The 121,896-nt window shown below is 38.6% G+C and overlaps 3 protein-coding genes across 7 annotated transcripts; 1 reads left to right on the top strand and 2 right to left on the bottom strand.

Annotated features, from left to right (window-relative positions):
• Positions 1 to 274: 274 nt before the first annotated feature.
• On the bottom strand, positions 275 to 31,091 carry SCRN3 (secernin 3). 4 transcript variants are annotated; one of them, XM_054562367.1, is made up of 8 exons: positions 31,020 to 31,091; positions 28,543 to 28,714; positions 26,957 to 27,138; positions 26,306 to 26,505; positions 23,966 to 24,178; positions 7,265 to 7,427; positions 6,140 to 6,314; positions 275 to 3,380 (listed from the first exon to the last, which is right to left on the bottom strand). In XM_054562367.1, exons 2-8 carry the CDS (start codon positions 28,699 to 28,701, stop codon positions 3,210 to 3,212), a joined length of 1,263 nt encoding a protein of 420 aa, XP_054418342.1. In that variant the 5' UTR covers positions 28,702 to 28,714; positions 31,020 to 31,091; the 3' UTR covers positions 275 to 3,209. The 4 variants fall into 4 exon arrangements, with proteins under 4 accessions (XP_054418342.1, XP_054418343.1, XP_054418344.1 ...); XM_054562368.1 differs by having other exon boundaries at positions 31,015 to 31,090; XM_054562369.1 differs by lacking the exon at positions 28,543 to 28,714 and having other exon boundaries at positions 31,020 to 31,083.
• A 29-nt stretch (positions 31,092 to 31,120) lies between these two features.
• On the top strand, positions 31,121 to 75,061 carry CIR1 (corepressor interacting with RBPJ, CIR1). Of its 2 annotated transcripts, XM_054562365.1 has the most exons (10): positions 31,121 to 31,284; positions 36,963 to 37,057; positions 40,224 to 40,297; positions 41,561 to 41,571; positions 41,652 to 41,716; positions 44,402 to 44,450; positions 47,210 to 47,327; positions 71,298 to 71,404; positions 72,508 to 72,593; positions 74,029 to 75,059. In XM_054562365.1, the coding sequence occupies exons 1-10, from the start codon at positions 31,213 to 31,215 to the stop codon at positions 74,741 to 74,743; spliced, it is 1,392 nt and encodes a 463-aa protein (XP_054418340.1). In that variant the 5' UTR covers positions 31,121 to 31,212; the 3' UTR covers positions 74,744 to 75,059. The 2 variants fall into 2 exon arrangements, with proteins under 2 accessions (XP_054418340.1, XP_054418341.1); XM_054562366.1 differs by lacking the exons at positions 31,121 to 31,284; positions 41,561 to 41,571 and having other exon boundaries at positions 36,969 to 37,057; positions 74,029 to 75,061.
• Positions 75,062 to 85,189: 10,128 nt separating this feature from the next.
• SP9 (Sp9 transcription factor) lies at positions 85,190 to 87,697 on the bottom strand. Its single transcript, XM_054562364.1, has 2 exons — positions 87,677 to 87,697; positions 85,190 to 86,623 (listed from the first exon to the last, which is right to left on the bottom strand). Exons 1-2 carry the CDS (start codon positions 87,695 to 87,697, stop codon positions 85,190 to 85,192), a joined length of 1,455 nt encoding a protein of 484 aa, XP_054418339.1.
• Between the last annotated feature and the right edge of the window lie 34,199 nt (positions 87,698 to 121,896).

The raw sequence follows: 121,896 nt of genomic DNA, 5'->3' as shown, positions 1-121,896 counted from the left end.
TATACTGCTTACCCTTAGTTCCTCATATATTAAAAAAGAGAAAGAGGAGGTATATGGGGTTGAACAAGGGTCCTCATGATTTAGGGAAAAACTGTCACTGAATCAAATGTGAGGCAAACAATTAACTGAGGACTTGAGATGGATATCTTTTCTTTAATGGCAGCCCTGTATTAAAGAACAGCGAAATCAGTCAGAATATGGTTTTTATGAGAGAACTTTTATTAATTTTTAAAAAATATTTTATTGACTATGCTATTACAGTTGTCCCATTTTTTTCTCCCTTTATTCCCCTCTGCCCTGCACCCTCCCCCCACCAGCATTCCCACCCCCCTTAGGGTCATACATATAAGTTCTTTGGCTTCTCCATTTCTTATACTATTCTTAACCTCCGTCTGTCTGTTTTGTACCTACTATTTATGCTTCTTCCCTGTACCTTTTCCCCCATTCTCCCCCACCCCTCCCCTCTGATCTCTATTTCTGTGATTCTGTTCCTGTTCTAGTTCTTTGCTTAGTTGTTTTTTTTTTAGCTTCAGTTGTTGATAGTTGTATGTTGTCATTTTACTGTTCATAGATTTTGATCTTCATCTTTTTCTTAATGTCCCTTTAACATTTCATATAATATGGGGTTGGTGATGATGAACTCCTTTAACTTGACCTTATCTGGGAAGCACTTTACCTGCCCTTCCATTCTAAATGACAATTTTTCTGGATAGAGTAATCTTGGGTGTAGGTCCTTGCCTTTCATGACTTTGAATACTTCTTTCCAGCCCCTTCTTGCCTTCAAGGTTTCTTTTGAGAAATCAGCTGATAGGCTTATGGGACTCCTTTGTAGGTAACTGTCTCATTTTTTCTTGCTGCTTTCGATTTCCTCCTCCCCTTTAATCTTGGGTAATGTAATTACGATGTGCCTTGGTGTGTGCTTCCTTGGGTCCAACTTCTTTGGGACTCTCTGAGCTTCCTGGATCTCCTGGAAGTCTATTTCCTTGGCCAGATTGGGGAAGTTCTCCTTCATTATTTTTTTCAAATAGATTTTCAAATTCTTGCTGTTCCTCTTCTCCTTCTGGCACCCCTGTGATTCGGGTGTTGGAATGTTTAAAGTTGTCCCAAAGGTTCCTAAGCCTCTCTTCACTTTTTTTAATCCTCCTTTCTTCATTCTGTCTGGATGAATGTTTCTCTCTTCCTTTTGCTCCCAATTGTTGATCTGAGTCCTGGTTTCCTTCCCTCTACTCTTGGTTCCCTGTATTCTTTTCTTTATTTCGCTTTGCATAGCCTTCACTTTTTCTTCCATTTTGTAACCATACTCAACCAATTCTGTGAGCATCCTGATTATCAGTGTTTTGAACTGTCCATCTGAGTTTGGCTATCTGTTCATTGCTTAGTTCTGTTTTTGATCTGTTTCATTTGGGAGCTTTGATCTGTTCTTTCATTTGGGCCATATTTTTTTTGTCTCAGCACGCCTCTTACATTGGAAGGGGCAGAGGCTTAGGTATTTGCCAGGGTGGGGCAACGCAGGCCACTGTGTTGTGATGCTGTATGTAGTCCAAGAGGGAACAGTGCTGCTCCCTCAGCTCTCAGCCAGCTTTCAGTCACTTCTACCATTACCCACAAGCAGATTAGGCCCTTCTGGTGTTGACTCGTGGGTGGGTGGGTTTGTGTACATTCTAGGACCCTGTGGCCTCTCCAATGAACTCCCCTGTGAGGCTAGGAGTTTCTCCCACCACTGCAACCCCTACATGTTTTTATAGCCAGAGGTTTTGAGGCTTTCTTTTCCCACACTAGAACCCTGGCTTGTGCCATCTGTCTTGCTCCCCCCCCCCCATTCCTCCCAGTTTGTCCGCATGCAAATGTGGGACTGCCTGGTCCTCCAGCCACCCTTGCTGCATGTCCTCTCCACCCTGGCTGCCCATCTCCACCCCTCCTACTGGTCTGGATGAATGTTTCTTCTTTAATTCTTTGGTTGTCAGACTTCCATAGTTTGATTTTCTGGCAGTTTTGGTTATTTTCTGTCTCTAAATTTGTTGTTCTTTTGGTTGTGCAAGGAGGCAACGTGCATCTCCCTATGCCTCCATCTTGGCCAAAAGTTCTGTCTATGAGAGAACTTTTAAAAACAGTTTCCTAGGCACTCTTTAAATATAATGATCCACTACCTTAGTAATAATCTGAGTTGCAATGGTGGTAATTAACAAATGTGATGATGTGATCAAATATGTAAAATGGACATTTCTGGAAACCAATAAATATTGTATATAGTGTTAAGTTGGATTTTTCTTTTGTTTATATCTGCAACTTTGAGTATTACTTGGTAATCTCTATGTAATTTAACAAAGTTTTGTAAGCTTTGGGTAGATATTATTCATTTATAATGTTCACAATACATTATATATTAAAATGTTCTTAATGTTCATAATACACTAATAGTTCTATTTAATTGTTACTATTTCCTTCCTGTTTCTGTTTTCATTGCATGAACAGAAGTAAAAGATGAGAGAAATTCAAGACAGAAACAGTATCTCCTAAGGTCTTGGTTCCCTATCCTATTTCCTAATCTCTCAGACAAGCTCTTCTAAAAATATTAACATAAAAGCCTACTAAAGAGTATGGCCAAAAAAGAACAGAAGCTACATAATTAGACCTAAAAGTTCACTGGTCATCCAAGTCTTGAGAAAGAGCATGTCTGAGTTTAATAAAAGCACATTTACAGAATTAACACACTGCAATAAGATTTAATGTGTAAACTGGAACACTCTGTTAGAACTGGTTAATATTTGCCCAAAGCATAAAAAAAGAAAAAACAACTCACTACATGAGACAATATTTTTCATTACTACAGAAAAATCCTTCTCATAATTGAGAGGACAATGCACAATTTTAATAAACATAAATCCATGCATTGTTTTAATGTTTCATGCTTTATGCAGAATTGAATGTGTGATTTATAAAAAGTTACTGTAGCTACAAATAAAAATAACACAGGCCAGTACCTGATGTAATAATTGGCTATCCCATGATGTATGTGTCTAATTCCAATGTTATTTTCTTTCTCAGTGTTTCAGCAATTATATGCAGTTTTAATAATCAAGCTATCACTTGAATGCTATTACATAATAATCATATTTGTTCACACTAGGTATATATCATTTACCAACGTGATTGTTTCTGGCTTTGAGGAAGATTGCTGACCTTCCTCAGAGCCAGAATCAATGTGATCATTAAAAACTAATATTTGACTTATAAATCTGAATTTCATCTTTTGCACACTGAGGAAAAAGATTAACAATTTTATCCACATCAAGATGCCTGTTTTGAAGGATTGATTCCATCTCTTTGAATAGTTGTTTTTCCAGTTTCTTCATGTTGTCCAACATTGTTTTGGCTTTTTCCTGAACAATTAAAAATAAAAATAAATAAACACACACACAAGTGCAGCCAAATTCCAACCAAATTCTATAGACAAATATTCTTCATTCTATTTTCGACTTCTGATTTGGTTCCCTTCCTCCTATTCTTTAGATACAGAAGGACTAAAATTCTTCTGGAAAAAAATCATTGCTCTGGATTGAGTTAATGTATTAATCCCGAATTACTAGTTGTTTTTAGTAGAATAGTTATATAGGATTAGCCTATGAGTAAGAAATCTAAAAGACAAATAACAGGGCAGTTGAAAATCTGATATTAATTATACATGAAAATGCTGTTGAAAAATTGAGGCTGAGATATTTTTATGACATTGGATCTTCTATATTTAAAAAACATATTATCAAATTAAACAAAGGAAATAGAACAGTAATGTTCAAGGAAAGGAGTAACTAAAAGATAAGAAAGTTACTAGAAAGTGAGCATAATTTTTAAAATTTGAACCATTATGGGGCAGAACTCCACAAAACAAAGGTCCTTAACCTTAACATGGACTTCAATATGAAATTGTATGCATTCTTTTCCTAAAGAAATTGCATTTCATGTCAGTGAAGAAAAAAATACATTTTGCCTATAACGGCATTAGAATCATTATTCACCTCTCTGGATAACAAAGTTAGAATCCCTACTTCACAGCATACACAAAAATAAGTTCCAGATGAATTAAAGAACTAAGTATTTTTTTCAAACACATATATAAGAAAATGCAAAAGTTATAGTGATTTTAAAGTGAGGCAGGCCTTCTGAAGCATGATATCAAGATGCTTTAAGGGAAAAGACTAACAAGTGTAATTGACTAAATTAAAATTTTTTGTCTGACAAGTCAAACAACAAACTGATACTAAAAATTTGAAAATATAACAAAGACTATTCACACAGTTGGTCTCTTAGAGGCAAAAGACAAAAACAGCTAATAATCGATTAAAAAATAGGCTAACGAAAAGAATAGGCAAGTCTTAAAGAGGAAATACTAATGGCCAATATACGTATGAGAAATTTTTCAATCTCATTAGTAATCGAGATGTAAATTAAAACTGCAAGTAGGATCGACTGTCCCTACAACACAAAAGTAGTTATTTGCAGAACCAGGACTAGAACCCAGCTTTTTGTCACTACTACCCTCAAATTCTATTGTCCTACTATATGTTGTCAATCAATATTTCATGCCCATTAAATAAAGCCTAAAATAGTAACAGCTCTTAAATTTTTATTTCAGTATTACTTAGAAAAAAGCTAATCAGCAATTTAGTTTAACAAACATTTAATAAGTCTACAAAACTCACCTCCAGAAGCAGTACTGAGGGGGAAAGGAAGCTGACAACTCTAAAGAACTATCATAAGCAATATGGGCAGTGGAGTGGCTGTTCAGGGAGGAGGAGTGAGGGAAAATTCCCTCCAGAGCAGACGCTCTAGAAACACATCACTGAGGAACTGGAGCAAAGGCAAGAAAAACCAGAGAGCTCATCCTATGTCATCGCCCTGTGCTGAGGATGGAGGATAAGCCAAGCCCAAGGAGTGGATGACACCTCTCTGGCCCAAAAGCCTGGGCCCTTGTCAGCACACAGTGGACTCTTGAAACAAAACACCTGCCGCTCACTCCATGCCACCAGGCTACCGAGTGTTTACACTGTAGGTCAGGAGTGAAAACATACTGGGCTCAGATAAAGCAAGAATTTATAGCAAATAGGGGGTCTGGACAGAGCTGTCTGCTTTACGCACAAGCAAGAATGAGGTCGGGGAAGGCATGCCAATTACGCAAACACAGTGCAGACAGAATAAACAATCACCCAGAGGAAAAATCATGTAATTCATTTAATATAGATAGAATGTAAACGCATATGCCATGACGAAGTAAAAGAAATTACTGGCAATAAAAATGAGGAGTTGGTAAAAACAGGTGAGAAAAATATGAAATGGCCAATCTTTTCCTTCATTGCAGGGAAGCAGAAGACGGTTTTGTTAAAAGCCTGTAGGTAGCCCTTCCAATTTCCTTCTAATCTATTTTTTATCTCTGGGGAAGAGAGGGAAGAGGGCAGAAGAGGTGTGGATAGTATAAAATTATTGGTCTATCCATCTACCTGCCTCCCACAAATATATCTCCTTATTTCTGGAGATAAGATTCTGAATGATATGTTAATCTTCTATAATGCTTATATTTTAAAATGATAAGCATTTATCTTTTTTTAAACTCCAACTCATTATTACATTAAGTAGATGAAGTCTTAAAGCACTTTCAATTAAAATTAAGCTGAGGCTGTATGCTTACAAACATTATGTAAGAGACCAGGTTAACTGCCCTCCAGTGGCATTGTAATTTTTGGTGTGAGACATATACTAAGCAAGCTACTTAAACTCTCCAAGTCTCAGATTCCTTATCAGTAAAATGGAGATAATAGTAGTACCTACCTCATAACGAGGCTGTGAAGGTTAAATGAAATATTCCATATAATAGTACTATGGTGCTTGGTGTATACTAAGTGCTCAATAACAAGTAACTATTGATATTATGTTTAATATACAATATCCCTCTAGAAGATTCACAACATATTCTTAACCATTTTTTACCCAAGATAACAAATAATAGAGCTCTACCACAGTCTAAACATCTAAACTATTTTTAAACCTATTTGTATATGGAGGGAAAGAAAGCTAAAATTCAAAATATGGATTGACTCACATTTTAAACTATTCTAATGATAAAACATACGATATGATATAATCATACCTCTTTATTATCTATTACTTTCAATGCCTGTTGATGCTCTTGGTAAAGTGGGTGTCTTCTGTCAGGCTTGATCTTAAATTGTGGCTTCTTTTTAACTGGATCTTCAATTGTTGGTGAACTGGTGTCCAACAGTTGTGAAATGTTTGGCACAAATATGAAAGGCTTAAAAACCGATCTAGGAAAAATAGTCTTTTATTAAATTGTCATGTGAGGATATAAAAATATTCAACATTATTCTAAATCTTGTAAGGGTCCCTCTAGTTAGAAATTTCTACTAATTTGTTACATACTAACGTGTTTCTGTCTACTAGTTGTAGCCATGCCTATCTTCCTGGTACACTGGAATCTCCTCTGGGGCAGGAAACCACGCTTTATTTAGTCTTGTATTTCCATAAACCTAACAAAGGGCTTGGCATATAAACAGTGTCCAGTGAAATTATAGTTCACCATTTTCTGCTGCAAACGCCATAATTGGAGGGTAATAACAATTCTCAATGTTACGGATTGAGGATTAAGATTTTGGATGAACATCAGCAGCACTATTTATAAGGGGTTCATGGGGTTCATTCCATTTTCTTGAAAATACCTTTAATAATATGAAAGCCTATAACACTGAAAGATAGTGAATATAAGATCATTTCTAAATGTAATGGGCATTAAGTTTTGTGAGAGATACTAATAACTTAAGATAGTCTCACCAAACTTGAACTATTGATATTTTTAAGCTTTAAAATATTTTCTAGATATGAGTGCATAAGCAACCATCTAAATCAGGCACATTAGATCATTTACTCTTTTTATTAACTCTGGTTAATCATCTAATATAATACTGAAATCTGCATAAGAAAATCTACTTTCTTTTCTTGACAGTGTTGAATATACTTAGGAAAGGACGCTGTAGGGATGACTGCATACAAGAAACTATTAACATTTCTTCCAGCAAAAATAAGAACAGTTATGGCAATTATGCATATATGGAAATGGGAGACTAAAACCTGAACAGAAAATGCATCCAAAAATTATTTTTGATTTGTGTAACAAAAAGTTAACCTGACACAATCAACAGACTAAAGTCTCAACCCTACCCCCGACTCCTTGCTGGTTTATAGTATTTTGTGACTTTACCTCTCAGGATCAGGAGTCCCAGTAAAGAAGTGAATGCAAGGAAGGTTGGAGTCTTGAGGTAAAATAGAAACCATGCTTGCAGTGGTCAGGAAATCTCCTTCCATGTTAATGCCACTTGGTTTATCTCGGAGAATTTCCATCATTGTTTCAAAAGTTATGTTTCCTAAAGAAATAATTTTTAAAACCATCAAATATGCATAAATTTGCAAGTTAGTATCCTGCAGATATGAACTGCTTTCTCTACTGATAATATATAACGTGAAATATTGGTCTAGGTATAAATTAAGAGACTGATTATAAACAAACCTTACATCGTAACTGTTAGATTAGAATATTCCACTATTGCAAGAAAAGTACTTTTTTAAATATGAAATATACAGTCTCAAAACCATTAGAGCAAGTAAAAATCTATGTAACTTCCTAAGAAGAAGGAATCAATAATGCAAAATTACATTCAATCTCACTGCCCTTACAAAAAATTTTAAGGTGTATTTAGTTAGCAATGAACTGATGATATCAATATTATGAGTTTATTCATTCTAGGAAACAACTATTGAGAGAATATTGTCCTTAGTTTCCAATACTATTATTCAAGATGTTCTTTATAAAATAACAAATTATTTTTTTCCTGTAATAATTCTGTGCCTGAAATTAATACTTTTATTCAAAAGTGTGAATTGTAGTCTGAGTAGGAATGGCGACATGTGAAAGACATTATTGGTTAATGGAATCTGTATGTGCATAATTATGCTAGACTATAAAAGTTTGCATGTCCATCGTGTATGATAAAAAACAAATGGTCTTATATTCTGCTTTCTGATTTCATAAGTAAAGTTTGACCCTTAAGGAGATTTTTCTAAGAAAAATATTTTAAATTTTATTTCTTTAGCCAACATAATATGTCCACGGTTACAGAGAGCCTCACAATTCCACATTTGGATGGCATTTCTACCAAAAACTTCTGAAAGTCTATCAAGCCTTCAGACAGGTCTGTGATATAGTTTGGGATCTAACTACATCATGATAAGATCAATAATCTTAATCCTACACAATGCAGTCCTCCAAACATGGCCAAAACTTCTCACATGTCATAATTAAATTCTCTAAAATTTATGACTTTCAATTCCTCCTGAATCAAATTAAAACCCCTTCAGATGTAAACTTACTACTAAACTTACCTTAAATAACCTTTTCCTCTCCATCTATAGGCATTCCTGATCTCTTGTCTATATTGGTCCTAGCTCTGCCATTAGATTATAAAGTCTCTAAATACAGGAATGGGATTTTTCTGTTTACTTTTCATTATTTTGACAAATATTTATTGAATCCTTTTTAATGCCAGAAATTGTTCTAGGCAATGAAGAGAAAAATAAGCAAGACAGATACTGATAAAACATAGGCACAGATTTGTAGATTTGTGAATATAAAGAGTGAAAGTCCCCTGATTCAAATTTCAACTGAGGTAACCACAGTTAACAGTTCAAAAAAAATCTTTCCTCAAGAGTTTCAGAATAGGTTTAAAAGCTTTCCTTTGAGTAAATACAACAAATTCCCATTAACAGAAAAAAACTGGTACCAGAAAATAGCCACTTAAAGCAACATATTTAAAATGAGAGTCAAAATTTCATGGTAAATGCTGGAGGAAAAGGATGAAGTCTTTAAAATGAAACAAATAAACAAACAAACAAAAAAACAACTAAGCGATGAAGAGATAGCCAACCTATCAGATGCAGAGTTCAAAACATTGGCAATCAGGATGCTCACAGAGTTGGTTGAGTATGGTCACAAAATAGAGGAAAAAATTAAGACTACAGAAGGTGAAATAAAGAAAAATATATAGGGAGCCAAAAGTAAAGAGAAAAAAACCAGGACTCGAATCAATGATTGGGAGCAGAGGAAAGAGATAAACATTCAATATGAACAGAATGAAGAAACAAGAATTCAAAAAAATGAGGAGAGGCTTAGGGACCTCTGGGACAACTTTAAACGTTTCAACATCTGAATCATAGGCGTGTCAGAAGGAGAAGAGGAAGAGCAAGAAATTGAAAACTTATTTGAAAAAATAATGGAGAACTTCCTCAATCTGGCCAAGGAAATAGACTTCCAGGAGATCCAGGAAGCTCAGAGAGTCCCAAAGAAGCTGGACCCAAGGAAGCACACACCAAGGAACATCATAATTACATTACCCAAGACTAAAGATAAGGAGAGAATGTTAAAAGCAGCAAGAGAAAAGGAGTTACCTTCAAAGGATTTCCCATAAGACTATCAGCTGATTTCTCAAAAGAAACCTTGCAGGCAAGAAGGGGCTGACAAGAAGTATTCAAAGTGGTGAAAAGCAAGGACCTACAACCAAGATTATTCTTTCCAGCAAAGCTATCATTTAGAATGGAAGGATGGATAAAGTGCTTCCCAGACAAGGTAAAGCTAAAGGAGTACATCATCACCAAACCATTATTACATGAAATGTTAAAGGGACTTATTTAAGAAAAAGAAGAAGATCAAAACTATGAACAGTAAAATGGCAACAAATTCACAACTATCAACAACTGAATCTAAAAAAACACACCCCAAAACATAAAAAAAAACCCAAACTAAGCAAACAACCTGAGCAGGAACAGAATCTTGGATATGGAGTTCAGCTGGAGGGTTATCAGCTGGGAGGGGGAAAGGGGAAAATGGTACAGGGATTAAGAAGCATAATTGGTAAGTACAAAATAGACAGGGGGATGTTATGAATAGCATAGGAAATGGAGAAGCCAAGGAACTTATATGCACAGCCAATTAACGGGCAGATTACTGGAAGGAAGGGGAGTACTGGGCAGAGGGGGGAAGGGTAAGAATTGAGAGTTAAAATAGCATAATCAATAAAATATATTTTAAAAATGAAAATAAAAAAGAAATAAAACTCCCAGGAAAGAAATCTGCAGGCCCAGATGGTTTCACTGCAGAAATCTATCAAACACCTAAGGAATAATAACTCCAGTTCACAAATCTCTTCCAGAAAGTAAAACAGAAGGGGACAGTTTCTGACTCATTTCACAAAGTAAATATTATTCTGATACCAAAGCCAAAGACAATACAAACAAAATAAAGAATACAATAGACCTACATCTCTCGTGAATATAGAGGCAAAAAACCCAACAAAATATTATTAATATGACCCAGCAATATATAAAAAAATTATATACCATAATTAAACTGGGTTTATTCCAAGATTGCAAGGTTGGTTCAATATTAAAGATCAATGTAATTTCACACATTAGTAGGCTAAAGGAGAAAAAATCATTTTAATTGACGACAACAAATCAACACTAGACAAACTTCAACATCTATTTATGATAAAAACTCTCAGCAAACAAGGAATAGAGGGAAACTTCTTCAACTAAATAAAGTTGGTAACATGCATCTACAGAAAGCTGCAGCTAACACTATACTTAATAGAAAAAGACTAAATGCTTTCCCCTAAGACTCAGAGCACGGCAAGGATACCTCATCTCACTGTTCTTATTTATTATTAGAAGTCCTAGCTAGCACAATAAGGCAAGAAAAAAAACACAGACTAGAAAGGAATAACTAAAACTGTCTATTTGCAGATGACATGATTGCCTACTTAGAAGATCTCAAGGAATCTGCAAAAAACAAAAACTTCCAGAAGTAAGTTAATTTAGCAAGGTCACAGAATACAAGATCTACACACAAAATAATAATTAAAACAATTTGAAATTTTGAAAAAAAGTCCTCATTAGCAACAATTTATTTAAGGTCTGTAGATGAGAAAGAGAGAGAGTGTTAGTAGAGATATTGAAATGCAGACAAAACTTAATGAACAAAAATGTTCACTGCAACATGATTTACAGTAGCAAAAATTAGAAGCAACTAAATGACAAACAATTCCATTTGTTACATGCCTGTGTTCTCCCCTCTACTAGTCACTATGTTCCAAAAGGCCACAGACCATATCAAACATGTCTGCTGCTATGTGACCCCATGCCTAGCACAGAGTAAGTTCTCACAAAAGATTTCTTTAATGAAAAATAAAAGTCAATACAGTAAACCTAAATAAATAAAACTATATAAAGCCTACTTAGGAGCACAAAGGAAATTGTAAATAAATGAACCACTATATCTTGTTCTCGAATAAGAAGGCAGTATCATTAGATGTCAACTCTCCCCTAAAATAATTTACAGTTTTAATTCAATTCCAATCAAATTTCAAAAAGATTTGGGGGGTAGGAAGAGTTTAAGAAGTTATTGTAAAATTCATCTGAAAAAACGAACATTCAAGGATTGCCAGGAAAATTGTGAAGAACCCCCTCCCCCAAAAAGACCTGTAACAGGAGATACCTGTTTCGCCATATTAAAGAAAACAGTATTGTAAATTCACTCATATTCTTTGGCACATAAAACAAGCATTGAGCACTTACTTTGAACACTTATACTGTTCTAAACAAAATGGACAAAACACAGTAATCTAATTTGCATGTGGGTGTACTTAGGTATTTATATTTGATAAAGCTGGATGGCATTTCATATCAGTAGAGAAAAGATCATTCATTTAATAAGTGATGCTGAGATCACTGGCAAATCATTTGAGGGGTGGAGAAAAAAGCTGGAGCCCTAATTCATACATTATTTTAAAATAATTTTATGTGAATCAATATTTTAATTTACAACATAAAGGTATAAATATGAGATGTAGACACATTTCTGGTACAGTAAAAATGATCTTTCTAGAAGTACAATATCAGTTTCTAATAATATATTATTAGTTTCTATTTATTCCAACTATACTTGTACTTTTTCCCTTTTTCTCCTTTCTTGCCCTTGAATTTTTCAAGTATTTATTAGTGTATTTCTATGCTTTGGCTTATTATTTATTCATTTATTATTTTATTAATTTCTCTTGACTTATTCCAGCCTGCCTTAAGTCAGTTCTTCACCATTTATCAGTTAACACCAAGATCTTACAACACTTTAATTACTGTCTCCTATCTTTTGTGCTATTCTCACACATTTAATTCTATTATAGTTATCTGGGTCTTCTGAGAAGCAGATACCACAACTTGATATTAAGTATACAAGGATTTTATTAGGGGGGAATGCCTGTGTGAGAAACTAATACAAGTCTGAACCTGGGTTTAGTAGAGAGGGAATGAAAGTCAGGTGCAAATATCCTAGACTGCTATACCGTCTAAGGAAAGCTTGGCAAAGTTATCAGGGATCTTGACCCAAAGTCAGCCATCAAAGGAGCCCCATGTGTTCCAGTAATGCGCCTGCCTTAGTCTCCCTGATACTTTGTCACTGGCCAGGAGCAGCCTGTAGGAAGCATAATCTCCGTACTATGTAAAATCCATGCACAACAGATTTCAAACACTGTAGCTGTGATCATTGGTCATATAATATTCTTATTTTAGACAGTCAATATTCATTTAGTTTTACCCCTGTGTTTACTGTTTCTGTTGCTCTTCATGCACTCTTGCTTACCTTGCTTCTACCTGAGATCATTTTTCCTGCCTGAAGAATGACCTTAATATTTTAGTGCCAACTGGCTAGTGATGAACTCTCTCAATTGTATTCCAAATTCATTTTTTGGAGGATATTTTCCCTGGGTATAAAATTTTAAATTGGTAGTTATTTTCTCTATCACTTTAAAAGTGTCATTTTACAGTCTTCTGGATTCTCTTAACTTCCGTTGAAAAATTAGCTGTGGTCATATTTGCCTCATTGAAGATATGTTTTTTCCTCTGGCTGCTTTTAAGATTTTCTCTGTTTTCCCCCACTTTAGCAATCTTACTATGATGTACCAGGTATGGTTTCTTTTTATTTATTGTTCTTGGAACTTGTAGAACTTCCTGAAGCTGCGGCTTAATGACGTTTATTAGTTTGGGAAAATTCTTGGCCACTTATCTCTTCAAATATTGCTTTTGCCCCACCATATTCTGTCTTACTTTCCTGCTGGGACTTCAATTACACATATATTAAACCTTTTCACTGAGTCCCATATGCCTCTTACACCCTTGTTGATATTCTCCAACAAGGATCTGCTTTAATCAGGATCTGTTTTTAATCAGGATCTTTTCTACTGATCTGCCAGTTCACTCTTTTTGTCTTCTGCTATGTCTGATCTGTTGTTAAATCAATCTGTTCAGTTCTTAATTTCACTTACTATAATTTTACAGTTATCTTATTTCCATTTGGTTCTCTTTTATAGATTCTGGTTCTGTGATGAAATTCTCCATCTTTTTATCTAATTTTCTTGAACATACAAAACATACCCATTTGAAAGTCTATGTTCAATAAAGCTAATGTGTGGATAACCCATGGGTCAGTTTTCACTGTATGCTTTTCTTGGTTTTCAGTCATTTGGAACTATTTTTTGGCATGTCTCATAATTTTTTATTGGTTGTTGGATACTGTAGATGAAAACTGCAGAGACTGTATATGATATTTCCCCCCACAACAGACTTAATTGTCTTCTGGCAAGCAGACAGAATATAGGCATATTACTATTGATCGAGTTAAGAGTGATTTATTCCTTGTTTGTTCTTATTTCTAAGGTGTATCCTTTCTGGGGCTTAAAAGCCTGGGGTATTTCTCACTCCTCTTCTTGGTAGGCCTTCAAATTCAATTTTTGTCCCTAAAGCAGTGTGTTACTGCCAAAATCTCTACTTAGCTTTGTAGGCTCTTACCAACTGTTTTCTGCTTGGTTTCTCAGTATCTCGTTCTATAAATGTTGACTATTTGGAAGTCAACAGTTCCTTTAAGGAGAAACTGTGACAAGAAAGTCAGGCTCTACTCAATGTATAGACAGTCTTTTCTCAATCTCCTGGACCTAGACCTCTCATGTCCTATTTTGGGTGTTCCCTCTTGCCTTCAAACAGTGGATTTCATTCCTCCACTTTTTATAGTTATTCTTGTGGGGGAGATTAGACTACTACTAGCAACTCCTTCAAAACCAGAAGCAAAAGTCCAGCTCTATGCTTTTAACCACTCCACTATTATGCCCCCCATTTATTAAATACTTAAGTCTCTTGTTATCCTCAGGTAGTATCAGTGTCTTAATACAGACATACCCTGTTTTATTGCACTTTGCAGATATTTTGTTTTTTAAAACTGAAGAGTTATGGCAACTACCAGCAAAAAAGATTATGACTCTCTGCGGGCTCAAATGATACTTAGCACTTTTTAGCAAGAAAGTATTTTTAATTAAGGGATATACACTGATTTTTAGACATGCTGTTGCACACTTAATAGACTACAGTATAATGTAAACATAACTTCTATATGCACTGGGAAAGCAAAAATTGGTGTGACTAACTTTATTGTGACAGGCACTTTCTTGAGTTGGTATGGAATCAAACCTGCAATATATGCAAGGTACACCTGTAACAGTAATAAACGTTGTGGACCCATACTGTAACAAGTAGTTTTTTTAAAAAAAAATATATATAGTCTCATGATCAGATATTTTCAGATACTTTATATGGGAATGTTTTATTATTGCATTAAAATTAAATCTCAAGAAACAAATAATTTCCATTTAACATAGTTGGTTGAACAACAGGTATTTGTTTACTCTCCCAAAACCCTATTACAATGACAATAAAGAAATAAAAAATAATTCACAAAGACAAAGAGAGTGTGCAAAGCAACAAATTTCCCCTATTCCTACGATACGTGGGAAAAATGAAAAGAAAAAGGCTTATAGCAAGTCTATGCCAAAACTGTGATTTTTTGACATTTCAAGTTAAAATAAAATTGACTTTCATATGAAATAACCTACTGTTCCACACTCAGTTAATCATTCAAGCTATCAACTGTTTTATGTTAACAGCAAATTTTCATTTTCTCCATAATATAGCTATGACTTCAAATTCAAGAAAAGTAATTTATAAATAGCTTGTTACAGTAGTAATACCTTTCTGTTAAATTTGAAAAAAAAATGCAGAAGGGGAAAACAGTGCAACTGAAAACAAGCCTTAATATTAAAATGAAACATTAAAGCAAAAGCCTACCATCCACACCTATCACCATCCATGCCTATCAGACTCACAGCTTCTGCACCTAGTAAGATTTTCAAATGATTCAACTCTAAATTCCTATAAGTGGCAAGTTTAAATGAAAACAGTGTCAGAACCATAACATTAGGAAAATGTTTTCTGTACTCAAAACCTACAATTCTCAAAATGAAAGGAGGATTTATATGATCATTTGAGTAGGATAGCTATAAGTAACCCACTAGCAAACATTGAGTAAGTACTGCAGTAAGTAAGAGACTGCAGTGGTAGGATTTTTTTTTCAATGAATGCAAAACACAGGGTACAATTTCATTGCAATTTAAACGGGTTACTTAAAATACATGAGTGAATATAGATACAATTTGGATATACATGCAGCACAGTTAATAGCTATCAGACAGGGACAGTTGGAAAGGAGAGCTAAGCTCTTCCATCTAGAAAAATCATAGGAAAAAATTAACCATAATGTACTAGTAGACAATTTTCTATAAAAGTACGGGAAAGACATTTATTCTTTTGACAAAGGAAAAAAAGCTAGATGACTGTACTTGAAACTTGGAGGAAAAAATAAATTTCATATCAGGTGCATCTATTAGTACAATATATGTGCATATCAAATATATTATTCAGTTACTTTATAGTTAAATAAAATAGAATTATTATGATGCAGTGACTAATTAACTTGTAACTTTCTATTTTTCTTCCTTTTGTTTAATTACCATAAACCTTAGGATTTTTGACACTTTTCTCTCCACCTTAATTATCTGTTGTTTTCATTTTTTAGAAGGCCTGCTAATTTTATGACCTGAAGACTTAGGTTTATTGCCAAAAAAGTACACAACAGTAATCTTTGTTAAACTATGAGCAAATTACAATTTAATTCAATCCTTTTAAAATTTAATCAAAAACACTTATTAAGTACACACAATGTACTACTGGAAGACTAGGTGCTGAGAGAAATACAAAGACGAGAGTTCACCTTTTTTTTCATTTTCATAGAGGAGATAAATGAAGAGCACAGTTTTCTAAATTGCAAAATGAAGATAATACCTACTTCACACGGTTGTTTAAAGATGATAATGTAATCACTTAACAGTGTCTAGCCCTTGATATGCTTTTAATAAATGGACGTAGGTGTTGCTGCAACTGCTACTCCTGTCTCTACTTTTACAATAATAAGCCTAAAACTAAAATCCTTAGAATAACATATTTTAGCATTTTCTATATACCTATCCACATGAGAAAAATATAGTTTAAATAACCTATTTATAAAATGATAAACTATGGTAACATTAACAAACCTTATAGAAAATTTTTCAAATGATAAGTCATTCTTCTGGAAATTAAAATATAAGATAATAAATACATTAAAAACAATGATGTTACAGCATTCTAAAAACATTGTCACGAACATTTTTTTCTGCCATACCAAATAGCTAACATATCATAATTTGTTTAATGAGTTCCTGGGAAGCAGGTATCAATCATTGGCTGATCTATCTCTGAGTAGTTGCTATCTGATTGATTTAAAGAATTATTTTATCCCTCAAGTGAAGGAGGATATATCACATTTCCTTATTAGTGGACTGACCCTTTTAGCAGTTATCTGCCACTTAGTAATCTTCTTAAATAAAAGTTATTTTTTGGGAATTATTTGGAAACAAAGGGACAAGGGTACATTAGAAATTATTTTTTCAGAATTACTACTAACTGAATATAAAAATGGGAAAAGAGCACAAAACACAGTTCAAAGTTGTATTGTTCAAGGGTCAACTGCAGATTTATTTCCAAGTGTTTGTGTGATATGTTAAGTCACCAATGAAAACATGGTGAATCCACTGCTCATTATTAGATATAAAAATAATGCAGATAATGGAGTGATTGCCATGATGATAACTGGCATTATATGTCATTGTCATTGCTAATATGTTGATTTTTGTTGAACAAAAATGTATTTTTATAAAAATGGGAAAAGATATATTAATAAACAGGCAATTTATTTTCAATAAGCATAAGAATATGTCTAATCATGCAAATAAGAGAAATATATTTTTAAATAATAGCATGCATTTCTTCCTACAAAATTATCAAGGTTGAAGAAAAATAATACACTACATTAATAAGTACATTAGAAAATGAACACTAAAATATTACTGGTGGAAATTTAAATGGATGGAAACTTTTCTGGTGATTATTTTGGCACTATATTTTGAAAGCCTTAAAACATGCATATGCTCTAACCCCACATTCTACTTCTAGAAAATTATTATACAAAAATAATCATGGATGTAAATATAAATAAGCTATAAGCATTACATATAAGCCACAAATTTCAGTAAGGAAAAACTAAAAATAACCTCAACAACAGGGACTTTGTTAACTAAAGTATGATTAATATAACCGATCTCTAATATATCATGATATAGTAGACATATATAGACAACCATATGGAGATAAACAAGATATCGAAATAACAGAATACTATGCATCTGTCTAAAAATTAAGTTCTGTATGTATTAAAATAGAATAACCTACATTATATATTGTTAAAGAAAAGTGATGTTCATAAAAGTGTATGGCATGCCACTGTGTCTATAAAAAAATGAGAGGAAACATACAAATATTTGTTTCATTAAGCATACATCATCTCTGGAAGACTAATATGGAAATGCCTCTGGAATAAAGAACTGATATCTAGGAACAGGGTAGGAGGGAGAGATTTCACTGTATATTCTTATGTACCTCTGAATTTCAAGTCATGTGAATATATTTATTTCATAAGTAAAATAATGTTACAGAATATTAAATGGCATGAGAAAGAAATCTGCTGTAATTCAGCTGAGAAAGCTCCTATCAGACCAACCCTCAGAACAAAATGCAGAAAGCAACTACCTGAAGGCTCTTTAGAGGGAACAAAGGCAGAAAAATTCTGGAGGGGAGGTGACACTTGGAAGATGAGATAATACACAGGTCAAGTTTCTGTTTTCTGTTAAGAGCTTTAGCCTGTGGGAAGCCCACAGTCAATGCTGTGCAATACTGAGCAGATAGCTATAAAAAACTTAAGTCTTTCTGGCCTCAAGGACCAGAGACCAACTACAGGCACTAGGAAGTGAAGGGTGAATACCATAAAGATGAGCGTTAGAGAGAGGAACCCCCAAATTCTGTGTAAAAAGCTCTGCCCAGATCTTCCTCTGATTTGTCTGCGGCAGATCAGCTAAAGAGAAAAGAACTGAACTGAAATTTGAGCTGCTGACCGGGGACAGAGTTTGAAGGTTGAATACAAACAATTAAATTGTCTGCTAAATCAAGTTATTTTTTTCTTACATTAATTTTGGTGGTTTGTGTCTTTCAAGGAATTGGTTCATTTCCTCTAAATTACTGAATACACCTAGAGCTGACACCTGACTGGCCTGGGTAAATCCCTCTCATTGATCTGCCAACAGCAACCAAGGTTCAGCTACAAGAGGAGGGTGTACCAAGCCCACATAAATGGCGCATCTCAAGTACCCAGCAGGGTGACAGGGAGGCTATGCCACTGTACCCTACAGGACACCTACTATATTAGACCACACACTACCAAGACACGGAATCAAAGCAGCTCTACCTAATACATAGAAACAAACTCAGGGAGGCTGACAAAATGAGGAGACAGAGAAACATGGCCCAGGTGAAAAAACAGATCAAAACTCCAGAAAAAGAACTAAACAAAATGGAGAGAAGTAATCTATCAGATGCAGAGTTCCAAACACTGGTTATGAGGATTTTCAAGGAACTTAATGAGGACCTCAGCAGCATAAAAAAGATCCAGTCAGAAATTAAGGATACACTATTGAAATAAAGAACAATGATTAGGGACACAACAGTAGAGTGGATGAAGCCGAGAATCAAATCAATGATTTGGAACATAGGGAAGCAAAAAACCAATCAGGACAACAAGAAGAAAAACAAATCCAAAATAATGAGGACAGTATAAGCAGCCTCTGGGACAACTTCAAGAGGTCCAACATTTGCATCACAGAGGTGCCAGAAGGAGAAGAAAAAGAGCAAGAATTTGAAAACCTATTTGAAAGAATAATGAAAGAAAACTTCCTAATTTGGGGAAGAAAATAGGCATGCAAGTCCAGGAAGCACTGAGAGTCACAGACAAGATGGATGCAAAGAGCCCCACTTTAAAGCACATCAGACACATCATAATTAAAATGCTAAAGGTTAAAGATAAAGAGGGAATCTTAAAAGCAGCAAGAGAAAAGCATTTAGTTACCTACAGGGGAGCTCCCATAATATTGTTAGCTTTTTTCTCAAAACTTTGCAGGCTGGGAGGGATTGGCAAGTAATATTCAAAGTCATGAAAAGCAGGGACTGACAACCAAGATTGCTCTACCCAGCAAAGATAACATTTAGAATTGAAGGGCAAATAAAGAGCTTCCCAGACAAGAAAAAACTAAAAGAGTTCATCATCACCAAACCATTATTCTATGAAATGTTCAAGGGATTTATGTAAGAAAAAGAAGATCAAAACCATAAACAATAAAATGGCAATAAATACATATTTATCAACAACTGAATCTAAAAAACAAACTAAGCAAACAAGAAGAACAGAGAAAGAATCATGGGTATGGAGAATGCTTTGATGGTTGCCAGATGGGAGGGGGGCCTGGGGGAATGGGTGAAGAGGTGAGGGGATTAAGAAATACAAATAGGTTGTTATAGAATAGCTATGGGGATGTAAAGTGCAGCACAGGAAATGGAGTAGCCAAAGAACTTATACATATGACCTGTGAACAATGGTGGGGGGATTCTCTGAGGGAATGGGGGTGCTGAGTGGAGAAGGACAGAGGGGGAAAAATCATGACAACTTTAATAGCATGATTAAAAAAGGACTCAAAAAATAAAATAAAATAGAGTATATACAGCATTAGCCTATTTTTATTTTTAAAAATAAGCTGTATATGCATGTATAAAAACGTGGCTATAAAGAATTGCTAACACACATTTTACTTCTGCAATTAAAAATATTTTAATATTAAGTGAGTCTGAGTGCTCATTATGAGTGAATATTTTTCCTTTTTTGCTTACCTGCACTTTCTAAATGCTTAACTTTCAACATTTGTTACTTTTGTTTCATTTTTATTTTTAGAATCTCTATGTATTTTAGAGTTTTCAAGTTCACATGGTTTTTTTCATAATCTTCTCTTGCTTTATAGATTTTATTCCTTTATTTCTTTGACCATTTTTATTTATTTTTAACTTTTTATTACAGAACATTTCAAATAGGTAAAAATCTAGAAAAATTATACAATGAACCCTCATATATTCATCACTGCTTCAACAGTTATCAAATAGACCTCCCACCAAATTATTTTGAAGGAAGTCCCAAGTCATATAATTTCATCCATAATAGTTCAGTATGTATCTTTAAAAAAGAAACTATAAACATAACCAAATGCAATTATCACACCTGAGTTTTTTTAAAAATAATTTCTTAATTATCAAATAGCTTTGAAAATTTGCCATATTGTTTTAAACTTTTTTGTTAGCTCTAAGTTAGCTCTAATTGTCCCTTGTGTGTAAATTTCCTACATTTGTTAGATATATGAATTGTTTTTCTCTTAGCACTGAATTTGCTCATGTGTTTATAGAATTTTTCTTTGTAATCGTCTTCAAAGAGAATTTTCTTCCAGGAGAGTCCTGGTAGGCCATAGGCAGTAGAGGCCCCCAGAAAGGTGGTTACTACAAAACATACATCCTCCTTACCCGAATCTAAAATATTTGAGAAGACACTGAATAGCAGGAGTCTAGAGTCTGTTATTTTTCATGGGAAAAAGAATGTATTCCTAGCCCATATTTAAAAACTCAATTTTCCCAAATATTACTACAACAATTTTAAAATCTATATAACAATATACAAAGAATTTCTATATATTAGAAAGAATATAAAACACTTATTACCTATTTATTTAACTCCAATGAACTTTATGGTAATTGTGTTCATGTGCAGTTCATAATAATAATGTTATCAGATAAGAGCTGTTATTTCTCTTCTATACTGCAAATAAACAATACAATGTAAATAGGACTTCTGCCTCCAACTGTGAAGGAACAAGAGGGTCCAGAATTACCCTCCTACTCTAGGGAAAAAAACCCCAGAAAACTAGACAACATATAGAAAACTGGCTTTGGACCCTAGACAACAGGTAAAGTAAAATTATGATCCCTGAGAGAGAGAGGAAACAAACAAGGTAAGCACTATCATCATGTTGAATCCAGCTCAGTGTTGTTGGAGGCAATTTCCAGAGTACAATGTAGGGAGGAGAGAGGCAGACTAACCAAAGATCACTCTAAGTTAAGGAAACAAGGATTGAACTTCTGGGACACACTGTTGGCTAGAATTTGCAGAGCAGAGCACCAGAGAGGGAGGAGCTACCCCCTAGAAAGGTCCTAAAAAGTTCTAAAAGTTCAAAAAAGCCTTTGTCCGAATATGAAGTTGCATACACACACACACGCATACACACAGTAAAGATTCACAAAGTCAAAAAAAAATTTCAAGGAAAGAGCAATTACCAAGAACTATCACTAAAAAAGTTCATAACTCTAACACAGGGCTGGGAATCTATTGAGTTCCCATCAGCTGGAGTGGAGTACAGAAATCTTGTTTAATACACAGGGCATTCACTGGAGATTCCAGAAGGATGGCATTCCTAAGTAGTGGGACAAAACTAGTCCTAAAGTAAAGGTTACTCTAGAACTACCCTATAAAGCTTAAAAATAAGCCTGAGAGAGGGAACTCTTTTATAAGTAACTTAACTAACTGATAAAACATAGTCCAACACTGTTTAAAGGGTTAACACAAAATCTAGCACTCAAAAAATAAAATCTACAATGTCAACCAACCATCTGATCAAAAATTAGACACATGAGGGGGCAGACAGGGTTGGGGTAAGCAACAGGAAAAAGGTGGGATAACTGCAACTGAACAACAATAAAAAAAAATTTTTTAGAGAAAAAAAATTAGATACATGAGTACGCAGAAAAATGCGGCCCAAAGACAGAAGAAAACTAAAAAAACAGAAACAGACCCAGAAATTACAGAGATAATAGAGTCTGCAGATCAAAATGCTAAAATAGCTATTTTAAATATGCTGAATATGTTCAAGGACTTAAAGAAAAACATGAAGATAATGAATAAAATAATAGGAGGTATATAAAAAGAACCAAATGAAACATGTAGAGATGAAAACTACAATAACTAAAATGAAAATCTCATTAGATGTGATTAACAGCAGGTTAGATAATGTAGAAAAAAATATCAGTTAACTTCGGGACACAAGAGTAGAATTTATCCTTAGTAAATGTAGAAACTACAACCTTTCATCTGAATGTCCGTGAAATTTTCAATGGCAGTTACATACAGATTTGTTAGCGCATGTTTACTATTTGGATGGAAAGTCTGAGTAAAAATTCTAAATATTTATCATATCAAATATTCTCACAGTGGTTGTAGAGATACAGGTATGTTGGGATCCTATGTGGTTTACTGGTTCCAAATCATTGTTTGTTTCTCAGAATAGCACAGGTAGCCCCAGCTGTGCCTACAAAATATATGTAACTCAGAGGTCAATCTCTCACAAGTGACTAATGGACCCAAAGCCTGAGACAGCAGACAATCCAATTCCAGGCTGGAACTCTGGGCAGGGAGCACAGTACCATTTTTCATAGTGTAATTTTGGTAAGTAGTCCAGTTCCTGCTCCCCAAATGGGTATTTCTCCTAGACACCTACATTCTCATAAATGCTAAAATTAGCCTCTGAAGCTTATATCTGGTCCAGAATCACTCCCCTCAACCCACTCAGACACAGAAAGAAAAAGGGCTGCATGGGAAGAAGACATCTCAAACCTGCTAACACTATGGGTTCTCTCCTCATATTTGCAATCCAGTGATTTCTTCTTATGTTCGAACTTAGCTATATATGTCTTTAATGTTTAAATATTTTATTCAGCATTTCTAGAGTTTTGGAGTGGAAAGTGGAAATTCTTAATCTGCTCAGTTTGTCTTTTTGAACTGTTCCAGATATAACTCTTGTAATAAAAATATAACCAATAACTGTACTATCAAAGACAAATAAGAGAAGCAACAGCTATAGTCCAAGATCTCTCTTTTCATGTTCCAATGAACTTTGAGAAGAAAAGTAATCCCAATTTGGATTTAAGAACATTAGTAAGAACTTGAAAAAGGTTCTAAGAATTATGAATTTGAACTTGTTCTTGAAAAGAGAATCATTACCTTCTCATAATTATACAGCACTTTAGTCACCTTAAAAAACAGCTTACAGCCCTGGCTGGTGTGGCTCAGTGGACTGAGTGCCAGCCTGCGAACCAAAGCGTCATCACTTCAATTCCCAGTCGGGACACCTGCGTGGGTTGTGGGTCCAGTCCCCAGTAGGTGGTGCACAAGGGGCAACCATATACTGATGTTTCTCTTCCCTCTCTCCCTTCCTTCCCCTTTCTCTAAAAATAAATGAATAAAATCTTTTAAAAAATAGTTTACAATATCACAATGTTTTTAATTTAAATAAAACTATATCTTTACTAAGAATCATCCCTCGAAAACATTTTTATCATCTCCATATTATATCTACACAAAATATAATTTTTCATTTTGATATTATTTAAATGATGAAATTACCTTTGTGTTTATTTAGAAGTTTGTAGCCTTCACAGTATCTGCCTGGTGAAATCATCATCTTGGCTGTGTCAATATAGGAGTATGTTGCCGCAAAATCAAACTCCTTTTTACCATTCCACCAACCTTTCTGTTTAGCATAGTTTCTCATGTCTGGGTGTTCCCGATCAATCTTGGTTGTTATTGAAAGCTGATTAGAAATATTACGAACTCCCTCTGTTTTCAAAGATGAGGTAAAGGGAGAAGAAAAGTGATATTTAACATAATGTAGCTACCTGTACATTATGATTCTTAATCACAATTTAAATGTAAATATAGACTTCTAAATTGTGTATCATATACATCTATTACATATTCAAAAATATAAATGAATTGCTTTTTAAATTAAACTTTTTTATTTTGAGATATAGATTCACATGTAGTTGTAAGAAGTAATGGAGAGATCTTGTGTATGCTTTACCCAGTTCCCTCCAATGGTAACACTTTGTATATTATCACGAACAAAATACTGGTATTGATATAGTCAAGATGCAGGATATTTTTATCACCACAAGGATCACTCACGTTGCTCTCTTATACCTACACTCACTTATCTTCCACCCCAGTTCCTTATTAAACTCAGGCAACCACTAATCTGTTATCCATTTCTACAACTGTCACTTAAAAACGTTACGTAAATAGAATCATATCGTATATAACCTTTTGGCTTCTTCATTCAGTATAATTCTCTAAAGATTCATTCAGGTTATTACATGTATCAACAGTTCATTCCTTTTCATTGCTAAGTAATATTCTATAACATGTATGTATGATAGTTTGTTTAGCCATTCACAAGTTAAAGGACATCTCAATTGCTTCCAGTTTGGGGTTGTCATGGAAAAAGCTGCTATAAATATTTATGTATAGATTCTGGTGTGAATGTAAGTTTTTTTTTCCTCTGGGACAAATGCACAATATTGCAATTGCTAGATTTTATGATAGCTGCATGTTTAGTTTTTGAAAAAACTGCCGAACTGTTATCCAGAGTAGCTGTCCATTGTTACTAGCAATGTATCAGTGATCCAGTCTCCACATTCTTACAAGCACTTGGTATGTCATTTTTTATCTTAACTATTCTGATAGAAGTATAGTGATATCTCACTGTGATTTTCATTAGGGAAAGTTTGCTTTCCCTAATGGTTAATGATGTTGATCCCTCACTTTGCAGAATGACACCCAAACAACTGAGCCACACCAGTCAGAGCTGGGCCTTTTTCAAAAGAACACATTTATTCATTTCTCTCTTGCATGTAGCACATTTAATAAAATAAAAAGTGCTTAATGATAAATCATGGCAATTATCACAGTAAGAAAAAGAGTCTAAGTTCAATTAAATGTATTTTTTACTATTTTATTAGTAAACATACATGCAAAAATATAAAACGCCCATCAAAAAAACTGGCAACGTATGGGAAAAATAACATCCAAATCCTCCAAACCTCCAGGCTACCTTCATGAAGGCTTTCTAAACTTCTCTGGCTCACAGTGACTTTGAATTCTCCAAATGTTTACAACATCTATGCATCTGTATTATTTATGCATCATTTAATATTTTCACATGTATATGTTATCTCCCTTGTAATACCATGAGATCCAGGAGGCATGTACACAAGAAGTATGTGATCATGCTTGAGCATAAGACTGTACTCTAGTGAAAGAACATTGAACTGAGACTCAAGATGAAAAGATTTAAATTCTAAGTCTTTCACTCACTCCTTCAGAAATTCACTTCACATATATGGATTTTCTCACTTGAAAAATAAGAGGAATATATGATCATAGAGAAACTGTGGAAAACAAAGCAAAGTATTCTAAAACAATCAAACTGTGTTATTTTACTATGATACAATTATCCATTTTTTATGCTTTACTATTGTATCAATATACTGTTTCCAACCACTAACCCCACAGACATTCATATCCACCAAACACCACTCCCCTTTCTTACTGCCATCCCCACACATGATGAAATTTTGCAGTTCAGTCTAAAGTTCAAGAGAAAGAAATGGTAAGGAATTATTAAAAAATGGGAAAGCACTATAAAACAGCCAAGAGGTACTGTACAGAAAATATAAACAGGTTTTTAAAATTTATATTAGAGATATGAAAAAGAGATAATGCGTCCTCTTCAAGAAAGCTCTTTATAGTGCTCTCATTGTATATTCTTTAAAATTTTTTTGTTTCCCCTACAGTTCAACCCTTCATTGCACTAAACTACAAATCTTGAAAGATAATTAAATGCAATGTCTGCAATTAAGGAGATATTGATTAATTGTAAAACAAATGATGAAAAGTTGTCCATACCTTGTACTCTTTCTGCCGCCCAGTACTTCCCTGCAGTCTCCAGAATCCAGGCTTCCTTCCTATCAGCTATCAGGAAACTGTTGTGATAGCTAAATGCCAAACCACCCTCTGAACAATTTCCACCCTGGCCATATTTTTCTAATAAATCAACAATGACATCAAGGGCTTTTTCAGCTGTATCAGCTCTTTCAAGGCCAAGTCTAAAATAAAAATATTAAAGTTCTTAGATTAAAAGTAAATTTCCATTATTTTGCTTAAATAATTTCATGCTCATGAGATTTTGTATTCACATTCAAAGTAAAAATTCCTTCAAGTTAGCAGATAAACAAACATCCAACTTCAAAACTCTTCCTCCTGAAGTCAGTTTGCAATTAAAAACAAAGATTTTGGAATCAAATACATCAGTGTTCAAATTCCACCTTGGTAACTTACTGGCAAGTTACATTATCTCTGACCCTCAGGTAGCCTCTTCCAATTAATGATATTTGAAAGTCTTTACATTGTATGTCAGTACTTTAATGTATTTTTCACATAAACTATAAAGTATCAAAGCCCCCAAAAATAGAAAAATAAAATAATATATATGAGTTACACCAAAATTTAAAATTTAGATGAGTTCTATAGTGCAAAAAATAATAATAGAAAAATGACCTGACAAGGTCCATGCCCAGTAGCGCCTCTTCATCAGAAACTTCTTCTCTTCCCCAAACAGCTTCATTCCCAATGCAAACTCCATGCTCATTGGCTCCCATTTCTGCTCCCCATAACCAAGCTGGGCGACTGAGAACAACAGCATATGTTTCAGGAACTTGATCAATTTCTATGTAAGTACACTGTAAAGAAAGTCATGGCAACAACCATAAAACCAAAAAATAAAAGTTGTCAAAGTCTGGAATCTTAAAAATCAATCAGAAAGCACAGTCATTATGAAAGAGATAAATGAATATGACTAAATTGATATTTTCAATAATAAAGTCATTACCCATAAAACATACTCAGAAATTGACCCTGAAGCATTTGTTCAAATATTTGCTGAGCATCTCCCATTAAAGCACTCTGGTAAGATATGAATCAGGTACAGATCTTTGTTTTAAGAAACTAAGACTTGTACATTAACTAAGATACAACAAACTATAAAGTGTAAGGGCCATGAAGAAAAATGAAGATGAGCTAATGGGAGCTCAGGAGAGAGATGGTTTCTAATTGTGAAACTTTGAAACATTTTGTAAAGGAAGATGTATGTGAGTTGAAGCTTAAGGAAGCAGTTCTCAATCTCAATGTCCAGCATTTCTTGGTTAGTGATGTAAGTTCCATATGATAGCCCTTAAGCACAGGGTAATGTCAGAGAAGCCCACCACCTGGTATGTCCACAGCAGTGAAAAGAATGAGAACCACCGGTTGCAGGATAGGCTGGACTTAAATATAAAGAGGCAAAACTGGAAAGGGACCTAAGATGAATAGTCACACCAAAGAAAAACTGGCCTCGTATACAGAAAACATCTAGTATTTAATGTATTTTAGCATTAGAATATCAATGAAATCTAAAAAATACGTTTGCAATTAAAGTACAATATAAAACTTTAAGTTCCATGTTAAATAGAATTTTAATTTAAAAATTTAAAGAATCCTTTTATTAATGTATATTCTACCAAATGACTACACAAAATTCACATTGGTGCTATCACTGTGCTCAATAAACATTTTATTCCCAGCTAATAAAACTGTAATTCCAGAAACTGGAATGACTTTTCCCATTCTATACCAATCAGAATCCTTATGGTCCATCAAACTCCAGCTGAAACCCCAAACTCCAGGTGAAGCCTTCCTTCATCTCTCCTCTGAATTAATTGTTCCTTCTCCCCTGTTGTTACAGCTTGCTGCCCTTAAATTTCACATTTAGACCATCACACTTTATAATGGGAATTGCTACATACACATAAATTCCTCTACTAAATTCTAAGCTAGACGCAGGTTTTAAATCTCTGCTCTATTTAACATGCTCACATATAGCAAGCATTCAAATATTGGATCAAAGAATTAACTATTATTATTATTGTTATTTTAGCTTCCTCCAAATCATAAAAGACTAGAGTCTATTTCTGATTTAAATTATTTTTCAAATTTAGATTCTTGAATTTCTAACTTCTATATCTGCCAAAGGGCTAGCTAGTGATAGAAAAAAAAAAGTTGATATTTTTAAAGAAGCATATTACTAACAAAATATGTATTCCACCCACCTTCAAAAGTCCTCTCGGGTCATTGTGAACTGCTGCAGGAAAATAAACTACCTCTTGTACTTCATCACAGAGTCTATCTGAATTTTTTCCAAAAATAATCCTATTTTCAACTGTTGCTGGAGGTAAGGCCACGAAAGTGTCACAGGAACAAGGTTCCATTTTTTTTTTTACACTGAAAATCATATAAAAGGTTCAAAATAAAGAGAAAAGCATTTTTAAGTATATAAAAACAAAAAGTTTACTTAATAATGAGGGATGTTATTACCATAGCTAATAAAAGCTGTTAGTTGAAGTTTTAAACTTCATGTACTATAGTATAAAAATAAGTAAGAAAATGACTTAGAAATGAATGTTGCAGTACAAGAATCAATAAGAAAATGACACTGAACCTAGCCAGGCAGCTCAGCTGATTAGAGCATCATCCTAAAACGCCAAAGTTGTCCGTCGGATCCTGTCAGGGCACATACAAGAATCAACCAATGAATGCATAAATAAGTGGAACAAATCGATCTCTCTCTCTCTACTTTTCCCTCCCTCCCTTCGTCTGTCTCTAAAATCAATTTAAAAATTAAAAAAAAGGAAATGGCAATGACAAGTACCTTTTCTAATCTATTTATAGATCAAATGTACCCGATAAGATCTTTTTCTCCTGAAGTCTTCCCTGAGTCACCTTTGACTATTTCCATATTTGGGAACCCCTGTACCTAGTTCTACTGTTGTCAAGATCATGTTTTACTATATTTATGTATATATATGTATCTCCTTACTGGACTGTGAGATCCTTGAGGGCTGAGACTATGTCTTATTAATCTTTGTATTTTCATCACTAGAACTTATAGAAAAGTCCCAGTATTGCGTACCCACTATTTCCTTAAAGGAGGAAAGGGTCTCCTTTGAGAAGGAGTCTCCTTTGAGCTGAAGAATATGCAGATTATAATACTGGTAAGACTGACACTTTGAAACAGACTCACTGAATCAAATACAAAAAGATGTCAATAAAATTTCAAATTTGCAGGCAAGATTTCATGTCCATAACTTGTAAACCCTGTTCGTAGAATTTAATATCAAGATTATGTGTTCAAGACTGACAGTGACCAGAGTGGAGAGGGGAGGGGGCTAATGGTGGAAAGAAGGGGAAGGGACTAGTCAAGGAACATGTATGAATGATCCACGGACATGGACAACAGGGTAGGCATTTCCTGTGTGCAGCGGGGGTGGGCCGAGGAGGACAAAGGGGGGGAAATGGGGACAACTGTAACAGAATAACAATAAAATATTTTTTAAATAAAAAGATTATGTGTTCATTTGTAATTCAGAAAAATCTTAAATCCTAAATTTTAGAACACTTAAGTGTCTCATACTTTTTATTGTGCTCCCAGAATGGACACATTATTTTATAGTTTCTTCCCTTTATTGTATAATGCCCAAAACTTAACATGGTTTTATGCAGCTATCTTAAAACAAAATTTAAATCTAATAAATCTTTCATTAAAAGGAAGACAAAATGATTCAAATAAGAAAGAACTTCAGCATGAAACTCCTGAGTTTTTCTCTTCTGTGATGGAAACAGAAAGGTCACAATTGCTTGTATTCTTTTTCTGTGTGTATTTCAACCTTTATTTCTTGGATTGCCTTCTATTTGTGTTCCAAAGCAAGTTATTTATTCTCTCTAGCTCCTGCCTCATTGGTAATTATCTCATAGGGCTGTTATGAGAATTTAGTAAGAGAATGTGTAAATCGTTTTGCACTACATAGAACATAGAAGACACTCAAATGAAAGCTATTCTTATCATTTGGCAGACGAATGAATTTCTTACAAAAGGCATCACAGACACGCCCACAACAGGAGTTGGCAGACGGATCTCCTACAGCAGCCCCGTCCACTCAAAACCCTGGAGTCTCAGGGCCATAAGCTGCACTAAGTTATCTCTCTAAAGGGTTGTAGGGGAAGCTAAGGAAACATGCAGCGTGGTTAGAAGGGCACCTAGCCCATTTCGGAGGGAAAGCCTTGAGAGCCTTTTCTAACACCTACTGTGCATTTATCATTCAACCAATGTTTATTGAACATCTTTCTGCACTAGGCACCGTACGGCCGGTAACAATACGGACAGCCCGCTCTTGTAGCGTTGACATTCTATTTTATTTGCTTTACCACCACTGCTTTCAGAAACATGTTCACAACGTGTTGAGAGAATTACGACTTTAATAACACGAATGAGAAAATCGGGGCAGAAAAGTTGATGTAACTCGAGTCTGAGTTCACAAGGTAAAGGGCTCGAACTTCAAACACTTCCTCTTGCAGAAGCGCCACTGCCCAGGCCGCACTCCGCACCCCATTCGGGGCGTTCAAACTCCAGCCCGCGTTCCTGTGATCCGGAACCCCGCCTAGCGGCCCCTCGGTGGGACCGCGCAGCACTTCCTGTTTTCCTACTTTCTACCTTAACTATGCACACCCCTCCCCTGTGCGCGCACCTCACCTGGCCTCAGAGCAACCCAAAGTGAAAAGGGGAAGAGGCGAACGTGGGCAGGTGTAGCTGTTAGTTTTCGGAAGCCGTTACCTTTGACCCGGAAGTCCTGACAGCCGCGGAAGGTGCAGTTCCGGTTAGGCGGCAGAGTTTGTTTACGTTGCTCTCAGATCTAGCGGCTGATTTCTGTATAAGTTTCTCCAAGATGGGGAAATCATTCGCCAATTTCATGTGCAAGAAGGACTTTCATCCCGCCTCCAAATCCAATATCAAAAAAGTGAGTAAGGGTAATGCGGGAGGGTGCTGGCCCGTTGGGTTCCTAAAGGGTGCTGGAAATGAGAGTTGGTGTTCTCTAGGATCCCTTCTCCAGGCCTGAAGCCCTCGTGTTCTCGCACTTTCTCCCCTGCTGAGAAACCTGTAGACAAACCTGGTCCTCGACGTTAATTCTGCATCAGCCCGGAAACAGGTAGCCCTGGTCTGCTCTGTCGGCTCCCTCAGCAAGATTCTAAGTCCGTAAGATCGGAAAACTGATAATAGGGATTCCCAACAACTTCCCTCGGTAGATTCTGCTTTAGCCTTTTCGAATCCCGGGGATCACTGCTTCGAAGAGCTGCTATTCTGTACAAAGAAAACTTTCTATTTACTTAGGATAAGGTAGATCTTAAAACGGAAATAAAATTACTCGCTTGCCTCCTCCTTTTATTCTACCCGATAATACAGCGCCTGTCTGATGACCTCTGAAGTTTGGCTTTTTAAGTAATCAGTTACATGTGTACTAGGTTGGGTAACGAAAAACTGCTCAATGCTGTAGAAGTGGAAAGCGGAAGTGGAATAGGAAGAATCTGAGCATTGGAGTCAGACCCGGATTCTAGTTATTTCAGCACAGTCACTTTTAGCCTTGATACCTTGCACAAAATAGTTAATATCCCTCACACCCATCTCCAAATCTACAAATTAAGGATAATCAGTATCAGTTGCCTTGACTGGTGAAATTGTTACGAGGATTAAATAAGATGGTTTAATAAATGGTTTTAAGCGATGGTTTAAGCAATCAGCTTCTGATTATTTTGGTCGCCTCAGGCTTACCATATTTCATAAGCTTACACAGGGCATTATGTTTGAAGCCCCCTAACTGTAATAATTTTTAACCTAAAATGAGTAACTTATTTTTTTTCAGTAGTAGTAAGTAGCATTTTAAAATAGCTTTAAAGAGGTAGTGATTAACATTGATTCTCTGGCATGCTGGTGAGGCATTCTGTGAGTTTTTCTACTTTTCCTGACTTTTAAAAAAGAAGTTGTGTCTTTGTACCTCAGTTATTTCAGGGTATCCCTTAAACAACAAAACAGGTCATACTTGCAGGGGTGTCCAGCCCGCAGCCTACAGGTTACATGCAGTCCATGATGGCTATGAATGCGGCCCAACACAAAATCGTAAATTTACTTAAAACATGAGATTTTTTGTTTGTTTTCGTTAGCATTTGTATATTTAATGTGTGGCCCAAGACAGCTCTTTTTCCAATGTGGCCCAGAGACACCAAAAGGTTGGACACCTCTGGTTAGGGTAAAGGCTTTAAAACAAGGTACCACCTAACACTGTGCCTACCACATAGGCGGGTGCTCAATAAAACGTTAGTTGCCCCTACACACGTACTCATTTTTAACTTGCTCCAGAAGTACAGGTGTTACCCAAGGTTTCATTCTTGGTCTATGTCTTGCTTAGTCTGTATGTTTTCCCAAGTAGTGATATCCAATTTCATAGTTTCATTATCCCCTCTTCACTCATGACTCTCAAAGCTACAGCCCCACGTCTCTCCATCTAGCTCGAGACCCCTCAAAAACAACTGTAAACTAGACAGTTTCATCCTAATATCCCACAGGCACCTGAAACTCAACATATCTGAAATCGAACTTCTCTTTCATCCAAAATCTGCTCTTACACTTACTGTCTCTTATGAATAGTATATATGCAGGGTCTGGCACAAATAACACAACTTTTTTATTACAATATCTTTTATTACAAAATCATAAGCATGTAATTCTGTAACATAGCAATATCACACTCAGGCATACCATATGACATTTTAGGTGAAATGTTCAAATTAAAACTATAAATTATTATACCTATGTTATACCTTACCAACCACCACTCAAGCAGGCATTACTTCTGCCAAACCCTGTAGGTAGTAATGTTGCAGGTTGGGAGAGAGAGACCCGAGTCAGGAGGCTCTCCTTCCTCTCTCTGTTCTTGACTCACTCACAAGACATGAATTCAAGTGAGAGACAAACATGTAGTGGAAGTGAGATTAGCAAGTTTATTTATGAAACACAGAAGAGCACAAAGCTGCAGGCAGGCACCCATAAAGTTGTTAGTAAGTTAATTCTATACACTTGAGCCAAGGCTACAAGTGGGTACTTAGCTAATCTAAGTATGCTGACTGTGGGGGTTCAGGGGTTATATACCTTAGCTGGCTTCTAGGTTCCTCCTCCTTCCCCACTTTGGGAATAATGTACAGCTACAAAGGCTTTCTTTCCCAGTTGGTAAAGGCTTTTTGTCTTAGTGAAATTGTTACAGAGGCCCTCTTTCCCAGCATAGGCCTCCCCTCTTCCTACTGTGTAATTCCTGCTCTTGCTGCTCAGAACACCCGGGAATTTTAGTAAGATTGTTAAGAAGCTTCTTTTCTCAACCCAGTCTCAGGGACTCTCCCCTTCTCCTGTGCTGTTTTGCTTGCCGTGCTCGGGACACCTGGCAGTCTTACCAAATGGACCTCAGGACTGCTGAGTTAACTGTTGAGACATGTTTTCCTTTTGCTTCTAGCGTCCTTTATTAAGTTCTTTGTTAGATTGTAATGGTGAGGGCCCTGCCTTTATCTCCCCTCTGGCTGCTCATTCCTAGCTACTATCTAACAGTAACAATCCTTCACTCAGTCACCCAAGCCAGAAACTCAAAATTCATCCCTTTCCCATTACCTGTTTATCTAGTCAGCTAATAAATTCAAGACCTCCCAAATATGTCTTAAGTACTTACCTCCTCTTTGCCACTATTGCCAATGTCTTAGCTTAGACCTTCACTATCTCACCTGGACTGTTAGGTTTTCTAAATGGGTTTTCTGCCACCCAGTCTTGACCCATCTCAAATCTGTTCTCTACATGGCCATCAGAATAACTATTTTATTTAGCAGCTTTACTGAGATATAATCTACATACCATAAAATCACCCATTTAAAGCACACAATTCAGTGGTTTTTAGTATATTTATGAATGTACGCAATCATTACCACAAACAATTTTAAAATATTTTCATCACCCCTCACCCCCAAACCCATATCTGGTAGCACTTCCTCCCCATTTGTCTTTAATCCTCTGTCCTATTCAGCCCCAGGCAACCACTAACCTGCTTTTGGTTTCTGTGGGTTTGCTGTTCTGGACATTTCATGTAAATCTTGAAATATGTGGTCTTTTGTGAAATATTGGCTTATTTTGCTTAGCATAATGTTTTAAAAGGTTATATATATTGTACAGCGTATCAGTACTGCAGTTCTTTTTATTGCTGAATATTCGATTATGTGGATATAGCACATTTTTTTTTGTCCATTCACCAGTCGATGAATATTTGGGTTGTTGACATAGAAACAACAAATATTGTTTCTATCAACAAAGAACAAATCTGATCTCTTCCCACTCCTAATTAAAATATTATAGGATTAAGTCCCAAGTAATCTGGCTCCAGGTTTTTTTTTCCTTCTTTATCCACTACTGCCATTCTGCCACCTCAGATTTTATATTCCAGTAATATCAAACTACTTAATTCTGGTTTTACACCTTTGGGCCTTTGACTGAGTTGTTGCCTCCGCTGGTAATATCTTACCTTATTTATTTCTTGGCAAAATTTTGATCCTCTTTAACATCCTCTTTAACTTGTCAGTTACTTGTGTACAGGGTTATTTATTGCAGCTGGGTTTTTAATAGCAAAAGATTGGAAATTTCTTAAATGTCCTTTAGTACAGCAAGAGATTGGTTAAATAAATGATGTTATAGCCCCACAACAGAATGATAGTCAGCTCTCTATCCCCTGCCCCAAATACAAAAAGGCTTTTTGTTTACTGATCTGGGAATGATCTCTGTGGTATAGAATTTTGTATATATTCTTTGCGTATATGTGTGTGTGCACACGCAACATATGTTACCATTATATGCAAAGAGAGGAGAATATATGTGTATGTATTACACGGGGTGGGGCAAAAGTAGGTTTACAGTTTGTATGGAAAATACAATAATAATAATACAAGAATAAACTCTGTTTCATGTACTCAAAACTGTAAGCCTACTCTTGCCCCACCCCATATATTCTTTTATGTATATGTGCATTACAACATCTTTGAAAGTATGTACATATACAAGAAATGGATAACATTGGCAACTGTGATTATCCAATAACTTTTTAAAACCCAAAGCTGTATTCTATCATACCTGCCTTCCTTCCTACTCCCTAAAGTTAATCACTGTCTTGCTTTATTTTGTTATGTTGTACATATTTCCACTATCCAAACATCAAACTTTATTGTTATTATTTATATAATTTGCATTTTATTACAAATAGCTTAAAATTACAGAAAAGTTTTTATGATTTTCTATTAGCAGATTTCTTAGCACTTTAAAGGCATTTTTATTCCAGTCAGTGATACTCAATATGTAGTTAAGCTCTTGAGCAGTTGAGACAAGTAAAATAACTTAAAATCTGAAGCGAACAGATGGTAGTTATTCTGTTAGAAGTAATATGTTATTCATTAGACTCTTATTAATATGTTATTCTGCCAAGCATTTCTCTGTTACAACAGTTTGTATTTTAAGCTACAGTGAAAATTCCAAACAGGTGTCTTTTATTGCCTATACCAAGTGTAGGGTTTTCTTCTACTATCACATTACATTGGTAAATATGAAGTCAGTGGAAGAAACTTTCGGGAACTTGCACCAAAATAAATTTCTGGTGTATTCTCTCCGTGGAAGGTTCTCTTTTCATTTCATTATTTGCTTTTATCTCCATATTAATCTTACTTGTTCACGTCTCAAACTGCCCCCATAGAACCTTCTTATCTCAGCACTACTAAAATATTAACAACTCCCCTTTTTTTGCTTCTGAAATTGAGTAATGGCAGTCTTGTCTCACACATTTTTCCCCACACTCATCTGGACACAGTTAATAATTATAATTTTATCAATGTAAGTATTTACCCTCCAATTTACCTTCTTAAAACTTAGCATGTTTGGAGAAAAAGTTTTGACTTGTTTTCGTTAAATGGTTGTCAAATACTTGGTCCTTTGTCTTAAAGGTGGTAGGGAGGCATTGATAACTTTTCAACCTGGAAGTAACATGATTAAATATCCTTGCATAAGTTGTGTGAGCTTTTTACCTTCACCACATTTATGGTTTTGAGAATTTCACATAGGGGCTCATTCAGCCTCTGGTGTCAGTGCCTTTGAAACACCTGACCTACCTCATTCTTCCCTCCCTTTTTTGGGGGGGGGGGGTATCTTCTCTTTTTTCCACAGCTCTTTTTCCTCGAACTCCATTTGTCCTTTCTTAGGGTGTCAGTGACATCCCTTTGTACCCATGGGCCTTATTTAACCCTACTGGTTGTACCCTGTGTGTTTTCTAGCCTAGACATTGCATGTAGAGAGATTGTTCTCCTCTCTGGAGTAACACAGGGACTGAATGCAAAAATCTGTTGTACCATAGGTCTCAGAGTGGTTCTCAAGCTTGACATTTTTGCTTGAAAGTTTAGCTCTTTTGAATGGTTGGACCTAAGGACTTGCACAAAAGCATAAATCAGACTTCAGCTGTTATTTTGTGATGGTGTCATTATCACTAAAATGAATTATTTTATAAACTATATACAGTAGCATTTTATAAAAGGAAAGCAAATTTCCCATTTAATTTCAATTTTTCACTTTATTTAGGTATGGATGGCAGAACAGAAAATATCGTATGATAAGAAGAAGCAAGAAGAATTAATGCAGCAGTATCTGAAAGAACAAGAATCATATGATAATAGGTAAGAAATTCCACTATGCTAGTGATTTTAGAATAATCAGTTGCATGAGAATGATCCCTTACTGAATCATACAAGGTCTGTCCAGAAAGTATCCAGCCATGCACTATGAAAAATAGAGACATTTATTGAGTAAAATATAAGAAACATTGTACATACAACAATAACACCTGAATCCCCTTCAAACTAAGCATTTTGAGGTGACCTTACACAGTTTTCCCAGTGTCTCTTCCACTGTTCAAAACACTCTGCAAAATCCTTTGTTGGAAATACCATCAGGTGCCCCATTGTATTTTTCTGAATCTTATCCACAATCTTCAAAGTCTTCACTTTCAAAGGTGATTTTAGTTTTGGGAGAAGCCAGAAGTCGCGGGGTGCCAAATCTGGGCTTTGGGGGGTGTGGGGTTGAGCCATCTTGGTGATTTAAAGTTTTATCAAAAAACTGTGTAAGACATGATGCATGAGTGGGTGCCTTGTTGTGATGAAGCTGCCGATCGCCAGTTACCCATAGCTGCAGCTGTTTTTGTCATATTGCACCTCTCAACCAACAAAGACCATTGAGGTGGTACTCCTCATTAATTGTTTGGCCTAGAGGGACGTACTCAAGATGGACAACACCTTCCCAATCAAAAAACACAGTTAACATGGTCTCCATCTTGCTGTGACTTTGCCACACCTTCTTCAGGCATGGAGAACCAAGCAACTTCCATTGGGACGACTGGGCCTTTGTTTCTGGATCCTGGCTGTAGAACCATGATTCATCTCTGGTTATGACCTTCTTGAGGAAATCTTATTCATTGGTAGTGGTTTGAATGAAGTTATTAGCAACTGCAGCACGATGTTCCTTCTGCTCTGGTTGCAGAAGCTACATAAGGAATTTTGCCACGACACATTTCATGCCAAGATCCTACGTCAAAATCTCAAACACAGTAGATTTTGGAATCCCCAGGTCAGCTTCTAGTTCCTGCACTGTCAGTCGCCAGTCTTTGCTTATTGCAGCCCATACACATTCAGTATCCTCAGGTGTTTTGCTTGTTACAGGCCTTCCAGAACATGCATCACTTTCAACTGATTCTTGACCATCTTTGAAGCGTCTGTGCAACACTTGTTTGTGCTGCACTCATTGCATCGTCCCTGAAAAGCCTTCTGAATCATCAAAATGGTTTCTGCGGAGGAATGTTCAAGCTTAATGCAAAATTTGATGCAGATTCGTTGCTCTAGTTGCTCAGTCATTTTTAATGCGATAACCACATAGTACACGTGCCGAATGGGGTCTCCCGCCCCCACTGACTAGTACAGTGAGGTCGTCAGTGTTCGTACATGCACATTCCAGTCTACTCTCCTTGGCTGCCAGGTTACATTGATGTTGCACAAACCATTCTCATTATATTAACAGTGGGCTGGACTTTTTCTGGACAGACCTCATATATTAGCCTTTTTTAATGGAATGTCTTAATGATAGGATTCTATTCCCTGTGAACTATCTTTACTCACATTTGTAGATGACCACTTATTCATAATTTACGTAAAATATATTGATGTGACTCTATATACAGTCTGTGATCAAGTCCCAACTTAGGCAAAGCTTAGAACAAGAAAAGTCTACACTCAAACAACTGAGACCTCTCCCAAAGATATTTCTTTAAAATACACTGAAATGAAAAAATGCAAAGACAACTTCAAGAAGCGAAGTGTCTTTACTTGACCTGCATGTCATTGTTCTGTTAATGGCAGGATTCTGGCTGGAATTCTTCATTGGTTTGTTCCAGCAAAGTACCAAGCTGTTGTCATTTTAAATATGTATTTGCAAGTCTAACTCTGAAGCTGGTTTCTCTTGGCTAATCAAGCACGTGAATAGCAGTGCTTCAGTTACATGGATCATACTCTCACGTCTACTCTGTCCTGCTTTTTGTCAAAATACAGAACTTAAGCAAAGTAGTACTAAACTATTACTGCTAAATACTAAATATTGTCTTTAAAATATGTTGTATATTGCTGCTAAATACTCTCTTTAAAATAAATTGTATATTGAGAGCAAAATTTAAAAAATAAAAACTTTTAGTTCAATTTAAGTACCTTTCTCACTTTTTATCTATTCTGGTTACCTTTTATTGAGTACTTACTTTATGCAAGACAACAAATGGTGTTGTAAGGGCCTAAATGTGAGATAACATAATTTCTCTCTACCATCAAAAAAATCTGGAAAGGGGTAGATGTAGTTTTCAATGGTGAATATTATAACTGATACATTCAAAAGGCACGGCTTTAAAACTATAGCATGCTAATAGAGGACAGAGTAATTCCATTTAGAATAACAAGGTAAGGCTTCAAGAAAGAGATGACATTAAAGCTGAACTATAAAGAATGATATGGATTTAGATTATGGGTTCTCAACTGAGGACCATTATTGCCCCCCAGGGGATATGTGGTAATGTTTGGACACATTTTTGATTCTCACAATTTGGGTTGGGTGCTACCAGCATCTAGCGGGTGGAGACTAGGGATACTGAAAAACAGCTTACAATTCACAGGACAGTCCCACTCAAAAAACAGTGACCTAATCCAAAATGTCAATAGTACCACCATTGAGAAACTCTAATTTACATGTAGTAAAAGCTTATTAAAGATTAGCAGAGTGGGAAAGTGGAGAGGGTGTTCAGGAAACTGTCAATAATTGAGTTAGACTGATAAAGAGATAGTGTAGGTGGAAGAATAGGTTTGCAACAGAGCATAGTGTGTTTATTCTCATCTTTTAAAAAAGTTACTTTTTTGCCATGGTAATTAATAAATACTGAAGCTGCTTCTCCTGGAACTTCTGCCCATTAAATTTAGTATTCATTGGTGAATCTCCACCTGCATCAGTTACTACTGTGGTTTTCTAATGGTGATTTTTTATTTCGCTCGTTCTACTCTGTTTTCTCATTTTAATTCCTCTAGAAAGAAAAATTTTCCCTTCCTCTCATTTAGTTATTTATTTAGTCATTTATTTATATAAGCGTGGACTCATAGATATTTCAGATGTCATATAATGAGTGGAGTAAAGTTTTGGAACTTTATTTCTAACAAAAATGCCTTAATTCCCTTAGGTTTTTTAGAGGTTGGGGGACAGTTATTCTGCAAGTTTTTCCTCCTGCATAAAATTGTTAACCTTATGTCTTACTTTATTCAGATTGCTTATGGGAGATGAACGTGTAAAGAATGGCCTTAACTTCATGTATGAGGCCCCACCAGGAGCTAAAAAAGGTACTTATCTTCTTTTTTTTTTTTTTTTGTCTTTGATATGTTTGCAACTAAAGATCAAGAATGTTAGGACAGACATTTTTTAATTGAATTAATTGGGGTGATGCTGGTTACCAAAATTATACAGGTTTTATGTGCACAATTCTACAACACATCTGTGCACTGTACTGTGTGTTCACTAAGCAAGTCAAATCTCTGTCCATCACCATTTATCCTTCCCCATACCCTCCCTCACCTCCCCCCACACCTCCTTACACTGTCAGTCACCACACTGTTCTTAGAGTCTGTGAGTTCTTTCTCATTTTTTCTTTTTTGCTCAGTCCCTCAAATCCCCTATCCAGCACACTCCTGTCCTGAGCTGTTACTCTGCTCCCTATGAGTCTGTCTCTGTTTTGCTTGTTAGTTCATTTTGTTCATTAGATTCCACATATGACTGAAAACATACAGTATTTGTCTTCCTCTAACTGGCTTATTTCACTTAGCATAATGCTCTCCATGTCCATCCATGCTGTCTCAAAGGGTACAATTTCCTTTTTATGGTTGATTAGTATTCCATGGTATAAAATGTACCACAGCTTCTTTATCCACTCATCTACTGATGGCACTGGGGCTGCTTCCAAATCTTGGCGATTGTAAATAATGCTGCAGTGAACATAGGGGTGCACATATTCTTTTGAATTAGTGTTTTGGGTTTCTTCAGATAAATTCCCAAAAGTGGAATCACTGGGTCATAAGGCAATTCCATTTTTAATTCTTTGAGGTAACTCTGTACATGACAGACATTTTTTTAAGTTGCTCTTTATCTTTTAAAATTGCTATTGTTTTGTAAAATAACTTTTGAAAATGCTGTAATCACTAGAGTAAATACTAAAAATATTTGTCTAATATAGTAATATTTCATGACTTGTTCTCTGGGGAGGAAAAGACTCATTAGCAAAAGTACATTTTAAAATAATTTTTGTATATATCTTTACTCCTTATTGAATGAACTTGTAAATAGAAGATATAATATTCACTGTCAATGAATTATATAAAAGGTTAATAATTAGAAATTACACACTTATTGAATATGGTCTCTTATTTAGTTTTGTATTTTATCCTTCAGTGATTTGAAATCTATCTTGTGAAGGAAAAAAGTTAAACCAATAAATTTTTACATGTTACAATTAAATGTCATGATATCATAGTATAATATATGATAGATTATTATGAGGTTTTTAACTTGATCTTCCTTTTTTTCCCCCATATTTTTGATATGCAATCAAGAAAACAAAGAGGTAAACACTATATTCTATGTTTGAATTTACTTGCAAAAGATTGTAATTTTATGAAAAAATTGACTTTTTAATGTTTTTAGAAAGAAGAAACAGAAGGCGAGACTGAATACAAATTTGAATGGCAGAAAGGAGCCCCACGAGAAAAGTAAGAACTAGTTTTTCTTTTAAGATAAAATATATGTGATTAAATTTATCTGTTATCCATCCTGGCCGCATGACTCAGTTTGTTAGAATGTTGTCTGTAGACCACAGGTTGCAGGGTTCAATTCCTTGTCAGGACACATGCCTAGGTTGTGGATTCAATCCCTGGTTGGGGCACATACAAAAAGCAACTAGTCGATGTTTCTCTTTCTCTTTCTCTCCTATCCTTCTCCTCTAAAATCGACAAGCATATCTTCAGGTAAGGATTTTTAAAAATTGTTTTTTTTATCTGATACCCTATCTTGTGTTGTCTTTTCATTCACTAAAGAAGGCATCTAGATTTCCAGTCAAGATGGAGGTGTAGGTAAACACAGCTCCCATCCTTGTATAACCACAGCAAAAATTACAACTAAACTACAAAACAGCTGTCACCCAGAATTGTCAAAAATTGAGCTGTTTGGAAGTCCAACAACCAAGGAATTAAAGAAGCCACGTTCATCCAGATGGTTAGAAGGGGGAGGAGACACAGAACAGGCAGTCCCACACCCACATGTGGTAGATAAAAATCGGGAGGGATACCTTGGGAAAGAGGCATCCCAGCCCCGCACTAGACCACCCAGCCCATGGTTACAGTGCCAGGAATATAAGTCCCCATAAGTTCTGGTTGTAAAAATTGTTGGGGATTGGGGTGGTGGAAGTTACTGCAGGATTCTCAGGCATCTCTTCTAAAGGGCCTGCAACAGACTTAGGACTTATGCAAACTCGCTCCCTTGTGGCTCCAGCACCAGGGCAGAAGATTGAAGGGCACCAGAGACATGGGGAGAAACTAAAGTGTCTGGCATCTGACAGTGGGCCGGTGGACAGCTTCTTCCCAGAAAAAAATTCTAGAGGCCAGGCAACGGCCACTGTCCCTTTTCTGAGCCCTCCCCCACACAGAGCCACAGAGTGGCAACACCATATTAGAGACTCCATCAACCTGGTTCACACGGGTTTCCCTGCACTGGCAATTACCTAAGGCTCTGCCCCAACTTACTGATGCACTTTTCTACAATAGGCCAAGCTACTAAGATAGGGAGTCAAAGCAGCTCTACTAATACATGGAAACAAACACAGGTAGGCTACCAAAACAAGGAGACAAATATGGCCCAAATGAAAGAACAGAACAAAACTATAGGAAAAAAGTAAACAAAATGGAGATAAGCTATCAGATGCAGAGTTCAAAACTCTGGTTATTAGGATGCTCAAGGAACTTACTCATTGGGTACTTGACCAGCATAAAAAAGACCCAGGCAGAAGTGAAGGTTACACTAAGTGAAATGAAAAATTTATAGGGAACCAGCAGTGGAGTGGATGAAGCCAAGAATCAAATCGATGATTTGGAATATAAGGAAGGAAAAAACATTCAATTGGAAAAAAAAGAAAAAAGAGTCCAAAAAAACAAGGATAGGCTAAGTAGCTTCTGGGACAACTTCAAACAAACCAACATTCAAAGCATAGGAGTGCAGAAAGGGGAAGAGAAAGAGCAAGAAATGGAAAACTTATTTTAAAAATAATGAAATAAAACTTCCCTAATTTGGTGAAGGAAATAAATACAAGTCCAGAAAGCACAGAGAGTCCCAGACAAGATGGACACAGAGGACCACACCAAGACACATCATAATTAAAATGCCAAAGGTTAAAGATAAAGAGAGAATCTTAAAAGCAGCAAGAGAAAAGCAAATAGTTACCTACAAAGGAGTTCCCATAAGACTGTCAGCTGATTTCTCACAAGAAACTTTGCAGGGTAGAGGGGACTGGCAAGAAGTATTCAAAGTGATGAAAAGTAAGGTCCTACAACCTAGATTACTCTATCCAGCAAAGCTATCTTTTGGAATGGAAGGGCAGATAAGTGCTTCCCAGACAAGGTAAAGCTAAAAGAGTACAGCATCACCCAGCCATTATTACATGAAGTGTTAAGGGGACTTATTTAAGAAAAAGATCAAAATTACGAACATTAAAATGGCAACAAATTTACATCAATTATTGAACTAAAAAACAAACTTAGCAAACAAGCAGAAAGAGAATCATAGATATGGAGATCTTGGAGAGTTATCATTTGGGAGGGGAAAAGAGGCAAAGGGAGGGAAAGGTGAAGGGATTAAGCAGTACTAATTGGTAGGTACAGAATAGATGGGCATGTTAACAGTATAGGAAATGGAGTAGCCAAGGAACTTATATGCATGACCCATAGATATGAACTAAGGTGGAGAATGCCAGAGGGAATGGAGAGTACAGGGTGAAGAGGGGAAAAGGGAGAAAATTTGGGACAAATGTAATAGCATAATCAATAAAATATACTTTTATAAGACAGCATCTAATATGAAATGGTATTTTCAGTGATTTGTCTTACACAATTAATTTGCTTGATATAGTCTTTAGGTTTTATGAAATGGTATTTTCAGTGATTTTTCTTACACAATTTGCTTGATATAGTCTTTAGGTTTTCTTTTCCTTTTTTTTAAATTATAAATCATTAGACTGGACACTTAATAACTAAGTGGTGTCTGGAAATACTAAATAAATTTTTTAGTTCTATATATTTATTACACATTTTGTAATTGCCTAAAACTATAAACCTATTTTTCAGAGTAATTGCTGTTTATTAAATTACTCTTAACACTGTATCTGTACATTTTTTTTTACTTAATAGATATGCCAAAGATGACATGAACATCCGAGATCAGCCCTTTGGTATTCAGGCAAGTGACACACATTTAACTCTGTTAGAATAATTTTTATTGAATAAGTGCTTCTTCATATTGTCCAAAAAGTGTTTAAGGTGAAAAGGGGCTCTGTGGTTTCTACTTGTATCAGATAATAGGACAACTAGGAGAGAAAACATTTAATTTAATAGACTGATTGTTGAAAGATAGAAATCAAAGTTTTGTAATGAAGTTTAAATGAAAATGGTTTTTGTAGTTTTCAAGGAATTTGGAGAATTAGCTCAAGGTCCAGAAAAGATGCAAAATTATTTGTTTTGAACTGGGACAAGCTATCATCAGAGGGCCATATCCTTGTTACAAAAAACACTTTTGGGAACGTTGCCATGCTTACTCATTTACTGATTGCCTGTGGCTGCTTTCATGCTACAGTGGTAGCTGAATAGTTGCAACAGAGACCTCTGGCCCATAAAGCTTAAAATATTTACTATCTAGCCCTTTACAAAAAATTTGTAAACCCCTGGTTCAGGAAATTGAAATTTCAAAGGTTAACTTTTTAAAATTAGAGAATTTAAGATTAAGCCATAACATTCTTTTTGGGAGTTTTACCATTTATTTTTGGATGACATTATTTAACTGCCACAAAATAAGAGTCAAAAAGAAATAGAATTTAGCTCAGCTTTTAGGCAGAATTTATAGTAAAAGATTTTCATATCTGTATTAAATTACAAAATATGGTTATGGAGTCTCTTTCTCCGGAGATCTTTTTAAAATTAGAATAATTTAGAGACTTCTGGCCGAGACTGAGGTGTAGGTGGATATACTTTGCCTCCTCACAAACCCAAAGAAGAACAGCAACAAATTTAAAAACAAAAAACAACCAAAACTGCCAGAAAATTGAACTGTATGGAAGTCCGACATCCAAGGAGTTAAAGAAGAAACATTCATCCAAACTGGTAGGAGGGGCAGAGACAGGCAGCTGGAGCAGAAAGGACTCCTGGCAAGGCAGAGGCTGGAGGATCAGGCAGGCCAGATGGTGGCTGGCTCTCGCACATTTGCATGCGAACAAACTGGGAGGAGCAGCAAGAGAGTGAGACAGACCACACAACCCAGGGTTTCAGTGCAGGTAAAGAAAGCCTCAAAAACCTCTGGCTGTAAAATCTGTGGGGGCTGTGGTGGGGGGCGGAACTCCCAGCTTTACAGGACAGTTCTTTGAAGAGATCCACAGGGTCCTATAACACACGCAAGCCCACCTGCCCAGGAATCAGCACCAGAAGGGCCCAATTTGCTTGTGGGTAGTGGGGGAAGTGACGGAAAGAGGGGTGAGAGTTGAGCAAGCAGCATTATTCCCTCTCGGACACCTCCCCCACATACTGCGCCACAATGTAGCAATGTGAGTTGCCCACCCTAGCCAATACCTAGGGCTCCACCCTTTATAATGTGACAGGTAGGCTGAGACAAAGAAATATGGCCCAAATGAAAGAATAGATCAAAACTCCAAAAAAAAGAACTAAGCGACAAAGAGATAGTCAACTGATCAGATGCAGAGTTCAAAACACTGGTAATCAGGGTGCTCACAGAGTTGGTTGAATATGGTCACAAAATAGAGGAAAAAATGAAGGTTATGCAAAGTGAAATAAAGAAAAATAATACAGGGAACAAACAGTGAAGGGTAGGAAACCAGGACTCAGATCAATGATTTGGAACAGAAAGAAGAAATAAACAACCAGAATAAAATGAAGAAACAAGAATTCAAGAAAATGAGTAGAAGCTTAGGAACCTTCTGGACAACTTGAAATGTTCCAACATCTGAATCACAGGTATGCCACAAGGAGAAGAGGAAGAGCAAGAAATTGAAAACTTATTTGAAAAAAATAATGAAGGAGAACTTTCCCAATCTGGCCAAGGAAATAGACTTCCAGGAGATCTAGGAAGCTCAGAGAGTCCCAAAGAAGTTGGACCCAAGGAAGCACACACCAAGGCACATCCTAATTAAGTTACCCAAGGTTAAAGAGAAGGAGAGAATCTTGAAAGCAGCAACAGGAGGCAGTTACCTGCAAAGGAGTTCCCATAAGACTGTCAGCTGATTTCTCAAAAGAAATGTTGCGGGCAAGAAGGGGATGGAAACAAGTATTCAAAATCATAAAAGCCAAGGATCTATATCCAAGATTACTCTGTCCAGCAAAGCTATCATTTGGGTGGAAGGGCAGATAAAGTGCTTCCCAGATAAAGTCAAGTTAAAGGAGTTCAGCATCACCAAGACCTTGCTATATGAAATGTTAAGAAAAAGATGAAGGTCAAAACTACGTACCGTAAAATGACAACAAACTCACAACTATCAACTGAACCTAAAACAAAAATAAAAACAAACTAAGCAAAGAACTAGAACAAGAACAGAATCACAGAAATGGAGATCACATGGAGGGTGTCAGCAGGGAGCGGGAGAGGGGAGAATGGGGAAAAAGGTACACGGAATAAGAAACATAAATAGTAGATACAAAATAGACGGGAGAGGTTAAGAATAGTATAGGAAATGGAAAAGCCAAAGAACTTATATTTAGGACCCGTGTACATGAACTGAGGGGTAGGAGGTGGATGCTGGTGGGAGTAGGGTACAGGGTAGAGAGTAAAAAAGGGGAGGAAAAAAATGAGACAACTGTAATAGCATAATCAATAAAATATACTTAGAAAAATAAATAAAAATTAGAATAACTTAAACTCTATCAAGGAGTAGGGAGTTGAACATTGGTTAGATTCTTTGTATTTTAATAACCAAAATAACATTCACTATTTCTCAGGTTCGAAATGTGAGGTGCATTAAATGTCACAAATGGGGCCATGTCAACACAGACCGAGAATGTCCTTTGTTTGGTCTTTCTGGAATCAATGCAAGTTCAGTTCCCACTGATGGCTCAGGTAGGCACTACACATAATTTATTTGTTTTAGAATATATATTGAGACAAATAAGGAAAGATAAAATAACATTTTTCTCTAATCCCTCTGGGTATTTTGTTTTGGTTGGGTTGGGTTGGGTTGGGTTTTTTGGACTAAGGCAAATTCCCGAAATATGGTCATTGGAAAACTCTGATCATATGTTTTGAATTTCAAAGGCAGTAATTTCAGAATTAAATTTCATGTTGCTAGCCAAGGGCCTCTATGCAAGATATATTAAACATAGTTTATCAGGTTAATAACCTTTATGTAGCAGGAAGAAAAGGTTATTTCTCATTTTTATGTCCTTCTGAATTAGTAGGTTGATATAGAAGCCTCAGAAATCTCTCTTTAGGTAAGAGATAAAATCAAAACTGAGTTTTAAAAGATGTTAACTAGCTGATTGAGTACTGGCGTGCAAACTGATAGGCTGCGATTTGATTCCCAGTCAGGCCGCGTGCCTGGGTTGCTGGCCAGGTCCTCAGTTGAAGGCAAGTGAGAGGCAACCGATCCATTTACCTCTTTCACATTGATGTATCTCTCCCTCCCTTTCTCCCTCCCTTCCCCTCTCTCTAAAAGTAAATAAAATCTTTAAAAAATACATATATTAAAAATTAAGTAAATAAAAGATGTTACCTATGTTAAAATTAGTTTTTACTTGAAAGTTATTTACCTTCCTGCATATTATTATCTACTTAAGAAAAATTGGTCTAATTTTGTTTGTATTATTTGGGTTCTTTTTATAAAAAGATATAAAAACTGAGAAGTTTTAAGTTCAATTTATGAGTGCCTTTTTAGTATATTATTGAGACAGCTACACTATTTCAACCATAACTCATAATAAATTATAGTAGAAATAATCTGCCTAATCCTATAACATTACACAAATCATTTCACTTTTATGAGCTACAACTCTTCATTTTAAAATAAGTATTTGAGCCCTGGCTGGGCATCTCAGTTGGTCAGCATGTCGTCCTGATATGCCAAGTTTGTAGGTTTGATCCCCAGTCAGGGCATGTACAAAAAGCAACCAGCGAATGCATGGATAGGTGGAACAACAAAGCAGTGTTTCTTTCTCTCTCTCTCTCTCTCTCTCTCTCTCTCTCTCTCTCTCTCTCTCTCCCTCTTTCCCTCTCTCCCCCCCCTTCCTTTCACTCTAAAATCAATAAATAAAAAATTTTAAATAGGGATTTGAAGTATAACTCGGGATTTTCAGCATTTTTTAAGCAGCTAAAACCTTTTTGTTATTTTTAAATTATTTTAAAGATATGTAATATGAAACACAGTACATAGAACATATAAAGGCAGAGCTGCTTTATTTAAACAAATGCTCTGGGCATGAACCCAATCCCCAGCTCATACAGGCCTCTGACGCACCTCTTTGTACTCCCTATGTTATCCGGTGCCACCTCTGAGCCCAGGGTTCGCCCTCAGTCAGCATACGACTTCCCGCCTCTTTTCTATGGCTAGCGATCCTGCTTCCTTCCAGCAAGCCAAATGCACGTTGTAGGATTCAAGCTGCCAGCTCTCATATTAGGAGTTTAGAAGTTTGATCCATTATCAAGTTTGATATTACTTCTTATTGGTGTTATAAATGTCAAACTGGGTAGAGAAAGTACACAAATCAAACATTACAATTGAGTGTTTTAAATCCTTATTGCTCTAAAAAAAAAAAAATTGAGGCAACATTTTAAATAAGAGAAACTGATTTGCTAAGTGGTGAGAGAATATTGATACAGATCTTGGTCTGACAGCCTCTGACAAAAAGGACATCCCATGGAGGCCACCCTGCAGGAATCTTAAAGCCCGCATAGTGATGTTCCTTGCTCCCCTGCCTCTACTCAGTTGGTGAAAGAAGGGTGAGAGGCCTCAAAGAAATAAAACCCCAAAGGAAATGGGGGTGGAGTAGGTCATATATGAAGAACCTATTGGCTCAGATATTTCTGACCACTAATTTTAGTACTCATAGGGATCAGTTATATATCAAAGTTATATTCTGTTTTCTGGAAAGGGTTATATCTTTTGTCAGCTACTCCATCACTCCAGCCTTGTGCCCTTTCAATTGCATGATTTCCTGTGTTGTCTAGTGGTGGGCAGTAGTAGGAGCTGTCTTTGTTCCTTGGCCTCATCTTTGATCCTGCTTCTGAGAGAATGAGTAGGATAGGTTCCAGACTTAGCCCTTTATTTAGTAATTGACTAGATCTACTTTCTCTTGAGTCCATGTTAGAAAGTCTGCTAATACAACCAAAAGAACTTGTGCTATTTAGTTAACATATTTTTAAGAGTACTGAAAACAGTGAGTTCAGATATATGAAGCTAGATTGGCCCTCCTTCAGCTCTCTGTTTATACTTAATTAGCATTACAATAATTCAGTCATTCATTTTGTGCAGTCAAAGTTTTTGGACCCCACTTATGGTGGGGTTCTACTGCAGTATTATTCTTCAGTCAAATGAACTTTTTCAAAGTCAAGTGAATGAAGTAGGAAAATGCTCAAGTTTTTGGCTGCTGTTGAGTTTTAATACATGTAACAACCCCCGAGAAGTCTACAAATTAGTGATTCTTTCTCTCTAAATAAACTGAGCAGTGGGCAGGGGCGGGCAATAGAGGGTGAAGAGTATTACCTTTATTGAAGTACTATATTTAATATCCCTAATATAGAAAAGGTTCTTCAAAGTCAATATGAAAGAGAGGAAAGGAACAAAGGACATAAATAGGGTGATTTACAAAAAGAAGAATTCAAATAGCCATAAAAGCTATGACAACATTTTCAACAACATTAGTAACCAAAGAAATGAAAACTAAAGTAATACATTATCTTTTTGCCCATCAAATTTGGTAAAGATTTAAAACAGCTGTATATCTAGCATTGGAGCAAGTGTGGTAAAATTAACATTTTAATTCACTGTTGATAAGTTGAAGCAGCTTTTCTGAAGAGTCATTTGATGATATATATAAAAAACCTTAAAAACATGCATGTTTTTACCTAAAAATTCAACTTCCAGGAATATATAATAAGAAAGTGATAAAGTAGATACTCAAAGGTTTATAGTGATGAAATATTAGAAACAGCCTGAAATGTTCATCAGTAAGGTAAAATAAACTCACTTATTCAACAATTATTTATGGAGCACTTACTCTGTGCCAGGCATTTTTCTGGGCTCTAGGAACACAATGTCCAAACTGACAAGGTCCCTACTTTCTTTGTATTGGAAATGACACACCATAAATTTTTTTTCTAAAATCCCAGGAAGAAATTTTTTGAAGATATTATTTATTTTTAGAGAGAGGGGAAGGGAGGAAGAAGGAAAGGGAGAGAAATATTGATGTGCAAGAGAAGCATCAATCCACTGACTCTCGTACATACCCCAGCCAGGGACCGAGCCCACAACCCAGGCATGTGCCCTGACCAGCAGTCGAACTGGCAACCTTTCACTTTGTGGGGCACCCAACCAACTGAGCCATACCAGTCAGGGCACACAAAATAAATTGATAAATAAGAAAACAGTAGGTATAAATAAGTCTTATGATAAAATTGGATACTGTGATAAGAACTAAATGGGGAGTAACTTTTTAAAATTGTTTATTCATTTTTAGAAAGAGGGTAAGGAAGGGAGGGAGAAAGAGGGAAACATCAATCATTTGCCTTTCCCACAAGTCCCAATCAGGTACCCAACCTGCAACCCAGGCAAGTGACCTGACCAGGATTCTAACTGGCGACCTTTGACTTTGCGGGATGACGCCAAACAACTGAGCCATACTGGTCAGGGCAATGGGGAGTAACTTTCAACTAAGTGGTCAGGAAGGGCTTCTCTGAGGAAGTGATGTTAAACTGAGACCTCTGAATGACAGTAAAAATGCAGCTTTGCAAGATCTGAGAGAAGAGCATTTGGCATCTCAGGCAGAAGGAAAAGCCTTACACACAGGGAACCATAACTTCAGAGAAGCAGTGTACTTAGTGGCTGAGAGTACATACTGTGGAGCGATGGAGCTAGTAAGTCCCTGATTTGGAATCCCTGCTCTATTGCTTAGTAGCCATGTAACTTTAAGCAAACTGTTTAACCAGTCTTTGGGGTGTAATTGTGAGAAAAAATATTGGTAAATATCTGAGAACATCTCAAAGCACTGAACTCTATGGTAAAATTATGGTAAAAACAAATCAGTAACTTTTACCATCTCTGATACCACATAAGATGATGTACCATATATTTCTGATGTACCATCACGGTTGAGTGCCATCAGCTTCAGCTGTATGGAAGAACAATTGAAGAAATGGGAAACAGTACTTTTATTTATTTGTTATTTGTTTAAATTATGTTTTATTAATATTACACAGTCATGAATTTATCTTAAAAGAATAATCATGGATACGTCCAAAGATTTTATGCAAAGTATTGAGTATAATAGTAAGAGAGAGAGAACCTAAATACCTAATAAAAGGATATTAGGTGAATAATTATGAGATGTTAACAATAGAATACTATGCAGTCATTAAAAATGACATGAAGACTGCTTAATGATGTGGATATTGTTTTTAACACTTGGTCAAATAAAAAAAGCGGATTATAAAACAAAGTAGTTATCCATTCAAGTTTTTTTTTTACATCTTTAGGTAGACATATAGACAGATGCTTTTAGAAAAATGCCTGGAAGCAGATAGCCCAAAATATCACCGGTAGTTGTACATTTATAATTTTTAAATGAATATTATTTTAGGAGAATTAAAAATTATACATAGAAATAAATTATTTTAAATTGTATTGCTCAATTAATACCTTTAAAGTTTGACCTGAATTTAGTAAGGCTAGTTAACTAACACTAACAGAAACTCTTAAAGATTTCTCAAAAACAAAATCAAAACTCTACTGTATCAAATAGGAAAGCAAATAATAATGATGTTGTATTCTGAATTTGAATGCAGTGAAAAACAAACTCGCAATTTCCTAATCCACTTGCTGATTTAAGCTAAAAAAAAATCTTTTCATTTAAAAAAAATCACCTATTGAATAATGTCTCACCAGTGAATAGCGATTATTTTTGCAATAAGGCAATTTCAGTAGATGTGGTTATCATGGGATAATCACACCCCTGGGGTATATAGCCTTTTGCCTGTAATCTCCCAGGAGTGTAATTATTTCATGATAACCATACCCCCTGGTGTTGCATTATTTCTATTATGAAATTCTTAGTTTAGTATATAAAGTAACTTACTTTGATCACTGGAAACTCTAAGGTGCTGTTAGATTGTTCCAGCTGTGAGGTTTACAGAGACCAGCTATAAGATTTACTTCTCCTTTACAAAGTAAAATTAGGCAATCAAAATGCTTCTTTTGGCTAAGCTGGTTTAGAATCTTTTCTACTGATAAGATCATCTTAACTTTCTAAGTTTTCATTCATTCTAGATACATCCAAATTATATATAAAACTTGAAAGCTTCAGTGGTGACTGAATTTTTATGAAACATTTTTATATTACAGTGTAATTAAATGACCTGCCCACCTTCCTTTTATCTGTACTCTATGGCCCTTATTCTTACCATAGGCATTACCATTTGTCACTCATGTTTTTAATGTATATCAAAATTAAACATTTTTTAATCTGCAGTAGGTTTTTCAACAAAGCAAGTAGGTTTCTTTGGGGAGGTGAGTTGTTTGTGTTTTTGGCTTTCTTCATAGATTCAGTTACATATATCTGTATTCGTCTACCTAATCTTTTTGTTTTAGTCTTATTTGTGTTTTTTCTTAGTGGACTTTTTTTTTAGAGCAGTTTTAGGTTCACAGCAGTATCGAAAGTACAGAGATTTCCTGTACACCCCTGCCCCAACAAGTGCATAGCCTCCCTCATTATCAACATCCTCTACAAGAGTGGTATCTTTGTTACAGTTGATGTCACCCAAAACGCATAGTCTACCTAAGGGCTCACTCTTTGTGTTGTATATTCTGTGGCTTTGGACAAATGTATGATGACATGTATCCACCATTGTAGTACCATACAGAGTGGTTTCACTGCCCTAAAAATCCTCTGTGCTCTGCCTATTTATCCCATTCTCCCCTCCAACAATTGACCTTTTTCCTGTCTCCGTAGTTTTGCCTTTTCCTGAAGATCATATAGTTGGAATCATATAGTATGTGGCCTTTTCAGATTGGCTTCTCTCACTTAGCTATATGCATTTAAGTTTCCTCCAGGTTTTTTCATGGCTTCTCAGTGCTGAATTTCGTTGGATGTGTATCACAGTTTATTGATCCATTCACATCCTGAGGAGCATCTTAGTTAATTTCAAGTTTTGCCAGTTATAAATAAAGCTGCTATATGCAGGTTTTCATGTGGTCATAAGTTTTCAGCTCCTTTGGGTCAATACCAACAAGTGTGATTATTGGATTGTGTGGTAAGAGTATGTTTAGTTTTATAAGAAATTGCCAACTGTTTTCCCAGATGGCTATACCATTTTGTATGCCCACTGACAATGAATTAGAGTTCCTGTTGATCCTGTGCATGATAGGACTTTCAAGCACCCTTGTATAGCACTGAAACCCAAAAGCTGTAAAAGCAACATAAAGGGAATAAACATTGAATCAAATTTGTTAACATCAGTTTCACTTTGCACTAATTATTTGATTTTTGGTTTTTCAGGCTAAAGTTACTATGTATTTAAAGTTACTTTGCTATTTTTTTAAATTTAGCTATAATTTCTTAAATATTTAGAACTGTTTCATTATGATAATATGGAAAGTTTCACATTTTTAATGGAAGTATATTTCAAATTCTGAATGATGTTACTGGATGTTCTTGACATGTGCAATATTTCTTTTTCTTATAATGCCTCAGTGTGAGATCCAGCAACACCACAAATGGCTAAAATCTTATCAATAGCTACTTAATATTTCAAATATCTCTATCCAGTGTTGTTTACATGATAGTTTTTAGTGTATTTAAACAGTATGAAAATGAATAAATAGCAAAATTAAGGAAAGCATTATTTTACACTTCTGAAATTTTTTTGCATATCAGTGTTCCTTTCCTTGTGTAATTTTCCCTAACTCTTGACTTAATTTTTCTTGAAGAATTTTACAGTGAGCCACAAAACTGATAGAAGTATCCTTCAACAGAGCTCCCACGTGCTGCTCCTCTGTCTTTTCATCAGCCTTTCATGTTGAAGGCATTTTTGTTACTTGAGAACATGTTTGGAAGATTTAACAAAATAACTATCAGATCACAAGCTTTGTTAGAAAGACACAAAGGAACATACTGGAGGGACTTTCTGTTGAAAGAAAGATAATCCACTTGGTTGCCATTCTGGCAAATCTCCCTGAATCTGTTCATGGATTTTCCTTATGCAAATCCTTGAAGAAGTTCAGTTCTACCAGCATAGGTACTAGAAAGTCCTACATCTCATGACAGAATTTTTTTTACATCCTCCAATATTGGGGGGGGCGTGGCGCAGGAATACGATTTTAAAAAAACTTAAAAAAAGTTAGAAATAAAATAAAATAACAAATTCTCCAATGTAATTCTACTGCAGAAAAAGTATTTGTGTTACTAGAATCTCCTTAAAGCCTGACTCCTAAAATAAGCAGATATGGCCCTGGTCAGCGTGGCTCAGTTGGTCACAAGTTTGATTCCCATTCAGGGCACATGCCTAGGTTGCGGGTTCAGTCCCCAGAGGAGGCATGGACAGGAGGCAACCAGTTGATGTGTGTTCTCGTTCTCTCTCTCCCGCCCCCTCTCTCTCTCATACATGCATACATACAGTGGGACCCCCCCCCCAAAACAGAATTATCTTCTGGAGGGTGTGCCTCTTGCAGTACAGGCTTCCCCTGCTAGATGAGTGATCTAGAAACCCATCTGCATCAGGGTACCAGCTGGCATTGTGAGAGGCTGAGTTTGGCTTCAGTGAATTTTTTTGAAGACCCAGTGTATTTGTGCATTTCATAATGGGTGATCTATGCGCACACCTGCCCACACAGCACTGAGTCAGCAGTTTTTGACCAAAAAACGACATGCCCCCCCCACCCCCCGCACTGCGTGCCCCACCCTTTCTGTTCACCTGATCTCATTCTGAGCAATGTTTTTCTTGTTTCCTCGGATGGAAAAAGTTCTCAAAGGGAAATGTTTTGCCAGTGTGGAAGAAGTGAAACAAAAAGTGGCAGAAGCACTAAAAGGCATCAAAATCAAGTTCAAAAACTATTTTGAGCAGTGTAAAAAAAATCTTGGTAGGTGCATTCAATCTGATGGAGAGTACTTTGAAGGTGGCTGAAGTTTAAACAAGAACAAATACACAATTTTTTATGAGTAAATTCTAGGTTTTTTGGGTCCCACTCTTGTAAATAAATAATTAAAATAAGCAGATGTTAAAACTAATAAATAAAGTAACTAAGTGAAGTTAGGTACTATCTCTGTCCTTAATAGCATGTAGTTGATCAGTCAGGAACCAAATTTTTTTTAATGCATGAGGGAGCTAATTAACTGAAAAGAAATTTTGACTTATTAAAGAGATTATTATTCAGTAAACTTATCAAGGTATAGTGCTTCAGAGGTCAAAATGATGCTCTTGATTACTATTTCATATTTTGGCTATTTTATTTTAAGTGATTACCAATGATTAAGTCATTTCAAACTATAAGCACTATTATAATTCAGTAATTAAATTTGTTAGAGTGGCTATGCCTTGAAATTCCATTGACATTAACAAACTAATTGCAATCCTGTTCTATCAGTAAATGACTGTTCTGTGTTAAAGGCATGTGTGGGACTAGTAGAAGCTATACCTCCCATAATCTCAAAGGGGTATTACGATTTTCAGATCACAGTCATAACTCTCTTTTACATGCCTTCCTATTAACATCATTCCATCTATTCAAGGTCTGCCAACTTCAAGTATAGGAAATTAACCAGTGATTACTTAGGGAAAGGATAGTGAATGAGATGTAGGCTGTCTAGTAAATATTCTTTTATTCAAATCAAACTAATGAAGTTAACATGAACCTCATCATGTCCCACTCACTTAGAATGCCCTACTTTTTACGTTTTCCTAAATCCTATGAGAGTTTGAAGATCAAATTCAGTTTTTAGTTCTTTCCTGGCATATACAAGCTTTTCTGAAATAAGGACTGTATTTTATATACCTTTGTATCCCCAATGTCTCGTACAGTTTACAATCAAGGGTATCCAACCTTTTGGTGTCTCTGGGCCACACTAGAAGAAGAGTTGTCTTGGGCCATGCATTAAATACACAAACACTAATGAAAACTGATCCGCAATAAAAAGGTCTCTGCATAATTTTCATGATATCTGCCTACCATAGATAAGCAAAAAGGTCCTCACATAATAACCCTAATTATGCAGCGGCCCTTTCAATAATCTTTTAAAGTTATCGAGCAGGTCCCAAGTTTTTTATCACTAATATAGAAAATGCACATATCTAAGTAATAACACTTAGTAATAAAATTAAGTAATGTTTTAAGTAAATTTAAGATTTTGTGCTGGGCCGCATTCATAGCCATCCTGGGTCGCATGTGGCCCACAGGTTGGATATCCCTGGTTTACATGCTTAGTTAAATAATTGTTTAGTGAGTGACTGAATAGAAAAGCTTTGCTAACTATTCTAAACATCACTTTATCATCTTTTATGAATATATCTCATAATACAAGTTTGTATTTTCCCTGTTTTTTCATATAAACTAATTTTCTCAAAAAAGATTATAAGCTCAAAGGCAGAAACCAAGATTTCTATTCCTTATCTCTCAAGTACCTGGTGAGATACAATAGTAAGCCCTCAATAATACATATTGATTTTTAAAATTACTTTCTATATCATGTACTAGGGGCAAATAAGTTAGAATTCCCTGTACAGGGCTCTCTCCATAGTTAAAAATAGAATGTAGAAATGTAATGAGAGTCTGTAGTAACATAGTAAGTATTTTTTTATTTAATCTTTATTGCACTTTTTTCCCCATTACCACTAATCCCTTTACACCCTCTGCCCCCCAGCAATCACCACACTGTTGTGTCTGTGTCCATGAGTCCTTTTTCCTTTTTGCTTAATCCCTCTATCCCCTTACCTCCCTACTACTAACAGTCACCCTGCTCTCAGTCTATGGAGTCTGTCCCCATTTTCCTTGTTAGTTCAGTTCATTAGATTCTATACATGAGTGAAATCATATCGTATTTATCCTTCTCTGACTGGCTTATTTCACTAAGCAAACTGTCGCAAAGGGTAAATTTTTTTTTTATGGCCAAGTGTTCTATTGTGTAAATGTCCCATGGTTGTTTTATCTACTCATTTACTGATGGATACGTGGTCTACTTCCATATCTTGTGGTTGTAAATAACACTGCAATGAACATAGGGGTGCTTATGTTCTTTCAAATTAGTGTTTTGGGTTCCTTTGAATATATTCCCAGCAGTGGGATCACTGGATCAAAAGACAGGTGTCACCACACTGCTTTACACAGTGGCTGCACCACTCTGCATTCCTACCAACAGTGCAAAAGGGCTCCCCTTTCTCCACCTCCTCTCCAGCACTTGTTGTTTGCTGATTTATTAATGATAGCCATTCTGACAGGTGTAAGGTGATATCTCATTGTGGTTTTAATTTGCATCTCCCTGATGATTTGTGACATTGGGCATCTTTTCATACATCTTCTGGCCATCTGTATGTCCACTTTGGCAAACTCTATTCAGGTCCTTTGCCCATTTTTTAGTTGGGTTGTTTGGGGGGTTTTTTGGTGTTGAGTTTTGTAAGTTTATTATAAATTTTGGATATTAACCTCTTATCAGATGTATCAGTGAATATGTTCTCTCATTCTGTGCATTGTCTTTTTATTTTGCTGATGATTTCCTTTGCTGTACGAAAACTTTTTAGTTTGATGTAATCCCATTTGTTTATTTTTTCTTTTGTTTCTTTTGCCTGGTGAAATATTGATGCAAGCAATATCCAGCATTTTGCTGCCTATGTTTTCTTCTGGAATTTTTATGGTTTCAGGTCTAACACTTAAGTCTTTGATCCATTTTTAATTTATTCTGGTGTGTGGTGTTAGAAGTTGGTCTAGTTTCATTTTTCTGCACGTATCTGTCCAATTTCCCCAACACCACTTATTGAATAAACTATCTTTAACCCATTGTATATACTTGCTTCCTCTGTCAAATATTAATTGACTATAAAGGTGTGGGTTTATTTCTAGGCTCTCAATTCTCTTCCATTGATCTTTGTGTCTGTTTTTATGCCAGTACCATGCTGTTTTGATTACTGTGGCCTTGTAGTAGCCTTGATACTATATAGTAGCCTTGATACTGTGGCCTTGATATTAGGTAGCATGATTCTTACAACTTTGTTGTTCTTTCTCAGGATCGCTGTTGCTATGCAGGGCCTTTTGTGGTTCCATATAAATTTTTGAAATAGTTGTTTTAGTTCTGTGAAATATGTCATTGGAATATTGATAGGAATTGCATTGAATCTATAGATTGCTTTGGGTGGTATGGACATTTTAATGATGTTGATTCTTCCTATCCATAAACACTGTATGTGCTTCCACTTATTTGTATCTTCTTCAGTTTCTTTCTTCAGTATCTTGTCATTTTCCATGTATATGCCTTTTACAGTCTTCGTTAGGTTTATTCCTAGGAATTTTGTTCTTTTTGTAGCAATTACGAATGGGATTGTTTTCCTAGTTTCCCTTTCTTTTCATTATTGGCATGTAAAAATGCAACTGATTTCTGGATATTAATGTATCCTGCTGCTTTGCTGAATTCATTTATCAGTTCTGTAGTTTCTTGGCAGAATCTTTGTGGTTCTCTGTGTACAGAATCATGTCATCTGCAAATAATGACAGTTTTACTTCTTCCTTTCAGTTTGGATCCCTTTTATTTTTTTCTTCTTGTCTGAATGCTGCAGCCAGAACTTCCAGTACTACGCTGAATAAGAGAGGTGAAAGTGAACACCCCTGTCTTGCTCCCAGTCTTAAGGGGAACACTTAGTTTTTGCCCATTAAGTATGATGCTGGCAGTGGGTTTGTCATATGTGGCCTTTATTATGTTTAGGTATGTTCTCTCTAATCTCACTGAGAATTTTCATCATAAATGGGTGCAGGATTTTATGAAATGCCTTTTCTGCATCTATTGATGTGGTTATGTAGTTTTTATCCTTCATTTTGTTTATGTGGTGTATCACATTTATTGATTTGCGACTGTTGTACCGACCTTGCATTCCCAGAATAAATCCCACTTGATCATGATGTATGTGATGTTTTTGATGCATTGTTGTATTTGGTTTGCTAATATTTTGTTGAGGATTTTAGCTTCTATGTTCATCAGGGATATTGGTCTATAATTTTCTTGCTTTGTAGTGTCTTTATCTGGATTTGAAATTAGGATAATGCTAGTAAAATGAGTGTGGGAGCCTTCCCTCCTCTTGAATTTTATGAAATAGTTTGAGGACAAGTATTAATCTTCTTGGAATGTTTGGGAAAATTCACCTGTGAAGCCATCCAGCCCAGGGCTATTGTTTTTTGGGAGTTTTGATTACTGCTTCAATTCATTAGGTGTAATCTGTCTATTCAGAATCTCTGATTCTTCCTGATTTAGTTTTGGAAGATTGTATGTGTCTAGGAATTTATCCATTTCGTCCAGGTTGTCCAATTTGGTGGCATATAGTTCATAATATTTTCTTATATTCCTTTATATTTCTTTGGTGTCTGTTGTTATTTCTTCTCTTTCATTTCTGATTTTATTTATTTGGGTCCTTTCTCTTTTTTTCTTGATGAGTCTGGTTAATGTTTTGTCAGACTTGTTTATCATTTCAAAGAGCCAGCAATTAGATTCATTGATCTTTTGTACCTTTTTTAGACTCTATTTCATTTATTTCTGCTCAGATCTTAATTATTTCCTTTCTTCTACTCACTTTGAGCTTTGTTGATTGTCTTTTTCAAGTTCCTTTGAGGATGAAGTGGAATCATTTATTTGAGCTTTTTCTTGTTTGTTTGTTTGTTTCTTTAGATAGACCTGTAATGCTATGAATTTCCCTCTAAGGACTGCTTTCCCAGTGTCCCACAGATTTTGGATTGTGTATCCTTGTTTTACTTTGTTTCCAGGTATCTTTTGATTTCTTCCTTGATCCAGTTGTTTACCCCATTAATTGTTTAATAACATGTTATTTAGCTTCCATGTCTTTGCAAGTTTTTAAGTGCCCTTCTTGTGATTGATTTCTAGTTTCATAGCATTGTGGTCAGAGAAAATGCTTGATATGATTTCGATCTTCTTAAAGTTATTGAGACTTGTTTTGTGTCCTAATGTAGTCTAGCCTAGAAAACGTTCCATGTGCACCTGAAAAGTATGTTTATTCTGCTGCTTTGGGGTTAAATGCGCTAAAGGTATTAAATCCATTTGATCTAGTATGTCATTTAAGGCCTCTGTCTCCTTATTGATTTTCTGTCTGGAAGATCTATCCATTGAAATCAGTGGTGTGCTAAATTCCCTCTCTATGACTGAATTTCTGTCAGTCTGTCCCTTTATGTCCATAAAGATTTGCTTCGCATATTTAGGTGCTCCTGTGTGGGGTGCATAAGTGTTTGCTAGGGTTATATCCTCTTGTTTGATTGTTCCCTTTATCATTATGTAGTATCCTTTTTTGTCTCTTACTATAGCTTTGGTTCCAAAGTCTATTTTGTTAGATATAAGTACTGCTACCCCAGTTTTTTTTCCTTTCCATTTGCATGAAATATCTTTTTCCATCCCTTAACTTTTAGTCTGTATGTATCTTTTGATCTGAGATGGGTCTGTTGGGAGGCAGTGTACATGGTTCTTGTTTTCTTACCCATTCAGCTACCCTATGTCTTTTGGTTGGATTTAAGCCATTTACATTTAAGGTGGGTATTGATAGATACATGTTTAGTGCCATTTTATTGTTAGACTATTTTCCTCTTTTTTTTTTTCCTTTCTTTCTCTTTTTCTTTTCTTTCTTCTTAAAGCCAGCTCTTTAGCATTTGTTGCAGTACTGTTTAGGTGTTAAACTCCTTTAGCTTTTTCTTGTCTAGGAAGCTCTTCATTTCTCCTTCAATTTTAAATGACAGCCTCGCTGCATAAAGTAGCCTTGGTTGTAGGTCCTCTACATCACCTTAACTATTTCACTCTGCTCCCTCCTGGCCTTAAATGTTTCTGTTTAGAAATCAGATGACCGTGTAATTGCTGCTCCTTTGTATGTAATTACCTGTTTTTCTCTTGGGGCTTTTAGGATTCTTTCCTTGTCATTTTAATTATGGGTCTCAGTATAGGCCTCTTTGAGTCTAACTTTTTTGGGACACTCTGAGCTTCCTGGACTTGTGTGTCTTTTTCCCTCACCAGATTAGGGAAGTTTTCATTCATTATTTCTTCAGAGGTTCTTGATTCCTTGCTCGCTATGTTCTCCTGATGTTCCCATGATGCCAGATGTTGTTATGCTTCACGTTGACTAAAATGTTTCATTTTTTAAAATTCTTTTTTCTTTTTGCTTCTCTGCCTGGGTGTCTTTTTCTACCTTGTCTTCGAAATCACTGATTCAATCCTCTGTTTCATCTAAGCTACTGTTTATTCCTTCCAGTGTATTATTTATTTTAGATATTGCATTTTTTTTCTATCTGGTCCTTTTTTATGATTTCTGTGCCCTTTTTCATGCTGTTGAGCATCCTTATAATCATTACTCTAAACTATCTGATAAATTGCTTGCCTCCATTTCATCTAGTCCTTCTGGAAAATTCTTTTGTTCTTTCATATGGGGTCTGTTTAATTGTCTTCCCATTTTGGTTGTTTCTTTGTATTTTCTGCCTTAATTGTTAAATTGATCAGTGATACAGCCTCAAGCTGTAATCAGCAGCCCAGCTTAAGCTCCACAATGTGAGGCAGGGTATTCCTGTGGGCAGGGCCATTGCTTCCTCTCAGGTTGATGCCACTTGGAGAGGAGTGCTCTGAGAAAGATGGCTTCTACAATATGGGGAATGACTCAGCACAGGGATCCTGGCAGCTATTCCTTTAGTTCTCTCCATGTAGCCACCGACCCCAGACTCTCCTCAAGCATCTCTAATCCACTCTGCTCTCTCTCTTCCAGAGCCTAGGGTAAGTGGCTGCAAATGAAATTTTGAGGCGCTCTGCATCTCCAGCCATCTCTCCCTGGCAGACAGAAACCCTGCTGCTTTTCACAGCTGGATGTTATCTGGGTTCCTTTCTGGCTCTGGGGCTGTAGTCTGGGGAGCCTAGCTTGGAGTTTAGACACCACACTATTCAGGAAGAACCCCTCAGCTGCTGAAATATCCCTCCAGGATTTCAGCTGCCATGCTTGGAGCCCAGCCAGCCCTCCTGTGCCTCCCCTGCACTCCCTGCCAGTCTCATTGTGGTGAAGTGGTTTCTTCTGTCTGTCTTTGGTTATAAGTCTTCTCTCCAGCTAGTGCTCAGTTGGTTATTCAGGATGATTACAATTTAGTTGTAATTCCGGTTTGGTCCTGGGAGGAAGTTAGTGTAGCTTCCACTTACTCCTCTGCCATCTTGGATTCTCTGTCTTATAATCAGTAATTATTGTTGACTGATTTAAAATATCATGTGTAACTTTTTTTTTAAGTAAAACACTGGGCTTAAGTGTAGAGTTTGAGTTTGACAAATGTTTGCGCCCATATAACCAATGTCTTTGACAAGATAGAGAGCATTACAGTCACCCTAGAAAACATCCTCTTTTCCTTCCCAGTAGGCCTCCTGCACCCACAACCATTATTTTAGTTTCTAATCCCAAATATTAGGTTTATCTGTTCATGAACTTGATGTAAATGGAGTCATACAGTATGTATTCTTTTGTGCCTGACTTCTATGACTCAACATACTGTCTTTGAGGTGTGTAGATGCATAACTTTAAGAGCATTAATATTCTCATAAATATTTCTCATAACTTATTTAAAACATAGTGCTGCCCTGGGTGATGCGGCTCAGTGGATTGAGCACCAGTCTGCACACCAAGAGGTCACCAGTTCAATTCCCAGGTGGGGCATGTGCCTGGGTTGCTGGCCAGGTTCCTGGTTAGGGGGCCTGCGGAGGGCACCCAGTGTTTCTCTAGCACGTCGCTGTTTCTCTCTCTTTCTCTCTCTTTTCCCCCCTCTATAAAAGTTTCACATATACAATTCTGTAATACATCATTTGTATGTTTCACTGTGTGCTTACCACCCAAAGTCTAGTGTCCATCTGTCATCAGGTAACAAATGATTTTTCTTAGTCCTCTAGGGACTTTATTATAGCTGGATGTATCATCATTAAAGTATCTGCATATAGCCCTGGCTGGTGTGGCTCAGTGGATTGAGCGCCGGCCTGCGAACCAAAGGGTCGCCAGTTCCATTCTGAGTGCAGGGCACATGCCTGGGTTGCAGGCCAGGTCCCAGGTAGGGGGCGCACAAGATGCAACCACACATTGATGTTTCTCTCCCTCTCTTTCTCCATCCCCCCCTCTAAAAAGAAATAAATAAAAATCTTTTTAAAAAGTAAAATATCTGCATATAAATTACATGTAAAATGTAAGTTTAAAGACATGAATATAAGCCATATATCTTTAACTGTATTGATTCTGTAAAGCAAGGCTGTTTTTAGTAAAGTGTTTTCTATTAGCATACAATAAGGGCAGTTTTATCTTTCCTTACTTTTGTGTATTTTCCAGACACATAGATTAAATAAAATGTTTAATTTTTCCTTTACATTGTATGTATTAATAGAGATCAAATTAGATGTCTTCATTATGAACTTGGGATAAGGGCAATAAGAAACCCTATTGTTCCCAGCCTCCACTAAGATGAACTGGCAGTGTGTCAGGAAAATTCCCAGTATGGAGCAATTTTATTACAATTCAGTACAATTGGTTCTTGCATAACCTTTAGAAAATCATACATAAAACATTCTCATCTATATAAATAAAAATCACCCACACACTTTATTAATAGCTTTTGTTCACTTTTTCCCTGGGCCTTGTGCTGCATGTTCCTACTGTGCCCCCTTTTTTAGTCTTTTTTTATAATAACTTTCTATAAGCTTTCTCAAAAGCAAAAAGGTTAGGTAATATTAGGAATCACATACAAGTGTAAGATAATTCTTGATAATTCCTATTAGACACAGATGCCTTGCTTGATCCTATGCTAGAACTAGTGTCTCTAAGTGTCCTTTTTACTTTTAGGGACAAGGAGTGGCTTTTTGACTCAATATAGTCAATTTAACTTTAGGATTAGGAAAGAAGGTTGCACTTTCATGGTAGTAAGAATTATAATATATTTTATTTGTGATAATGTTGAGGGGTTTCTTTTGAAACACACTATTGTTAAGATTATACCACTGTTGATGTAACTAGTAAATATGTGGTGAAAGCAGGAACATGGCAGATTGAAGTCTCAGCCTTTTTTCCATAGTCTGGTTCATTAGCCAGAAATGTGTGTGTTTTCAGGTATCATTTCCTAAATTCAAACTTCAGAAGATTTTCTATATATTACCCCAAAATATGTGCTATAAATTACCAAAATAATTTAGTAATAAGCCTATAGACCTAATTATAAATTTACAGGAAATACAAGGGCTAGAAAAACCTATTAAATGATGTTACTCTTCAGAATTTGGGAAATTCTACAGGATAAATGACCGAGATTCTTCAACAAAAAAAAATAGTACAATAGTAATGGGGGAGAGAGGGAAAGGTAGCTTAATTTTTTTAGCTTGAAAGAGACCTCAAATGTATGTAAGTTATACATCAATAGAGAGAGAGAGAGGCAGACTTAAAAGAGGTGTGAAACAAATGCAGCATGTGGACCTTGTATGAATCCTAATCTGAACAATTATAAAAAGATGCTTTTGAGCCTGGGCCAGGTGGCTTGGTTGGTTGGAGCATCATCCTGTCCACCAGAAGGTTGCAGGTTTGATCCCTGGTCAGGGCACATACCTAAGTTGTAGGTTCGATCTCTGGTCTGGGTGCATATGGGGTTGATGTTTCTCTCTCACATCGATGTGTCTCTCTAAAAATGAGTAAACCTTTGAGTGAGGATTTAAAAAAAAGATACTTTTGAGACTGTTAGGGTATCTGAATGTTGACTGGATATTAGATGGTTTTAAAATTAGAAATAGAGAATGTGTTAAAGGTGTTGGGGTTTTATCTTTAAGACATAGTCTTTATTTGTTAGTGATATATATGTCTGACATTTATTAAAATACTCTATCAGAAAGGAAAAAGAAAGTTGGGGTTAATAGATAAAACACGAATGGCAAAATATTGATAATTGTTCACACTGTGTGATGAAAGCATAAAGCTCATTGCATTATCCTCTCTAGGTTGGAAATTTTTTGTAATATAAAGTTTTTAAAATACATATACACATTCACAATGGGAAGAAAAAAATTGATCACCACTGTAATAGCAAACAAAACTATATTCATTTTAGGAATAGCCATTTAGTTTCAGCAAACAGGACCCATCCTATAAATTAATGTTTCAAATTTGATGAAGGAGGGAAAGGCATTTCTAATATAGCCTTACCTAACCTACAACCCAGTGCCCTTTCTTCTCCCACCAAATACCATAATATTGTAGAAGGTAATTCTTCATTTGAAAAGAATGATCAACTTTGACTGGAAGACACATCTGTCATGGTACTTGCAATGAAACAAAAAGTATCTTTGCCTTTAGCGTTAGTCTTCCTCCTGTGCTATTTGTAGGATTAACATGGGACTGCTATCCTCTAATTGTGAAATCAGTGGTATGGCCTAATGGCCAAAATGCCGCACATTGTTATTGGATAAAATACCTATTTTACTACAGAACATTTTTTACCTTCAATTGCTGTTGCTTAGTTCTATAAAAATGAATGCTTTCAATGAATAGATTAAAGCCTTTACAAACATAATTTTGTACATAATTCACCTTTTGGGGAATTTTTTTTCCCCCTGGGATACTGACTTCATGGTATTTTTCTAGTAGAAAATAGTTGGTTTAATCAGGACACAGAACTGAATACCATAGTTACAGTTAGTACTTTGTTGCTTACCCATATCACAGCAAAGAAAGTTTGCAAAATTAATAAGTATTGAAAACATTTCCTTCAGTGGACCTGATTTCGTAAGTTGAAACATTGGTTTTCATGGTATAGAGGCTTAACTTATCCTGGCTTATAGGATCTAGAAAGGAGCTCTCACAAAATCAACATTTTAAAATAAGTGCCCTTTTTCTGGATTATTTAGAATTATTCTGCTGTAGCAAATTTAAGAGCAAACCAAACATTCCTGAGTCCAAACGTCAGCTGTAATTTAAAGTATTGAGACACTGTACGTAAAAGTAGTGATTTTGCATTTTAACATATTTGTAAAATGTTTTTTTAATATATCTGTATAATCTATTATATCAACAAATGTTCAGTTCTCTGAGGCATTTCTGTCAAAGTAACTCTATATAGCCACTGTCACAGTAACACGAAAGTATAAAGACATCTTATTAAATATATCTTAATTAAATATGACTTGTCATGTCTTCCAAATCCAGAAATTTTGATGAAAGGAGAAGCTTTAAGTACAAAAATAATGTATTTGAATAAGAAAGGATTTTGAAAAATGCTACTAACTGCCCTGACTTGTATAGCTCAGTTGATGGGGCATCATCCTGCAAAGTGCCTGTTTGGTTCCCCTACCTGGGTTGCAGACTCGTCTCCGGTCAGGGCCCATGAAAGAGGCAAACGATTGGTGTTTCTCCCACACATCAACGTTTCTCTCCCTGTCTTTGTCCCTCCCCTCCCCTCTGACTAAGAACAAATAAATAAAATCTTTTTTTTTAATGTTATTACTAAGTATTTTTTTAATTATGAAGAATGTATCATAAGATAATCATAAAAGTTTTATAGCTGTTGGCAAAAAATGGTTACTATTTATTGAGTACTATTTGCCAGGTATTTCACTAAGCACTTTATTTACAGTCTTACAGTGTGGAAGTCTATGCTAAGCATATGTACTGCACAGAAATCAGTTCAGGTTTTGAAGAAATATAAATGCTAGAAGACTAATGTTTCTTTCATAATCTGTATGCTCTATCAGATTGAGGAACGATGTCATTTTCTTGAAGTAATTAAAAGTACTGTAATGAAAATGTAAAAAAAAGACATAAAATGTAAAAAAGCATGTTTTCTAAAACATCTTATTAAAATCACCCATCTTCTGATGAAATTAGTGACCTCCCATCATAATGACTACGTTCTTTGGCCCTTTACTGTAGTGGTTTCTATCCTCATTCTTAGGTTTGTTTTATGAATTCATCTGACATCTAAAACAGTTCTTGACAATGAAATGTAGTTTTGGCACTTCAGAAAAGACATTTTCTACTTTATAAAGTTATGTTTCTATGTGAAATTTGAGAAGCCACCAAAGTAAACACTAATTTAATTTTTTTTATTATATCTATATAATCTATTTAGATCAACTCAATTTTGAGTTCTCCAAGAGTCATTTGTATTAATTGGATGAGCACTTTTATGCCATTTAGAGGCAACCAGTATTAATATTTAAAATTCATAGGGTATAGTCCCAGCAGAGGAATCACTGGATCAAAAGGCAGTTCCATTTTCAGCTTTTTGAAGAAATTCCACACTGCTTTCCACAATGGCTGTACCAGTCTTCAGTCCCACCAACAGTGTACTAGTGTTCCCTTTTATCCACAGCCTTGCCAGCACCTGTTGTTTATTGATCTGTTTATGATGGCCATTCTGACCGGTGTGAGATGGTACCTCATGGTGGTTTTGATCTGCATTTCTCTGATGGCTAGTGATGCTGAGCATCCTTTCAAATGTCTCTGGGCCCTCTGTATCTCCTCCTTGGAAAAGCGTCTGCCCAGGTCCTTTGCCCATTTTTTCATTGGATCATTTGTTGTCTTGGAGTGGAGTCGAGTGAGTTCTTTATATATCTTGGAGATCAAACCTCTATCTGATGTATCATTAGCAAATATATTTTCCCATAGGGCTGGCTCCCTTTTCATTTTGCTGATGTTTTCTTTAGCCGTGCAGAAGCTTCTTATTTTGATGAGGTCCCACTTGCTTATTCTTTCCTTTATGTCCCTTGCTTTAGGAGACATAGCGGTGAAAAACTTGCTGCGTGGGATATCTGAGAGTTTCCTGCCAATGTTCTCTAGGACTTTTATGGTGTTGCGACTTATATTTAAGTCTTTTATCCATCTTGAGTTTATTTTTGTGTATGGTGTCAGCTGATGATCCAGTTTCAATTTTTTGCATGTAGCCGTCCAGCTCTCCCAACACCATTTGTTGAAGAGGCTATTATTGCTCCATTTTATGCTTCTGCCCCCTTTGTCAAATAATAGTTGCCCATATAGACCTGGGCTTATTTCTGGGCTTTCTATTCTGTTCCACTGGTCTATGGGTCTGTTCTTGTGCCAGTACCAGATTGTCTTGAGTATAGTGGCTTTGTAGTAGAGTTTGATGTCTGGTATTGTGATACCTCCTACTTTGTGTTTCTCAAAATTGCTGCGGCTATTCGGGGTCGTTTATGGTTCCATATAAATTTTTGAAATGTCTGTTCTATTTCTGTGAAATACATCATTGGTATCTTAATAGGGGTTGCGTTGAATCTATAAATTGCTTTGGGTAGTATGGACATTTTGATGATATTAATTCTTCCAATCCATGAGCACAGTATATGCTTCCATTTATTTGTGTCTTCCTTAATTTCTTTCTTCAATGTTGTATAGTTTTCTGCATACAGGTCTTTTACCTCCAGTTGAAATGCCAATTCAAAAGAACCTATGCACCCGAATGTTCATAGCAGCACAATTTACAATAGCCAAGTGTTGGAAGCAGCCTAAATGCCCATCAGTAGAATACTGGATCAAAAAACTATGGTACATTTACACAATGGAATACTACACAGCAGAAAGAAAAAAAAAACTACTAAACTTCGCAACAGCATGGATGGAACTAGAGAGCATTATGCTAAGTGAAATAAGCCAGGGGGCGAAAGACAAATACTATATGATCTCACCTGTAAGCGGACCCTAACCAACAATACAAAGATGCAAGGAAAATAAGACCAACAGCACTGAAAGGAAAAGAAACGAACAGAGACAAGAGGGATGGAGGGAGGGAGGGACAGAGGAAAAGGAAGGGAATGGGAGGGTCGGGGAACATGTAGCAAGGTCTAATGGACAAAAACCAAAGGGGAAGGATTGAGGAAAGGAGATGGGGAGGGGGCAGAGGAAGGTGGTTGGGGGAAGGCAGAGACAAATATATTTGAAAAAATAAAGAAAATAAATTTTAAAAAAATAAAAAAATAAAATTCAGCTTAAGGTTTTATTATCAATATTATCAACCAAACTGAATAATTAAAAGATTATTAAAGTAATCCATAGGAGTTAAATATCCTGTGTAAAAGAAAAATAAAAAATCCTATATTATTTTAAAATAAAATCTTAATGAAATGAGATGCTACTTCACAATGTTTTTGTTTTGTTTTCAACTAAGTAAGGCTTTTTCCCCCCAATAAATTAAAGCATCTCATTATTAATAACTTTCCATCCTCCAGTAATAGGCATCTTTTCCCCTATTATCTGCCTGACACCTAAAGCCAACTTTCAGTTGTTCGTGGTAACATGCATAAAGGGTAAAATCACATAGAATTCAGTAAGAGATATTTACCCACACCTGAACTCCATGACCAAACTTTTATCAAAGATGCTACTAACAAGTGAACAGATTTTAATTTTATTGCCTTTTGTCTTCCATGGTAACATATAGGTAAACATTCAGTAAAGCAGTAAAAAGACAAATAGGTGAAGTACTTAATTCAAACTAGAGAATTGGTCTCTGAATGTTTCTCTATCTGCTACCTCCCTTATGAATTTCTTGTTTGCAGGAATTGTCTTATTCTTGTATTCCAGATACATCGCCCAGCATCATTCATTTAAGATGATTTAGGCCAGAAACTTTAATAGCTTCCATGAACTGTTATCATTATTTGCTACCTGCAGGGAAAACAAAATGAAACTGGAAAGAGCCTCTCCTACCTTATATATAAACCTAATAACGTTTGAGGGAAGGTCTCAGATGTTTAAAATTTTTTGGTTTTTAATTATATCTACCTTTATTCCATATTATTTATCTTTAGTATATATTATGTGACCAAAAAGAAGCTCACTTTTCAGTTTGGGATTTTGCAAAGGTGGAAATTGCAGCTTGTAAAAAATATAACACATACAAACCTATAGCCAGTCTAAAATCGCTTGTCACCAACGCCACACTAGTAACTAGAAATTACAAGCTCTGGAGGTATACACAAATGTGCAAGTGCACACATGTGAGTACCCACATGAGATTAACTGAAATAGAAACCACATCCATAGTGCTGTGTGAGAGTGTGTATGTATGTGTGTGTGTTCCTGATAATTAGCAACTACAGGGCAATGTACTCTACTGATACTTGATAAATAATGGTGAGGAACTTTGAATTGGTAACTAGAATAATAAATTGATCATGTACCTTTAAAAGTATCTCTTTTAAATTGAATGATAAATAATGGTGAGGAACTTTGAATTGGTAACTAGAATAATAAATTGATCATGTACCTTTAAAAGTATCTTTTAAATTGAATTCTTACTAAAATAATAATTAAAAGTTTAATTGCAGTTTTTGTTATCGTTTTGCTTTGATCTTATACTAAAAGCTACCACACAGATAGCATCTAAATATATCTTTTTCTCTCAAAGTTACATAAGAGAATCCCCTAGCACATAAAGAAAAATGCAATTATTTTCTATTCTGAATCTCCAGACTGCTGTTTCAGAAAATCATATCTGATTATTTGCTCAGCAGAAGATTATTGAGTTGATTTAGCTGTGATTTTACTTAACAAAGCTTCGACTGCATTCCTACTGTGGAGTCCGAAAAAGGTAGAGGGATATAAATGATACATTCAAACTGTGATTTTTGTGAACAGGGCCATCGATGCACCCCTCGGAGCTAATAGCGGAGATGAGAAACAGTGGGTTTGCATTGAAACGAAATGTACTGGGGAGAAACTTGACCGCAAATGATCCATCACAGGTAATGATCTTTTTATCAGTAAGCTGAAAATGTCTATAAATCTAAATGTGATTGCTTGTGAATTGCTACTTAATGTTTTCCAATATGCATATATCCATAGGAAAGCAAAATAAAGCTAAGAAAGTGCCTAAAATGTATTTTGATTTTGCTTCTTTATTATCTTAACTTAAATGAGAAATTGTTTTTAAACCTATATTTTAATAAATGAAACTGCTCCTCTGGGTTTATGTGGATGAAATATCTAACTAAACTAGTGATAAGGTTGTTATTTTTTTTCTTTCCTGCTAACTTACTCCTGAGGTGGCATTAAATAGAACCAAAGGGAGGAAGTTTGTAAAGGAAAACACCTAAAAATTACAGAAAATATTTGAAACATTAATTTATTTAACTGTACATAGATTCAGAAAATGGTTGAGTTTAAAGGGTTGTAGATATCCTAATGCAAACCATTTATCTTATTTAATGAGGAAACTGGAGCCCAGAGAAGTAAAGTGATTTCTCTAAAGTCATGTGGCTATTTTGAGGTGGAGGTAAAACTGAGACCCAGCCTCCTCCTACTGGCGTAAACTTGTGCTGTTCTGAAAAGAGGCACATTACTTTTCAAACATTACTAGGGATTGTTCATATAATCTATATAATTATATATTTGTATTGTTCAATATATTTGATATGTATTTGCTAATCATATATTTGATAATGTACTGTTGAAATTATAAAGGCTAAAATTATGGATGTTTTCATCTTCCCCAAAAGTTAACCATCTTGGTTTTAATATTTCATTAAATTTAAAACAAAACATTTAAACTTGTAAATACTGATATTTAAATTCAAACTCAAGAGTTAGAAAGTAGAAGCCATGCTGTAAACGTTTTGTTTCTCTAACATACTCTTCCTGATTAAAATTTGGTAACACTGGCAAAGCTGTAGTCTTAACCTCTTACTGTCTAATGATGCTCCTTAATTTACCCCCTCCCCACTTTCCAGTCCAAAATGTCACACTCATCCACAGTATGTCTCCAATAAAAAATTTCTTATTTATAAATGTTTTTCTTACTGTCCGCTAACTAACTTGTCTTACAATTTAATGATCTTTGTTGACTCAGGAATATGTTGCAAGTGAGGGTGAAGAAGATCCAGAAGTTGAATTTTTAAAGTCACTAACAACCAAACAAAAACAGAAGCTTCTCAGGTAAAAAAAAAAAAAAAAAAAAAGTATATATTTAATGGACTCAGTTACATTTTTTTGTGTTTCATCTTAGTATCATATTTAACTCTGATCCTAAGAGCTCATGAAGGTACTTAAACCATGATCACATTCAGCTATAGTAACACAATTATGTCTTCCTTTCAATAATATGAAAATGAATCTAAGATTATATACTCAGAAAAACAAAAATAAAAGCACTTTTCAGAACATTTCACCTGGAAATAGTTTTATTTGTAGGTTTTACGTGTTATAATAGATTTGTATATATCTGCAGGTTATTCTTAGAAAATATTTTTGGCCATGTATTTCTCTTTTTATATTTTGTAAGATTTTATGAGGAATGCTGAAAAATGCTTAAATTTAAGGTAAATATGAATCTTGTTAAACATACTCCCTCTGGTTTAAAGAATCCAAGAAATGTCTTCTGAGTCCAATAGAGGGAGCTCATGTTTTGATATGTGGATTTTTGAGAACGGCTGGACAGAACCCAGTGAAAGACATTTTTATTTCAGAGGAATTCAGACAAATCATGTAAACAAGTTACTCATCTGAGAATGTGAAGTACTCTTTAGAAATTCAGAATGCCTTAATAGAATTATTCTAATTATTTATAAATTAAACAATTGTTGAAAACCAGTATATGATTATTTAATTTTATATAACTAAACAACAGTATAAAAAGTGTAAAGTATATTCTTATTCAGAATTTCTGGAGAATATACTCTTGAATTTTGATAATGTAACATTGATTAGTATTTACATAGTTTAAAATGGTACATACAAGCAATTAATTTTTCATTTGATTATAGTTCTATATGTGAATTTGCAGTAGATCCAATTAATGCATGTTCCAAACCTTTACATCATGATGACCATTTATTTAGAGTGCTATATAAAATAAATCCTGTTTCAGTAAGAATTTTTTTTTTTAGACATTGCTATTAAGCAAAGTATAGTGAGAGAATTGGCTTAATGCATTTAATTTTTAAATTTAATTATATGTGACTTGAATAGTTTAGAAGGAAGAAAATGATTTGTCATTAATGAAGTATGTGTTTATATTTATTTTTTATTTATTTCTTACAAGATTTTATTTATTTTATTTTTAGAGAGAGGGAAAAGGAGGGAGAAAGAGAAGGAGAGAAACATCAGTGTGTGGTTGCCTCTTGTGTGCCCCCTTCTCAGGACCTGGCCTGCAACCCAGGCATGTGCCCCGACTGGGACACAAACCAGCAACCCTGTGGTTCACAGGCCGGCACTCAATCCACTGAGCTATACCAGCCAGGGCATAATAAAATATGTGTTTATATTTAATGCCACTTTAATAGCGGCTAAGAAAATACCAAGTCTATTCAAAATGTTATGCTAGTCTATAAAAGGACTATTTTTAGTCTGTTACTATTTTTCCCAATAACAGGAAATTGGATCGACTTGAGAAGAAAAAAAAGAAAAAGAAAAAAGATAGAAAAAAGAAAAAGCTTCAGAAGAGCAGAAGTAAACAAAAAAAACATAAAAACAAATCCTCCTCCTCCTCCTCCTCCTCCTCCTCCTCTTCCTCCTCCTCCTCCTCTTCTTCCTCTTCCTGTAGTGAGACTTCAGAAAGCAGCAGTGAGAGTGATAACAAAGAAAAAAAAATACAAAAGAAGAAAAGAAAGAAAAACAAATGTTCAAGAAATAAAAACAGTGATGTAGAAGAAAAGGACAAGCCTAGGAAGAGAAAACTTTATGAAGAACTTTCTAGCAATCACTGTAACAAGGAAAAAGCCAAGGAAGAGCCTAGATTTTTAAAACAAGAGAGTTCTAGGGAGACTAGCAAATGGAGTCATTCTGATTTTGACAGAAAGTCCAGAAGCCATAACCACCGCCTAGAGAAGAGAAGATCTGAAAGAAATGAGAGGAGCAGCAGGAGCCAGAGCAGAGATGAGAGGAGCAGGAGAAGCCGGAGCAGAGATGAGAGGAGCAGGAGAAGCCGGAGCAGAAGTCACAGTAGTTACAAGCAAAGGGAGATAAGAAAACGGCCACAGCGAAGTCCCAGTGAAGAGCAGAATAGAAGAAATGACACCAGAAGCCATGGCACAGATATATACAGAAAAGGAAGAATGCAGAGAGAACGAAGCAGAAGTAGAGAGTAAAGAGAGATTGCATGCGACAATTACCTGGGAATAAAAATATCTCCACTTCCTTATCAAATACCTTTAGCAAGGGCTAATATGTACTATTGTCTTCCTAATAAAAAAAACTCTATTTTAATTCTCCATCTCTGTGAACTGTCATATCAAGTTACAAAACTACATGAATCTCATAAGAACGAACTTTCCAAATATTTGTAAGTATTCTATTTTGGAGGTTTAAAAATATTTTCTGTTGATAAGTGTTTCCTGTGCCCTCTATGCCAAATAAAAACCCCATATAACTTGGTGACATTTTCTTTGTTCTGAAACATCATTAAAAGAATGATAACACAATTGAATGGGTAGAATTTATTTCTTTAAAACTTTTTTAAAGTTTTTATGTTTCAGTTACTGATTTTAGAGAGAAATAGAGAGAGAAACATCCATTGGTTTTTCCACTTATTTATGCATTCACCAGTTGATTCTTATATGTACCCTGCCTGCAGTTTGAACCCACAACCTTGGCACATTGGGACTGGCACTCCAGTTAACTGAGCTCCTTTCAGGTGTTTTGTTATACAGAGTAAGCTATTTACATTAGGGTGATACATTAATATTTTTATGCCACCATAACAAATTACCTCAAACTTAAAACAACACAAAAAATATTCTACAGTTCTTAGAGATCAGAAGTCTAAAATTGTTCTCACCAGGGTAAGATCAAATTGGTTCTTTCTGGAAGCCCTAATAAAAAACCATTTGCTCACCTATTCCAGCTTCCAGAGGCTGCCAGCATTGCTTGGCTTCTGGCCCCTTCCATCTTCAAAGCTAACAAACACAAGTCAAGCCTCATATCTAATCACTGTGACACTTTCACATTCTGCATCCCTCTTCTGCTTTTAAAGACCCTTGTGATTATAATGGGCCCACCAGGAGAATCATCCTATTTTAAAATCAACTGATTTGTAACCTTAATTCCCTTCTGCCATATAACCTAACTTATTGATGGGTTCCAAGGATTAAGATGTGTATATCTTTAAAGAACCATTATTCTACCTACCACAGATGGTCTTTCTACTACTGGCATATAGCTGTTAAAGAATTCTAAAAGTTAAGCATTTATGTAATGTCACTAATGGACCGATGTAAACTATTCAGATATATTTCATGAGTACAAGCATATAACTTATCTGCAGATTTTTCCCTTGTGTTTCAAAGGATCTGGTAATGGGAAACTATAGAAAAAATCAGTACAAAAATACAACATTCAATTCCAAAAAATATATACTAAACATCATGACACAAGTATTTTTTACCAGGGTTCCACATTTTTAAAACATCTGTTATGTAGTACAGTATAAATATTGATCAGATTGTTTTCAGAGTTGGCAGTCATAATTTTGTAAATTCTGTAAGAAAGTAAGTAAGTGTGAAAGAAGAGGTAAATAACAGTACTCCATGTAGGATATGTATGTCTTTGTCTTGTATAAACACACGCAAATGCCCTTTGATTTAGAAGGAAAGGAATAAGCAACTCTGATTATTTAGATTCAGTGTGGAAGAATTTGAATTCCTTTTACAGTATTCTTTAACAGCTTACAGTGCACCTAAAAGATCCCTTTTCTTCATTTAGAATATAAAAAAAGCATGCATTTGAAATTGATAAAGGCTGCTAATTTACACCTTGAGTTCATCAGTGTTGCATTAATTATTTTCTATCTTATGCCTTTTTAGACTTTATAATTTTTATAATGTCAAAACCTATTCAGTATCTATTGCCTTAAAGGATTTCTGGTCCTGGATGGTGTGTGGCTCAGTAGATTGAGCACAGGGCTGCAAACTAACAGGTCACCAGTTTGATTCCCAGTCAAGGCACATGCCTGGGCTGGGAGCGTGACCAGTGTTTCCCTCTCAGTCTCCCTCCCTTCCCTTCTCTCTAAAAATAAATAAAATCTTTAAAATAAAATAAGATTTCTGAACCAATACAGTGTTCATGAAGAGAAATGTTGAAATGCATCCTGTAATTTAAAATGAATTTTAAAAATACATTAGTATTTCTTACACTTTTTTCATTTGCCTTTTGCAAAAGTGTGGTCCTCTTTTAATTTTATGTGGCCAGAGGAATTTTTTAAATTTCTGGTTTAATTATCCTTCATTGTTAAGATTGAAAAAATATAAAGTGCTACCAACTTATCCATCTAGTGGTAAAAATTCCAATGTATTTGTGGGAGATCAAATTGATTTGTTGTTTGGCTTTTAGCCTTGGTCACCTGAGGGGCTGGTATATCAACACTACAAACCTAAAAAATGAACAGAGGCATTGTCACACACAGTCATAAGGTAAGGACTTTAAGGAGACTCACCTTACTTGTTCTGCATATTTGAATGATACCAGTAAAAGGAATTGGAAGTGATTTTTTAAATAAAAATGTTAGACACCAATTCTGCTTTTGCTTTTGAAAGGTAAAAACCATAGATAAGCCTCATAATAAAAAAGATACCTAGTTGTATGTGTAGAGTCCCCAAAGTACTGAAAACCAAAAAGGAATCCTTCAAGTGTAATGAATATGATTCAAGAACAAAAGTCTTCAACAGTGACATTTTTAAAAAACCACAGGAGTCGTCTGATGAAATTTCTAATTCTTCTTACCCTCAATAGAAGTTTTTTTAAAGAAATGTGGGTGTGCCTAGTGACATTTATTTGTCCAGGGGCCTGGAAACACACTGGCAGTCAGGAGATATTTCTGGGGCACTCCCGTTTTCCCTGGCCTAATATTTAACATAATTTAACACTAGCAAATTAATTCCTGTAGGAGGTGCTGTCGATTTACAAATGGCCAAGAAGGATCAGATTACTAGGTTACGACTTGTTTACTTATCTGAGTGCTATGTGGTTAGTCATAATTTCATTTAATAAATGTGTCAAAATAAGCAGAGGTTGCTGCAGCAAAGTGGCAGGTCTGTTTACCTTACAATATGAAATGGAGATCTTGTTTTACATTGTACGGTTTTAATCCGAAAAAAGCTGTTTATCTGAAAGGCTTGTAGAGACCTATCTTGCCGTTCTTCCCTGAGAGCACTGGCTGATAGTGAATCAGATCAGTCCACGCTGCTGGGAGCTCCAGTTTTAATCACCAAATATTTAATATGCTTTAGCACTGAAGCTCAAAGATTTCCAAAATCCACTCGAGCCATTTCACTCTCCTCCTTACCTAATGACCACGGGGCCAGGACGCTGGTAGAGGCCTCATCCTCCACACCCTGTGCTTAACAACAGGAAGAAAGCTGCATTTTAACCTAAGTAGCGGAAGGATATTAAGAAATACTGAGTTTTCTGAAAAGGAAACTTTGGTAGTTACCACTGAGATGAAGAAAGGCATGCAATAGCTCCAGGCCTTGGGAGTGTTTTCTGGATCAAAAAGGAGAGATCCTTTAAAAGAGTTGTGAGGAACAAATAAGGCCCAGGGAACTCTAAGGTTTGGGAAATGCGATGACAGCTGAGAGCTCTCCTGATGAGGTTCCTAAAACCCGGTCCTGCTGACAGAAAGGAAGCAGATACTCATCACCTTCCCTCTTTCTCCTCCCTTCACGCCACACTTACCACCACCCTCAGAATGTAACAGTAATAATGAAGCCAGCTGCGGGATGAAACGCAGGAGTTGCCATGACAGTCATGGAAAGGCATGCACATTCTGGCCCACACTGCCGGCGAGCCACCGTTGCCCCTGCGTAGACACAGGGAAACCAGTCTCTGACTCGAAGGCGTGGGCAGAAGTAGAGGTTCGGGGGCGTGGTTGCTGGCCGAAGCGGGGCTTTCAAGGACCTCGCCCTCAACCCGGAGGAAGCCAGAAAGCGGCCGGAGTGGGTGCTAGAGTGAGCTCGGGCTGCGGTTGTCCCTTCCAGTCCCCAGAGGCGCCGCTACCTCTGCGAACTACGGTGCTTTCCTTCTAGACCCGGGGCTGGGAACCTTCTGACACACCTCAAACCCCAGTGGAAAGGCTGAGAATTAGGGGGCGCATCCTTCTCCCAGAAAATGCGCCTCACGCGCGAGGCGGCCGTTGGACTCCCCAACCGCAAAGTGTAAAGGGAAAGAGGCAGGTTAGCTCGCAGCACCGGTCCCCCCAGGCCCCCCGCCCCACGCCTGGGGCCTACCCAGAAGAAATTCCCGGGCCACCCCGCCCTGCTGGGGGCCACAGGAGTTGCGTCCAGGGGAGCAACACGCCTCGGCCGACGCGAGCCCTCGCCTGCCAGTTCCCGCCTGAGCTCGCCGGGCATCCCGCGCGTTTCTTCCGCGCAGGTCGGAGGGCGAGCGAATTTCTCTCGTTGCTCCGGCTCCACAGGTGAAGAGGGCGCATTAGGACGCCGCTGCTCCTCTCCCTCCTGGAGCAAAAAGGAAAATGTCAACTCTCACCAGCAACCTGCAAGCAGAAAATGAACTGGGGGAGACACCCTATCACTTTGCATTTCTTTTATATATGAATCACCCAGAAATCGATGTTTGCAGAACAATGCAAAATCCCTGGTATGAATTTCCAAAGGAAGAGAGTGCAAGGGTGGTGGAAAACGTAACACTTAGGTTCTTTCTTTTTCCAGATCCCTGAGAACAGGCCCCGGGAGAATAGTCCCCACGGACATTCTAAAACCTTCCCCTTAACTGGTGCTGCACACACACTGTATATATTTATATCAGTTACATATAGGGTAGGCATGTCTGTATGTATTTACCTCATACATATTTCTATAAACTCTTGCGTCTGGAAAGGGTGGGGGGTAAATAACACTGAACGGTTAAAATTATGGAGAAGGGATAATAACTGATTACTAATTTGAAAGTAAATAAACAGGTGACTTTTTCAGATCAAATTCCTCCTTGGATCGTTACAATAAATATCTCTGAAGGAAGCTCTCTATTTATGTTGTCATTGATTAATTCTTCACTACCTCATTTGATTTCGATTTAGAACGATTTGATTCTAATTTAATTAGCATGTAATTTGGATGTACATAATTACTGTAATTATGACATTCAGGTAAGGCAGCTTTAGGCTGAAAGGCAATTTCAAATTTTCTAGCAACCTACTTTGTACTGGGAAATGGACAAGGACTTTGCGCCCTGCTATCCAAGTAGTAATTAGCACATCTTTGAAATAGGCAGTGCAGTGGGGTTTGTATTAAAACAGAAAATACAAATCCAGCCGAGTTATCCGCTGCAAGGTGACTGTGAGTTCCCGGAAAAGCACAGCGTTTCCCCGGCGTGAGATCCCGGAGCCCGGCGCCCGGGCGGGTTCCGCCGGCTCTCGCTGCTGCTGTCGACGGCGCCTCCGCCGCCTCGGGCGCGGGGACTTGGAGGTGTAGCCTTACACATTAAAACACAATAAACGCGCGGGGTGGTCGGGGGACAAGAAAAGAGAAGAAGTCACTGCGCAACGTCTGAAGACTGGGGGTGGGGAAGTGGACTAAGAAGAGGAGGGAAAGGGGCGGTGGGGGGAGGTTGATGCTCAGAGAGGAGAGAAAATTGGTCAACGCCCCCGACTGTTATCCGATTTTAGATTTGAGTTTCAAAGGGAAAAGGTGGGGGCAAAGGGGGTCCGCTTGCGCCGGCAGGAAGTGAGGGCCCTTTGGGAGGGGCTGGGGCGAGGGGTTTCGGGGCTTCTGGCTCTCGGGGCCCTGCGCGCCCCTCCGGGCCCCGGTCCTCCCAGCAGCCCCCAGCGCTCAACTCCGGCGGGACCGCCGCCTGGAGGACGCCCGCGAGGCGGGAGACCGCTTCGGCCGTCCCGGCCCCGCGCTGGTGAAAACTGCAAGTCCCTCGCTTTCCTCCCCTTCAAAAGGGGATCCGGGGACGCGGGAATCTGGTTGCCTGCTTTAATCAGCTAGGTTCCGGCCGGTCCAGATAGTGTCTGCGGGCGTCGAGGACCGGGAGCCCTCGGATCTGGGGTCATTGGGCGAAGAGCACCGGGGCTGCGTCCACGCCCTGTCCCCATCCCGGGGTCCACGTCGCTGCCGACAGCACCCAGCAGGCTCAACTCCGAGTCGGAAGACCAGGAAGTTGCCTTGAAAGGGATGTTCGATGCAACAACTCTAGGACTAGGGCCAAGCAGGGCGTTATTTTGTTTAGATTGTCCGTTAGCACGTTTCCGAAACGGCCTCCTTCTCCAGGAGCAGTGAACCGGCCATTGCTACGCAGTGCCCCCTAAAAGCAGGGCTCTCCCTTCCTTCACCTCCACCCTCATCCCATCCCCCAACACAAAAGCTCGCTGTTCTTTTCTTGCGTCGGAGGATTGTTGCCGCTGGCGACAGGCGCTGGTCTCCCGGCGCTAATAACAGCGAACCGGGCGGACAGCGCGGCTTTCCCCTCGCGGAGCTCTAGATGGCGCCCGCGAGCCGCACGCGCCAAGCTCCTCTTAACGGAATCAAGAGCGACTGTCAAACATAAAAGCAAATCAGAGTTTTCAGTTTTTTAATGTGTTAAGAATGTTATTCCTTAAGAAAATTTGTAGCTAAATTATTCTCACTTAAAATAAACACTTAGTATACCAATTACACAAATGGGCGGGATTTATGTAGGATTTACTTGATCTGCATTTTTGTAGTGGGAGAGAGCCTTGGTGAATACAGATAATAGATGCAAATAAGATTAGAGTTAAAATAAATAGTTTCCATCTGAATAAAAAGAAATTCAATTTTACACGACTTGTAACGATTTGAAGGAATGTCCAGACACGCAGTTCAGGTGCACAATCTAATCTCGTCAGAATAATGTTTTTCCTCCTTGAGGAAAGAAATTTTTTTTCTTTTTCCTCATCAGGTAGGGTCCAATTCACTCCAAGGAGGGAAAAGTAAGGCCAGAAAAAGAAGAGGGAAAAAAACCACCAGGGGAAGGTGTAGATTAGGGTTACGTAGACGCAAGGCCGGGGAAACTTGGTCTTCGTTTCTCTGCTGCGCAGGAAGAAGGCACAGAGCAGGAAATGCTGGAAGAAACCGGCTAAAACGAAATCGCATTTTCCCGCACCCGGGCCTGAGTGGGACTCAGGGGTCCTGCCTGCGCCCCGCCGCCCCACACCGGCCTTTAGGCAGCGGCCCTCGTCGGAGCCCGGACCCGAGGCCGCAGCTTCCCACTCCTCCCGGGCCCCGGAGCCAGAGCGGCCCAGCCCGCTGAAGCCCCGAGGCGGCCCTGGGGAGACTCGGCCCCCTCAGGTGGCGACCTAAGCCGCCTCTTGCGGGCTCTCTCCTCCCACGCACGCTCTCTCCAGTTTGCTCGGCCTGAGCTGGTCTTCAACCTCCCAGGTCAAGGTTTCCCAGCGCCCCCTAGGGCCCCTAGGGCTGGGGCCTGTTTTCGCTTGTTGGTTTTAGCCGGGGGCCAGGAACCCCACTTCCTCCAGGTCATGTTCCGCGAGCCCCGGTCTCGGCCTGGACGCTCGGGCCCCGGCCACCGCCCGCAGTTCCCGGGAGTCGCCGTGATGGACATCCGCTGACCTGCGGGGCAGAGACAGCGCGCATAGGCCTTGATCACTGAGCTGCGGAGGGAGCCGCAAGGCCAGCGGGACCTGCACCGTCAGGCCCTTTGATCTGCTTTTATTATCCACCAGAAACAAAGCTGCCTGGGACAGACGCCCGGGCGCCCTCGTTCCTCAGGAAAACCCACTATATCCTCACCTCTGCGCCGCTGGCCCGCACCCCCAAACGTGCCAGGCACCCACCCTCTCGGCTTCCAGCGCTTCGACCCAAAGCTCCCAGAGCAAACGCGCTCCTGCCAGCCTCTCCAGAAGCCTAGACCTGAACCAAAGGACCGCTGGGGATGGGATGGGATGGGATGGGATGGGGGATGGGGTCCCTGTGTGAACTACTTGATCTAGGAGAGAAAATAGCCAAAGAAAAGAAAAACTCGAGGAAGAAGAGCGGGGCATTCGAGGCTGCGAGGACCACAAGGAGGAGAGGGGAGAAGTCACCGAACCTCACAAGGCAAACGCCCTCTGAGGACCTTTGCTCTATGTTTTATCGCTACTTTGTTACTTGGCTTTTCAGAGCAGAGTTTCCAAAACATTTTGTTGATTGTTAATAACAATTGTTTATTTTTCTTCCTTAAAAATCAAAACCTTCATTCAAGTTCCCAAGAAGGAAAGTAATCAAAAATATTTTTTTCCCCATTGGGTCCCACTTTGCTTGTGTTTCCTATTGTGTGGGGAGCCTTTTTAGAAATATTTTATTGTGTAAATATGCACTTTATTTTCTAAATTAACATTTTTTTTCAAATTGCGAAATTATCTCATTTACCAATTTTCTTTTCGTCTCTCCCTCTCTTTTAAACTGAGGCTGTTAAGTTGGTGGTCAGAAGACAAAGAGAGTGAAAATAATTTTCATTTCAATAATTGCCTTCTGGTCAATTTAACTGTGCCTTATTTTGAAAGAGACTGTCTAAATGAGATTCCTGTCCCAAATGTGTTCCCAGGCCTGATCCCAGCCTTTAATTATTCCTGAGTTTTTTTTCTTCAGAATAAGACGCCGCACTGAGTAATCACAAAGAAGTCAGAGAGCATCCTTGAACCTTTTCAGAGGCAGCGCCACTGATATTCAAATAACCTGCGAGGGCCATTTGACGGCGCGGGGACCTAGGCATTTCCAATTCACTATTTGCATAGATCAGCCGTCTTTGAAAAGGAAAGGAGCAGTTGTCTTCCATAACATTAAAACGGCTAGTTATCAAATCAAGTGCTTAGTTTGGGGGCTTTTAAAACGTTTACATTTTATCTCAGGTTGCCCTTTACCGTTTGACATGCAAATTTGGTGCAGTTAATTTAGACAATTAAAAAGATCTTCAAGGGAGCTTTGTCACGGAGAATATTTGGAGTTTTCCCCGTGGACCAGCTGAGATAAAGTTGGCCAGAACAAATGATGTCTAGGAGATTAATTAGATATTTGATAAGACATGAATCCCTAATAAGGGAATACAAGGCACAGGGGGCTGCTGTGTGCTCTAAGTCAAAATTAATAACATTTAACAAGATTTTCATTTAGGCATGAAATGTCTTTTCCGGGGTATTGACTCTAGCGATTTATTCCCTTGAGTCGCCTCCCAACACAGAGAGCCTTGGAAACTAAAAGACTTCTTTTTAAAAGCTCTTTGCTTTCAAATTGTTTTAAAATCGCTTTTAAAAAACAAACAAACCCACTGGAGTTTTTGCTGACCCCCTCCGGGACATTTAAGTACCTCCTCAGTTAAAGCTGCCAAAGACCTTTGCTTTTTTAAAGGCGCTCCAGAGTTTTAAAATGTCACCTTTTGAGAACTCTCCCAGTAAGTAATACAACTACACATTCTTATAACCCAATTTAATTTATGCTGTTAATATACAAATAAATAACTTTGACTCCTCAAAAAATGTATATGTTTATGGCTTTCATAACTTACATGAACCTTACATTACCTAAAACTAACATTAAGGGAATATTTTTCCCAACCAAAAAAAGTCGACCCACATAAAGGTTATTGAGGAACAGGATTAAAAAAAGGAAGTGTATTGTTCAGAGTCCTTTAATAATACCAAAATGAAAATATGATGTCAAGATTTTCTTCATACAGGTAAACGCATTTAATTTCTTTAGATGACCTTAACTTACTTACGTTTTTGAGTGAAATGATAACTCAACATTTTAAATATCTTTTACATATATACTGACTTTCACAAAGTGCATCAGAAAATTAAAGAAAAAACTCCCTGAATTTCAGGAATTCACCAAAAAAAAACCCCTCTATTCGAATGAACATTTACAAGAAAATAAAAGAGAACACAATCTTTTGAACCCTATTTATACAGAAGTTATGAAATACAGAGAAACTGTCACTAGACTTCCAGTTTAATTTCTCACCTTAAGCCTTTTTTGATGCTTCCTTTTTTTAGGAAAAAAAAGTCTCATTGTAAGTAGATATCAAGCAGGACTTGGAGCATTTTTATATATAATATAATCCACACAAAGGGTCTGTTTTTATAGGTCCCATTTGTTTGCAAATGTTCTGACAGTCCTTCGCAGGGTAGTGGCTTGTTTTTGGAGCAAAGGAAAGAGGAGGTTGGTAGAGGGGGTGGGTGGTGGAAGAGGAGGGAGCGTTTCTGTGTATTGCTCTTCTCTCGAGAAGTTTGTGCGAATAGTGTGTTTATGCGCGAGTGTGCGTGCTTTTGGTTGTAGGTCTCCGGTGTGTGTGTATGTCTGTGTATGCAGTGTTAAAATGTTGTTTGTGTCGGAGAGTGATTCCCTTTTGTTCCTGGACCATGCGTTCGATTCTCGTGTGGGCACGGACAGCAGCAGGGAGCTCTTGGAGTGGCCGGCGAAGAGCGGCTGGGGAGTCGGGTACTGCTCCATCTCGCGCCGGCCCGGCGGCGCCACCGGAGCCCCAGCTCGTCCTCCGCTCGCTTGCCCTTCGAACTTCTCGGTCGCTCGCGGTGTCTCTCACGCTCTCTCGCGCCTCACTCCAGACCTCTAAGAGTCGTTGGGGCCAGACGCTGCTTCCTTGCCTCCCGCCGAGGCCGCCGCCGCCGCTGCCGCCGCCGCCGCCGCCGCCGCAGCCGCTGCCCGGGCGGCACTGACGCCGGAGTCGTGCAGGATGAGGTCAGGGGACTCGGAACGGGGCGTCTCCAGGTTGCTGGCGTCCGTGTCACTGTCGCTGCCCTTTTTGCCCCCGCCGCCCCCGTTGTGCGTCTTAATGTGTTTGCTCAGGTGGTCGCTGCGCATGAAGCGCTTGTTGCACACTGGACAGGCGAAGCGCTTCTCCCCCGTGTGAGTCCGCAGGTGCCGCTGCAGCTCGTCCGAGCGCGTGAAGCGCTTGCCGCAGAAGAGCCAGTTGCACACGAAGGGCCGCTCGCCCGTGTGCCAGCGCAGGTGCGCCTTCAGGTGTGACGTCTTGCCGTACACCTTGCCGCAGCCCGGGATGTGGCAGCTGTGTAGGCCCTTGCGCCGCAGGCTCGCCCCGGCCGGGCCCAGCCGCTCTGCCTCCTGACAGTTGGGGCAGTCGCAGGTGGCGCGGCCGGAGTAGCGGCGGGCGGAGCGCGCCGAGCTCCCCCCGGCGGCGGCGGCCGCGGCGCCCGAGATCATGGCGCTAGCGGCGGCGGCCGCCACAGCTGCACTGGAGTCCGAGTAGGAGGGAAGCACCGGCTTGAAGCCGTCCTGGGCCAGCAGGTGCTGGCTGGTGGAGAGCAAGTGCGAGGCGGCGGCGGCCGAGGAGCCGAGGCCAGTGGAGCTGAAGGCCGAGTGCGTGAGCGAGCTGAAGTCGGGGTTGTAGGTGCCGAGCTGCGAGTGCAGCGAGGCCTGGGGGGCGCCCGAGTGCAGCGAACTCTGGAGCCCCCCAGCGGGGTTCTGCACCTCCAGCCACGAGCCCGGGCTGCTGTGCACGTCCCACCACGACGACGCCGCGCCGTTGGTCACCTCGCCTGCTGCCAGTGTAGAGTGAAAGCCTGACTTGTACCACGACTCGTACGGGTGCGCCATGCCCACACGCGGGTACAGGCCGTCGGTCGCCGTGGTGTGCACCTTGGAGATGAAGGCCGATTGGCCACCTGCCTCCTGCGGGGACACCCCGGCTGCCGCCGCCGCGGCCGCCGCCGAGTTAGAGAAGAGGCCGCCGTAGTCGCTGCTGAACGCGGACGATGTGGGGGACGTAGAGGCCAGGCAGAAGGCGCTGTTGGCTGCGCCTGAACCGCCCGCCAGGCCGCCTGAGCCGCGGCCACCAGTGGCCACCGCGAAGCCCGAGAGGCTAGAGCCGAGGTTGCAGCTGGACGAGGAGCGCTTCCAGGGGTGGAAGCCGCCCTTGGCGAAGGCGCTCGACTCCGGCAGCGTAGTCAGAGGACTCGTATTGCCGATCTTGTTGCAGGTCGCCGCCAGCATGGCCAACGGGGTCGTTCCGAAGCGCGGCTCTTCCTAGAGTGGGGGTTGGGGGAAGGGAGCAAGGAGGAGGAGGGCAGGAAGAAGTGGGAGGAAGACACAAAGTGCACCCGTGAGCAGCCTCGTCGCCCCGCGGCGTGTCCCGGGGGGTCGTGGCTCCCCGGCTCGTGCCTCCTCCCCTCGGGCTCACCGAAGATGCGCCGCGCCCCGCGCGGGGCACAAGCGATCACAAGGGCAGGGGCCTGGAGCTGGAAAGTTGTTTTTCGGTAGGGCTACAAATCAAAGATGTCTCGGTTCTTCCAGCCTCAGTCGCTGCAACCCCTACCTAGAACCAGACTCGGGGTTCTCGCCTTCTGCTGTCCGTAAGCCCTTTCCTTCACGGATGCCCCCAAACCGCCCTTCAGGATGAAGCACGGAGGTAAATACAACCACTACAAACACCGGGTGAAGAAGGAAGCGACTGATACAGCGGCCCAGGGGCGGAGGAAACTTGGGGCACTCCTCCAAGGGTGGCTACTATTAGACTTTTTTTTTAATAGAAAATGTTGTTTTAAATGTTTATGCACCCAAACACCCGATTATGAAAACAAGAATCCATAGAGAAGCGACCCAGCCACGGATTTGAGTCACAAGAGAACTGGGGAACCGCGTAAGTGTAAATGTTTGTTAACATGAACTACACGAACTGCAAACCGATTAAGGCTGTTTTCTGGAAACACCACTGTCGCGTAATTGCAACAATCCCCGAAGCAAGGGGGAGGGGGTAAAACTCACGAGGGAAAGAAAAGAAACCTTTAGGTTTAAAAAAATATATTTAAAAGGACTTACTTAACCATTTCTTTTTCTTTCTTTCTTTTCTTTTCCTTTTCTTTCTTTCTTTTCTTTTTCTTTTTTTTTTTTTTTACAAAGGAACCTCCTAGGTGCCAATAACTTGGAAAGAATCAGTCCCTAAAATGTGGAAAGTGCTAAAAGAAGTTGAAGCTACAGTTCGGCAGCAACAGTTTCTCCGGAGCCGCAGACCCGGAGAAGCCATAACGAAAAATTACTCCAGTTAAAACACACAAATGCGTTGCCACACTTCCGACTTACCCCGAGTATAGACGTGGCCATAGCAGGTCCCTGGGCTGCACGGCGGGGCCGGGAGTGGGGTTGAGCCTGGCGGCTGCTCGGGAGAACTGCTCCGGTCCCGCGCAGCTCCCGCGTCCCCGCGCTCGCGCCGAGCAGACTCCGGGCTCCCGCCGGCTAAACTCAGCCTAAGTGCGAGGAGCACCCGCTTTGAAGTGCCGCTGGCTGCGCCTCTCGCCCAATGAGGGCGCAGGCAGAGCAGACGGGAGCTGTCCCGCAGCCAATCAGACGCACAGACGGGCCCAAGCCCGGGCTCCCGGCGCGTGCCAGTCATGGCAGCCGGGGCGGGGGGGGGGTCGCGGGCTAGGTCCTGAAGAGATTACGGCGCAATTAAAAATTTACACACACGCAATGAGCCAGGTTTAAGTACCGTTGGGACCGAGTCACAAGCCCCCCGAAGCACCCCGAGATGATGCAAGTTAGGACTGACAGTCCTACTCCACTCCCCACTTGTGGAAAAGGAAGCAGGAGGGGAAGGGAGCGCCGAGGCGGAGGCCGCACCAGCGAGGCCCAAGTGGAGACGCAAATGTCAACGCTCACTTTTGTGTGTCCAGGCTTTCGCCTCGGAGCACAACTTCAGCTGGAATCCATTTAATTATGGCTCGCGATTTTAGCATTGTCTCTTATCTTCTACTCAGTTCCTTATTCCCAGTGGATGCAGTTTTACTCTGAGTCACATTGAGTAGGGAGCGCGAAGGGACAGATCCTCCGAAGGGAGAGAAATAGGCCTCTCCGTCCAACTCTACACCCCCAGGCTCGGGAGGGTCTGGAGCCTGCTGCATCCCACCATTTCCCCCAGTGGCCTAAGTGACTTCCTAATTGTCGCTCTGGCCTCTGACCCGGTGGGTAATGCAAGTGCCACTCACACCAGAAGCTTCTGATGGTAATTGAGGGCACCCTTTGTACCGTTTCGCAAGCGCCTAGATACCAGGTTAACCCAGTTGTCAAATCTGACTAAACAGTGGGACGTGCTGATTATCTGCCGTGTTTCGCTGGGGGCTGGCATGGGGGTGGGAGGCATCAGCCCGTACAACACGCTGCACGAAGCTGCTTATTTTCACGTTTTAACAACTTTGGGAACAGAGACCGGCGCTAGCCGCGTCCGCCCCCCACCTCCACCCCCGCTGAAGCTGCAGCTTGCTCGCCTGTTTGTTTAACCCGGTGAAGATTTGCGTGTCACGTTTCAGCCTAGAGTCGAGTTTTCCTGTCCCATCTCCAGCCCACTCCCACTCCGCACCGCCTGGGCCTAGGTGCTCTTCTGTGGGAAAAGGGCGCCTGTTGAGAGGTGGGCTCGCCTCCCCCACCCCAGCGCCTTGCTTTGGTGAACGTGGTTAAGGAGCCTCTGTCCGGGACCTCCATCCGCGAGTGCGGAGGACGAGGCCAAATGTAGGCGCCTCCACAATCTGCAGACTTGGAAGCATCCTGGAGTCCTCCCCGGACTTGTCGGTTTAAAAAGAAGGGTCCTCAAAACAGAAAACTGCGCTTCTCGGAGTCCCTCAGCAACCGCTGAGCTGTTTGTTTTTCTTCTTCCTGGGTCTTGGCTTCAGGGCAGCCAGGAGCGGCTTTTGAATGAGAAATACCAGCGCCCTCAGACAGACCTGGGTACTGGTTTTAGTGCACCACATTCCCCTCCAAAACCACATCCTGCCTTTTAAAAGACATTTTAAACCATGAACCTCAAGTGGTTGGGTGAAAAAGATGAGGTGCTGGGGAGGAAAATCAAGTGAAGAGGACGTGGAATTGTGCTTTCTTTCCTCTTTTGCAATAATCTCTTGGCCCAAAAGTGCAACTGTCGTGGCTCTTCCCTCGGCCCTAAGATGGAGCCTGCTTGCATCCTGGTGCACTCCCTGGGTGGGGATGGCTACAGGGATTGTTGGCTTTTCGTTAGAATACCTTTGCTTAGAACGCCTTCTCCTCCTCTTTGGTTGAAGGTGGAGAAAGCACTCAGGAAATTATGACAGAGAAAGAGAAAGGAGAGAGTGAGACGACTCGCGTGACTGTAATGAAGCGCTGTGCACTGAGCGATTGGGGTGGAAATCCGCGGGGGACAGGGGCAGGCGTGAAAAGCCCCGGGGAACTCGGGGTGGAGGTCGAGGGGGAATCCAGGCAGTTTGGAAGAGGCAGAAAGCCCGGCAGGGGTACGCGGGAGCCGTTCCCAACAGGTGACTTCTGCCCTGGAAGGGGAGGCTGCTGCTCGGCTTCCTGTAGAGTCTCCGCGTGGATTTACTAATAGAGGAATTGTTAAGTGGCAGCGAGGCGTTTCAGACTCACCCAGTGCAGCTCCGGGAGGAGCAGGGCCGAGGTTTCCCCCTTCCACCTCCTCCCCCACTCCAGCACACCCTCTCCTTATGGAAACCTGACAAAGTAATAAATAAGACAATCCGAAAGCCACTTAGCACTGGTGACATTTTCAAATCAACCGTTTAAAGCCGCTCACGATGGCACCTCGGGCTCCGGGAGCCCGGTTCGCCTTCCTCTTCTCGTCCTCGTCCTCCCCTCCCCTCCCCATCCTGCCGTTTCCCCTGTAGTTCCAGCTGTCAGACTCTACGTCTGCCCTGAGATATTCCTTTAGATACACGCGTCGGGATCACAAAAGTTAGGGAAATCTTCCAAACCAACGCAGGCAAACACCCCAGCCACTTTAAATCTAAGGTGGGGCCCCAAGGAAATCTTTCTGAAGAAGTCCAGTTTTTTGTGTGACAGATTTTTTCATCCTCTAAAAATCTAGTTTTTAAACAAAGATCAATGTGTTATGCTAAAGTGTTGAGCTGACTGTTAAAACATTTGGGGAAATAATGACAATGTAACAAAGGCCTGGTTTGGAGTGAATCATCACCCTTTTTAAAAGTTAAAGCAATTTTCAGGAGAATAGCTTTCAGCAAACGCTTTACATTATTCAAAACGGCCAAATAATGCTCTATTATAGCGCCTGAATGCTGCCAGTCAGCCCCTAAGTGCAATTTGTGCAAAGGCCCCGGTGCCTTATCTCCACTTCTTTATAAAGAGGTGAATATAAAACAATTTCTTCCAAACCCAGACAGAGAGCACGAAAATTGCTTCCCTTTCTGCAATCAGGGCAATTTAACTGGAGTGCAATTAGCACTATTAAATGTCGATTCTGCATAAACAAATCTGACTGAGCAGCGAAAGTGGGGTGAGAACCTCATATACACCGAAACTGATTTTTAAAAATTATGTATCAGGGTCCTTTACAATTGATCCGTGATGTTTTCATCTTGGAATATATTTACAACGTAAATACACTATGGTTAAATCAACGTAATTCTTTGCAAAAAAAATTCAATAGAAATCCTAATAAAGAAGAATAGGGTAATTAAAGGGAAGAGTTCACTTCCTTTGAACAAATATTGTTTCCCCCATCTTGCCTTTACCGAGAGCTTTGATCTAGAGCAACTGCTCAAGTTGCTAAGTTTAGGAGGCAAAGCCGGGGAAACAATTCGGTCATTAGCACTGATCCGAAGGATTGGAGCTCCTATGCCACGGAGGTGGGTGCGGGGTGGAGGAGGGAGCGGAGACAGCTTCTCCCTAACGCACAAGTAACCGAGTGCGGTCGGAGAGGACCAGTTATCTTCTGAAAAACTCCAAATATTAGGTGGCTTGACCAGTCTCCCGGGGGCTTTGGCCAGTATCTGAGTTAGCGGCGGATATACCGCACGGGGGTGGGGTGAGGGTAGAGTTGGGGAGACTTGAGGATGTGGGCGGGAGCGGAGGCGTCCGGGAAGGAGGAACCGAAGGTTCTCGCCTGGGCCCTACTGGCCGCTGGGTGTCAAAGCCTCAGCCATCCGTGCTGGGATGCTGGGGGCGGAGAGAGGGGAGAGGCAAGAGAGAGGAACCCGTAAAAAGCGTGTTATTTGACCTGCCCTCCTCCTACCTGTCTTTATTTATTTATTTACTAACCCACAGAACTGCCTTTTTGAATCATTTGCGCAATTAATTATGTTTTTCACTTGCATGACCTACACTACAGCAATGATTACCAGGTTAGCACGGTGTGGGAGCTGGGGAAATACATGAATAAGTTGAGTTTAAAAAAAAAAAAAAAAAGGCTGCCCTGTGTACCATAGTCACCTGCAATGAACAAGGGAGAAGGAAGCCGTACAGACCACAGTGCCTGTTGAGTATGGTGAATCCTTCCCACAGTTGGAGTTTGTCAGTTGTGGGTGCAAATGACATGCAGCTTTTGATTAGAAGGGAATCTTTTATAGTTAACGCATACTCAATTTTAAAAAGCACCAGCCTTGAGATCAAATGACTAGAGAAAATTAATTGAAAATTGAGAAACTCTCCCACAATTTCCGTTGAGCTTTCATTTAATATTTGTTCTACAATGCCCTCATTCCAGCCCAACCCTTGCAAGTAAAAGAGCCAGGGAGGATCAATAGGCCAATGAAACTTTCATCTTTACTCCATCTCAGAAGTATTGGTGCTATTTAGAGGTGGCACGAGATGCAAATCCATCTTGCCTGTAGGGTCTACTGGAGAAACTGAAAACCCCTAGTCTATCGAGTGTAACTCCAAGCAGTTGCTACAGAACTAATTTTCTGCTGCTAGATGTATCTGGGCCATATATTTTAAGCCTGCCTTGATCTGTTTATCTGAGCCAAAAATGCATTAACAATTAAAGGAAAGACTCTGGTGTGTCAAAGGAAGGAAGGTGACTGTAGACTGTGTGATGATTTTAATGACTGCAATTATTGGAAGATTATTCAACAAGCATCATAGATTTGTTTACTGCATTACTTGGAAACTATGGGGGGCCTATTCAGCTTGGGGTTTTACTTTCCCCCCTCCCTCATCAACTACCACACAGGGGTTGTAGACCTAAGCAAATGCAGCAGTCAGTATTGGCTTTCTTCTCTTTTAGAGTGCACTTCTTGTCACAGCAAATTCTAATGGAAACATCTTTGGAGATATTAAAGTAATACTTCCACACAGACCCTAAATATATCCCTAAATGTATGTATATATATCTCCAAAGGCCAGAGGATTCTGGTCACTCATCAGTTCCTAGCAGCCAGAGCACCCACGTCCTCAGGTTTACTCTCTCATTGGTAGGAGACTTCCAGCTCTTCCTCCTCCATCCAGGGCTTGGAGGAGGCACTATAACTGCAAGATGTTAAACATGAGCTTAAGCATAACTCTAGGACTTCATATTAGAGAAAGTTTTTTTTTTCTTTCTTCCTTTTAACATGTTCCCCATATTATTCCCTATCTCAACTCCTAATGTTTCCCTGTTAGAAGTAAGTAAATAAATAGAAAGGTATGCCCAGGAGCACACTGCTTTCTGGCTAACGAAGTTTTTCCTGAGCATACAGACACGGGGGACACAAATAAGGAAGGTTTCTTGTCTGACATAAATGAAACCATCCTCAGTCTACAATAACAAGTAAATCACAGTCTGCGCTTTGGTAATTAATGAATTACTGGTTTGGAAGTGAGATTTAAAAAGAATAGCAAATATCCCCAGTAAGCTCCGCCCTCCCGAGGCACTGAGACTTCAGTGACCTGGTCATCGTGGTTCTTTTCCTGGGTCTGTAATCATCCGGTTTCAAGATTAAGGTAGACTTTGCTGAAATCAAGAACATTCCCCGTTCAAACAGGAGCTTGCAGAACTCTGCAAATGGCAATTAGGAGCCTATTACAAGCCATTAGATTGATCAATGTACCTTAAACAATGCGAATGATTTATATGGCTGATTTACTGGGGGAAGAAAAAGAAGAGAGTGGCGGCGGAGGGACGACTGCACATCCTTTGCCTCCATCGCACAGGTCTGGAGAAAACCTGGGACCGCTATTACTTAGAACCACCAGAGCGATTTATTTAGAAAACTTTTCAAGAAAGGACAGAGCTCTCCTGGCTCGTCCGGTGGGTGGCGAGATGGACATTCTTTGCCCCTTTCTCTTTTTTTCTAAGAAAGAGCTTAGAAAGACCAAGGCCGGGAGGAGCAGGGGAGGCCGGCCGGGGGGGAGGGGGTTCACACCGACGCCACTCCTCTAGGGTAGGACACCTCCCGGAAGGGTCGGTCCCAGCTGCCTCCCTTCCCCGGTCTGTCCCTGGAGAGGGGGAGGATGACACATTTGTTTAACGGTGTGTTGGAGAGCTGTGTGGCCTCCTAATTATGGAAGGAACACAGAACCATTTGCCCTTTAAGTTTCAGGCGCGGCTCGGAGAGGAGCTGCGACCCAGCTCCCCGCGCGCAGATGACGTGGGGGGTGGGGTGGGGTGGGGTGGAGAGGGAGGGGACTCCGCGGAACGGAACTCCTCGCAAGGGCTGACTATTGCAGCTAATCTATCTGGCGAAGACAAAATTACAACGGAGCAAAAGCGATCAAAGCTGGCCCCGCCACCCCCCTCCTCCCGCCCTCCTATCCCGTCCCAAAGTCTGTTTGTAGTTGTCTCCTTTGCTGCAGACACTCGTCGGTCTTCTCGTGACAAGGAAATTCCTGCCAGTTTTTCCAGAGCCTGCAAAGAGAGGACAGACGCACTTCACACTTCCCAGTGAGGGAGAATTCCCTTTGTCTTATCTTCCCCTCCCCCAATCTGCCATAAGCTCTGAAATGCGGGACCCGCCGCGGGCCGAAAGACCTAGGGCGCGCGGCCTGCGGTGGGGGTGGGGGGATGGGGGGGTGGGCGGAGCAATCCTCAAGGAACCCCATGTCCAGCTCTGCCCCTGCTGATTCCTCCTCTTCCTCCTCCATCTTCTCTTTCCCAGCCTTCTCCTCTTTTCCTTTCTCCCTCCCTCCTTCCAATATCCTAGATCCTCTTACCACGCAAGCCTCCTGGGCTCCCGTGCCTAGAGCCTAGGCAGGCGCAGCTTATTTCCTGGCCTTAGTGCTTTGGCGGGAAAGAGCTTCGTTCTAGCTTGTTCATGGGTGTCTGGGACAAATCCTTTTGTTTGTGTTTAAATGTGGAATGGGAAGCATTCCAGTTGATAATGGGGCACAGAGGGAAGAGATGGAAAGCCGAGAAACCGCACGCACTTGGGAGAGTTGCTATCTGCATCTTTTGCAGCCAGAACGCAACGGGAGACCAGGATTTGGAAACCCTTCTAGGTGGATCATGATTTCACACACACAACCCTCCCACCATCAGCAGCTGCTCTCATGGATCCTTTTTGACCCCATATCTCATTCTCCTGAGTTCTTTTCTGAGTGAGTTTCTTTCAGTCCCCTTCTTCCAAGGACTTCATCGCAGGGCCCTACAGCTCAGTGAGAGGCTGAGAAAAAAAAAAAAGTCGGTTATAAGATTCTCTCCAAGGACCCAGGCACTACTGCGACATCCCCAGGAACAGGCCTGTCCTGAGTCGACACGACCACGCTTTCTGGATTTCGGCCACTCTAGAGTCCAACCCTGCGTGGTCTAGCCTCTCTTAGCACACTCACCCCCATCTTGAGGCCAGACTGACACCACCACCCTGACTCGCTCCTTGAAGTATCGAGAGCCGTGTATACACAAGGGCAGAGGGAGGCTCCGCACACATTAGACACGTGCGCCTCTTCTTGCTCCCCCTCCCTCTGCCGCACGCAGACTGTACACTGATGACACAAACACACTTACTCGAGCACGCGCAGCGACGTCCATCCTCCTTCCCAGCCAGACAGGTGACATCGCTTCGGGGAGAAGGACTTCGCGCTCCAGATGTCACACTGGAAGAGGCGATGTTCAGGTCCCCCAAAGCCCGCTGGGGGCCTCACCGGCCTGGTGGTCGGCTGCCTGGCAGCGGCAGGGCTTCCTCTCCGCCTCCTGCCGCGCTCAGGGCACCGCCTCCAGCTCTACGTCCCTCTCCGCACCTCCGCGGTGCAGCTAAGGAGCGCGGATCTCCGAGAAGCCTGCTGCCCGCCCGCCTTCCACGGACTGTGTTCCATCTGGGATGCATTGCCCCTTAATTGTCAATCCCATTATTGTGATCAAGTGAACGTTGCTAATCTGTACATTTATTGTTTAGGTAAATAGAGGCTGCGTTTAATCAATACGCAGGGCCCCAACCCTCGCAGCGCCAAGTAACTTAAGTCAACGGTGAAGATTTCAGTGTGTGCGTAATTACAAAGCACGCGGAATATTCACTCCAGCCTAATCACACATCTCTTCTGCGATGCGGGAGAGCGGGAGGAGGGAACGTGAGGAATCTCCACCCTCCAAGGGATCGAGGGGCGGCTCTCTCCAGGGAAGAATAGGACTTCGTGGCTGTGACACCGAGCGCCTGGCAAGGGAGCCTCAGGCTGAACTGGGGACGCCCCGTTCTCCAAACGGTTCGATTCCGCGCTGGGTGCAGTCTCCCAGGGGGATTTTGGACCCCTCCCCTCCAAATCTGTCTCATTGAAAAGAGAGTGGTTCCGCAATGGGCTGGTCCAGGCCGGGCGGGACAACTGAGGGCGGGGCCGGGAGGCGGGCCGCCGCGTGCTCCGGGCACCCTGGCCTACGCTAGCTGGCTCCCTCTTTTCCTCCCCGCTGCTAGGAGTTGCCAGGTTCCTTGTCCCGCGGGAACTCCCGAGAACGCCTTGCCTGGGCGCCCAGAGACCTGGTTATTTGCGCTTCTTCATACACAGCTATTGTTTCCTGAAAGAGGACATCAGCCCAACCGGGAGGAGAGGATCCAGGATTCACCGCAAGGGGTGGGCAGGCCAGGGGAGGTGGGAGGTCCGCTCTGGCGAAGGGTGGTGTTGGCTCGACGACAGCTCGGCTGCTGCTGTGGCCCCAGAGGAAAGGCCTCTGGGTCTTGGCAGAGAAAGGGTTAGTTGGGATCCTTCCTGGTGGCTGTTAAAATAACTCGATCCACTCCCGACACGCCGTGGAGTGGAGCGCAGGAGGCTGCCCCTCCAGTTTGAGGCACGAACACTTTCTCCTTGGGCACTTTGTCGCTAGGAGTTTCTGTTTTCCGCTCCATTCCCGAGAATGTTAGATATAAACAACCAATAACTCCAGCTGTAATCAGACACTCGCCTTGCATGGAATTGTTCCCATTTAAATGAGCTGGATTCTAAAGTCAACTCATTATTTGCAAGTTTAGGGTGCCGGCGCAACCACCGAACTAAATTACAGCTGGTGCTTGAATTAGGTCCCACAGTATTGAATGGCAGCTGGCTGTTTTTAATTTTTGGAATTGAACAGTTATGGTATAAGGTATCTCTGCTTTCTCCTTCCCTTAAAAGTTGAATAGCATTTCGAACAAGAAGAAAATTGAACACAAATGTCAGTGCAATCCTGAAAACCTTTTTCTATTACTCCTTCCTGAGTTTCTCCTCTGCTACCACCCAAGCCTGTGACTCTCTTTATCAGCTATACAGCTCTTTATCGCCCTGCTTCAAACTCTCCTGCCAGTCAGCCCAAAGAATAGATAAATATGGTTTCAGACTCTTGATTGGGGATGTCAGTTTGACTTTCTCTGGGTTGTGATTGTTTTTAAGTGAGGACAAAGAAAGGTAAGGCAAGCAGACTGATGGCCACGGTTTCTGTCCTGGGTGGGCACACGCCCTTTGGGACTCTCAGGAGCTGGGTGTGAGTTAAGGTCCACCATTCCAGGCCGTGACGTTGGGTGACCCAAGATACTTCTACATTTTCTCCTCCCTAACATGAAGCTAATAATTTCAACTTCGAAGGATTGTTATAAAGGTTAAATAAAACTGTACAGGGAAATTCATAGTAATATGCTCAAAACTTAACAGTTGAACTAAAAAAAAAGTTCTTACTTTTCATGTTCCCCTTAAATAGCATCCCCACCTAAAACTTACAGGGAGCTAATGACAAAAATCAACAAAACGTGTGTGTGTGTGTGTGTGTGTGTGTGTGTAAAGCACAGAGACTAGTACAAAATCAGGTTGGATAAGAGATTAGTACAAAATCAGGCTGGATAAGATAACGTCACAACAGCTGCCTGTTTGGGGAGGGGTACAGTTAGCTGCTCCAGTCAGCAAGTTGTCATGGTCTGGCTTTTGCTGGTCTGCTCATGGGAAAGAAGAGGTGTTTCTTGGCTAGGAATAGCTAAAATTTATTGAGCACTTATATGGCAGGCACTCTGCCAAGTGCTTTATACATAACATGCCATTTAATCCACCCAATAATCTTATCAGTGAGTATTATTGCCATCTCTCTTTTTAAACTTTTATTATGGAAAATCTCAAATATACATTTAAAAGTAGAGAATACTATAATGAACCTCTCTATGTCCATCATACAGCATCAATAACTGTTAGCTGATAGCCAATCTTGTTTAGTCTCTACGCCATCCATTTCCTCCTTTGTTTTGAAGGAGATCTTGTACATTATATAATTTTACTTGTAAATGTTCCAGTGTGTATCAAAATATCTAAAGACAATAACTTTAACTTAAAAAAAACAATCATAATACTATGTTATAATCATACCTAAATACATTTCAAATAATTCCTTACTGTTACCAAACATCTATTCAGGGTTTAAATCTCCCCAGTTGTCTCAGATGATTTTTGACAATTGCTTCCCCCCCCAAATCATATCTAATCAATATCCACACATTTAGTCTCTCAAGTCTCTCTCTCCTTTCTTTCTTTTCTTTCTTTTCTTTCTTTCTTTCTTTCTTTCTTTCTTTCTTTCTTTCTTTCTTTCTTTCTTTCTTTCTTTTTTTGAGAGAGGAAAAGAGAGGAAGAAAGTGAGGAAGAGAAATATCTTTGTGTGAAAGAAACATCTATGGGTTGGTTGCCTCTCTTGCTTCTTGCAGGCCTCCAACTGGGGATCTGGCCTACAATCCAGACATGTGCCCTGACTAAAGTTGAACCTGTGACCTTTGGGTTTGCAGGCCAGTGCTCAATCCACTGAGCCATAACAGCCAGGGCCTTGCAAGTCTCTTTTAATCTCTAGGTCCTTTTCCCTCTTTTTTTTTTTCTTGCAATTTATTTATTGAAGTAACCAAGTCATTTGTCCTAATATCCTTTTTATAAATGAAGAAGTAGGCTCAGAAAGGTTAAAGGAATTTAGTAGGATATAGAAAAGGAATTCAGTCCTAGCTATGCCTGACTCCAGAATCCAAGTTCTTAATGGCTTTATTATATTCCCTTTAAATCAAGTGAGGATAAACACAATCACTCATAAAAGATTTCAGATCATGCATGGCTCCTCTCAGTAACCGGTTCCTTTACCAAGTGCCTACAGAAAACCATTCACTTAAAATACAGGCAGGAGTTGAAATGCGGGAAGAGAAATTGAAAACAGGATAACTCAGTATCCTTCTTATGTTCTGAATCTGACTAAATTTCTGCATGCAAATGTATTTATAACATGGTTGAAGGGGTTTTTATTTCCAACAAATATTTAGCAAAGCAAAAACATTTCTTAAGCAAATCTACCAATTTCCTTTTCTCTGTTCCTCCTTCTTTATTCCCCCTCCGCCCTTTCTCTGTTCTCTACAGCTATCTAAGGAGAAAACATCTCTTTTACGTAGTTATTTTAAAATACCAGTCAAATTAACAATTTTGTAGTTTGATATGTGATATCTGGCTTTTGTTATGGTAGTTTTGAAACCACAGTTACCCTAGCAACTGAATACATTTTTTCTTTAAAAAAATTTTAGCTGTCTGGAAGAGGAAAAAAAAAGGGAGAAAAAAACTTGCCAGAATTTTCCCATAATAGCTTCCATTAACTGCAGTGACTTCTATTGGAGAGGCCAGCACTGCTGTCTCCTGCTGTCACCAGTCATTCACTGATCTAGCAGATGTTTTGTTTGATAAGGCCAATTTGAGCTTTATAAAACATTTATTTTTTCACCTCCAAGGAGCAAATACCAGTAAGGATGGGACTCAGCATCTATCACTGGATACCATACAAGGGCCTTAACCTACCAGTGCAGCTTCTAGGTGAGAAGAAACACTAAAACAAACCTAAAGCCTTCATTTATTTTAAAACAAAAGGAGGAGGGATGGCTAAAGAACATTAGCTTAGTCCCCAAAGACTTCGCAAGAGGAAAAAAGTGAGTAGAAGAGTCAATAGTCTACTATGGAATCTTCCTGGAAACACCTGATAGGTGTGTAGTTGTCAAGGAGGGCAATGATTCTAATTATGAGACAAGGGAATAAGGGGATGATACACTTTGAGTTGAGTTTTATACATTCGATACATCAGTTGTTAGTGTTTCAAGGAGGCCCTCAACTGTGAAGTAGAGAAGAATCAGCAGGGGGAAAAGCTGTACATTAGGGCTTCCGATTAAATTTTCCCTCGCATTTATGCTTCTAATACACGTAGTTCAAAACAAAACCCAAAACCTGATTTTATAAAATTACAAATATCAAAATCCTTTCTCTTAAATGGAAGGAAGGTTAGTTTCAAGACCTGGAACTATGGTGTATATAAATCAAAAGGTAGCAAAAGAGTGCCAGGTATTTCTGCTGCTGTTGATAAGATGCCTCCTTTTATGAGTCTCCTGGGAGATTATTTTGTTATCGTTCAGAAGGCCAAAAAAAAAAAAAAAAAAAACCCCAACCAAAAACAAAACAAATAAATCTAGTACCCATCTGACATCATACAAGTTATACAACATTTTTTTACTATATTTCCTATGCTGTACTTTAGGTCTCCTTGACTATTCCATACCTACCAATTTGTACTTTTTAATTCTTTTACCTTTTCCACCCATCTTCCCAACACCTCTCTCTTCTGGTAACCATTGAAATGTTCTCTGAATCTATGAGTCTGTTTCTGTTCTGCTTATTCATTTATTTTGTTTTTTTGATTCTACAAATAAGTGAAAGCATATGGCATTTGTCTTCCTCTGATGTACTTCAGCCAGCACAGTGCCCTCTAGATCCATCCATGTTGTTGCAGATGACAAGATTTTCTTTCTTTTATGGCTGAGTCATATTCCATTGTATATATGCACCATTTCTTTATCCACTAATCTATTGAGGGACACTTAGGTTGCTTCCATATCTCGGCTATTGTAAATAATGCTGCAATGAACATATAGATGCACACGTCTTTTCAATTTAGTGTTTTGTGTTTCTTTGGATAAATACCCAGAAGTTAAATTGCCAGATCCTTCTTTGTCTCTGTTATATAGCCTTTGTTTTAAGGTCTATTTTGTCTGGTATAAGTAGTGCTACCCCAGCTTTTGTTGTTTGTTTGCATTTTCATGAAATATCTCTTTCCATCCCTTTATTTACTGTGTATGTCTTTCTATCTGAAGTCTCTTGAAGACAGCATATGTAAGTGTCTTGTTTGTTATCCATTTATCCTGCACATATCTTTTGATTGGAGTATTTAATCCATTTTCATTTAAAGTAATTGTTGATAGATAAGTATTTATTGCCATTTTTATTATTCATATTTTTAAAGCTTTTTTCCCCTCCTTTTTGAAGAAAACCTTTTAACATTTGTTGTAATACTGGTTTGGTGGTGATGAACTCTTTTAGCTTTTTCTTGTTTGGGAAGCCTTTTATTTGTCCTTCTACTTTATTTTTTCTTTTCTTTTTTAAAATTATATTTTATTGGTTATGCTCTTACAGTTGTCCTGGTTTTTCCCCCTTTCCCCCCCTCCACTCAGCATTACCCACACCCTCAGGCAATACCCACAACATTGTTCATGTCAAAGTATCTAGCCATGTAATATGAACAATGGAGACATTTACTGAAGAAGATACAAGATACAAGAAACATTGTACATAGGACAACAATGCCTCAGTCCCCTTCAAAGTAGGCACCTTGGGACCTCACACAGTGCTCTCAGCACCTCTTCAACTGCTCAAAACACTGCAAAATCCTTTGTTGGAATTGTCATCAACTGCCCTGTTGTATGTGATCTGTATGGAAGAAGTACAGCCACTGTTAATATAACAAGAAAAGTTTGCAAAACATGTGTGTGACATGGCAGCCAAGGAGAGTGGACTCGAATGAACATGTGTGAACAATGATGACTTCACTGTATAGTGGTGGTAGACACAATTGAGGGAGCATGTGTACTGTGTGACTATGGCATTCAAAATGACTGAGGGAGTAGAGCAATGACTATGCATCAAATTTTGCATTAAGCTTGAACATTTCTCTGCGGAAAATATTCAGATGTTCAGAAGGCTGCAGGAATGGGTAAGTGGTGATTGGCAGCTTCATCACAACAATGCACCTGCTCATGCAGCTTGTCTCTTGCAGTTTTTTTGGCAAAACATCAAGTCACTCAGGTGACTCAGCCCCCCTACAACCCAGATTTGGCGCCCTGTGACGCCTGGCTTTTCCCAAAACTAAAATCACCTTTGAAAGGGAAGAGATTTCAGACTGTCAATGAGATTCAGGAAAATACAGCAGGGCAGCTGATGGCAATTGGGAGAACTATGTGAGGTTCCAAGGTGCCTACTTTGAAGGGAACTGAGGCATCATTGTCCTATGTACAATGTTTCTTGTATCTTGTCAATAAATGCCTCTATTTTTCATATTATGTTGATGGATACCTTCTGGACAGACCTCATATATTGTGATTTTCTGATAATGACATCAATTGTGACAGCTCACTGTGGCTCACCCAGACTAGCTTGAAATCAATGATATATTTTCTGAGATTTGAGACAGGTCACAGGCTGTCTTGATTTCAATATCCAAAACTTGTCAGGCTTTCAATAGTTCAGGCCTTTTCCAATTTTCTCCAAATATTTTTTGCAAACTTTATGAATAAAACACCTCTTTTAAGAACCAAACAATTGGTACATCTGGGTAGTCTATCAATGAAGAAGGCAAAAAAGATGTTGATTATATAGCAGGGGCATGCCCAGGGGGAAGGAGTTTTTAAAGTACACAATTTTGTCATTTAAAACATTAAGTTAATGGAATACATCTCAGTTAATTGTTATATTAAATGAGGAGGCATTAGCTAACCCATTTTTTCTGTGTGCCTAGCTCCACCATAATTGAGGGATAATGGAAAAAGTATAGATAAATGTGTGTAAGTTAGGATTTGTTTGGCTACATGTGTCAAAACGACCAGAAACCAACATAAGTAACATTGGCTTGAAGTTTAGAAAATAGAAGTTTACTTCTAAACTGATATGGTAGCTTCATTATCATATATCTGACTCCTTCTCTTGAGCTGACTCACCCACTTGGTACAGAGCATCATGGGTCAAGATGCTTAAGTTCTAGCTATTGATTCTATATACTAGTCAGAAAAATGGAGCAAAAGCAAAGAACCATACTTTCTCCCCTGAAGAACACTTCCGACGAGCTTGCCACACATTGACATTTAACATCTCACGTAGTAGAGTTTACTCATGCAGTCATCTCTAGAGGCAAGAAAGCCTGGGGCATAGCAGTCTTTATTCCTCATGGCCATGTTTCTAGCTAAAAATTCTATAACTAAGGAGAAAGGGGAGATGAGACATTGTACACAAAAAGTATTTCCTACTTAATAGGGTCAAAATTTTTATAATTTTAAATTTTGGGTTATGAGTGTATAGGGTTTATTATGCTATTATTTTTTAGTATTTTTGAAACATTTTATAATAATTTTTTTGGTAAATCATCAAATTCAAAATTTCTAAGTAATGACATGAGTTCCTTGAAACTTTGGCCAAGTTACTTAGTATTTTTGAGTCTCAGTTTCTTCATATGTAAAATGTGGATGGCAATACTTGTCCTAACCAGTTAACAGCATTGTAGTGAAGGTCAAATGTAAAAATACCTGTGAAAGTGTTTCAGAACCCATATGTAGTATGGTATCAGTTATTGTTAATAATATGCTTGCTGTCATTTTTGTTATTATTATTAATCTGAGGGCAGAGGCCATGTCTCATTATTCACTGCTGTATGTTCAGTGACTAGTAAAATGCCTGGCACATAATAGATATGAAGGAAGTGTTTGATGAGTGAAAACAATGTTTTTTAAGAAAAAATTCATATGTGAAACTGACATAGAAGATATTTGAGAAATCATCCAATATAACATAGACGAAAACTGAGGGCCAGAGCAGTTAAATAACTAGCTTTGAATGACACAGGGTGGCAGATTTCAGTATAGCTGGAAGGCAAAGACATAGTCATCCTCAAAATCACAAGGGAAATACCAGCAACTCAGAGAAATGGTGATTTCCTTTTTAGTTACCTTGGGAAAATGTGCCATAGTGTAATCACATCACTTTTTTTTACGTCCCAAGGAACAGAGTGTTCTCTCGCAGTACTCAGATTTTCTTCTATTAACTACTATTTCTAAACAGCAGGGTAACCAGCGGGGACTTGAAAATTCTGTCATAAATATATTTTTTTAAATATTCAAGCAAAAATATATTGACCTTCTGAGTAAGAATTCTTACATATTTAATACTGTTTCTAATTTATCATAAGAGTTTCTTCCTAAAATTATTAATCATAGATGAATTGAAAAAGTACTGGGGAAATGCAGCAATGTTGTTTATGTAAGTATACCACATGACAAGTCTACCGGAGATCCAAAGGGATTTGCCTTTGTGGAATTTGAAACAAAAGAACAAGCAGCAAAAACTCTTGAGGTGGGTCCAGAACCTAAAAAGAAAGAAAATTAACAAGTGTTTAAAATAGTAAGAAAACTTTTTTGCTGATTTTATTTAAGTTTCTAACAACCCACTAGAAGAAAACCTGGTATATTTCCTAAGACAGTGAAAAACAATCCCATTCTTCCCTTTGGAGTAGCCCATGAGTTATTTAATATTAACATTTAAGTCAATGTAATTGTGTTGATATTTAAGTAGACATGGTTGGAGTAAAACCAAAACTAATGATAGCATTGTTATAAAAGAAAAGAAAAAAAGGAAAGGCTGAATGAAGAAGGAAGACAATATCCAGACAAAATTGTCAAATATGGGCACAAGGAGAACGTCAGCAAAATGAAAAGATTCAGGACCACATCTGAGGCTCTGATACAGAGATTACTGAACCCCAAAAGCCATACAATAAATATGTATTTTTGCTCATGAGTCCATGGGGTTGGTTAGGTACGTCTGCTGATTTGAGCTGGGCTTGGTTGATCTCAGCTGGTTTACTCCAGTCTGTGATCAGCCAGCCAGTCAGTGGGGAGCTTACTGAAAGCAGGACGGCCATGGATGACAGGACTCATCCCTGTGCTTAGCCTTCAGCAGTCTATCCCATACTCACTTACCGTGGTGGAGGCAGGGTTTTAAAAGAGCAGGCAGAAGCACGTAAGGCTTCTTGAGGTCTCAGCTCAGAGCTGGCATATTCACTTCCACTGCATCCTGCTGGTTCAGCAAGTAACAAGGCCCGCAGAGACACAAAGGTAGGGGAAACAGATTCCATCTCTAGATGGGAGAAATTGCAAAGTTGCATCCTAAGAGGCAGGGACACTGGAAAGAGAAGAATTGGGGCCATTTTTGTAATCACTCTGTCAAAATAAGGATGAGACTTTCCTAGGGATACCTTAGTGAAGTTTTCCCTTGGAATGTCCCCAACTAACCAAACATATAGCCTTCAAAGTGCTTTAACCTCTTGAGTTTGAAGAAGAGGAAAACTTCGTTGGATCAAAGATAATGATGAGGTAATACTTTTTTTGTCAGAAATAATGTAAGAAAACAAATAAACAAGCTTTTAGACAGAAGAAAATATTATCAGTGGGAAATATGGACCTATCAAAAGGAATAAAGAGCATTGGAAATGGTAACTATGTAGGTAAATGTGCAAGATTTTTTCTTATTATTTCAATCTTTTAAAAAGATAATTGATGGTTTAAACAACACAAATAATGTAGTATGGAGTTTACAACATGAGTAGAAGTAAAATGTGTGAAAACAGTGGGTCACAGTCCTGACTTGCTTGGAGGGGAGGCTGAAGGAGGTTGTCCAGGAGCTCTGTCTGCGACTGAAGATTAGGTTACTCCTAGAAGTATTAGAAAACCTGTCTGGCGTAGAGGCACGCTCTCCAATTTCGTAAGTATAAAGCCAATATTTTCTTTCCTAAAGAAAATAAAAGCAATAAAGTTTTAGATGATTTGTTTAGGCATTCAGTATGGATTTTAAAAGAAATATAAGTCACTGATTCTCCCTTTGAATGTCCCGTCTGATGGACTCCCAAGCCACCACTAGAGCAGGCCTTGTAGGTAGATGTGGCTTAGGGTAGGTTAAGACTGGGTAACGGGCATTCAGGAAGATTCCCTTTCATGGTACATGGCAGAGAGCAGACCAACAAAATGGCCTTCTTTCTCAAGCTAGGAGGTCATGGCTACTCAGATGGCAAAGATCAATCTGGCTTAGTGGTGCTGCTGCCCAAAATGAAGCTAATTGGCAGATAGCCACCCTCTACAAAGAGCCTGGGTATGCTTCCCAAAGTCTTTTTATTTGTCCTCCTATATGAGAACCTGGAAAAAATGGTAAATATCTTTATAATCACAGGGAGGCACAGATATTTCTAAATATAAGACCAGAACCATAAATAAAAGAATGTGGTCTCATTTACCTGTCATTGGGACTCACTTTGTGCTAACATTGTATCAAACAACTGATTTGACCAAACATTTTGACCCTATGTAGATACAGAACTTGAAATAATTTCTTCAAAGATCGAGGCTGCAGTATTTGACCTTAAACATGTTAAGCCTAGAAGTCATAAAAACTGGGTTCCCAAGGTAAAATACAACTGAAAGGAGGAATTTATTATAGTCTGGAGTTTCATTAGCTATAAAAATCCATAGAAAGCTGTTTGGTTCCTAGTGCTTTTGGGCTCTGTTCTAATATATGACTTTGCTCCTAATAACGTTGAAAATGTTGGAGATCAATTGAATTGTTTATTCAAACTCATAAGGGCAAATTAATTTCTCATTCAAGAAAATACTCTGGGAATTAGCAATGTTTTGTCCAAAAAACAAATATTCCCTTAAAAGGCAGCACATAGTTTTTATTCGGAGAGATGTTAGACTGACAAGAGTCTTAATCTGACTGAATACAATGAAAATCTTTTTAATGAACATGTCAGAGGCTGGATATATTATACTCTACAACCTGTTAATCAACCTTCCAAATAAGCAAAAAAGCTGAGGTAGAAAATTAAGATGAACATCAATTACATTTCTTTGTGAGACATGTTTTTATCTAAGGTATTTGGACTCCAGCACTTCATCTGGAATATGAATATTGCATAGCAGATAAATACTACTAGTGGATAACTACTGTACTAATTTTCATGGTTATTGTATGAATGAGCTTTTGCTAGTTTATGTTGCAATAAGGCAACATGCACAAATCTCAGCAACAGAAGTTTATTTCTCATTCATGGAACATGTTAGCTGTGTCTCTGCTCCATATGTGTTCATTTCAAGATCCAGGCTGGCCCTGGCCTGTTTGGCCCAGTTGGTTGGAGCATCGCCCTGTAAAACAATGGGTTGGAGGTTTGATCCTTAGCGCACGTGCAGGAAGCAACCAGTTGATGTTCCTCTCTCACATCTTTCTCCCTCTCTCTTCTCCTCTCCACTTCTTTTCTCTTTTCTCCTCTTCTCTTCCCTTCTCTCTCTCTCTCTCTCTCCAAAAGCAATGAAAAAATGTCCTCAGATGAGGGAAAAAAAAAAAAGATCCAGGCTGAAGGAGTAACACCTATTTAGGATACTCATTACTGTGACAAGGGGAAAAGAGTGTAATGGCTGAACCATGCAATGGCTCTTAAGCTTCTATTGAAATGGTACATGTGGATCATACCTCACATTTCATTGGCTAAAGCATATCACATGGTTAAACCTAATGTTAATGTAATGGGGAGGTATGTGCTTCTATAGGAAGAACCTGCAAGTCACATGGAAATATGTAGGATTCATAATTTTCTTACAGAAAGTAAAAGTGAATAATTGAAAACAATAATGTAAACTTCCACAGCTATTAAATGAGATGCAGCTGATGAAGAAATAATTCAACAGACTGTTATGCTCTGATTATTCAAATTAGACCAACCTAGTTGTTTATGGAATACCCTTGCAAATTTTATCACTGCACTTCCAATTGAAGAATCATGAAACTTCTCTTGAAATACAAACCATTGCTGTTCAGTGCTATTGTGCTTTTTGGAGTGGAAAGATCAGGGTGGGGTAGAGTCTGCTTAACAGGGCCAATCACTAACTAGTTATATCAAGGTAATGACTATTCTTTATAACAGCAGTGCTCCACAGCATTTCTTACTGCATATGACTCATGTGTTATTTTAGAATATATGATAGCCACCACCATTCACAGTCCCTGTTACTACTTGTAACTCTGTCCTTTAAAATTTGTCCCCCACTCCAAATCTTTTCTTGAGAAGAGCTGCCATTGATTTTCTTCAGTAGCCGTTGGAGATGCCACATGTTTAAAGCTGAATGTCAATATATATCCCTCCAGCAGTTCTTCTGCCTGTAATCATCCTACACCTCCACTTACGCTCACCATCTAGGAGCTAGCTGGTTATCCTAACATCGCACACATGTCCAGGGCAGGAAATTGTTTTTGGAGAGTCCTGCTACTTTACAGATTTTTTTAAGTCTTTATTGCTGATCCAAGAATTTTGATACAATGTCTGACTTCATATTATTTGGAAAGTGATTGAGCCCCACCACAATTTCAAAGATCTTAAGTTTTATCTGTTGCTTAATTCCACCCTATTTTTCAGTTTCCATTATGGTATGATGGTCTTCCTGATATTATTCCTAAATTTTTTTTATTAGTGCAAGTGAGAAGTTTACTCTCTCCCGACACACTGCTGTGTTTAGAGAGATATTGGATGAGATGACTCATTAAAGAGATCCTGGGTAATGGGCAGACCTAACAGAATAATAAAGATGAGACTGTTCATTGGGTTTAAAACTTCTCATCTTTGCCAGGCACACGGAGGGTTTCAAAAGACAAAAATTAGCAAATGAGTGGAAGATCCAACATAGAGACATAACTTTTGAACCTGAAGAGTTGGAAATTCTTCTGCTTGTCACCTATGGAATATTGACATAAGATGGAACACATGCTATAAGCACTAAGATGAATGGAATTGCTAAAAAACCCCCACAAATGTTCTTAAAAGCCTTCACAATTCAGCAGCAAAGGAGCTTTAGAAGTCCCGAAAGGAACCCTTGTGTACTATTGTGGGAATAGAAATTGATGCAGCCACTATGAAAAACAGTATGAAGATTCCTAAAACAATTAAGAATAGAACTTATCATTTAGCAATTCCACTTCTGGGTATTTACCCAAAGAAAGATATATGCACCGCCATGTTCAGCATTATTTTATAATAGCCAAGGGATGGAAACAGCTTAAGTGTCAATAGACAGATGAATGAAATACTACTCAGCCATAAAAAGATAAAATATTGTCATTTGTGACAGCATGGATGGATCTTGAGAGTATTATGCTAAGTAAAGTAAGTTAGGTGGAAAAGGACAAAAACTATATAATTTCACTCATATACAGAATATAAGACAAAAAGAAAAACAAATGAACAAGTAAAATAAAATAAAACAAACTTACAGAAATAGACAACAGAATGATGGGTACCAGAGGGGAAAGGGTGGTAGAAGGGCAATATGGGTAAAGGGGATCAATATGGGTAATATGGGTAAAGGTGACAAAAGAAACAAGATTATAGTGTGTATACAGATATCAAATTATGTTGTAAGGTGAAACCTACATAATGTTATTAACCAATAATACTTCAAAAAAATCCCCAAAAGGACAGAGAAAAAGGATCAAGAGCGAAGCCCCATCTTCATCAATGTGAGAGAGATGACTAGCCAAAATTTCTCTGAGGAATTTTGAAACCAGAGAGGGAACTCCCTCCTTTCTGTCTCCAGGGGATTAGGAGAAGGCAGAGCTCAAGAAGCAAAGTGGCTGATGGCAGTGGCTAGGGCACTGGGCCTGTAGCCAGCGGAGACAAAGAATTCTGTCAGTTCTGGTGTTGGTGTCTGCCCAGATCTTGCTTAGGCAAGACTGACTGCGAAGAATCTAACTCACCAAGTATCTAACTCAGACTTGGCAGGAGCAAGGCATGGAAGTAGGGGCCGCGTCAGCCAAAGCCAATCCACGGCTGAAGGCCCAAAAAAGGGAATGGGAAATCTCATGCCCCTTCCTCCTAGGGAGGAGGGGTTGATACTCTTGTCAGATTTTATGACACTTATTAGACTACAAATACCTGTGTGCAGGGTTACTGTGAATAAAGATTGATTTTCTTCTCTTTATTTTCATACAGTGAGGTGACATAGACCTGTATTTAAAACATAGATATTTTACTCCTTTTTGGTACTTCTCCTCACTCATGCAACAGAAGCAATAAAATGAGCTGGGGCCTACCTTCTTGGAGAAGGCTGGGTTATCTTTCTCTCTATACTTTTATATTAGGTGCTTTACTTTCTGGGTTAAGTCCCTTGCAGGGAGAGTTAGTCTTCCTTGGCCCAGGTAAAACTACCTATATTCTTAAGCAGTTTTAAAAAATCTTTCTTGTGCCCTAGAAATTTCTGTGAAGAACAGGATACACTAACCTGAACATGTTCCCAATCTGGTTTCATTCTATTGGTTGGAGAGAATTAATTCATTCTCCATGGGCAACATCAAAGAAAAAAGAGGCAAAATTTACAGGGCTACCAAATGTGTCCAGTGGTGTTCAGGTCTACAAATGGTAGACTTTCATTTGTTCTAAATGTTTGCTTGGGCTTGTGATGTGATAAGCAATATACTGGGAAGTGGATTAACAGATAACCCATGCTCTACAGGTGTTTTACATATAGGATTCTTTCATGTGTAAAACTAGGGAGAAAACAGCTGTTCCACAGCCCTTCTTACCCCAGCAGCCCTTTTCTTTTAAAGAATAATAAAAATATATTGCTCCCTGCACACTCCCTTTTTCTGCTGTCACAAAGATTGTGTCCAGAAGACGTGTGATTCTGGAAGATCTGGGTAAGTACTACAAATTAGTTTAGCTAAATTTGTGGAAGTTGAACCCAACTATTCTGTCCCCTTTGAAATGTTGCACACAATGGCAATTTGTTGCTGGCCTTCTGCAGCCTCTTTTGTGATAGATGAAAGGACCGACATCATGTAAATCACTACAGTGGTCACACTCTCTGCATACATTGTTCCCTCAAGGAGCAAGTCTGCGTTGGCTGGAAGATGATCCATAAGCCATAATGGAAACACAAAGGGTGGCAAGGTTAACACACAGTGTCACGTGGAACTCAACTTTCAGGCCCTCATATTCAGTGGTGGGACACAATAAGGAAGAGTGTCCTGATGGGAAGCTAACTGCTAGGATCATTGGATGTGCTTCTATCAGGAACCTGTCACCTTGTCCCAAGAGCCATGAATCCAGGTGGTAACCCTAGAATTCAGCTGCTCACCAGGAATTGTTCAGCTAATTTGATGGCCTTGTCTGTTGGAAGCAGAAAAAGAGGAACGTAACGTTGAATTGAGAGCATTCCTGGGGACTTCAAAGAAGGATCATGAACTGGGAGCATTTACCACTTCTGATTCTTTATGACTGATTTATGACATAATTTAGGTCCAAGAATTCTCAAAAATGAGTTATGAGTATGGTTATTTCAGGTAATCATCTTTGTTCATATACAATGAGAATTTAATGAATTTTTTTTAGTTTCACTGAAATATATTTCAACATTCAATGCTATGTAGCATCATTATATGCTGAGTTATGTATACTCTAGGAAGTGAAAATGTCTTTTCCCAGAATTTCTTGCTTTCAGTGATAGTTGGATCTCAACATTATGTAGATAAGCCAATAAATATGTCAATACTTAGAACTCCACAAATATTTATTGAATATATAGTACTTGAAAAGTTGGTTCCAAAGCGAACCAAGTTATGAGTCCTGTTGGAAAAGAGATTAAGGTCTACACAACAAAATATCCTAATAAAATGTCAAAAAATGTAATGTCCAACTTAGAGGTGTTTGAAAATTGAATTTTTCCAGGTCTTTAATGCATTTTTCATTAATTTTTTAATATCATGTAAGATGAGGTCCAACTCCATTCTTTTGAATGTGGATATCTATTTCATTTTCTAGAAACTTTTGCTTCTACTTAAAATATGAAAAGCATTGGTAAAGGAACTGATATAATTCTAATGAAATACAGTATTAAAAATAAACTGAAAACTCAGAATTTCTGATTCCTAGGTTCATGTCCAAATAACACTGGTTTTTATCTACGGTGAAACTACTAAATTTCCTTTGTTTTACTTTGAAATCATTTGAGGATCATAGATTTATAAAGCTCTTTGAAAAACCAGCTATCTATAAGTTTTGGTGGTTCTTATAGGGCATTTTAAAAGAGCAAACTGCTTGAGCTGACTTGGAATTCCTCAGGTGGTACAGTCAACCCCCTCTGTCCATGGGTTCCACATTTATGGATTCAACCAACTATGAATTGAAAAATGTGTATATAAATGTATGTTAGTGCTAATGGGAGCTATGTCATTAAGTTTATGATGGTTGTGTCTGTGCTAAATGGGTACCAGCTTTTTTAAATGTCATTGTTCCCTAAACAATCCAGTTAAACTATTATTTACATATCATTTACATTATATGAGGTATTACAAGTAATCTAGAGATGATTTAAAGTATATGCAAATATGTATGCAGGTTATATGCAAATACTACACCATTTTATATAAGGGACTTGAACATTATCAGATTTTGGCATTGGGGGGGTTGCCAGAACCAATCACCTGTGGATACTGAGGTATGACTATAATTGGTCTTCTTAACATGATGAAGCAAACATGGTGAACAGTATATTTTATATGTCTTATTTAAGCATTTACTGTTTCTCCACATTTTCATGGCAATGATTGGACAGCTGATATTTTAGTTTTATTGTCATTTTATGCATTTATTGTATTGGCTTTAATCAACTGTAGCTGTTAAATTTGAATCCTGTTCTGCTGCCACCCATAATGCTCTCTAGCCTGTTTATAGCTAGAATATGTAGCTATTTTATTCAGAAATGGTCAATGAAAGGACTCATTCTAGCAGACAAAATATCTCAAATGAGTAAAGTTTGGCTTCATCTACCTCATTTTTGAAATTAGTGCAATTTCCAACTTAACATTCCTGGTCGAGGGGATATTGGCTGCCTTTAAAAGTGTTATAGAAATAAAAGCAGAGACAACAAAAGAGGGGGGAAATGGAGACATCTGTAATAGTGGCAACAATGAAAATAAAGAAAAAAAAACCCAACCAGATACAGCAATGCACTTATTTTCCTCAAAGACATTCAGACCTCAGGCTTTTCTCCAACCTGGCCGCTGCGGCCCTGGCATTCTAACAAGCAGATGCTGTAAGCAAGTATGTGAATTATTAATGCACCAAAGCATTGTCACCAACAGACCACAAAATCAATTTTAAAAATTCTTTTACATACGTAGTACAGATTCTGCTGTGGCACTGTGTGCTCTAAAAGCTGCGGATACATTTGAGAAAACACTGATGAAGCCATTACTGCTCTGTCCATTTGTTCATAGTATATATCATTATTCAAGAAATTTAAGAACCATAATGATGGAAAATCACACAGAAAGAAAAGAAAAGGACCATGGACTCTGTCAGAAACAAGAGCTACATTTTTATTCAAGAGGTCCTTAATGATGGAAAATCACAGTAAAAGGCAGAGGCAACACTGGATTCCATAAAGGACCTGACACACACTAGTAGTACAACTAGGAGGACAGTCATAGCAGACATGTAAAAATAAAGAAAAACAAAATTAACAAGAGACAAGCTGAACTGGGGCTGACACACAAAACAGCAACAAATCACAGTGAATTCTAAAGATTAATTTCAAAGAACCTTCTGAAATAAGCAAGGAGACAGACAGCATCAATATTAATGAAGTTGAAATGGAACTCCAAAAGAGCCACAGAATAAAATGGCACATGAATGTTTTGTTTTTAAATGGATTGTAGATTGGATCACAGGACCATCATGAAAATGAAGGGACATTCATAAGAACATCATAACAGGGCCAGCTGTGTGATAAGCAATTACAACATCAGTGCTAAAATCTCCAATGTAAAAGAAAAACATCAGTGTTGAAATAAAAGAAAATGTCAACAGCCTGCAGATGAGAGGTAAAAGAAAGTAAAGAAAAGATTTTATTGAGACTCAATAGCCAGTACTGTGTCCATATCGAATGTCTTTGATAAAACAGACAATAAGCATTTGAAGAAAGATCAGATTTGATTCCATCTTGTACTGCATTCAATTTTCCTTCAGACTGTCAGCTAAAGCAGCCCTGGGATCAGCCCAATGCTTCTACTGCTTAAACTACTTGCTGGTTGTAAACTAGATGCTTTTGGAAGCTGCCAAACTTTGGTAGGCTCCTAGAATTCTGTAGATATCTCTCTCATGCATCCTTGCAAGTAAATTTTTAAAAAAAGATTTCATTTATTTTCAAAGAGAGGTGAAGGGAAGGAGAAAAAAGAGGGAGAGAAACATTGATGTGAGAGAGAAACATCAATCGGTTGCTTCTTGTGCTGGCCCCAGGTGGAACCGAAACTGCAACCTAGGGATGTGCCCTGAGGATGAAACCTGGGGATGAAAGCTGCAACCTCCCTCTTTGCAGGACATTGCCCAGCCAACTGAGCCACACTGGATAAGGCAATAAAATTTTAAAATAAATATTTTAAGTGTGTTAATAGTGCAGGCTACTTAGAGGAGTCTTACAGTCCAAATACTTACAAAATGAAGGATTTGTTCTTTTTTAAAAAGAGATTTTATTCATTTATTTTAGAGAGGAGAAGGGAGGGAGAGAGGGAAACATCAATGTGCAGTTGCCTCTTGTGCACCCCCTACTGGGAACCCAGCCGGCAACTCAGGCATGTGCTCTAGATTGGGAATCAAACAGGCGATCCTTTGGTTTGCAGGCTGGCACTCCATCCACTGAGCCACACCAACCAGGGCAGGATTTGTTCTTTTAAAAAAAAATTTTTTTTTATTGATGTTAGAGAGAGGGGAAGGAAGGGAGATATAAAGGGAGAGAAACATCGATATGTGAGAGATACATCGATCGATTGCCTCTCTCATGCCTCCAAGTGGGGACTCGACCCACAGCCCAGGCATGTGCACTGACAAGGAATCGAAACCATGAGCTTTGGGTTTGCAGGATGACACTCAGCCAACTGAGCCACACCAGACAGAAGGATTTGTCCTTAAAAGACACAGTGCCACATACCCCTTGGTTTGATGGAGTGCTGACCTCCAGGTTGACAGGTCCAGGGGTTGTGTAGCAGTGTAGCTGTGGCAATTCCACTTGGCATTTTTGTTGTGATGCGGTACCACACAGAGAGAATATAACACTCACTTCAAGCTTTTTCTCTTTCTATAGCTCTACAACATTTATGATTACAGGTGGTTGAGTTTTTTAAACCATTAGCTGAGCCAAAGCTTTTTTGAAGGGGAAGACAGTTATGGGGAGGCTCAGCTTCTATCCACAGTTAGAAAAGCAAGTCATGTCTGGCACAAAACATCCTGTAGGGTTTGGTTCTTTGCCAGTTTCCCCCAGAAAGATGGGTGAGAAGTTATGAGCATTTCTGGGAAACTTAAACTAAGGGGACCTTTTATTATACAAAGCTTTGCTTTCTGTACTACCACAGGAAATATTAGTACTGTTGTACTTTTAAAATGTATCCACAGTCCTGGCCAGTGTGGCTCAGTTGCTTGGAGCATCCTCCTACAAACCTTTAAAAGGTCACAGGTTCGATTTCTGGTCAGGACACATGCTTGGGTTGCTGGTTCAGACCCTGGTTGGTGGGGGGGCGGGGGGACATGTGCGGAATGAGGCTGATTGATGTTTTTCTCTCACATCGATGTTTCCCTCCCTCTCTTTCTCCTTCCCTTCTCCTCTCTCTGGAAATCAATGGGCATGTCCTCGGGGTGAGGATAGAAAAAAATATGTGTCCACAGATTCTTTGGTTTTCTTCCCTTCAAGAGCTGGCACTTAATTTTAATCCCCTCTCCTTGAGAATGGGCTGGATTTAGTGACAAACAAAATAGAATGAAAACAATGAAGCATGCCATTGGAAACTAGGCGGTGTTGAGGAGTCTTCTGTGCTCTCTCTTGAATCATTCACTTTTGGGAAAGCAGTGGCTATCTCACAGGGGCAACCTCAAGAAGGCACTCAAGCAATATTATGGAGAGGCCCAAACAGGAGTAACTAAAGCCAACAGGAGTAACTAAAGCCTTCTTTCAAGAACCGTAGAATGAGCCATTCTCTAGTTCCAGTCGGTGTTTGCATGACGGTAGGCGGTGCCAAAATCTTGAACACAGCCTCATGAGAATCCTGAGCCAGAATGCCTTAGCTGCACCTCTTCCAAATTCCTGACCTGCAGAAACTGTGAGATCATAAATGTTTGTTGTCTAAGCTGTTAAATTTGAGGGTGATTTAGTATGTGGCAATGGATAATGATACAATTCCTCACTATTTATTTATAGTATGTATGTGCCAGGCTGTGTGCAAAACTTGGAAGAGTATGAGCTTCTCTACAGAGGTCTAAGATCTCTAATTTCAATGTGTATCTGAGTCACCTTTTAAAAATGCTGTTTTCTGTGGCTCATCCCCTGAAATGGGGCCTATAAAACTGTATTTTAACTAGCTTCCCAGGTGATTCTAATGCAGTTGTCCAAGGCACCCTATTTGAGAACTCTTACCTTAAGTCTTTACCCCTTCCCTTCAGAAAATGCACATCTTTTAAATAAGACCCTATGGGTATGTTGTTCCTTTTCAGAAAATTATTATTATTTTTTAAATTTATTTATTTATTTATTTTTGGAGAGAGAGGAAGTGAGAGAAAAGGAGAGGGAGAGAAACATACTCCCAACAGACAACCCGGCCTGCAACCCATGCATGTGCCCTGACCAGGAATCAAACTGGTGACCCTTAGGTTCGCAGGCTAGTGCTCAGTCCACAGAGCCACACCAACCAGGGCTACATTATTATTTTAAAAATACTATCCAAAGACTGTATGGGAGTTTTTGAAAAGAGAAGAAACTAGTGTATCCTGATGAGCAGACAATATTTTGGGGACTAACAACTCCTCAAACCAGACCGTTTAAACAATAATCTCCTTTGCTTTGGCAGACATGGTGGGTACGACACCTGCACTCCCTAGGGAATTTTAGAGTTGTAGTTAGGATAATCCTATGGGCAAAAGCCTACATGTCATTTTGTTCACAAGTTTATCTAATTTTTAGAAGGTGAAGACAAGGTCATCGCAGAGATGCTGAGAGTTGCCAGCATGGTAGATCTGAGGGCCCCCAAAAGCCTTTGCCCACAGAAATATCCTTTGCTCTCACAGAATGGATTCATTCTCTATTTCAAACATATATTTTATTTTATTTTTAAAGATTTTATTTGTTTATTCTTAGACAGAGGGGAAAGGAGGGAGAAAAGGAGGGAGAGAAACATGAATGTGCGGTTGCCTCTCACACGTGCCCCCATCAGGGACCTGGCTGGCAACCCAGGCATGTGACCTGACTGGGAATCGAACCAGCGACCTTTTGTTTCTCAGGCCAGCACTCAGTACAACGAGCCACACCTTCCATGGCTCAACCATACATTTTAAAACATACATTCTTTTAGGATAAGTAACATTCTTAACTATATTTCTCTAAAAGAGAGTGAATACGTCAAAAAGAAATTTTTATTTTTTCCTGTCAGTCTTAGCTAGGAGTTGGGGAGGTGGAGAGAAAGAAGAGCTATTTATGATGTCTTCAATCACAAGGAGCACCTTTACTTGATGTATTTCTTTAAAAAAATGTTTCTAATTATAATCAGAAGATGCTATCAATTATAATATATTTTAAAATTTCTAAGATATTAAAATGTAAAAAACTACATCTTAGAAAAGATGGAAAGAAGTAATTTTATGGCCAGCAGCAGTGGTTATCAACCACTTACCACTGGTAGGGAAGAGTCTAGATAATGAAACTATTCCTTATTTTTGTTTCAAAGTGTTAAGGATTATGACAGAAAGTAACATTAAAATTTTAACTACTAATGGAATTATTATATTGGTCTGTGCTTCAAACGATAAAACAAACAAAAAAATTTTTAATACTTCTTAAGTTTTGTAATCTCACAACTTAACTAGAAATCATCAAAATGATCACAATGCTTAATATATGTAAATATTTTTTTTCTTAACAGGTGCTTTTTGTTTCCTTCATGGCCTCTGACATCACTGGAGTGTCCACAGCACTAGCGAGGGTTTGGCAAAGGTTTGGAGTGGGGTTGTTGGGGAGTGGGAATGGGAGGAAGGAAACAATAATTCTGTAGCCTAATGATATCATTAATAGAAGATGATCTAGTATATGATTCTATCTTTCTTTATTGGGCTCTCCCTACTAAACTTCCTGTTCTCCCTCCTTACCACCCTGCCTCTGACTCGCAGAAGAAGCAGACACTATCACACTAGAGCTCCCTCAGTGTCTTTGCAACACACCTACAGCTCGCACTGCATTTACCGCCTCTATTCCCTGGTGAAAGAGATGTTTGCCCTCCTCCTGTGTAAGACCAACCCCTCCATCTGTGCTCTGGATTCCACTCTCCTCTAATTTCTCAGAGAACTCATTTAAATTATTACTGCTTTTTCCTGTTTTTAACTTTAACCTACTGATCTCTACTGGCTCCTTCCATCCACATTTAAACATCTTCAAGTGTGTCTCATTTTAAAAGTTCTTTGAAACAAATACAAAGTAGTGAGCACAAATAAATTGAATAAAATTATAAAACTCAGGCAGAGCTTAGATGAAAGATCCTGACTCCTTCAACTGCAGAAAGCATCTTCCGAGAGAGCCTCTGTGCCCCATATGTTAACTATTCATTCCTTCAAAACAAATATTTGTTAAGCACCTTCCAGGATTGTAGCGGAAAGCTGGAAATGTTTTCATTCACCAGAAAAATAAAACTTGGCTCCAAATTTCCAACTGGAATGTATATTTTTCATGACCTTCCTAATTAGAAAGTTAGGGAGAAAAGCATATTTTCTTTGTAGTTGGAAAAGAGTTACCATAAATAAGGAGTGAAATCCTTACCATTGGGATGAAGCCTTCCCACCAAGGCCGATTCTGCTCTTCATCAATAAGAAACAGAACTAGAAGCATTACAACTTTTACAGATTCCTGACATTAAGACATTTCTATACTCAAAACAGGCAGCTGTATTTTAGTATACTTAAATATTCTATAGTTAAAAGTGAATTAATGCAATTTAAAGATTCAATTTCTTAAAAAAAGTTACAATGGCATAAAAAATATGAATACTTTTCTGACTAAAGACATGCAAGACCTGTACACTAAAATCTACATAATATTGCTGAGAGAAATTAAGGAAGACCTAAGTAAAAGGAGAGCTAAACTTTGTTCATAGGGCTGAAGATGTCAGTTCTTCTCAAACTGATGTATAGTTTCAAGGTAATTTCAATAAAAAAAAAAAAAAACTCAGCAGGCTGTTTTATAGAAATTGACAAACTGATGCTAAAGTTCATATAGAAGAGCAAAGAACGTACAATAGCTAAAGCAACCGAAAAAACAAAAAAAAAAAGGTTGGAGGACTTACACAATTTATTTTTAAGATGTGGTAAAGCTACACTAATCAAGATAGTAAGGAGTATTGGCACACAGATAGACGCATAGACAAATGAAATAAACTAGAGAGTCCAGAAATAGGCCCACATGTATATGGGCAATCAATTTTTGGACAAATGTATGAAGGCAATTCAGTAGAAAAAGCATAATTTTCCCAACCAATTGGTGTTGGAATGTTTGGACATCCACATATAAAACAATGAATGGGTATATATGAGGTCTGTCCAGAAAAAATCCAGCCATTGTTAATATAATGAGTACGGTTTGCATGACATTGATATAACCTGGCAGCCAAGGAGAGTGGACTGGAATGCACATGTGTGAACAATGATGGATTCACTGTACTAGACAGTGGGGGTGTAGATGCTGTTGAATGAGCATGTGTACTGTGTGGCCATTGCATTCAAAATGACTGAGTGAGTAGAGCAATGAATCTGCATCAAATTGTGCATTAAACTTGAACATTCCTTTCCGGAAAATATTCAGATGATTCAAAAGTCCACAGCTATGGGCAGCTGGTGATTGACAGCTTCACTACAACGCGCGCACTCATGCATCATTTCTCATGGAGACTTTTTTGGTGAAACATGAAATCATGCAGGTGACACAGCCCCCCTACAGCCCTGATTTGGCGCCCTGCGACTTCTGTCTTTTCCCAAACCTAAAATCACCTTTGAAAGGGAAGAAATTTCAGACCATCGATGAGATTCAAGAAAATATGATGGGGAGCTGATGACAACTTGGGAGAACTGTGTGAGGTCCCACGGTGCCTACTTTGAAGGGGACTGGCGCGTCATTGTCCTGAGTACAATGTTTTTTGTATCTTGTATCTTCTTTAATAAATGCCTCTATTTTTCATATTACATGGATGGATACCTTCTGGACAGACCTTGTATATATGTCAAAACTTGTCAAGTTGTATACATTTAAATATATGTAGTTGATTGTATGTCACTACATCTCAGGACAGCTGTTTAAAAAACATTAAGATTTATTTTGGAAAACAAAGTTCGATTTCAGATGATGTTGTCAGAAGTCTTCCAAATAAAAATTGTCATTTTTGCTAAAAGTTAGAAGAATAGATTTTTAACTTTGAAACGAGAAAAAGTCTCCAAAATAAATTCTAATTTTAGAATGACTCACTTCAGGGAGATATATTTTTTGTCTCTGATAATCTGTGTTGGTACTATTATATTAGGCAGGAAATCCTATTAAATTTAATGCTAGGAAAATTAAGCGATTCCTAGAATCATCCAGAGTAAAATTCTAAGGGCAGTTTAGTTTTTAATATATTTTGACAGCATAATAACTATTAGAATAACAATTATGCTTGGTTTAGTGGTTAAGAGTTTTGTCATTTAAAAGACCTGGCTAACTGTCCATCAAGGAATGAACGGATAAACAAAATATAGTATACATACAATGACATATAATTCAGTCTCTAAGAAGAATGAAATTCTGCTACATACTACAACATGGGTGAATTTTGAAAACATGCTAATTGAAATAAGCCTGATACAAAAGTATAAGTATTATATGATTCTATTTACATGAGGAACCTAGAGTAGCCAGATTTATAGAGACAAAAATTAGAATAGTGGTTAATAGGGGAAGGAAACGGGGAGAGGGAATTAGTGTTAATTTAGCACAGATTTCAGTTTGGGATGATGAGAGAAACCCTGGAGATGTATGGTGGTCATGGTTGCCCACCAATGTGAATGTGTTAAATGCCACAGAATTATACAGTTAAAAATGGTAAAAATGATAAATTTTATGTTATATATATTTTACCATGGTAAAAATAAATATTTTAAAATTTTTATAGTTATATTTTATTGATTAGATATTACAGCTTTCCTAGTTTTCCCCCCTTTGCCCTCCTACACTCAGCACCCACCATTACTTAAGCAATCTCCACATCTTTGTTCATGTCCATCGGTCATGGATGGATCTTTGGCTACTCCATTTCCTATACTGTACTTTACATTTCCATGACTATTCTGTAACTACCAGTTTGCACTTCTTACTCCCCTCACCTCTTCCCTCATTCTCCCACATCCTCTACCCATCTCACAACTATCAAAATGGTCTTCATATCTATGATTCTATCTCTGTTCTTGTTTGCTTAGTTTGTTTTTTAGATTCAGTTGTTGATAGATTTGTATTTATTGGCATTTTATTGTCATAGTTTTGATCTTCTTCTTTTTCTTAAATAAATCCCTTTAACATTTCATAGAATAATGGTTTGGTGATGATGAACTCCTTTAGTTTTTTTTTGTCTGGGAAACTCTTTATCTGCCCTTTGATTCTAAAGTATAGCCTTGCTGGGTAGAGCAATCTTGGCTATAAGTCCCTGCTTTTCGTGACTTTGAATATTTCTTGCCAAAATCTTCTAGCCTGCAAAATTTCTTTTGAGGAATCAGCTGACAGTCTTAGGGGAACTTCCTTGTAGGCAACTAATTGCTTTTCTCTTGCTGCTTTTAAGATTCTTTCTTTATCTTTAACCTTTGACCTCTTAATTACAATGTGCCTTAGAGTGGGCCTCTTTGCATCCATTTTGTTTGTTTGGGACTCTCTGTGCTTCCTGGACTTGCATGTGTATTTTCTTCCCCAAATTAGAGAAGTTTCTTT

The sequence above is a fragment of the Pteronotus mesoamericanus genome, unplaced genomic scaffold (assembly GCF_021234165.1).
Source record: "Pteronotus mesoamericanus isolate MK-2021 breed Mesoamerican mustached bat unplaced genomic scaffold, CSHL_Meso_final scaffold_651, whole genome shotgun sequence".
NCBI lineage: Eukaryota > Metazoa > Chordata > Mammalia > Chiroptera > Mormoopidae > Pteronotus > Pteronotus mesoamericanus.
Note: the sequence above shows the minus strand (reverse complement) of the source record. Positions and strands in the feature narration are given on the sequence as shown.

Excerpts from the sequence above, each read along its gene's own strand:
- SP9 (XM_054562364.1), bottom strand. The coding sequence starts at position 87,697 with ATGGCCACGTCTATACTCGGG. Across the intron at positions 86,624-87,676 it reads TGGCCACGTCTATACTCGGG|GAAGAGCCGCGCTTCGGAAC; the intron begins GTAAGTCGGAAG and ends CCCCCACTCTAG.
- SCRN3 (XM_054562367.1), bottom strand. The coding sequence starts at position 28,701 with ATGGAACCTTGTTCCTGTGACACTTTCGTGGCCTTACCTCCAGCAACA. Across the intron at positions 24,179-26,305 it reads GGCGGCAGAAAGAGTACAAG|AGGGAGTTCGTAATATTTCT; the intron begins GTATGGACAACT and ends CTTTGAAAACAG. Across the intron at positions 6,315-7,264 it reads GGGACTCCTGATCCTGAGAG|ATCGGTTTTTAAGCCTTTCA; the intron begins GTAAAGTCACAA and ends TATTTTTCCTAG.
- CIR1 (XM_054562365.1), top strand. The coding sequence starts at position 31,213 with ATGGGGAAATCATTCGCCAATTTCATGTGCAAGAAGGACTTTCATCCC. Across the intron at positions 37,058-40,223 it reads CAAGAATCATATGATAATAG|ATTGCTTATGGGAGATGAAC; the intron begins GTAAGAAATTCC and ends TACTTTATTCAG. Across the intron at positions 44,451-47,209 it reads ATCAGCCCTTTGGTATTCAG|GTTCGAAATGTGAGGTGCAT; the intron begins GCAAGTGACACA and ends ACTATTTCTCAG.